Source organism: Capra hircus, chromosome 3 (genome assembly GCF_001704415.2).
Source record: "Capra hircus breed San Clemente chromosome 3, ASM170441v1, whole genome shotgun sequence".
Lineage (NCBI taxonomy): Eukaryota > Metazoa > Chordata > Mammalia > Artiodactyla > Bovidae > Capra > Capra hircus.
In genome coordinates, this window is record NC_030810.1 from 118,350,745 (window position 1) to 118,494,923 (window position 144,179).

Consider the following 144,179-nt stretch of genomic DNA (forward strand, 5'->3'; position numbering starts at 1 on the left):
TCTTGTTCTAACTGTTGCTTCTTGACCTGCACACAGGTTTCTCAATATGACACATTGTAAGAGCTCACAAAATATTTATTGCTGAAGGAATGTGGTGGGTTCCAATCTCCCTCATTTTCTTACCCAAGCCTGGAGCTAAGGTGGATAAACTTTCGGAGCCCTTCCAGGGGTAGAGAGGTCAGCCAGGTCAGGGCTGGGGGAGGTGGCCACCTTCTTTCCACCACTTTCAAGATCATGTGTGTAAAACCTTGCACCAGGAGGGCTGGGAGACACCCAAAGTATCTAGAAGACAAGGAAATGGCCTTGAAAGGACATGGTGACCAAAAAAAATTATTCATTCAGCAAAAATGTATCAAGTTTTGTGTCAATATGTGGCCATGAGTAAGATCAGTTCCTATTCTCACGAATCTCACAGGCCTAGGCAGACACAGACAGTGGTAATGACAGTACCATGGAACACGTGCAAGACAGGGGTACATAGGTCAAGAGGACTCTGAGTGTGTGGTGGGAGAGGGTGACAGAGCTGGGGAGGAGGAAGAGTCACCAGATCTTTGACAGTTGGAGTGGGGGTCGGGGGTCTGCTTTCTTCCCTCTCTCAGGAGGGGTGCTCTTGGGGTATATCTGGCCAGAGCCCCTCTGCCATCTTCGTTAGAGTGCACGCACCAATTCCCAGGTCTGTGTGTTCTTTCTGATGTTGCAGGCGCCTGGAATATTCTATAATCAGCGGGGCTCTGTCCTGTCCCCAGAAACCATTGCCTGATCCTACAATGGCTACAAGCAATGGGACCCGCAGGATCTGACCCAGTTCTCTCCTTCCTCACCTCACCTCACTTCTCCCAGAAAGCCCAAGAGAGGCCCACAGTAGGCTGACACACGACAACAAAAGACATAATCTCTACCTTGATGTGAATAAAGCCCACTTTAAAAAAGAAATAAGAATTTCCACCAACAATTTTATTATTACTGACAGCATTTTGAATGAACTAAAGAATTTAACAAAACATATAAAAATATATTTTAAAAAATCACAGATGGACAACAGATTTACAGATTTGCTTTCCTAATTATTCAGAAAAAAAAAAAAAAGAAATGACAATATTTATTACTGGCAAATTGCATTTGAGTGAGACTAGCCACTGGATCACAAGACCCAAGCAGCAAGACACTGCCAATCTCTTGGGAACAGAAGAAGTAATTGACCAACAGGTGAGAGGCTGTGGGAGGGGCGACTAGACAGCCGGCCAGCAAAGCAGATCTGGCAGCCGAGCCAAGACAGGAGCAGGCCGGGCAGGGCAGGGGTTAGGTATCAAGAAGCAGAGATGGGCATGTCAGTTACTCTGGCCTTGAGAAGAATCACTGTGACCACAGGGCCAGCTGCAAACTGACTCCAGTGTACGTACTCACATGTGCCGGGGTCCAGCCCCGGTGGATCCAGGGAATTCGAAGGGTGGACGGCATTGGCGTGGAAAGACTTGTTTATTTATTAATATAAGATTAGATTAGGAAACTATAGTGTAGTAAGAAGATTAAGTGGAGGAAGAGGGCTGAATAGCTTGGTTTACGCGGAAGGCCAATAAAATTCCAGACAAGGAATTTGCACCATCTACATTGGGCCACCGGCGCCCACTTGAATATCTAAGGGTGCCTCGCCTTAAGCTCCCTTTCGTGCGGGTCTTAACAGCCAGGGCAAGTAAGTAGACCTGGCGAGCCTCCGCGCCCCAGGTGGAGATTCAGCCTGAAGTTAAAGTAAAGAGCAGAGAGAGGGAAAAGGAGAGAAGAAGAGAGAGAGAAAGACACGGGGGGAGCCAGAGTCCCAAGAAACCAGGCTGAGAGACTAGTTCGAGAAGCTGGTCCGAGAAACTGGCCCCTGGCCCCTGGCCCCCTCCTTTATTGTTCAGAAGGCCTTTTATACTTTTGATAAAACATGGAGATCAATGGATAACACAAAATTATGTAGCGTTCGCAGCCCAGACTCTTTCTATACATCATTTTGTATAGAAAAGGTCTCAAGTGATTTACATTATCTTCTGGCCAAGAGGCTTGTTAACACTTTTTGGCTCTCTTCCTTAATGAATGTTAATTTTGTTTCCCCTGAAGTGTTTTTCTTTAATCTGCATCTCCTTAACGCATTAAAGTTACATCTCTATAGAACAAAGGTGCAGTGGGATATAACAAAGAAGGTACTTAACTCAAAGATCTAATGTTGCTAATACCAGGTCTACTACTTGTTTTTTTATATACCAACTATATCTAAAAATAAAGGATATGAAAATTTGGCAGCAAGCATTGACTCAACAAATGAAACGTTTAATCAGTCCTATTCTAAAGATTTTGACTCCTCGGAAGCCCCTACATTCCTAGGATGTTTTAAGCTTCCTGTGCCTCCTGTGGTCAGGAGGCCTCAAACAATCACATGCGCAGCTGTACGAGTCCTGCAGGCAGGCTAGAAAGCCATCAGAGGGTTTTTGGATTGAAACACTCTTTCAAATGCAGAAGACTAAAGCCCTGAATTGACTTTTTCCAGAAAATGTCAGAAGAGTGGAAAAGCAGAGCACAAAAGCCGGCAGATTTTTGTTGGGGTACATGCTTAGGAATTTCCAGAGGGGCCCCTGAAGTCTGAGCACGCCTTGCGTATGTCAGCTTCCTTCCTCATGACCTTGTCACGGGCGGGATTCCTCACACTGGCTTCCGGCACACATGAGTATGTGTTCATTTAAATCATCTCTTCCTTCATTCATGAAATTAGTAAGTGGGTTTGGGTGGGAGTCATCTTTGTGTCTCGGGGACCAGAGAGGGGAAGGCCCAATCTACAAAAGCAGTTTCCTAAATTTGGGTGGACTGAGCCTGCTAGAAGGGCTGTAGACTGTGAGGGCTGCAGGAAAAGCAGGGGGTTGAGGGCTGTAGACTGTGAGGGCTGCAGGAAAAGCAGGGGGTTGAGGCCCAGGCCTTGCTCCAGGAGTTCACACTCACGACAACTGTGCCATGTGGCCTGTGATGGGTGTGGGACAAAGTAACAAGATTGTCCCCATCTGTGTGTGAGATTAGGATGGGGTTATAGAGTTAGAGTTCACTTGCATTTGAGACGGGCCTGGAGGGCCAAGTAGGATTTGACAGGCAGAGATGGGAATTTCATGGGCATTCCCAGCCAAAAGAAGAAAGCAAAACCCCATGAGGGAGTGTGCAGCGGGACCTGGGGTGGCCCTTGCAGGGAGCATCTGGAATATTCAGAAAAGTTGTGGGAGATGCAGCTGGAGAGGGAGCTTGAGGCCAGGCCAACATGGGTCCAAAGCAAGGAGTTCACACCAAAGTTGGATAAATAAAGCCCTTATGTACTCATTTATTCTTTCACTCATTCAACAAAAATGCATTGCATGCAAAACCTCTGCCAGGTGCTGTTCCCCTGGGTGCTGGGCACACAGTGGGGAGGACAACTTCTGCCATCCTGAGGCTAGTATCACCTCTGGGGAGCAGGAGCGCCATGGGGAAGTGGAGGCTGCTGCCTAGCCCAAGGTGAAGGGCCCTGAGGGTAATAGGAGGGTCATTTCCAAGGGGAGGGCACTTGGCAGGGTCAGTCAAAAGTGACATCCCCTTGGCTAGGCCAAGCCAAGTCCTCCAGCAGCCAACATGGGGAAGGAAGCATCCCTCAATAACTGGGACAAAGAGTCAGAAAAGTAGGATTTGGAAAGGAGGGGAGAGGCCTGGAGGCAGGGGGATGACCCCTAATCCTCCCACTGGCCCCAGCCTGCAGCAGGCCCGGATCATCGGCCAGCCTGGTCAGGGCTCTCTCGGCCGGTGTCCCTCTGGTCTTGATGCCTGTAGTCATCCTCGCCCTCCTCTTCTTGTCTTCTGGAAAGCTCTGTCAGCTGCTCTGGTGGCTTCCGGTAGGCCGCCCGATTCCTGCAGGCATTGAGGACAGAGGGGAGGGGTTCTCACTCACCCACTCAGGACTGAGGGAGCCCGGTCTAGTGCTTCCTATGAGGAGAGAGCAGCCTATGACACCCGGCTTGCCCCCACACCCGGCCCTGGACACCCGCAGGAAACTGTACCCTGGGATTAGAGACTGGAGAACTACAGGCTCTGGAGTCATGTCCCAGATAGCAGTGCCACTTTAGGATTTGGGTGAATCACTTATTCTTTTCTCAACTATAAAATGGGATGGATAAAAGCTGTTTTTATTGTTAACAGCTGCCCCCTGAGGTGTTATGAGAGGAAGAGGCTGTGTGAGAAGCTGGGGCACACCTTCCTAATCTGCTTAGACCCTTGCCCATGGGCTGCCCTGACACTCACGGCCGTGCGACCTCGGCGTCCTCAGCCTCGCTGGTGTCCCGGCAGCAGCAGCAGTACAGGATGACGCAGATGATGGCCAGAGCCGCAGCCACGCCCCCAGCGACGCCCGCATACAGAGCCACGTTCATGGAGGCTGGGAGAGACAGAGCCGCAAGCCCTGTGAGCCCTAACCACAGTTCCCAGCTCGAGCCCATAACACAAGTCAAGATGCAGAGAGCATGCCAGGGGTGAGGGGCCGCAACAGCCAGTGCCCCAGATGTGAGAGCTGGCCCCTCCCAGGCTCTGAGCGGTGCCTGTCTTCCCAGCCCGAGGGGCAGTGCCGCCAGCTTCTGGGGGCACTCCATGGAAGGCACAGCCTCGTGGGAATGGAACCAGACAAGGTGGGAGGATGCTTCTCAGGATGGAGGTGTACAAAAGGCCAGATGGCCAACAGATCTGAGCTACTCAGGCTCCAAAAAAAGCCCTCAGGTGTCATGCCAGCTCCTACTCTAGCTCATTTCCAAGCTGCTCAGGGTGTCCCTCCCCAAGTGATGGGGTCCAGGCTCTGTGGAAGCCAGATCTGGGCACTTCCCCCATGCCCACAGAACAACCCTAAGGGTACGACTAAGGTCTCCAGAAGCCAGTCTTAGGTGCTATTTCCAAACAACAAAGGGAACCGGGCTAGCCTCCAGATGAGGGGAACCTGGGACAGGAGCATCGGGTCGTTGCCTCAGCCACCTGCCAACGGGAGACCCCAAGAGGCTGCCTGGCTCACCTCCCAGTCAGCTGACTCTTTGGACCCCCAGCCGGTCATCTTCTGGCCTTCACCCTCCCACTCTCCCTCCACCCCAAACTGCTCTTACGAGATCTGACAGCCACAGTGATGTTGCAGGACTCGGTCCCCACCTCGTTGCTGGAGATGCAGATGTAGTAACCCGACATTTCTGTGGAGATGTTTTTCAGAGAGAAGGTCTGTCCTGTGACTGGGAAGGAAGAAGAGTCAGGCTGAGGAGACAGTCCACCATAGTAGAATAGAAACAGCTAGGAAGGTGTGTGGACTCCTGAACTCCAATGTAGATAAAAGCATTGCCACTGAGCATGTCTGAGCCTCATCTGGAATGTGGAGAAACTATCCCCCTCTAGGGCTGCGGGATGATTAAACCAGGCGGACTGCACAATTCTGAAGCACTTAAAATTCAGGCAGGAACCGTATGTTTGAAGCCACATTAATTTTGTGACTTTTGGCAAGGAACTTAGCTTCATTAAATCTGTTTATTTACAAATAAAATAATAGTGCCTTCACAATAGGGTAATTGTGAACATGAAATAAAGTACTAATGAATATAAGCCCACAACCAAATGCCTGATGTAAATGCCTAGGAAACATAATATGCATTATATATTACATAGAAATGTTTTATAATTAGATGACACGATTATAACCATTTTTATGATCTTCACAAACAGAATTCCGCAGCTTAGACTCATGTGAAAGCAGGCTTTAGAACCTCAAGGACTCTGACTTCTGTATTTCTCTACCCTGAGTGGTGTGTGTGTGAGTGTATGTGGTATTTGTATGTTGTGTATGTATGTGTATGTGTGGTGGGGTGGGGAGGAGGCAGGCAGGCAGTCTAGACTCTTCATCTTTCTTTTCCACCATTTAAGTAAGCCATTTAACTTCTGTGAGCTGTAGTTACCTCATCTGGAAGTGGCAGGGAAAGTATCTGATCCTCCCAAATTCAGGGCAATGGTCTAGATGTCCTCATGAGATGTTCTACTAAATCTATGATCCTACAAATGTCTTCACCTTGAAAGGGAGAGCTAAAGCATAAAACATAAATGTTTAGACAAATTTATACATCCCATCCTCAATGATGGGCTTTCCTGGTGGTGCTAGTGGTGAAGAAACCCCCTGCAGCAGACATAACAGATGCGGATTCAGTCCCTGGGTCGGGAAGATCCCCTAGAGGAGAGCACAGCAGCCCATTCTTGCCTGGAGAATTCCATGGACAGAGAAGCCTGGCAGGCTACAGTCCATGAGGTCGCCAACACTTGGACACAACTGAAGCAACTGAGCTCACACATACACATCCTCATTAATGCTGTGTCATAACCAGTATTATGAGAGAAGAGTCAGAGACCTTTGTCCTTTAATTTGCTGCAGAGCCAGCCTCCCCTGCTGTCACCAGGTGGGTCACACTCCCTCCGAGGAGATATTCTAAATTGCAAATAGGATCTGACATTTCAGAGGCAGTCCCTCATCTTCAATAATAAGCCCAAGTTTCTTAATATGGATGTGATTTTACAGATCTGGCCTTGACAATCCAGCTTTCAGTTCAGTTCAGTTCAGTTCAGTCGCTCAGTCATGTATGACTCTTTGTGACCCCATGGACTGCAGCACGCCAGGCCTCCCTGTCTATCACCAACTCCTGGAGTTTACTCATACTCATGTCCATTGAGTCAATGGTGTGATCCAACCATCTCATCCTCTGTTGTCCCCTTCTCCTCCTGCCTTCAACCTTTCTGAGCATCAGAGTCTTTTAAATGAGTCAGCTCTTCACATCCAGTGGCCAAAGTATTGGGGTTTCAGCTTCAACATCAGTCCTTCCAATGAACACCCAGGACTGATCTCCTTTAGGAGGGACTGGTTGGATCTCCTTGCAGTCCAAGGGACTCTCAAGAGTCTTCACCAACACCACAGGTCAAAAGCATCAATTCTTCAGCGCTCAGTTTTCTTTATAGTCTAACTCTCACATCCATACATAACCACTGGAAAAAACATAGCCTTGACTAGATGGACCTTTGTTGACAAAGAAATGTCTCTGCTTTTTAATATGCTGTCTAGGTTGGTCATAAATATCCTTCCAAGGAGTAAGCGTCTTTTAATACGGCTGCAATTACCATCTGCAGCAATTTTGGAGCCCAGAAAAATAAAGTCAGCCACTGTTTCTAGTTTCCCCATCTATTTGCCATGAAGTGATGGGACCGGATGCCGTGATCTTAGTTTTCTGAATATTGAGCTTTAAGCCAACTTTTTCACTCTCCTCTTTCACTTACATCAAGAGGCTCTTTAGTTCTTCTTTGCTTTCTGTCATAAGGGTGGTGTCATCTGCATATCTGAGGTTATTGATATTTCTCCTGGCAATCTTGATTCCAGCTTGTGCTTCATCCAGCAAAGCATGTCTCATGATGTACTCTGCATATAAGTTAAATAGGCAACGTGACAATATACGGCCTTGACATACTCCTTTCCCTATTTGGAACCAGTCTGTTGTTCCATGTCCAGTTCAAACTGTTGTTTCCTGACCTGCATACAGATTTCTCAAGAGGCAGGTCAGGTGGTCTGGTAGTCCCATCTCTTTCAGAATTTTCCACAGTTTATTGTGATCCACACAGTCAAAGGCTTTGGCATAGTCAATAAAGCAGATGTTTTTCTGGAACTCTCTTGCTTTTTCCATGATCCAGTGGATGTTGGCAATTTGATCTCTGGTTCCTCTGCCTTTTCTAAAACCCACTTGAACATCTGGAAGTTCATGGTTCACATATTGTTGAAGCCTGGCTTGGAGAATTTTGAGCATTACTTTACTAGCGTATGAGATGAATGCAATTGTGTGGTAGTTTGTGCATTCTTTGGCATTGCTTTTCTTCGGGATTCAAATGAAAACTGACCTTTTCCAGTACTGTGGCCACTGCTGAGTTTTCCAAATTTGCTGGCATATTGAGTGCAGCACGTTCACAGCATCATCTTTCAGGATTTGAAATAGCTCTACTGGAATTCCATCACCTCCACTAGCTTTGCTCATAGTGATGCTTCCTAAAGCCCACTTGACTTCACATTCAGGATGTCTGGCTCTAGGTGAGTGATCACACAATTGTGGTTATCTAGGTCATGAAGATCTTTTTTTGTACAGTTCTTCTGTGTATTCTTGCCACCTCTTAATGTCTTCTGCTTCTGTTAGATCCATACCATTTCTGTCCTTTATTGTGCCCATCTTTGCATGAACTGTTTTCTTGGTATATCTAATTTTCTTGAAGAGAGCACTAGTCTTTCCCATTCTATTGTTTTCCTCTGTTTCTTTGCACTGATCACTGAGGAAGGCTTTCTTATCTCTCCTTGCTATTCTTTGGAACTCTGCATTCAAATCAGTATATCTTTCCTTTTCTCCTTTGCTCTTGGCTTCTCTTCTTTTCACAGCTATTTGTAAGACCCCCTCCATCAGCCATTTTGCTTTTTTGCATTTCTTTTTCTTGGGGATGGTCTTGATCCCTGACTCCTGTACAAAGTCACAAACCTCTATTCATAGTAATCCAGCTTTACCTCTTACTAGTTCCCCTGGTGGCCAATCCATTCCCTGTCCAGCTCTACTCCGTTGCAAGATTGTATCTCAGTGTGAATTTTTTTTGTCTGAATGTGCTACTCACTATACTTCCTCAAATATGATGTCCTCTGATTTTTCCAACAATCTTGTATTGTGGATGGAAGAAATATTTCAATCTCCAGTGCCCTAGAGGTAACTGGAGGGTTGGAGAAGTTAAGTGACTTCCCCAAGGTCACAAAAATAAGAAATGACAAAACAGTAACAAAAATTCATTTTTAGATCTAGAATTCCCAAAAACAGTTGACAACAACTTTCTTTAAAAAAATAGAGAAAAGAGAACAGAGAGGGTGATAAGGAGAAAGACCATGCCAGGACCTTCCAGATCATAGATGAAGAAGAAGCACAGTTCATGAGTAATTGCCCCATTGTGGTCTCAGAAAGCACTCCATGGAAGAGAACAGGAATCTTGGTGTTCTGGACAGTGCCACTTGCAGGAATGGCTGCAGGGACAGGCTGTGTGGTTCTAAAGGCTCGCATCGTATAGAAATGCATCATTTATTTTCAAAATGAGGCCTCTCTGACCAAGAAACTTTGTGAACAAGATTCCTCATTTGATGGGGTGACCAACAAACCAATCTTAGACTGCTGTGCCTGTGGAAATACCTAGTACAGACACATATTTTATGTGAATTTGTCTGAGAAGAGACACCCAAAAGATTACCCACATATCCACAGCTATGGTTATTAAAGAACTTTTGGCTTCTGGTTGGAGACAGAAAGACAGAGTAGAAGGACTCAAGCTCAGCTCCTCCCACAAAAATACCAAAATCATATCTAACTGCTGAAACAACCCCTGACAAAAAAGACTGGAACCCATCAAAAAAGATACTCTACGTCCAAAGACAAAGAGGAAGCCACAATAAGATGGTAGGAAGGGCACATTCACAATATGCCCAATCAAATCCTATACCCACCAGGTGGGCAACCCACAAGCTGGTAAATAATTATATCACAGAGGTTCTCTCACAGAAGTGAGAATTCTGAGCCTCACATCAGGCTGCCCAGCCTGGGGGTCTGGCATTGAGTGAGGGACTCCTCAGAACATTTGGTTTTGAAGGCCAGTAAGGCTTGATCACAGAAACTCCACAGAACTGTGGCAATCAGAAACTCAACTCTGTTGAGTCTGAGGGTGCACACAAGGTTTTATGTGCACTGGGACCTAGGGAAAAAGCAGTGACCTCATAGGAGCCTGAGCCAGCAGTATTTGCTGGTTTTGTAGAGGCTCCAGGGAAGGGAGGGGGTGGCTGTGGCCACTGTGGAGACAAAAACACTGGAGGCAAAGATATGGGGGTGCACTCTATCGTGTGGGCTATCCTGGAGGCTGCCATTTTGACTTGGCCCCACCCAAGAGCTCCAGTGCTGGGATGCCTCAGGCCAAGCAACAAACAAGACAGGAACACAGCCCCATCCATCAGCAGAGAGGCTGCCTAAAGTCTTCCTGACCCCACTGCTGCTGCTGCTAAGTTGCTTCAGTCATGTCCAACCCCATAGACGGCAGCCCACCAGGCTCCGCCATCTCTGGGATTCTCCAGGCAAGAACACTGGAGTGGGTTTCCATTTCTTTCAAACACAGCTCTTGACATGGTTCTGCCCACCAGAGGGGTAAGACCCAGCTCCACCCACCAATGGGCAGGCACCAGTCCCTCCCACCAGGAAGCCTGCATAAGCCTCTAGGAGAGCCTCACAAACAAGGGAGCAGACACCAGAAGCAAGAGGAACTATAGACCTGCAGCTTGTGAAATGGAGATCAGAAAGTTAGACAAAATGTGATGGCCAGAAGCATATGTTCCAGATGAAGAAACAAGATAAAACGCCTTAAGAAGATTAAGTGCAGTGGAGATAGGAAATCTACCCAAAAAGAATCCAGAATAATGATAGTAAAGATGACCCAAGACCTCAGAAAAAGAATGAAAGCACAGATGGGCAAGATAAAAAAATGGTAAACAAAGAGCTAAAAGATATGAAGAACAAACAGCTGAACAATATAGTAACTGAAATGAAAAATGAACTAGAAGGAATCAGTAGTATAAGTGAGGTAGAATAACAGGCAAGGGAGCTGGAAGACAGAATGCTGAAAGTCACGATGGCCAACCGCAATAAAGAAACAGGATGAGAAGAAATGAGGACTTATGGGATGACATTAAACACACCAACATTCACATTATAGGGGTCCCAGGAGGAAAACAGAGAGACAAAGGCCCTGAGAAAATACTGGAAGAGACAAAAGCTGAAAAACTCCCTAACATGGGAAAGGAAACCTGACCCAAGTCCAGGAAGTACAGAGAGTCCTATATAGGATAAACTCAATGAAGAACATGTCAAGAACACATAGTAACCAAACTGACAAAATAAAGACAAAGAAAAAGTGTTAAAAGCAACAGGGAAAAGCAAAAACTAACATACAAGGGAATTCCCGTAAGGTTATCAGCTGATTTTTCAAGAGAAACTCAGCATGCCAGAAGAGAGTGGCACAATATAAAGTGATAAAAGGAAAAAGCCAGGACTTGCTTGGTAGTCCAGTATTTAAGACTCCATGCTCCAAATACAGGGGCATGGGCTTGATCCCTAGTCAGGGAACTAAGATCTTGCATGCTGCATGGTGTGGCTAAAAGAAAAAAGGGGGAGGGGGAGCAAACTTACACCCAAGAATACTCTACCCAGTAGGGCTCTTGTTCAGAATCAATGGAGAAATCAAAAGTTTTACAGACCAGCAAAAGCTAAGACAATTCAGTACAACCAAACCAACTCTACAACAAATCCTAAAGGAACTTCTCTAGGTGGAAGAGAAAAAGGCACAAGAAAATTACAAATGGGAAAGCTTATCAGTAAAGGCAAATGAACAGAAAAGGTAGGAAGTCATCCACACATAAATATGGCCTAGAAACCAGCAATCACGAGAAGAGGAGAGAGCAAATGCAGCGTATGGAACACACATTTGAAATCAGAAGACCAGAACTCAGAACAATCTTGCATATGTGTAGGCTGCTACTTCAAAACCTCATGCTAACTGCACACCAAGAATAAACAATAGATACGCATACAAAAGAGAGAAGGGGATCCAAACCTAACACTGAAGCTCGTCATCAAATCACAAGAAAACAGAAGAGAAAGGAAGAAAGAAATTCTGCAAAACAAACCGAAAACAATTAACAAAATGGGAATAAGAAAATACATATCAATAATTACCTTAAGTGTGAATAGATTAAATGTTTCAACCAAGGGATATAGACTGACTGAATGGATACAAAAGCAAGACTCATATATACACTGTCTAGAAGAAACCCACTTCAGATCCAGGGACCTACACAGATTGAAAGTGAAGGTATGAAAAAGGGTATGCCACAAAAACGGAAATCAAAATCTGAAGTAGCATGACTGTATCAGACAAAATAGACTTTAAAATAAAGGCTGTTATAAGAAGGACAAAGAAGGACATTATGCGATGATCAAAGGATTAATCCAAGAAGATACAACAATTATAACTATATATGCACTCAACATAGAATCACCTCAATATATAAAACAAATGATAACTGACATAAAAGGAGAAATTGACAGCAACACAATATTAGTGGGAACTTTAACATCCCCACTTACATCACTGGATAGATCATACGACAGAAAATCAATAAGGACGGATTTCCTTGGTGGTCCAATGGTTAAGACTCCACACTTCCAATGCAGGGGGCACAGGTTTGGTCCCTGGTCAGGAAACTAAGATCCCACATGCCATGTGATGTGGCCATAAGGATTTATTTTTTAAGAACATTAATAAGGAAACACAGACATTAAATGAAACATTAAACCAGATAGACTTAATCGATATTTATAGAGTATTCCATCCAAAAGCAGCAGAATATACATTCTTCTCAAGTACACATTCTTCAGGATAAGTCACATGCTGGGCCACAAAGCAAGTCTTGGTAAGTTTAAGAAAACTGAAAATATATCAAGCATCTTTTCTGACCACAATGCTAAAATATTAGAAATCAGCTACAAGGAAAAAAAAAAACTGAAAAACACACACACGGAGGCTAAACAATATGCTACTAAACAACAAGTGAATCATTGAAGAAACCAAAGAAAAAAATTTAAATACCTATAGAGGAAAATGAAAATGTAAAAAAAATGATTCAAAACCTATGGGATGCAACAGAAGTAGTTCTAAGAGGGAAGTTTATAGCAATACAATCTTACCTCAGAAAACAAGAAAAATCTCAAATAAACAACCTAACCTTACACCTAAAACAACTACAGAAAGAAGAACAGACAAAACCCAAAGTTATCAGCAGGAAAGACATCATAAAGGTCAGAGCAGAAAGAAATGAAATAGAGACAAAGAAAAGAATAGAAAATATCAATGAAACTAAAAGCTGGTTCTTCAAGAAGATAAACAAAACTGATAAATGTTGAGCCAGATTCATCAAGAAAAAAAGGGAGAGGACTCAATACACATGGAAATGACAAAGGAAGAGTTACAGTGGACACCACGGAAACAGAAAGGATCATAAGAAACTATTACAAGCACCAATAGAATGGACAATCTGGAAGAAATGGTCAAATTTCAGACTGAACTGAGAAGAATACAAAATATGAACTAATCACAAGTACTGAAATTGATACTGATTTAAAACCTCCCAGCTAATAAAAATCCAGAACCAGATGGCTTCATAGGCTACTCTATTTAACATTTAGAGAAGAGTTAACCAGAGTTCCAGTTGTGCAAACCATTAGTACTTGGTGCTTATATATAGAAAAGACTTAACACCTATTCTTCTGAAACTCTTGCAAAGATTACAGAGGAAGGAACACTCTCAAACTCCTTCTTTGAGGCCATCATTACCCTGATGTCAAAACCAGACAAGAATACTACAAAAAAAGAAAATTCCAGGCCAATATCACTGATGAATATAGATGCAAAAATCCTCAACAAAATACTACTCAAACAAATCCAACAATACGTTAAAAGGATCATATACCATGATCCAGTGGGGTTTATCCCATGGATGCAGGGCTTTTTCAATACCTGCAAATTAATCAAGTTAGTGTGATATAATGTGCTAACAAATTGAAGAATAAAAAACATATGATCATCTCAATAGATGCAGAAAAGAAAAGATAGAAACCTTTTGACAAAATTCAACACCTATTTAGGATTAAAAAGAACTTCAGAAAGTAGGATAGATGGAAACTACCTCAACATATTAAACGCCATGTATGACAAACCCACAGCTAACACTATACTCAGTGATGAGAAAGCTGAAAGCATTTCCCCTAAGATCAGAAATAAGACAAGGATGTCCTTTGTTCAACATAGTTTTGGAAGTCCTAGTCACAGCAATCAGAGAAGAAAAAAAAAGGAATCCAAATGGGAAAAGAAGTGAGACCAGGAAATAACCAGATCGCATCAAAGAATTTGGTAAATTTGCCAGATACAAAATTAATACACAGAAATACACTTCTATGCACTAACAATGAAAGATCAGAAAGAGAAATTAAGAAAACAATTCCATTTACCGTCACATCAAAAAGCATACAATACTTAGGAAAAATATACCTAAGGAGACAAAAAACCTGTACTCTGAAAACTATGAGACATTGATGAAAGATATCAAAGATGACACAGATGGAAAGATATATCCTGTTCCTAGATTGGAGAAATCAATACTATCAAAATGACTATGCTATCCAAGCCAATGGCATTTTTTTTTTTTTTGCTGAATTAAAACAAAAAAATTTTAAATTTGTATGGAAACAAAAGATTTATAATACCAAAAGAAATCTTGAGGGGAAAAAAAATGCAGAGGTGGAAGAGTCAGGCTGCCTGACTTCAGACTATACAACAAAGCTACAGTAATCAGATCAGTATGCTTCTGACACAAAAACAGAAATATAAGTCAATGGAACAGAAGAGAAAGCCCAGAAATAAACCTACACATGTTTGACCAATTAATCTACAACAAAGGAGGCAAGAATAATATCAGTACAATGGATAAAAGATGATTTCTTCAATAAGCAGTGCTGGGGTAACCGGACAGCTGCACGTGAAGAATGAAATCAGAACATTCTCTAACACCACACACTGGGCTTCCCTGGTGGCTCAGTGGTAAAGAATCCGCCTGCAATGCAGGAGGCACAGGAGATGCAGGTTCGATCCCTGCGTCAGGAAGATCCCCTGGAGAAGGGCATGGCAACCCACTCCAGTATTCTTGCCTGGAGAATCCCAAGGACAGAAGAGCCTGGTGGGCTGTAGTCCACAGGGTCGCAAAGAGTTGGACATGACTGAAGTGACTTAGCATGCACGTACTAACACCACACCCAAAAACAAACTTAAAGTGGATGAAAGATCTCAATGTAAGACCAGGCAGTATACAACTTTTAGAGGAAAACATAGGCAGAACACTCAATGGCCTAAATCGTAACAATTTTTGGAGCCACCTCACAGAGTAATAAAAAAAATAAAATAAAAAATGAGACCTAATTAAACTTAAAAACCTTTGCACAGCAAAGGAGACCATAAACAAAATGAAAAAACAGCACACAGGATGGGAGAAAATATTTGCAGACAATGTGACCAACAAGGGATTAATTGCTAAAATATAGAAACAGCTCATGTACCTCAATATCAAAATGCCAGACAATCCAATAAAAAAATGTGCAGAAAATCTAAATGGACATTTCTCTAAAGAAGACATACAGATGGCCAAAAAGGCACCACATCATTAGCTCAAGGACACTCAACATCAGTAACTGTTAGAGAAAAAGGTTTCACCTCACCTGCTCAGAGTGGTCATCATCAATAATCCTACAAACAACAAATGCCAGAGAGGGTGTGGAAAAAAGGGAACCCTCCTACACTATTGGTGGGAGTGTAAATTGGTACAGCCACTATGGAGAACAGTACAGAATGCTGTTCAAGAATAGAGCTACCATATGACCCAGCAATGCCACTCCTGGGCATACGTCTAGAGGACACCATACTTCGAAAAGATACATGCACCCCAGTGTTTACTGCACACTACACACAACAGCCAACACATGAAGACAACGTAAATGTCCATCAGCAGATGAATGGATAAAGAAGAAGCGGTACATACAGACGATACTCAGCCTTAAACAGTGGAATAATGCTGTTTGTGGCAACGCAGATGGATTTAGAGATTATCAGACTAAGTGAAATAAATCACAGAAAGATATCATGTGATTTCGCTTATATGTGAAAGAAAGTGAAAGAGAAGTCCGACTCTTTGCGACCCCATGGACTGTAGCCCACCAGGCTCCTCCGTCCATGGGATTTTTCCAGACAAGAATACTGGAGTGGGTTGCCATTTCCTTCTCCAGGAGATCTTCCTGACCCAGGGATTGAAACCTGGTCTCCTGCATCGTAGGCAGACGCTTTACTGTCTGAGCCACGAGGGAAGTCCACTAATACATGGAATCTAATAAAATGATACAAGGGTAACTTATTTACAAAACAAAACAGACTCACAGATTTAGAAAACAAACATGGTTACCAAAGAGGAAATGTAGGGGAAGGGATAGATTAGGAGGCGGAGATTAACATAAACACACTACTATATATAAGATAGTCAACAAAAACCTACAGTATAGCACAATAACGTAAATGGGAAAAGAACCTGGAAAAGAATAGATATACGTATATGTATAACTGAATCATTCTGAAACTGACACATTTTAAATCAACTATACTCCAAGATAAATAAAAATTTTTTTAAAGAAAGAATAAGATATACAAGCAATAGGTGCTCATTATAAAACTTATATTACATTATGCTCATTACAATACCATGTACATAATATACAAGAATTTATGACATAAAATTATTACTTCGATTTAGTCTAATCGAGAAAATCTTGCTATGCTCATCACATCACTTCAAAACAAGATGAAGAGGGTCCCTATCCTTTGGTGTATGTAAGGGAGAACAGACATAAGGCAATGGTGATTACAGAGTGGTTAGACCTCATAATGGGAGCCCTGTTATATCTTAATCTCATCTGAAGGGTCTGAGGAGGCCTCTACAAAGAGCAGAGAACAAAATAAAAATCGTTCATAATCTCACCAGCTGGAAGTAATAGCACTTTGATTTGAGATTATTTTCTTCCAATCCTTTCATATATACTTTCTCCAGATTCATCCCCTGAAACTCAGCATGGTAGTCTCTGGTTACTCATTCTCTGTAACATGCTGTTTCCATCCTAGAATTTCATACCTTGGCAATTTTTCTGGAACACTGTTTACATGTGACATTAACATATGAAAGTAAGAAAGGGTTTATGACCAAAGCAAGTTCAGCATGAGTTAGAGTTTCTGATGTGCTAATAGCACTGGACACCTCTAACATGGGGTTATGGTATTAATGGCCTTGTTTTCTAAGCCAATTGGATTTTTATATTTTTAAGAGGCATCTTGAAGGAACACAAAACCATTCTGAGAAATATCCTATGAACCTGGACATGTTTCAGGGGTGCATGGCCCTTAACAGAGTACCACTATTTTAGAACGGGAAACTCAGTCTATGTGTTAAATGTGCCCAGCACATTTCAGACAGATCAAGGTGGAAGACCTCAGGCTCTTGCCAGACTCTTCCCATTTATCGGAGCCCAACTTGGCACTCCTGGCCCTGTTTAGGGTCGGGAACATGTGGCAGCCTAGGCCAGAGTCGGCACTTTCCTTCCTCAGTCTCTCAAAACAAACAATGGACATGAGAAGCTACTTTCGGATTAACCAGTGCGCACACATTGCCACAAGACCTGTTTTGATTCTGATTTGGAGCTCCCAAGCCCCTTTCCCTCTGAAAAGGACCCAATCGTTCTTGAAATCTGGCCAAAATGAGTGTTTCTTCTGCAATGACACCTTGTGGTCAAGAAGGGGAACACATAGGACAGAAGGGTTTCCACACTCCCTCTGCGGCAGTTAGGGAGAGGTTTCCCTCCAGAGCAGCCCAGGTCAGTAAGAGACACTGATGTCAAATTGACAAGGTTTAACTTTTCTGCCCGCTACCCCAGCATCTCCCTGATCCCGTGGTTTGTCAACAAGCTCAAGCTGCCTTCAAGATCTTCCCTGGCTGCTGGGAGCAACGTCCATGCCGCCCTTCAGAACGTACGTGGGAGTGAGTGCTCAGGGTGCCCAATCGTGTCCGACTGTGGGACTCCATGGACTGTAACCCACCCGCCTCCTCTGTCCATGGGCTTCTCCAGGCAAGAACACTGGAGTGGGTCGCCATTTCCGTCCCAGGGATCTTCCTGACCCAGGGATCGAACCCGGGTCTCCTGCGTTTCTTGCATCGGCAGGTGGGTTCTTTTCTCACTGAACCACCTGGGAAGCCCACCCTTCAGAACATCCTCCCCTAAAGTGCTCCTGCCCCTAGAATTACTTCTCCCGCCTTCCTTGCTACCCAGATTCCTATTCCTTCAGTGCATGAAACTCAGCTGACTGACAGGGTTCACAAGGATGTTCAGAGGTATCACACACGTGATCCCCTCTTACCCCAGTTTTTGGGGAAGGCTGTATGACGACCATCCCAATCTTGCAGCTGAAGATACTAAGGGTCTGAGAGGCCATGAGTGACAGAAGAAGCTAGACTCAAACCTTCATTTGTTGATTCCAGATTCCCTGTCCTTTTACTGCTGACTTACTCCCACTGATCTAAGTTAAAGGAAACAATCTCCAATGTTGAGAATTCTCTCTTTAGATGTAGGAGGGTTGAGGAACTCTGCTCCCCAGATTGATCACTATGGGTTGTTTTAAAATATTTTAAAAGTCAGAAATGGGTTTCAACTGACCCACAGAAGATGACACGATAGACTCCCTAGGGCTCCAGGAGGCAAGGCAGAGCCGAAGTCTTTAAGAACAGCGCCCAACCCGCACCACCCTCCAGATGCTTTTTTTGGTCACTGTCAAATCCCAATTCTGACTCTGAGTAATTCTTAACTAGAGGCAGAATAAATCTTTTCCAAAGTAACTAAGCAATCTCCATTTAATCTCTTTTATGGCCCTCATGTTTTGGATCATTGAAAAACTGAGTTTTGGCTTCTAACAAGCAGAGAAATCTTTCCTGATGGAGGCAGGAGAGCTGTGAGTAGGGTCCCCACATCCTCCAGGGCAGAGGCCAGCCTCCCTAGTCCAGTGCGCAGGCCCTATATCATCTCTCATCTCAGCTTCTCTTCAGTGGTACCTCCCATCCTTCCTGCATGCACAGTTCCGAAGCTTTCTTCATGCTTGGCCTACTCATTCTTAAGGAACCAGCTCAGATAACAGCTGATCATTCTACCAGGCACTTGCTCTCAGCACTTCATATGTACTTTTATTTAAACTTCACAAGAGGACTTCCCTAACTCCACACTCCCAATGCAAGGGGCATGGGTTCGATCCCTGGTTGAGGAACTAAGATCTCACATGCTGCAAAGAGAAGCCAAAAAAAATCTTCACAATATCCCTACGAAATAAATACTAATTTTATGCCCATTTTACAGATGTACAAATGAAGGCACAGAGAGACTAACTTGCCAAGATCACACAGCTAACAAGCCAGGATTCAAGCCCATGCATGCTCCTAACCACCATGCTCTCCTGCCTGTTCAAGTGCCCCCTCCTTGAAGAAACCTTCTTTGGCCCCTCTGGGTTCTAGCACCACTGGATACAAACTACGGCAGCATTTCCCATCTTGTTACCCTCTGCTAGCTTCACTGACAGGTGGGTCAGTGGTAAAGAATCTTCCTGCCAATGCAGGAGATGTAAGAGACACAGGTTTGGTCCCTGGATCAGGAAGATCCCCTGGAGAAGGAAATGGCAGCCCACTCCAGTATTCTTGCCTAGAAGATTCCATGGACAGGGGAGTCTGGCAGGCTAGAGTTCATGGGGTCACAAAGAATCAGCTGAGTGACTGAGCATGTTGTACTCATGCAGCCCTCTGCTGTACACACTCTGCTGGAAGGCCAGATCAACTAGCGTCTGTGGCTGACCTGTGACCATTTATGGAGTCCCTGCGCTGTTCACAGCCCAGAGACGGGAGGCCATACAGCCAGAGGAGAGCTGCCAACCAGTTTCGACACACTCAGTAAAAACTTGCCAGCTAGAAATATGTAAACAAATCCAGAAGTTTGTTGAAATCCATAACACAGCTTCTATTTTACGTTCAATAGAGTGGGTTCTACTAATTCTTTTTTTTTTTTTTTTAACTTTTCAGAAGTTGTTGTTTTACCCCCAAACAAATGAATGGTATAGAGAGCTCAAGTCCTCTTTGGCGGGAGCCCCTGTCTGCGCCCTCACATGGTGGGACCCGCTCTCCCGTCTCATCTCCTCAGACCTGTTGTCTATACCCACTGCTCCACCACTTGCTTCCTTTCCACCCACGCTGGATAGAAAGTCTTCCCAGAACTTAATCCAATGGGACTTTCCAGACCTTGTCTTTCTTGATCTTCAGGAGTGGTGGGTGCAGCTGGCTAAGCAGCTGGTGGAAACAGGGCCCAGGGATTCCACTGGGGTTTTCCCACATCGGTTGACTCCAAGGTAATGGCAGCGGGATGTTTATACAGCTCCCTTTTTCTTTCCAGTTTGTTTCCTGATCGAAAGGTCAAATACCAAACTGCCTGGTATAAAACCAGTCTCCTGGCAACCACAGCAGAACCTACCATTTCCTTCCTGAGAATGTGGGAACCTCAAGGCAGACCCAGTTGTGTAGTGGGTGGGACCATATAATAGGGTTGAGTTTGGGGTGGGAACCAGGGCAATCCGAGATGTATCTGCCTAGATAAGGGATGGAAATAGAAACTTCTCTGTCCTTAAGTGGAGCCACAGAGTTAGACTTGAGGACTCAAATGTATACTTTAAGACATAATCATAATCAAAATTAAACTCCCACCAGCACTTGTGCAGCACTGGTTACTGATACATGCTTACTCGAGAGAATTAAGTTATGGGGAATAAAGAAAACAAGTAACATGTACGATGTTATTATTTGTCACAATAACCTATGAGGTGGGCACTATTATGGGAAAAATGCTGCTTAGAGAGATGGTCCAAGGTAATCCGGTGCAAAATGCAGGGGGGAGAGGCAGCCTTCAGGGGCATCTGACTGGTCAACCCAGGGTCTCCTCTGGCAGTGCTAATCACATCAGCGGCACCTCAATGTGGCGGATTGGCCTTCCTTGCAGACCTTTTTACCTGGTGTGACTTGACGCTCTTGGTGCAGGACATTGTAGCTCTTCCAGCTGTACTGAGGGGCTGGGGAGCCCTCCTTTGATTGGCAGGTCAGCTGGATGTCGTTCCCAATGACAGTCTCTCCCTGGATGCCGCAGTCTGGCTTGGAGGGCGGCACTACACACGGGAGGAGCCAGAGAGAAGCCAGGAATTAGTTGGGGTTTGGTGACAGCCACTCCCTCACCCCAACACACATGAACTGCCTTGTTTGTTCACAGGCAAAGAAAGGTAAAAACCATTCTTAGCTCGCACAGCATAGAAAACAGTCTGCAGGCTGGATTTGGCTGTAGTTTGCCTACCCTTGGTTTCAGTGAAAGCCTCTCTCTCTGAAACCCTTCAATGCTAACTTCTTAGGAATGTTCCCTTCAGTTAAGCAGAACTCTTCCGGTGCTTTGCTGATGAAATGAAATTACCACAAGTGACTGGGTGATGGAAGAGCCCCCTGGCGGCAGCGGGATTATGTGCAGGGTAGAGAATGAGGGCTGAGCGGATGGAGTGGGTAGGAAGGACCAGACACACACGGAAGAAGCCCACAGAAAGAAGGCTGCGAAAACCAACAGGCCACCCACCCTCAATGCACAGCCTAACCTGATCGCTTAGAATTCCTGAAGACCTTAAGCTAGGGTTGTTCACTCAACACTGTAAGTTAACACACCACTGTGTACAGTGGTTTGTTCTATAAAAATACTGTATACCTGACTCTGCTGGGCATGGAGATGACAGAGTGTGTGAGTTTTTGTGTTTAAGGAATCCAGTGGGGGCAAAAAAAAAAAAAAAAATAATGACCAGGCAGGACGCAACAATGCTGAGACAGGAAAGGCATGACAAGGGACACTGACTCAGTCATGAAGCCAGTAGTGGAGGAGCTGGGAGGGGTGGAGAAAGAGAGGGATGGCACTCCAGCCCGAGGGAGCAGCCTGTGCAAAGGCCCTGAGGCAACAAGACTCCAGGCAGTGTCATTTTTGGTGGGAGGAAGAGGACACAAGTGGAAAGTACTGTTCCTGAAATCCTCAGCGGCAGGCCTGTCCATCCTGCTTCTTTCTTTACATGCCCCCTTGGATGGCTTGCTTGCCCCAGTAAACAATGATGCCCTTTCTACAGTGTAGACTGCACAGGCGCACACTCACTGGGCGTGGAGGGTGAATTCCAGTCTCCGCTCGCCCAGGGCTGCTGGGAGAGGCTATCCAGGAGGCACCTCTCCCCTCTAGCTTCACATCTGCTCTGGTATTTGCTGTCCGACAAAGGCAGGTGGTTGCTGGGTGTGCCCCCTCATTTCCTGTTGTCTTGGTGAGGGGCAGCCAGGCATGGAGCAGCATGGGGCAAATCAAAGGCATTTCCCATTGCCACCCTAGTCAGTTAGTCCCTAAACCTAAAAGGCCTTAGGTTCAAGAACAGGACTCAGGTATCCATGCCCAGACCCCGGGGACTGAAGCAGCCTGGGGAGGAAAAGGCTGCTACCCATGGGCTACTCTCACAAACAGCCCTCTGCCCTCCCTGCTGGCCCAGCCCGCAGGTATCTGCAGGACAGAGAAAGAGAGCATCACTTCTGAGGAGGCTGGCTCCTGGTCAGAGCTGTTCATGACCCAGGCTTCGTGTCTTGAGCTCTCCAGAGGTCCAGGAACATCCCTCCCTACCAATAGAAACTCTCACCCTTGCTCCCAGGTGCTCCTTTAACAGGATCCTCACCTTTTATTCCACAAAAGAGACTGGCCACAAATACAACACCACCTTCGAAGTCTCTCACTGACTCAGAACCCTGCTAAGGGTGCATGACTAGTAGCCAGCATACGCTGAACATATCCAGTGACTAGCTTTCTTACGCCACCGTTTGCTGAGGGAAAATTATTAAAAACAAATCCCTAATCCACTCTAGAGGCAGCAGTAGAAATAACGGCAAACAAGGGACCAACCAATTCCTAGGAGACCCACGTTATGGAGGAATGTGTCAGGGTCTTTTCCCCAGGCCCTAAGCTGCAGCCCTCAAACTACTTTCCCACCTCAGCTCATCCTAGGCACCGCCAGCCCCCACTCCGTCCAGCCCCTCCCCGAAGCTCCCCTCCGCAGCCCTCACCATCAAAAACAGCTAGGACCTAGAATCATACAGATCTAGTTCAAACAGCCGTTCCACCCGCTAAGGGGGGTTGTAGGACTCTTGTAGATCTTGGATTCTCAGTTGGCGCGTCCCAGCTCCTAAATAGATTGTAGATTGCACCTGAATATTTATAGAGGGCGGAGTGATGGGAGGGAGCGGGTCCAGGCCTCTCCAGAGCCTGCGACTCCCGCTGCAGACGTCAGGGGGCGCCAAAGGCCGGGAAGACGACCATTCCTGCCCGGCTTCGCCAGGTCCCGGTCCCGGGCCAGGTGACTGCCCCTTGGTGACCAAGACGGTTCCCCTCCTTCCGGAAGCTCCGTGCTCGCTTCAGTTTACTGTGAGGTCACGCAGCCTGAATGGACGACCCCATTTAATTCAAAAGCTGTTCTGCCTAAAATCAGCCCAGCAGCAAACCATTTGGAAATAAAACTTGTAAAAATCTTTTTTCCTGGGTTTACTTAATATATAGTACCAATTATCTTTCTAAAGCAAAACAGTCTTTTCACCGAGTTTCATAATCTCAGATTAAATTTGTAGTCTTTGCTCTTCGAGTTTAACTAATTCGTCTCATAAGAGCAGCTGGTCCTAAGAGAGGAGAGGGGGGAAATCCGGTCATTCATCCACACTTGAATTGGGCCCTGCTGCCCTGCCTGGCAATGGCAGCCCACTCCAGTACTCTTGCCTGGAAAATCCTATGGACGGAGGAGCCTGGTAGGCTGCAGTCCATGGGGTCGTTGAGAGTCGGATACGACTGAGCGACGTCACTTTCACTTTTCACTTTCCTGCATTGGAGAAGGAAATGGCAACCCACTCCAGTGTTCTTGCCTGGAGAATCCCAGGGATGGGGGAGCCTGGTGGGCTGCCGTCTATGGGGTTGCACAGAGTCGGACACGACTGAAGCGACTTAGCAGCAGCGGCCCTGCCTGAAACCAGCTTGCTGCCAGAAGAAAACCAAAGCCGTTAAATACGGAGGCCAGAGGAGCCAGAATCAGCCAGAGAAGGGCCAGGTGGAGCAGAGTGAGGGACTCAGCTGGGGTGAACCAGGATAAGGGAAGGGGTGAGGAAGGGCAGACGGTGCAGAAGAGAAGCTGGAGGGAAATGCTCATTTCCCTGGCTGAGCAACGTCTCTCTCGGGAGCTAATGCAGATGAAATTAAGTGCTGTGAACACAAAACGGTTTAATGCAACATTAATTATAATAGCTTAAATTGGAAACAGCATCCAATTCTGGGGCAGAGGACTCAGCATTCCCTTGCTGAAGTGGCATGAAGCTTAAAGAGCAGCAAGTGCTAAGACAGCATGTAATGATATGAAATGAGAAAAGTTCCTATGGTTAGGTTACAAATTCAGTTATGTACAGAAATAAGTATGTGGATAGGAGCTGGAAGAAAACATGGAGAAATAAAACCCAATGATATATGTGAATGTTTGTCTTTTTTTGTTTCATCTTTCTTTAAATTCGTATATTTTTAAGAGGCAAGGGGTCACCAAACACAGCTATTTGTTTATTTGCGTCAGGACTAAGGTCCTTGGAGCGGGAGAACAATAACAGTCCAGCAGAGCAGAAACAGGCTTCTTTCTAACAGTCTGCTGCACTAGAGATTTTGGCATGAGGAGCTCTTCACAAACAGGCAGACTCTTGATTCCACGGGGCCAGGAGAAAAACACATCACAGCGCTCCACCTGGTCTGGGTCAACCGAAACACAGCTGTAAAAATGCCGTCAGATAATAAAATGTGATCGTGTCAGCCTCGTCCAGGAGATTAGGAGAGGTGTTCCTACAGCTCTAAGACCATCAAAGCTCCCCGTGAAAACCTTGAAAGAGATATCCATGTACTCAGAGGGCTATGGCGCTTCAGTGTCCCAGACCTCGGTTAAGACCTTCAGTGTGGAAGAGCAGTTACAGAACCTCAGTTTTCAGTGAGTGACGCTTCCAAATGGGCATGTCCTGTGGACAGTGGGCACATCCATGGCTGGCACTGCTCTGCCTCTCCAACCTTCTTTCATTGGCATGGGCACAGGAAGGGCAAGACACAAGTTAAGGCAATGACACCATAAAACATAAATGGCGAGCTTACATCTGCCACAGAGTGAAAGAAAGGGTGTGCTGAAAAGTAAGTCAGCCATGAAGAGTTTGGGAATCACCCAAAACTGGAAGGCTTGATGGTTGGGAACAGTGAAGGGATTTGAGCATCAAATCCCTGTTTCCATCAAAGCTTGGACACTTTCTAGTGGTCATTTAACTGCTTGGGTCTCAGTGTTCCCTTCTACCAAATATGAGTGTTAATACCCACTGTCACAGATGTATTGCAAAGATGAAATGAGATCATATCCATAGAGGACTTACTGAGATGCCTGGCACATAGCAAACAGACACTCAAAAAAGGATAGTTGTTATGGTTGTGAACTTGGTGTTATCTAATGAACAGACGCTTACTCCTTGGAAGGAAAGTTATGACCAACCTAGACAGCATATTCAAAAGCAGAGACATTACTTTGCCAACAAAGGTCTGTCTCGTCAAGGCTATGGTTTCTCCAGTAGTCGTGTAGGGATGTGAAAGTTGGACCATAAACAAGGTTGAACACCAAAGAATTGACGCTTTTGAGCTGTGGTGTTGGAGAAGACTCTTGAGAATCCCTTGGACTTGAAGGAGATGCAACCTGTCCATCCTAAAGGAAATCAGTCCTAAATATTCATTGGAAGGGCTGATGCTGAAGTTGAAACTCCAATACTTTGGCCATCTGATGCGAAGAGCTAACTCATCTGAAAAACCCTGATGCTAGGAAAGATTCAAGGCCGGAGGAGAAGGGGACAACAGAGGATGAGATGGCTGGATGGCATCACTGAGTTGATGGACATGAGTTTGAGTAAGCTCCGGGAGTTGGTGATGGACAGGGAGGCCTGGCGTGCTGCAATTCATGGGGTCACAAAGAGTAGGACACGACTGAGCCACTGAACTGACTGATACAGGCAAAGGTCATTGCAATTTGATGGCAGTTTTCCCTCCATTTAAGAGGATCCCCTTGGTTTTGCAGAGCAGGAGGACACAGAGACTGGGTATTTAGTTCGATGGAATGGGTACAGTTTCCTGCCCTCCTCTTACACAACTAAGTAAACGCATTAGTCTTTATTTGGCCACAGAAAGCCTGGAATCCAGTCACTATAGATTCGCCAATATAGGTCAGAAAATCTGATATATCGTCTTCCTTATATCATTAAAATGTCATTCCATTGCAAATTAATATGTAAATTGAACATAATTCCAACCAACTTTTTGTAAACGTAACAATGTGATTTTAATATTAACATGAAAGAATAAATGTGTAAAACTGATTTGGAAAAGTTTAGTAAGAGAAGATACTACATAGTGCCAGATTTTAAAAGCCATGCACACAAATACTGATAACTAAATAAGTATGTGTGCATGTGTGTTTGTATCTCAACACAGACTATAGTCATACTATAATCACAACAATGCGATATTGGCATAGGAATAATCAAAAGGAGACCAAACGAAATAAGGAGTAAAAAACAGCTGTGTATATGTAGCAATTTAACATGCGATAAACCTGGCATTCCAGTGGGAAAATCATTGTTTCTTTGGTATAATAAATGATGTTGATGTAATTGGCTATTCATTTGGAAGAAAACAAAAACTCTTAGTATCCTGTGTTCGAAAATAAATTCCTGATGAAACAAAGATCTAAGGGTAAAAAACAAGACTTACAGACATAAGAAAAGAACATAAAGTTCATTTTTATAACGACAAAGGTGGTGTGAGAGATCTTGTACAAGACAAGAGTCCCCAAATCCAGAGCAAAAAACATCAATGGTATATGGAGGGGACTTCTCCTGTGTCTCAGAATGTCCACTAAAACCTTCAAGTTGAGGCTCTGAATGGTTAGCATCCTCAGTGCTGAGGAGAGGAGTGACTTTCCCAGGAGTGAATTCTCTAATTATCAGTTGCCCTCCTACTTCCCGTTTAAGAGAAGTCTAGAGAGATTTCTTTAAAGAAGATTGTCAGAAATAGGGACCATGAGCATTTCTCCTCCTTCTCTTGGTGGAGGGGAAGGAGGTATTCCCCCGCGTCTCATTCCCAGCCAAGGAGGAACCACACAATACCATGTGGAGAGAGCAGCTGTCTACTGTTGGGAACTGGCATCTCTCACTTGTCGCGGAGACTTGTAAGGAATCAGTAAGTTCCTACAGTCTGCTCCTGGAACATGATGATGGAAGGGCTTTATAGATGTCCTTGGGTATCTGAGGAACCATCTGGGGTCACATTCAGGTCCTACCGCTTGCTCAGAGAAGCTGGCTGGAGCAGACTGCAATGGCAAGGTGAGGGGAGCATGCAACAGTGAGAAGGATCTGCCCTTCCAGGTGCAGGGTTTAGCAGAATAAAGACGGAGGCATGTTCTTGTCACACTGAAAGGATTTGGTCCCAGAGAGCTGTTGGCTGGGTCAAGGGGAGCCCAGAGTGGAGAGTGAAGAGTAAGAGCAAGTTACCATAATCAGGGGAAGGTGGGAAAGGGTGAAAGATGTGAAAACCTGGCCTGCAGGTGTGCAAAATACTTGTGTCAGGTGGACCCCTTGGTGGGGGCCAGTGCTGAGGAACCCTCTCACGCACCCCACAAAAGGAACAGTAGTGGGATGTCTGCTCTGACTGGGATCATGGGATAGCAAGAGAAGATGGTAAGTGGCCTGGCTAGGTGATCCCAGCTTTGCTTTCCCCGTTAACGCTTGGCCATGACCTCAGAGTCACAGAAGTGAGAGTGGGAGGAAGTGGACTACCCAGCTTTGCTTTCCCCGTTAACGCTTGGCCATGACCTCAGAGTCACAGAAGTGAGAGTGGGAGGAAGTGGACTAAGGAGAACAAGGAAACAGACCCAGCCTTTAATCCACTGCTGCTCTCCTTGCCTTAGGTGCTCAGCGCCAAGTTAAGGAGAGATGTGAAGCTTATCCGGGCTTCCTAGGTGGTGCTGGTGGTAAAGAACCTGCCTGCCAATGCAGAAGACGTCACAGATGAGAGTCGGATCCCTGGGTTGGGAGTATCCCTGGAGCAGGTGTGGCAACCCACTCCAGTGTTCTTGCCTGGAGAACCCTCCCATGAACAGAGGAGCCTGGTGGGCTACGGTCCATAGGGTCGCAAAGAGTCAGACACAACTGAAGTGACTTAGCATGGATGTGAAACTGGAACTGAACAGATTTTTTTTTTCACCTAGTCAATTAACAAAATTTATAAAAAATTAAGAGATGGCTGGATGGCATCACTGACTCGATGGATGTGAATTTGAGTGAACTCCAGGAGTTGGTGATGGACAGGGAAGCCTGGCGTGCTGCGATTCATGGGGTTGCAAAGAGTCGGACATGACTGAGTGACTGAACTGAACTGACTGAAGCTTCCCTTGTGGCTCAACTGGTAAAGAATCTGCCTGCAGTATGGGAGCCCTGGGTTCGATCCCTGGGTTGGGAAGATCCCCTGGAGAAGCTACCCACTCCAGTATTCTGGCTTGGAGAATTCCATGGAATTCCATGGGGTCACAAAGAGTTGAATACGACTGAGTGACTTTCACTTTCACAGAAAAATTAAGATTGATAATATTCAGTTCTGGTAAGAATATAGGAAAACAAGCATGGTCACATAATGTTCATGGCAATAGAAAGTTGGTTTGGAGAAAGTAATTTGCCAGTATGGAATAACTTTTAATGAAGGCAAAGTCTTTGACCTAGAAATCCTTCTTTTTAAATTTCTTTTCCTTGATGCCTAATGATGTTGAGTAATAGAAATCCTACTTTTAAGAATCTATCCAACAGAAACAAAGATAACACAGGAATATGCATATACGTATATATGTACATACATATGTGCGCACATATTATACATACATATATATTGTTTGTACAAAAAAATGGAAACAGCTTGAGAATGCTCATCAGTATGGGCCACTGGAATAATCATAGTACATTCATGCAAGGGAGTGTATTATATTAATAGGTATATTTGTATGTTATGATCTGGAGAAATTTACATGAAATATTAAGAAAAAGAAAGTTACAAAAACCCTTTATAATAAGATTTATTTTTTTAAGAAAAGGAAAGAAAGGAAAATGAAATATGTGTGTGTATGTGTGTGTGTTGAAAGGACTTGGAGAGGAGTCTAGAAGAAGGCACGCAGATACTAGCCTTGGCCACCTTTTTAGCACTAGGGTGCAAGGAGGAGATGGTTATTCTTTATTCAGGCCTTTATTGTTTAACTCACTGCTGCTGCTGCTGCTGCTAAGTCGCTTCAGTCGTGTCCGACTCTGTGCGACCCCCTAGATGGCAGCCCACCAGGCTCCCCCGTCCCTGGGATTCTCCAGGCAAGAATAGTGGAGTGGGTTGCCATTTCCTTCTCCAATGCATGAAAGTGAAGTCGATCAGGTGTGCCCAACTCTTAGCAACCCCATGGACTGCAGCCTACCAGGCTCCTCTGTCCATGGGATTTTCCAGGCAAGAGTACTGGAGTGGGGTGCCATTGCTTTCTCCGTTTAACTCACTATAATGATTCAAAAGCCCAGGCAGCCACCTTTTGCAATTAAAAATAAAATCCCACTATGTAGTGTAAAGGGGGTAAAATGGAGGAACATGATCCATTTTTTTGGTTTAAAGTGTGGCTAAAAAGTATTGCTGCCCACCAGTGTGGGGATCATTTCCTAGAGTAGACACAGGCTGGCTCACTAAAGTTTTTCCAACAGCTGTCTGACGTTGAGTCAGGTGCCTGCTTTCTCTGGGCCTCATCTACAAAATGAAGATTCTAAAAGTAGGTGATAGTTCCAATCATTCCAAAATTATAAACTGCAATAATGAGCTATTTGTATAAAGAGAATCTTATTGTGGGACACATTTCAGAAACAATAGAACCTGAAGAATGGTGTGTTAGAGCCCAAGTCTGGGGAGATGGTGGTGTGAAGGACTTCGACTGATTAGCTGAATTTAGAGCTGGAAAAGATGCCTGACATGTAAGAATCATGATTTGGCCCTCAGCATCACAGCAAGGCAGTGAGAATCTTTCCAGTAGGATCTAGGATTTCCATTTTTCTTCTTTTTAGTAAGTTTTCCATGAAAAAGAGAGGAGCTGGAGTGAAGGAAAGAGCGCTGGATGGAGCATGGTCAGAATCTCCAGGGCTGACCCCCAGGGACCACTCCAAATCAGCCTTGACCTCTGTCCCGGGGAGCTGTGTGCCCAGACAGAGTCGTATTTGGTTCCAGGGAGGGAAGAAGATCCCCCCAAGCCTCCGGACAGACCAGATGAGGGGAGAAGTCTTAGCTCTTCATCAGGCATTGCTTCCAGTTTTCTCTTGCCAGCAGGATGCCTCCTCCTCACACCCCACCCTCCCCAGCCTCTTCCTATCACCCCAGGAAGGAGGAGACACTCACCAAGGACCAAGAGATGGACACGTGACTTGGAGACACCACCCAGATCTGACATTAGCGAGACAGAGCACTCGTAGGTGCCGTTGTCATCCATGGTCAACTGGTCAATGGTGATGGAGGCATCTGACTGCTCGGCGTTGTTTGATACACTAGCACGATTCTGATAAAGTCCACCATAGATATATTCTTTGGTCTCAAATTTCCAGATGAGCACTCTTTCCTGGAAGGAAGAAGAAATACCACTTGGTCTTCAGCCTAAGGCCCTGGCACGATGCTGCAGCCTGTCCTGCCTACCTTCACCCACCGTCCCCAGGCCCAGATGTACTGACAAGCCGACCCTGCAGAACAAAGAGCTCCACATATGGGGCCCATTCATGGATTCCTCTTATGACCTATAGTACTAAAAGCCTGGGGCAGGCAGGCACTTCATACCAGAGGCTATCACCTCTTGTAACCTATGGAACCTCTTATTCCATTTTAGTTCTGTTCTCACAGTCAAGCAATATTTATTGAGTATATAAGATGTTCAGGCATTGTGTTGGGCAATCATCCATGGCTTGCAACCCCCCTTTATTTATTTGACTCTTACCTTTGGAATTTGTTTATTCATCAATATACTCATCATTTATCAAATAAAACATGGTACTAGCTAAGATCACTACTTTGAACCAGACTGCTTCAGTTCAAATCCCAGCTCTGCACTTAGTAGTTATATGATCTTGAACAAAATATTAGAGGAAAACAATAGAATGGGAAAGACTAGAGATCTCTTCAAGAAAATTAGAGATACCAAGGGAACATTTCATGCAAAGATGAGCACAATAAAGGACAGAAATGGTATGGACCTAACAGAAGGAGGAAATAAAAAGAGGTGGCAAGAATACACAGAAGAACTATACAAAAAAAGACCTTCATGACCCAGATAACCATGATGGTGGTCTGTCACCTAGAGCCAGACATCTTGGAATGCAAAGCCAAATGGACCTTAGGAAGCATCACTACAAGCAAAGCTAGTGGAGGTGAAAGAATTCCAGTTGAGCTATTTCAAATCCTAAAAGATGATGCTGCTAAAATGCTGCACTCAATATGCCAGCAAATTTGGAAAACTTGACAGTGGCCACAGGACTGGAAAAGGCCAGTTTTCATTTCAGTCTCAAAGAAGGCAATGCTAAAGAGTGCTCAAACTACCACATAATTGCACTCATCTCACACGGTAGCAAAGTAAAGCTCAAAATTCTCCAAGTCAGGTTTCAACAGTACATGAACTGTGAACTTCCAAATGTTCAAGATGGATTTAGAAAAGGCAGAGAAACCTTAGATCAAATTGCCAAAATCTGTGAGAGTTCCAGAAAAACAACTACTTCTGCTTTACTGACTACACTAAAGCATTTGACTGTGTGGATCACAACAAATTGTGGGAAATTCTTAAAGAGATGGGAATACCAGACCACCTTACCTGACTCCTGAGAAATCTATATGCAGGTCAAGAAGCAACAGTCAGTAGTGGACATGGAACAACAGAGTGGCTCACAAATCGGGAAAGGAGTATGTCAAGGCTGTATATTGTCACCCTGCTTATTTAACTTATATGCAGAGTACATCATGTGAGATACTGGGCTGGATGAAACACAAGCTGGAATACAGATTGCCAGGAGAAACATCAATAACCTCAGATATGCAGATGACACCACCCTTAAGGCAGAAAGTAAAGAGGAATTAAAAAGCCTCTTGATGAAAGTGAAAGAGGAGAGTGAAAAAGTCAGCTTAAAAGTCAACGTTCAGAAAACTAAGATCATGGCATCCAGTCCCATCACTCCATGGCAAATAGATGGGTAAACAATGGAAACTGTGAGAGACTTTATTTTTGGGGGGCTCCAAAATCACTGCAGATGGTGACTGCAGCCATGAAATTAAAAGATGCTTGCTCCTTGGAAGAAAAGCTATGACCAACCCAGACAGTATATTAAAAAACAGAGACATTATTTTGCTGACAAAGGTCCGTCTAGTGAAAGCTATGGCTTTTCCAGTAGTCATGTATGGATGTGACAGTTGGACTATAAAGAAAGCTGATTGCCAAAGAACTGATGCTTTTGAACTGTGGTGTTGGAGAAGATTCTTGAGAGTCCCTTGGACTGTAGGGAGACCCAACCAGTCAATCCTAAAGGAAATGTTCTGAAGTCCTGAATATTCATTGGAAGGACTGATGCTGAAGCGGAAACTCCAATACTTTGGCCACCTGATGTGAAGAGCTGACTTATTTGAAAAGACCCTGATGCTGGGAAAAATTGAAAATGGGAGGAGAAGGGGATGACAGAGGATGAGATGATTGCATGGCATCACTGACTCAATGGATATGAGTTTGAAGAAGCTCCAGGAGTTGTTGATGGACAGGGAAGCCTGGCATGCTGTAGTCCATGGGGTCACAAAGAGTCAGACACAACTGAGCAACTGAACTGAACTAAGTAAAATATTTGACTTCTTTATGAGTCTATTTCTTCCTCTACAAAGTGGAGATGATGATAATAACACTTGTATCATAGGATTTTTGTGAGGATTAAAGTAGATAATATACAAAAAGCAAATGGCGTGGAGCCATGGGCTTAATGAAGCCACCTCATGTAAGCAAGTATAGAAATGGCAATCCCCCAAGCTACTTAATAGAGAAAGTCAGGGAGAGGTCAGAGGGATAAGAGTGGAAGCAAGCCAGGATACGACTATCAGAAAGCCAAGAGGGGGAGATTCCGAGATGGGGAAGTGGTTGACAGTCAGAAAAGCTAGGAGAAATGAAATAAGAGGAAGACAGAAGCAGCACACTAAATTTAACAAAAGAGAAGTTGCTGGTGATTTTGGTGGAGTATTAGGGCAGGAAGGCAGACCGTGCTGGGTAGGGAAAAGAGTCAGGTCTGAGGGTCTGCACGTACTCTTTATGCAGATCAGGAAAAGATGCTCTAGTTGTTGGACAGACACGTCTGTGCCAAGCTAATGGTGATCAGGTCCCCCGGGCTGGGTACCCAGATGCATAATTCTCCCAGTCACATGCCACAGCTCTGGTAGGAACAGATGACTCTCGGGAAGCTTGGCTGAAAAAGGGAGGAGCAAGAAAGCAGGAGATGAGGGCCTGTCTTGAGCTGTGGATGAGTGTATGGATGTTGGTCTTTCTCAGTTCAACTCTTTTTCTGACCTACTGGTTACAGCTATCCTAAGGCTTCCCCTTCCTTGACTCTCCCCCATGTCATCTCCCACTCTTGCTAGTACCTGTCACAATAATCTCCTTGAGGGCATAGATGTAATCCTTTTCTCTGCACTCTTACTTGCTCTCAAGTAACAGCAAATTAAAATTAAAAATAGGGCTGTGGTAGGACTCACAGAGTATTCTCACACCTAGACAGAATGTTAAAAAGCAGAGACATTACTTTGCCTACAAATGTCTGTCTAGTCAAGGCTATGGTTTTTCCAGTGGTCATGTATGGATGTGCGAGGTGAAACATAAAGAAAGCTGAGCACCAAAGAATTGATGCTTTTGAACTGTGGTGTTGGAGAAGACTCTTGAGAGTCCCTTGGAATGCAAGGAGATCAACCAGTCAATCCTAAAAGAAAGCAGTTCTGAATATTCACTGGAAGGACTGATGCTGAAGCTCCAGTACTTTGGCCACCTGATGAAAAGAACTGAAGCATTAGAAAAGACCCTAGGCTGGAGAAGATTGAAGGCAGGAGAAGGGGATGACAGAGGATGAGATGGTTGGATGGCATCACCAACTCGATGAACGTGAGTTTGAGCAAGCTCCAGGAGTTGGTGAGGGATAGGGAAGCCTGGTGAGCTGCAGTCCATGGGGTCACAAAGAGCTGGACATGACTGAGCAACTGAACTGAACTGAACTTACTTGCTCTCAATGTGATTGCCTCAAATCCTTTAGGAAGTAAGGGATCAGTCAACATAAGATCTTTAGTATTTATCTCAAAAGAGATACATTTATCTTTGTTAGGTGCCTGGCAGAGACCTAACGTCTGGTTTGCTGAGAGAACATGTCTTCAGTTTCTGCAAGCTAACGGCAGCAGCTGCCTTCTCTAGGTTTTTTCCTGGGATTCTGGAAACAGATAGGACAGGTACTCTGGCCCATCAGGGTCCCTTGGGCAACAGACAGTAAGGTGCTTTGGGCCAAGAATTGCTCTCCTCACTCCTCAGCCCTGCTGATCGAGGACTGGCGCGTCTTGGGCCATCCCTTCTATGTCAGGGGAAAGCTTAATGCCTTCTCTCTGAATAGCTAGGGATCTGATGCCAGGCATGTTCGCACTTGAAAAGTAGAAGTAACTTTAAAATTTATGAATAGGGACTTTCTGGTGGTCAGTGGTTAAGACTGTTTCCGCTGCAGGGGGTGAGGGTTTGATCCTTGGTTAGGGAACTAAGATCCCATATGCCACTTGGTGCAGCAAAAGAAAAAAAAATTAAACCCCAAAAAGCTTATGAATAGATGTTCCTTTCCTTACAGTTAAAGAAATGTGAATTTGATCAATAATGAGATATTTTTCTGCTCATCAAATTCACAAATATGAGATAGTTTGAGAATAGTCTGAATTAGAGAAATAAGTGCCTGCACTGTTGGTGAACCTGAAAATTGGTCTGACATACAAAGAAGGCAACTTGACATTTATCAAAATTTTAAATTCACATAGCCTTTGACCCCAAAGTTCCATTTTAAAATAATTTATCTTATATATGAATACATATTTATAAACAATTACAATAGTATTTATAAATATATACCTAGAGACATGCACGGAGAAGGCAATGGCACCCCACTCCAGTACTCTTGCCTGGAGAATCCCATGGACGGAGGAGCCTGGTAGGCTGCAGTCCATGGGTTTGCTAAGAGTCAGACATGACTGAGCGATGTCACTTTCACTTTTCACTTTCATGCATTGGAGAAGGAAATGGCAACCCACTCCAGTGTTCTTGCCTGGAGAATCCCAGGGATGGGGGAGCCTGGTGGGCTGCCGTCTATGGGGTCGCACAGAGTCGAACACGACTGAAGCGACTTAGCAGCAGCAGCAGCAGAGACATGCATATATGCATATTTATTGCAATATTATTTGTAGTAGCAAATTATAGGGAGTAAAACAAACGTCCATCATTCGTACATATAGAGCATTCATAAAATGAAATATATAATATGAATTAAAAAATAAAAGATAAATATAAATGCACTGACATTTGGAAAGAGCTCCAAAGTATATTAAGAGGAAAAAAGCCAAGTGGAGGACAGTGTGCATGAAGTTTATAGAAACTTACATATTCATATATGTAAATATATGCCTATGTTTACATGTGATGCATCTCCAGAAGGCCACTCCCAAATCTGGTAAGAGTGGTTGCCTCTAGTGGGCTTCCCAGGTAGTGCAGTGGGAAGAATCCCACTGACAATCCACCTGATAACGCAGAAGATGTAAGAGACCAGTTTCGATCCCTGGGTTGGGGAGATCAACTGGCGTAGGAAATGGCAACCCACTTCAGCATTCTTTCCTGGAAAATTCCATGGACGAGGAGCCTGGCAGGCTCCAGTCCATGGGGTTGCAAAGAATTGAACACTACTGAGCACACACACTCACACACTCATACACACACACACACACACACACACACACACTCCTACCTCTAGTGAGGGGAATAGGGACTGGGATTCTAGGGTGGAAAGCAGATGTATTTTTGTGAGTATGCATATAAACATTTTCTGAACTGGCATAAAGAACCATTGGAAGGAAACACAAGAAACCAGATCTTAGCCAAAAGTGGTATTCACAGTACTGAATGATTGTGGCAGAAATACCAATAAATTAGAGTAAATGCTGCCCCCAAAGAACCAGTACCAGTGAAAATTAGCCTTGTCTGGGAGAAAGGGAAGATAAGGGGATTAGGGTACGGAAACTGGGGCAGGGATGGGACAAGATTGACAAGGATGGGAATGAGACTTCTCAATGGGCTTCTTCATGATGTTTTAATTTTTGAGCCATAGGATTACTATCTATTCCAAAATAGAAAATAAAATCTTCCCATACTCCCTGAAAGAACCCAAGCAGGAAAAAAAAAAAAGCTACAACAAAATTTGGTCTCAGAGAGAGCTCTGTGTTAATCTAAAGTAATGACTGACTCAAATGATACAGTAAAGGTCATTTGAGACTGGACAACAGAAAGACGTTTGAGGGAAGGTAACTCTTTCAGACTAGAGATGGCACAGTACAGCCCTCCCTGGGCCCAACATTCACTGCTCCTTCCCCACCCAGCCCAGCCTGGGCGTTAACTAGGCTTAGTCTATCTAACTTGTATTGAAAGGTTTTGTAGTGCTTGTCCTCTAAGACAGGAGTCCCCAGCCTCCAGGTCATGGGCCGGTACTGGTCCTTGGCCTGGGAGGAACCAGGCCCCAGCAGCAGATGAGTGGCAGCAAGTGAGCGAAGCTTCATCTGTGCGTACAGCTGCTCCCCGTCACTCGCATTACCACCTGAGCTCCACCTCCTGTCAGATCAGTTTCCGGAAAATAAGCTCAGGGCTTCCACTGGTTCTGCATTATGATGAGTTGTATAATTATTTCATTGTATATCACAATTTAATAATGGAAATAAAGTGCACAATAAATGTAATGTGCTTGAATCATCCCCAAACCACCTCCCACCACCAAGTCCCTGGAAAAATAGTCTTTCACAAAATAGGTCCCTGGTGCCAAAAAGGCTGGGAACTGCTGCTCTGTGATCAGGTCATACTCAGTCGTATATGCGTGCTCCCAGCGTTTTAAGGGGAGAAGGCAAGGCACCCTACTCCAGTACTCTTGCCTGGAAAATCCCATGGGTGGAGGAGCCTGGTGGGCTGCAGTCCATGGGGTCGCAAAGAGTCAGACACGACTGAGCGACTTCACTTTCTCTTTTCACCTTCATGCATTGGAGAAGGAAATGGCAACCCACTCCAGTGTTCTTGCCTGGAGAATCCCAGGGATGACGGAGCCTGGTGGGCTGCCGTCTATGGGGTCGCACGGAGTTAGACACGACTGAAGCAACTTAGCAGCAGCAGCAGCAGAGTTTTAAGGATCCTTACCGTATGACTCCTTAGAAGCTTGTCCCACTGGATAAATCCTTCTCGGTTGGGGGAGGAAGTTTGGTAGGAGCATGGAAGGATAACATTTTTCCCTCTCGCAGCCCGAAGAACATCCTTTGGGGTGTCCACAAAGATGGCATGGACAGTCATCCAGACTGGAAAGAAAGTGGGAAGTAAATGACATGGCATACCCACTCACTGTCCACTGGATCTCCTCCAAGCACAGCTCAACACACTGCAACTGCGATCCTGGCCCTGGCACAACAGCTATTCTCCTGCAAGCCTCGGGTGAAGACAAACATGCATACCTTGGTTCACCCTGTCCCCTGCAGCATCTCAATAAAGTTAAGTGGCTTGTGTGGTGGGCAAAAGCCTGGCTTTGAGCCTCAGCCCCACCCCTCCTCTTAGGCATTGTGTAAACTTCTCTAAGCCTCAGTTCTCATCCAGAAAAAGGAACACTAATACTTTTCAGAATTGTTTAAAGAATAAAATAAGATAACATGTAAATGCTTTGCTTAATGCCTGGCATATAGAATACACTCAATAAATATTTCCCCCCCATCTTTTTTTCTTGTGATGATAATTCACTCAGTATTTAATACACATTTATGGAGCGCTTACTCCAGTACTTTGGCCACCTCATGTGAAGAGTCGACTCATTGGAAAAGACTTTGATGCTAGGAGGGATTGGGGGCAGGAGGAGAAGGGGACAACCGAGGATGAGATGGTTGGATGGCATCACTGACTCGATGGACGCGAGTCTGAGTGAACTCCGGGAGTTGGTGACGGACAGGGAGGCCTGGCGTGCTGTGATTCATGGGGTCGCAAAGAGTCAGACACAACTGAGCGACTGAACTGAACTGAACTGAACTATATATGGTAAATTCGTTGAATAAGATTAGGTTAGCATAGTCCCAGGAGCATTTATTCTACATATGTTTATCAGGAAAAAAAAAAATCCAGTGAGAAAAAGAATGTGGTCACAATAGCATCTCTCATCACATACATTCTTACCATGTGACATTGACTCTCCTCCATCAAGACCTGGGGTCTGTGTCCGCTCCCCTTGAATCTGAGTGGGCCTGTGACTACAGTGTGAGTGATGCCCATTTGGCTGAAGCTCTAGTAAGTGGATTTCCTTCCCATATAGTCTGGGTACCCTTTGAACTGCTGATTTTTATGCTGTTTCTCAGGTGGGCAAGTCCATACTTGGGCCCATCAGCAATAACCCTCCTTATTGGTTTCTGTGTTAGGGGCTGGGTTCCCATGGGTACAACATCTCTGTGTTTCCTGCTCATTTCTGTGCTGTCCTTCTGTATGTAGTAACTGCTTGATTAGCCCTCAGGTCTTCCTTAGGACGAACTGCTCTGCATGGGGGTGTAGATTCGGCCTGTATGAGTAGCATAGCACTGAGTTTGAATGCACAGGCTTCAGAGCTAGAATGCCCCTTGGCAATCCCAGTTCCTTTATCTATGAAATGTGTAGCCTTGAGCAACTTACTTAAGCTCTCTGTGCCAGAGTCCTTGCTTGAAAAATGGGTTGTTTGAAAATTAAATAACATGAAGAGTGTACTTTGTTTAGAATGATTCCTGACCCATAATCAGTGCTTAATATATGACAGTTACATTACATATATGTGTTCTATATATATATATATATATTCATATTGAATAACTTCTACTTTCTCATCTCATAGTCTTTTGTTGAGTGAAATGAAGTGAAGTCGCTCAGTCATGTCCAACTCTCTGAGACCCAAGGACTATAGCCCACAAGGCTCCTCTGTCCATGGGATTCTCCAGGCAAGAATACTGGAGTGGGGTGCCATTTGTTGAGGTGCATCCTTAATTAGAAGTTAATCACAAGAAAAACCATCACCATCATTATGGGTGAACTATCATAAATAAATAATAATTACTAATGACTATAACTAAAGACTAGATCAAGGGGCTTCCCTGATGGTCCAGTGGTTAAGAATCTGCCTGTCAATGCAGGGGATATGAGTTCAGTCCCTGGTCCAAGAAGATCCCACATATGACCGGGCAACTAAGCCTGTGCACGCCAAGCCCATGCTCTGCAATTAGAGAAGCCTCCACAGAGAGAAGCGCATGCGCCGCAGCTAGAGAGGCGTCCAAGAGCAGCAACGGAGACTCAGTGCAGCGAAAAAGAAACAAGTTAATTAATTTAAAAAGAACAGATCACTTTTAAAGATCATAATAACAGCGAGTTAAAGTCATTTTATGTTAGTGGGAGAAGAGATGGAAATGAATGGATGAGGAAGAACTCATAAAGAAAGGGAAAATATCTTGAACAAATATAGAGTGCTATTTAAATGTTATTTGTAAACCTGGGAAGGATTTTTAAAGGCCAATCCTGTGCCCTAAGACACACTTACATTTTCCATAATCCTAGATGAGAATGTATCCTATGTTTAAGCACTTCATGCCAACAGCCATCATTGGGAATCCTCCATAGCTAATCTAAATCCTTCTTACTGATTCAGTCAGTATCTTCTTGTTCTGACATTACTGGCAACAAAGACATCTGGCTTAACTTCTTAATAACTTCCCATCATAAACTCAGAGGCTTCTGATGTTTGTAATCACCAGCTTTCTCATTCCTAGTTCTGTAGTAAACTGTAATAAGTCCAGTTTCTTTCACCTCTTCCCATAGGCTTTCTGTTTATTAGCTCTGTGACCCACATTCTATGGAATCTTTGCATTCTACCCAGTGGATGAGGGAAAAGCACTGGGTGAGGATATCTAATCTATAATCAGAGCACTAGGAAGTGGAGAAGTTGGTTTCTAGAGCTTTCCAACAACCTCCCTGTCTACTTTTTGTATAGGTCTACACTGGGCATCTTCTTTCCAGTTGCCCAGAACCCACCTTCTCCCCAGTCGTTGCCACTCGCACATCCTGTTACTGCTAACAGCTGTGTCTCTCCTCCTCCAGAAGTATTCTTTCTCTCCCCCTCCCTCCTGCTCTCCTTTCTTTTTTTACCAAGGCTGGGCTCTTCTGATATTGATGAAGATCATCTGTCTAGGCTAATTCACCATAAGGCATTAAAAACTAATAGCTCAGGGATGTGTTAACCTTCCCAAGGGTATACAAATTGGGAGAGTAGGTGCTTTCACCTGCAAAGAAGGAATCAAAATCTCAGAATTTGGTGCCACAAGTACTACGCATGAGTACCTTCACCCTAGTACTCTCTCATGAAAGTCTGTTACACAACATGGCCGAGTGGCCAAAAGCACAACTACTGGAGCCAAACTGCCCAGGCTGGCATCCTCACCCGAGCTTTCCTAGCAGTGCGACCTTGCACAACTTAATCAACTTCTCTGTACCTCAGTTTCCTTGACTGTGAAATGAGGTTAACTACACTACCTAACTCAAGGTTTGAGGGTGGATGACAACATATTTAGTATGCACAAGCTTCACCCTGGCACCTAAGCAAGAGCTGTGTCCACCTGTATATTGTCATGTCTTCTCCTCTGCTGCACTGTGCTTCTTTCATTTTCATATCCTCAGGGCTCAACAAAGCGCCTAATACATAGTGAGAGTGAAGTCGCTCAGTCATGCCCGACTCTTTGCTACTCGGTGGAGCATAGCCCACCAGGCTCCTCTGTCCATGGGATTTTCCAGGCAAGAATACTGGAGTGGGTTGCTGTTTCCTTCATCCAGGGGATTTTCCCAACCCAGGAATCGAACCCAGCTCTCCCACATTGCAGGCAGATGTTTAACCTCTGAGCTACCAGGGAAGCCTACTCCTAATACATTGGAGATACTCAATTAAGTGCCCTTTGCCAGCAAAATGAATGAGTTACAGAGAACTTAAGTTTAGAAGATGGGTAGGATTTATAACCAGAGATGCTCAGTTTCTAGAAAATGATTTAAAAAATCAAATAACCAAAGGAGCCCCAGAGAGTGGACACCAAGTTTGCAGGTGGCCCCAGGAGGAAATGGTAAAGGTCATTGAAACTCCCTAAGTGACTAGGGTGTGAAGACTCAGCTTAAGGCCTCCAGAATTGCTTGTAAATAATTAAGGTTTGTTAAGAAGATAATAAACTGTCTCTTGAGAGCTAACTAGAAAGCAATACATCCAAGGAGGCTAATGAAATGCTTGATGGAACCGGCTGCTTGAGGCATACACAGCACATTATGGGTACCCTTGGGAAACTGGCAGTAATGCCTCCACTTAGAAAAATCCATTTGCGCAGAGAAACCACAGTCTTAGTTAGGGAGGAGGTGCTGGAGGCCAGAAGGGACCCATCGTGCCTTAGGACCAGATAGATAGAGCTCTTGCAGTGAGAAAGTGCTGGTCTCTAGGCCAAGGGGTGCAGCTCATACATGCACGTTCATGTTGGCCTGTCCTGTCCGCCAAGGTGGAAATGACCCCTTCAGGCTCTCAGAATGACAGCTGGGGAAGGAGAGACGGAGAGGTGGGGAGGAGGGGTTAGAACTCAGTGGACATTTGTGGAAGCCTTTTTTTCAACGAAGATCTTTAGGAATCTATACATTCCTGTCAATTTAATGAATTTTTCCTAAGGCCCTATTTTAGTGCAAGGCACTGAGAAAATGATCAGAGGCATGTTCATGTCCCACCTTCTTGGAGAAGCCACCAGGATCATCTCAGCCCTGACTGGCTTTGCTGAACTGCTCCAGGGAGCTTGCGCCCCATGCACACATCATTATCATGTCAGTGTGGGTCTATGCGTGCAGGCTGCCTCCCCTCATCAGATGGCAGCTCCTTCTAGCAGGGTCTGTGTCTCAGACTTCTCTTGTACTCATCACTTGCCAGTTCCAACCCCTAAGGTGTCTACACCGAGCTGGGTGCTAATAAGACCTTGTTTGTTGAGTGGTTTGTATTCCCTGCTCAGGAAGCAATTAGAAATCACTGTCAGCCAGCGTCCTAACAAAGCTTAATTAAGTGTTGAGTGCAAGTGTTAAGGAGTGAAATATGAAGGGATGGAGGTGGGGAGAGAGGGGAGGGACTGCGTTTGGATCCAGAAGAAGGATTTTAACGGAAAGCCTTACTGAGATGATGAGACTTGAAACAGCCCCCAAGGGACTCAGTTCACGTTGCTGAACTTGTGTATATAAAGGAGTAAAGCAGGGTGCATAACTGTGCATATAACAGTATCTCACTTCCACAGAGTCACAGAAAGAAAATAAAATTTAGAAGAAAATATATCAAAGTAGAGAATTAATAGCAGTTATCTCTGAATTCTGGATTTCTTCTTTGTGTATTTTTATTTTCCAAACATTCTGCAGCAGACATGTGGTACTCTTGCAACCATAAAACCGAGTTACATTTCTACAAGTCAAGTAGGAAATAAGGAAGCAGAGAAGTGGGGACAGACTGTTTCGTCAGGGAGCTTGCCTAACACAGAGAAATGGGGAAGCTTCAGACAGAAGGCTATGAAAGATCTTGAGAAGGTCTCTTTCATCCCCTCTGGAATGGAAGATGGAGAGACTTGAGCAGGCTCTTAGGTCATAGGGATGGAGCTCCTGGAAAAGAAGTGATTCCTTAAAAAAATAAAAAAGGAGGAGAAGCCGGATGGAGCACGATCCCTGCCTGGGTGGGTATGAGCAAAGATGGAGGGCTAGCCTTGCCCATGGCAAGAGGTACCCGTGCCCGAGTGTGCAGAAAGAGAGCAGCCAGTGGGCAGTGAGCGGAGCAGACCAGGGGCTCTGCTCTCCACCGCTACCCGCGCTCTCTGTCTGTCTGTCTGAGCGTCTGTCTGTCGCCATGTTCTGCCTATGCCAGGTGTTTATGGCATCCCTGACTCACAGGGCAGAGAACAAGGAAGCCACCCAAAGAGCACTGACTGCCAGGAGAGGAAGAAACCCCAGGAAGGAGGCGGGTTCCAAGTGTGACAGTTGGTGCCCTGGGCAGAGAGAGTGCTCTGGGAACAGAGACAAACTCAACAGTCAGGAGTTAGGGATGTGGGAATAGAACCTGAGTCTTGCCAAGGTCGAGTGGTTTGAGGAGCAACTGAACTTTACCTCCAAGTCAAATATATTCTCCACTGGCTGTCTCAATGCTAAAATTCCCACCATTGAGTGAAGGTACTGTGTGTGTGTGTATGTGTGTGCGTGTGTGTGTGTGCGTGTGTGTGTGCGTGTGTGTGTACACACGCACGCACGCTTAGTCACTTGGTCATGTCTGACTCTGCAGCTCCATGGAGCTCGCCAGGCTCCTCTGTCCATGGGATTCTCCAGGCAAGAATACTGGAGTAGGTTGCCATGACCTCCTCCAGGGGGTCTTCCCAGGAATGCAAGTGCTGCCTGGGAGGGAGGGAAGGCACAGTGAGTGGCTTTCTTCCTTTAACCTGCAGGACAAATCCATCTCCTTAATTAGCCCCTCTCACCCATCCATCCCTAGAAAGAGGATGCAAGATGGATAAATGTTGATTAAAAAAAACAAATGCAATTAGGAAATTGAGGCTTGGAGAGAAGGATAGCATAAAGGCAAAGGAAGAAAGACAGGTAGGAAACACTGAGAGCAAACCAGCTTGCTGCCTGCTGAGGTTCAAAGGGGTGGGTGCTCATTCGTTGACACCCACTCAGCAAATGGCTGCTGGACACCTGTGTTTCAAGGGCTCTGCTGGATTCTGCGGGAAAATGGCAAGCGGAGACAGACAGTTCCTGCATTACAGAGATAAATGTAAAACCATCATGGTAACCAGTCATACACAGTCAATGACAGGATATAACAGAGGATTTGGGGATGAGGAGAGGTTGTCCTGAGGAAAGGCCCTTTGAGCTGACATTGGAGGATGGGCGGGAGGGAACCACAAGAAAAAAGGGGAATAGGTGAGAGGAGGAGAGAAGAGCACATACAGAGGTCAGGGCACGGGAGAAGGCGGGCCACATTCCAGAAACTAAAACAAGCCGCTGTGCGGCAATGGAAGTGGGTGGTGTGGGTGGGCTGTGATGATTCCAAATAAACAGAGGTCAAGTTCAAACTTCATACTTGTGCCCTCAGGGCAGTTTAGGACAATTCTTGCTATCTTCCAGACTTCACCCTTCAGGACTCTCCTAGAAAGCAATTCCAAAGTTACACCTCCAAAGTTACAGAAATGTGGGATGGGCCCAAGTCTAACAGGCCATGATAGCAACTGAGGGGTTTTTTTGTGTTGGATTTTTTTTTTTCACTATCTACATCTATTTGAAACAGTTCTTTTGAGTATGAGGGTTCTTTCTTTTGAGTATGAGGGTTCTATCTTGCATCAAATGAGTGAGCACTTATCAGTTTGAAAATCACTGATGTTTATCTTTAGATAATTAAATTAGGACGAAAATTAAGAACCTACTGATAGCAGGAAGAAGCAAGAGTCCTCTCCGGTCTGGCATTTGATGAGACAGATATTCGTTACTGTGCATTCCCATTGTTTTTCCAGGACAGAACAGAGGGCAGAGACTTGAGAGCATGGATGTGTGAAGCCAGATTGAGCTTATATTCGCTTGCAGAGCTGTCGTTACTATATTAGCTGGCTGTGCCCCATACAAACAGGATCTGCTGCTACAAACCTTTATCCCAGTCTTCATCACAAGCAGGGCACTGCTACGCTCTCAGCCACTGTCTCTTATCAAAGTTTCCTGGTTTGGTTGACAATATCCTGCTCAATATGATTTTTGTTGTCACAAACTGAGTATGATGATTGATTTCAACCCAAGAAGCCTGGTGGTGAGCATAAAGGGAAAAGCAATGAATTGCTGCTTGGGACGTTACTGCTTGTTTGGGACGTCAGCGTAGTTTGTAAGATACTTCCAATTTGGAAATGAAGGAGGCAAATCCAAGTGCACGGTCCAAGCACGCTTGTTCTTCAGTGCCCTTCGCCCCACATCGGTGTCACAGCAAAGCTCACTTCCAGGTCCTGATGCTGAAGGTAGAGCCCCCACTTGCTGTGCTCAGCAGTCTTGGCTCTGGTCAGAGTGTGGAGCTAGGGGCTCAGCCGTGGGCATAATGGTTGCCACCGTCTTTGGACCCCTTTCTCTGGCCCTTCTCACTCCTCAGTGCCAGCTCCTCGGGCCCATCTTCTTTTAGCCCATCCTCCTCTGGCTCCCAGTCAATCTTCAGGAAGATCAACCCTGAATATTCACTGGATGGACTGATGCTAAAGCTAAAGTTCCAGTATTTTGGTCATCTGATGCAAACAGATGATTCATTAGAAAAGTCCCTGGGAAAGATCAAAGGCAGAAGGAGACGAGGGCATCAGAGGATAGACAGCATCACCGGTGCAATGAACGTGAACTTGGGCAAACTCTGGGAGGTAGTGAGGGATGGGGAGGCCCGGCATGCTGCAGCCCATGGGATCACGAAGAGTCAGACACAACTGGGCGACTGAAAAACAGCAGCAGCAGCAAAGTCTGGCCCGCAGGATGCGAGCAGCCTTCAGGAGTGGAGCTTGCATGGCCTACCCTAGGCTTTTTGGAGGCCATCTAAGAAAAGGGGGCTTAGAAATGGGCACTGGCGGAGGCAGTGGGGCTGGTTAGAGGTCAGGTGCTGGTTGGAAAGAAGCCTAGTTTGGGAAAGTTGTCCAGATAGAAAGTTAACTTAGATTTGGAGGGGATAGAGAGAAAAATTATAAAGGAGATAAGTGGGCAGAACAGCCTCAAAATCAATCATCAAGGACAAGAATCTAGCTGTTTATGGTTAGCACACATGGTAGAATCTCATAGTTTAAAGGTCAATAATAGAATCTGAGAATGCTTGGTAAGATGGATGCCCTAGCTGAATTAAAGGGAGTTTTATATCTGGGGAAAGAGCCCAATGAAAAGAGTTGGAGAAAAAAAGAGGACCAGAAAACTATAACTTGATACTGGAAAACCAAAATATATTGTTCATAAATAGATTGTGAGCACTTGTTCCAGAAACTATGATACAGAGAAAAAAAAAAAAACATATATATAAGTAGCAGTTCTTGTCCCCATGCTGCTTAGGCACACAGGTCTCAAAGTGGGTGAAAGGTTAAATGGCAGTAAATCAGATGGAAAAAAAAAGTGATTGAGACCTCAAAACCAAATCAGGAAAAAAAAAAAATGTGCCTTAAAGTTACCTGGAAAGGCTTTATGGAGAGAAAGAACTTGTGATACTTCAAGGTTAGCCAGAAAAAGGCAATGGCACCCCACTCCAGTACTCTTGCCTGGAAAATCCCATGGGTGGAGGAGCCTGGTGGGCTGCAGTCCATGGGGTCGCTAAGAGTTGGACACGACTGAGCGACTTCACTTTCACTCTTCACTTTCCTGCATTGGAGAAGGCATGGCAACCCACTCCAGTGTTCTTGCTTGGAGAATCCCAGGGATGGCGGAGCCTGGTGGGCTGCCGTCTATGGGGTCACACAGAGTTGGACAGGACTAAAGTGACTTAGCAGCAGCCAGAAAAAAGGAAGGTACTGATCCTACAAAGAGGTCTGATGATAATATTTTTCCAGACCAAGAAGTGCAAGATGTAATGTGGCAAACATTTTTGTAATATTAAAAGTGTAGAGACATTCTAGGTGCTGAAATATTGGGATTTGGAAGAATGTCCCAGTGGTTTACAGCGTCTAAATAAGAGTTAGGAGAAACTATCCTCACAATATGAGTCTTATCCTAATAGTAATGGGCAATCACTGAATAGCTTCAAGTAGGCATAGTATCATGGTCATAATTTTATTTTAACAGATCATTTTGGCTTCAGGGTGGACAGCAGATAGAAGGGGCAAAATAGGCCCGCAAGCCCAGCTGGAGACTATGGAGGTAGCTTAGGAGAGGGAGCTTACTTCAGAGAGGTTCGGAGGAAATAGAGAAAGATGAACAGATTTTTGAGATACTGGGGGCTAAAATCATCAGGACTTAGTGATGACTTGAATTTGTAGCTAAAGAAGAAGCTGCCAAGGGTGATATGGTGGTTTTAAAATATGGTCCCAAAATACTTTGGAACTCCTCTCATCAAAAGGACTCATGTCCCCTCCCTGGAACCTATGGGTCAATATCTGGGCCCAGACTTTAAGATATTGACAGCTTCCACCTTATATCTCTTTAGATTTTCACTCTTACAATCTAGCCACCATGCTGTGAGGAAGCCCAAGCTTCCCTGTGGAGAAGTTCACAAAGAGAGGAATCAGAGTTAGCAACTACTTGCCAGCCAGTGAGCCAGAGTCTTGGAAGTGGGTCTTCCAGCCCCAATCAAGTCACCCCAGCTGACACTGCATGGAGCAGGGACAAGCTGTCCCTGGCAAGCCCCATCCGAGTTGCAGATTTGTGAGCAAAATAAATGCTTATTATTATTGTTTTAAGTTACTACTAAGTTTTGGAATGGATAATTACATAGCAATAGAAAACAGTAACAGATGACTCCTATTTTTCTGGCTTTCATTCCTGGAGGGATTGGGTGTCATTTACTGATGTAGAGATCACTGAAAAGGGCCCAGATGTAGGGACAAAGATCATGAGTTTGGTTTACAGCTTGTGAGTTTGAACTGATTCTGAGATATCTAAATTGAAAAGTCATGCATACTTTTGGATTTACCGGTCTAAGGCTCAAGAGAGAGATTGAGTTTGAAGACAAAAATGGGGTCAAATGTGGGTCAGTCAGAATGAGTGAGTGAGTGAAAGTTGCTCAATTGTGTCCAACTCTTTGCAACTCCACAGTCCATGGAATTCTCCAGGCCAGAATACTGGAGTGCGTAGCCTTTCCCTTCTCAAGGGGATCTTCCCAACCCAGGGATTGAACCCAGGTCTCCTCCCGTGCAGGCGGATTCTTTACCAGCTGAGCCACAAGGGAAGCCCAGTCAGAATGGGTGTCAACTAAAGATGCAGATGTAGATGAGGGTCTAAGTGGAGGGAGTTCTAACATTTCATGGTAGGCCGAGAAGCATGGAGCTGCAAAGGAGATGTGAAAGGGTTAGCCCAGGAATGCCAGAGGAGAACCAGGAAGGGGTGTATCTTGGGGAACCGACAGACTAGAGTATGTTAGGAAGGAGGGAGGGATTATCAGAGTTAGACCTTGCCAGGAATAGAACCACCTGCTGAGCCAGGCTCACTTTCCCCTAGGCTTCCTCCCTGCTAGCCAGCATCACAGTAAGCAGTGCTACTTGGTTACCAAGACCCTGGGATGGGGTCCTAGAGGGCAAAAGGGCAAGAGGAGGATCACACCTGTGCCCATGAACCAGTTCTTCCCTGGAGGCCTTGTTTTTCCAACTGTAGTCCCTGGAGGAGCAGCAACATCACTTGGGAGTTTGTTAGAAATTCAGATTCCCAAGCCCTTCCCTAGACCTACTGAATCAGTCTGTGTTTTGACAAGATCTCAAGATGACTTCTATGCATATGAAAGTGTGAGTTAAGACATCAATTTGGAGGCTGGGCATTAACCCAGGGAAGCAGCCAGATGCTGCAAAATTGAGCTGCAAATCACACGCAGAGTATCAGCACCAGTCACAGAGACAACTATTCGTTAGACCTATTTTTCCACAAGGTCCAGTAGGCAACTCTGAACTGAGGTTTTCACATCAGAATCACTTGGGTAAATTTTTGTAATCAGAGAGATGGCCAGATTCTGCCTCTCAAGAGTCTGACTCAGAGGGACTGAGGGGGCCTGGACATGTGTACCTTAACTCCCCAGGGGATACTGATGGGCTGCCTGGGTTGCAGCCCCTGCCCTAAACCATTACTCATTGCACGCATACCACTCTTAGGGTGACCATTCATTGCATTCTTCCCACTTCAAGGCTGGAGCTGGGACTGGGGCATTTTAATCTGATTTCTTCTCTGACAAGCAATGTAATTCCCCAGGCACATGAGCCCTCCCTGTGAACACTGACTTCTGACTTGTGCTCAGGCACCAGCAGGCCCTCCCCAGGCTCCAGGTGTGAGTCACACCCTGGGGTCTGGTGTGGCAACAGGGCTTTGAGCCAGGGAGAAGATAAAAGGCCAGCTGGGCCATCTTGCAGTGCACTTGCTGGCCAACAATTTTGGCTCTGGTCTGAATACCACCCTCTTGGAGTGGAGATGAACTGGGCACAAGGCCACTCTCTTAGAATTTGCCTGTGGTGCAGAAGACGTAGGAGACCCAGGTTCGATCCCTGAGTAGGGAAGATACCCTGGAGGATGAAATGGCAACCCACACCGGTATTCTTGCCTGGAGAATCCCCTGGACAGAGGAGCTTGGCAGGCCACAGTCTGTGGGATTGCAAAGAGCAGGCATGACTGAAGCTACTAAGCACACACTCATGGGGTCAAGATGAGCTGGGCACAAGGCCACTCTCTTATCTGGTTCTCATCTTTGTACATGTTTGAGATTGAGCCCTGTAAACCTCAGAGCCTCGACCAGGCCACTGTGTGGACTTAGAGATGCAAGGGACACGAGGCTAAGATATGCCACCCTCTGACGGGGAAGGTCTCAGGAAGCTGCCCAAGCCTGTGTGACTAACAGGAACATGGTACTTCAGAGTAGGCAAATCTAAGTCATGTAGGAAAATTCTCCTGCTGGGGACTGTAGCTCTAACAAAGGCCCCTGGGGAAGGATTCTAAAATGGCATGATCAACTTTACAAAGATAGGAAATGTGAAACTTATTAGTAGTTCCCAACAAAAACCTATCATGGATGAATCATCCATGAGCTTATTGAAATTTTTTTTAGATGGAGAAAAAAAATATTTTCTCATCTTGAATATTTTGGGATGATAGATTCCTTTATTTCTTGGGGAAAAGCTGTACTTTCTGCTTTTCTAATGTAAGCTTTGAGGTTTCCTCTAGTTCTAGGAAGGTAGGGCTTTTTGTTTGGTTATGTTTTTTTTATCAAGTCTTCAAAGATTTTAGTGACTCTGGGCAGAGTGTCTCAGAGACTTTTTTCCCCTTGGTGGACTCCTCTTTATGCCTCTCTTTTCCTGCAGCTGTACCTTTTACTATATCAAGCTTTTCATGAAGTCTGGTGGCTGAAAAAATTCCCAGAGTGGAAGAGCTTTGGTCTTATACACAAGTTGGAGCGTTTTCTCTAGCAGCCTTTGGGAGGGGTGACAAAATCCTTCATCCGCAGTGACTCTCATTCTCTTAGCATATGTCTGCCAAGTCAGAGTGATCAGACAGTTGATCATCAAAGTCTAGTTACTTTCCTATAATTCACACTTGCCCACACTAATAACAACAACAATAGTAATAACAGGCATTTGTTGAATGCTTATTATGTGGCAGGCACTGATCCAGGGTCTTTACATTGACAACCTCATTTGCTATCCCTAATAACCAAATGGGAGGTAAAATGTGCATTTTTATACATTATAGGTTGCCCTCTCCATTTCACAGATTAGGAAACTGAGGTTTATTGAGGCAACTAATTTGCCTCATGCTCGTGTCTGACTCTTTGCAACCCCATGAATCGCAGCACGCCAGGCCTCCCTGTCCATCACCAACTCCCGGAGTTCACTCAGACTCATGTCCATCGAGTCAGTGATGCCATCCAGCCATCTCATCCTCTGTCGTCCCCTTCTCCTCCTGCCCCCAATCCCTCCCAGCATCACAGTCTTTTCCGAGTCAACTCTTCGCATGAGGTGGCCAATGTACTGGAGTTTCAGCTTTAGCATCATTCCTTCCAAAGAAATCCCAGGGTTGATCTCCTGAATGGACTGAACTGAACTGAACTGAACTGAACTGAAAGTCAGTTAAGGAAGAGGGCCTGCCCTTCCCGAGTGCCTGTGACATGAGAGGAGAAGCGGGTGGGAGCGTCTGCCAGGGAGGAAGAGGTACTGAGTCACTGACATTTTTGGAATTGTCATACTGACTTTTAGTTGGTTTAAGAACTGTTTTTAAATTCTTGAATACACCACCTTCTGTTTGCATACCCTTCATATGACCTAATGTGATTTTATTCTGATTCCCCAAAGTCCGATGAGTCCTGGGGCCTGTTTTCATTAATTCTGTTATGGTACTCTGCCCAAGACATCAGCAAAATTTTAGTGGTTACCGAGCAAGTTCAGGTGAAGAACAGAACAACGGGGAAAGCCAGGAGGTCCTCTGGAATCCAACTTAATCTCCACCTCCTCCAGAAAGCCCTCCCTAATTTCCCTGTTCCTCCTCTGGCGTCCTCTCTGAGCCATGGTGGGGAGTGTCACCCAACAGTTTTTATGTTTGACTTTTGAAGGCCTTTATTGCTCACTTACACATGGAAATGACTGTTTCACCCACAAACATTTCCACTTGGCAAACATATACCCAGAGCTAGCCACCAAGCCCAGCTTCCGTGGCTCCACTGCTCCAGCCCCTTCCCCTTAGTATAAAGCATGGAGGCAAAGGTGATGAGCCCCTGGTGCCAGACTTGGAGGGTGGAGGGAAGTGGATGGGGCAGAACACTCTATCAGTGTGTCTGAACACAATCCCAAGAACTGGTTCCACTGGGTGAGTTCGCCTAGGGGTCACACGCCTTCTCACAGGAAGGGGTGAAATGTACGCTCGAGGCTGTTCACAATTAGGTAAACTTTTCAGTCTGTTTTGTTTGGGTTATTTTTTCCCTAAGCCCAAATCCCTTCTTTTTATTCGTGCATGGCTTTCGGGTTGCAGCCAGACTGCAAATGCAGGGGTGTGTAGAGGAGGAGGCAAGGCATGAGAGAGACTTCTAGGCTCTGGAGAAGAGGATCAGAGGTCGCTGGCCCAGCCCAGAAAGGGTGATCATTTCCTCTCAGCCTCCTGCCCTTGAGACTTGGAGCACGTCATTCGGGTCTGGATGTGATGGCTGAGACAGATTCCCTGATGACTGCAGTTCATTCCAGGCCCCTCACTCCTGTGTTTCCTGCACAAACTATGTGCTTGGTAAAGAGCCATTTGGCTGAAAGAATGAACCAAGTGTGCCCTCTAGCCTGATGATGAGGGCCCCTCTGCCCCAGTCAGATGGGCCTTCTGGCAGGGCCTTTGAGTGCGACCAGACCCTGCCGAGCAACCAACAGCTTCAAGATTGGGTTTGGAGAGATGGGGAGAGAAGGGGAACCTGGGGAAACCTGGGGACCTGGGAGAACTACCCTGGGCTGGCAGGCCAACTGGTTTGGAGCTTGCCTCTAGAAGCGGAAAAGTGAGTCCTAAATCAGACCCTGTTCCCTTCCACTTCCCAGGCCTTAGGGCTCCCAAGTTTCCTGGCAGAACTCTTCACCTCCTCCTGTAACTGCGCAGGACCCTATGGGACTGCCCAGGACAGACCCTTCTCTGCATGTCCTTGGCATGTCCTCTGCCTGCCCCTTGTTTGTGGAAAAGTTGTGGTCTCCCAGGCCTGTTACTGTTAAGTCACTTCAGTGGTGTCCGACTCTGTGCAGCCCCGTAGACGGCAGCCCACCAGGCTCCCCTGTCCCTGGGATTCTCCAGGCGAGAACACTGGGGCGGGGTGCCGTTTCCTTCTCCACTCCCAGGCCTATCCTGTGTCATAAAAGTCTGAATCAAGAGTGAATGCAAAAGTAGCAGCTGGACCAGGAAAACTGGTAAGAATTTAAACAGTAAATTAGCCATACAGCAGTCACAGAATGTTCAGCTCCTCCCTGAAGAACCTAGACAGCACTACCGGATGCACATTTCCTGAGCTGTTTTAGAGTTACCGAAACCCCTGCCAAATGGAAGAAAGTACTTGATGACTGTGAGCATGCAGCCCCCAGAGCTACTGGAGCCTGAGAATGATGTTAACCCCTGTGACACCGCCCTGTTACCTCACCATCAACAGAACAGAAAATTGTGCACAAGCTGATCACACATTCTGTGACTCTCCTTCCTCACCTGGCCTTTAAAAATGCTTTCTTGAAACCCATTGGGGAGTTTAGGTCTTTTGAGCATGAGCCACCCCTTCTCCTATTATGGCCCTTGCAGTAAAACTTTCTCTTCCACACTCCAGTATTTCAGTTTATCTAGCCTCATTGTACATGGGGCACATGAACTTAGATTCAACAACACACCCTAGTCTTGCTAGATCCCTGAAGCCCACAATAATTTCTAAATTGCAAGCTGATACAGAGAAAGACGAACACTGTATGATATCACATGTGGAATCTAAAAAATGCAACAAACAGGTGAATAAAATGAAGAAAAAAAAAAAAAAGCAGATTCATGGATATAAAGAACAAACTAATGGTTACCAGTGGGGAGAAGGAAGAGAGGAGGGGCAAGATAGGAGTAGGAGGAAAAAGGTTTATTCTGGGATTATATAAAATCATGTATGTGAAATATTTGGCAATTATAAACACTACAGAATTTAAAGAATCTTTCATCAAACAAAAATAATATTTTTAGTTTTAAATATGGCTGAATTTTAAAATAAATAAATAAATTGCAAGCTGATAAGATTCTCAGCATGGTCAACTCCTAAAATTCCCCAACCCTTATCTCTCAAATTCCTTGCTCATTCTACTTCCTGTCAGTTCCCAGGAGTCTAATGCCAAGACCTCCATCCTAACACTTAGACCCTCCATGGAGCCTCACACAGTGACTTTGCTATTTAGCACTTGATTTGGAGTCTACCATTATATTAATGAATGTCTGTTTTTCATTATGTGGGGTTTCCCCATGTTCTGAGTTTTCAACGACCAGAGTACGAAGAGAGCTAAAGAACTTTGACCCTTGCAAAGAGCCTTTCTAATTGGTTGTTTCCCTCTTTGTTTTTGCTTAGTCTTCTCTCGCCTTGTAAATGATATTGGGTGAGTAGTAGTGTCTCTCTGCCTCAGGTTTCACACACGTGATACAGATGTTACCACTTTCTCCAGTGCCTCTTTCTCTGGTTTTAAGGCAATGGTTAAAATCTCATGTATTGGTGGTTTAGTCGATAAGTTGTGTCTGACTCTTACAACCCCATGGGCTGTCGCCTGCCAGGTTCCTCTGCCCATGGGATTTCCCAGGCAAGATTCCTGGAGTGGGTTGCCATTTCCTCCTCTAAAATCTCAGGCAGTGAACAAAATTCCTGGATCCACACATCCTGGCCTTTCTGGGGTTTAAAAATCATGATTTTAAATATTTTGTCCTAATTTCCAGATTTTACTAATATATTTGATCCGATGATTTGACTTGGAATCAGAAAATATAGTTTTGAGACTCTTATGAATTCTTCATTCCAGAAGTGGGCTCAAATTTTTTTTACTAATATGAGAATTAAACAATTCTGAGTCTGGCCTGGAACCTGCTTTTTCAACAACTCAACATGTCATTCTGCCCAGAGGGAATACACTATGTCATTTGAGGCCCTCCCTGGGGGTGTCTGGGAGACCCTCAGCATTCAGCCCCTATCTTGCCCACCCCTGGGCACCACTCACCTGCACAAAGCACCCACAGCACAGGCTGTATCTTCCCCTCCATCGTCTGGCTTCCTCTCTGTCCCACGTCCAGCCAGGCACTGGTGGGCTCTTGTCTTGAGTCAGTCCGGGCCGACTGGTTAAAGCTACAGCGGCCTCTGGCCCAGCCCAGCCTTCGGTCAGTCCTCCAGTCTCTCCCTTCCTCTACCTCTGCCCAGCCTGGCCCCCATGCCCCACCCCTCAGCTGGACTGACAGGTGAGCTCACCTGTGGGACTAGACTCCAGCTCCACCCACTCCACCAAAGGCCCCAACAGGAACCTCCTTCACCTTCTCAGTCCCTTCCCCTGCCTTCTCTCCGTTTAGCAGGTGGGCAAAGTCCTGAGCTTCTCACTATAATACAGGTTTACCTATATGAGACAGGAAGTTGCCACCTTGTGATATAAAGGGAAAGGATCTCAGAGGAAGGGTTTCAAAGTCAATAAAAGAAGGGTGTTGGCCACAATTGCCGAAACATTGCGAGACATACTATGATCTGTTCCTCTGCTTCCCTTCCTTGTCATTTCCCCCCACCCCACACCATGCTAGAGACACAGTCATGAGGAAGACCAGAAGTCTCTACCCCAGAGAACTGCTAATCTGACTGAGAAGGAAAATAGTATACAATCAAACAAGACAGCCAGAAATACCACGACCAATTCATCTCAGTTTGCTTGGAGTCACCCCACTGTTAAAACAGAAGGCCCTATGTCCCAGGGATGTCTCTGTCTTAGGGAAACTGAGATGGCTGGTCACCCACTTAAAGATCACAATGCTATGGGGAGCATGACCTGGGAAAAGACATAGGTAATGAAACTGTGGCTGTGGAAGGACCCACCTTGGACTGGGTGGTCAGAACACAGTGGGAAAATGAGTACTTTGATTTTCTATGTTACAGATAGGTATCTATGTCTCAAAGAAATTAAGTGGGTTATCTATGGTCACATAGCTAGCAAGTGGTCTTCTGATCTTCAGTCCACTCTGCTAGTGATCCTGATGTCACCCTCTGTGAGTTCAGGGTGGTGACTAATGTTATATAGAAAACAGAGGCCCTCTGTCATCCGCTCCTCCTGAGTGGTCCCTTCTTTATCTGCTGCCACTTTTAGGTGTATTCACTCTCCCTTTTCCCTCTCTCCCCTCCCTCCACCGTCTGCTTCCTTACGCTGGTGGTCTGTCCACCTGATGCCCCTCTTCAGTCCCCTGCCTAATTCCCTCCCCACTCTCCACCCCTCCCTCCTTCATCTCACCTCTCTCTCATCCCACTTTTCATCTTCATGGCACCTTGAATTCTGGAGGTACATTGAACCCCCATGGTTACTCAGTTGTGGTCCTTCTTCCATTCTTCAGCAGCCACTCACTGAGCCCCTATTTTGATGCCCAGGACAGTGGTTTGGGAACTGGTCAGTGGTGATGCCATGTGCTTCTCCAGAGGTGCCTTCCTGAACCACTCTATCCAAAGATGCTCCCATCCCAGCTTTGCCAAGTCTCTGCACTCAACCTTGTTTTCTTTCTTCAAAGCGCTAATCACTATGTTAAATTAATTTTTGCTACGCTAAAACTTTTTCCATGTCATCCCCTCTGGAAATCCTCCCCTCACCATATCTGCTGTTGTGATGCGATATGTGCTTTAAAGCCCAGTTCATGTATTATCCGTTCTTTCATCAAGCCATTCCTGACTTCTTCGGTCAGAAGGGCTCTCTCCCTCCTTTGAACTCACACAGCACTCGGGATCTCTCTTAGGATACTAACTAACTACATTCTGCCTTGTGCTTGAGCTATTTTTGGTCTGTGTCTCATCCCTCCTAATAAACTATGAGGTCATTCATTTTTTGGCCAATTGTTAATGATACTATGCCCCAGGAATTATTCTGCCTAGCTGGGAGGAAACACCATTTAAGTGTCTTACTTTGGTCACATCACAGCCGGATGCATAGTGGATATCAGTACATATTGGTGAATGGGTAAACAAGGGGGCAGATGGCTGGACGAAGGGATGGGGTCATTACAGAATGTCCAGGGTGAGGGAATGAACCATTGGGTTATGGGAGTTGTTTTGATTGTACTGTTGGTGGGAGTTGGTGTAGTGGGGTAGGATGGATTATGAACTCATTTGAAGTTTATGAAGCTCAAGGGGTGTTTATATCATCCAGGGATGATACGGGATGAGTGTGGGACAGGGGTTGTGGCGGGCCACACGACTGCCCAGTTCACTATCCAGAGTCATCTCTCTGCAAAGAAATGGAGCCCTGGCTACAGGCAGTTACTGCCCCTTAGTCTCTCCATGGTGCTCTCCCAGCATCTGTCAGAGGATCCTCCCCATTCTATATATCTGGTATTGGCTGACAGAGGGTTAAAGTACAGTTTACGTCATTCTTCTAGGTCCTTGGCTTTAGATTATCTTCTGGAAGCACTCTGCACAGGCAGCCCCAGGCAGGGAGGTATGGAGAGAGAGCCCAAATAAACCTGTTCTTGAGGCCACTCTGTGAAGCGTGAACTTCTCCCAATTCTGCGGCTCAAGGTCAGTTTCCAAAGCAGCAGCCAGGAGGGAAAGAGTTAAGTGGGGCCCACGTTTGGGTCTGAGTCCTGAGCCTGCATGCCTTCCTCTCAGAGATCTGCCAGGCTGAGGGGCCAGAGGCTAAATTTAGCAGGCAGCTAAGGTTTCCTCTGCACAGCTGTCCTGCCCCTCAGAGGAGACTGCAGAGAGGAGGGAGGTCCCTCTCACTGGTCGGAGCCTCTGGCCATTTTGTCTGGGCCCCTCGGCCTCTGGGTGGCTGCCCTCTTGGTGTGGAGACACAGGCAGATCAGCGGTGAGTGTTCTCCCTTCACTTTGTCCTGTGAGCCCAGGACTTACAACCCAAAGGGCAGCAGCTCTTCCCTGAGCGTCAGGGCCCAGCGTCGTCTGGGACCAGCTCCTGGGGGGTCTCATGTTCCTTAAGAAGCTGTGGGATGGCTCCTAAGCCAAAGGCAGTGGTCCTGTGGCCTTGGTTAGAGTCGCTGAAGAAGGCACCTTCCCAGTAGAGACAAAAGGTGTGTATGTGAGAGCGGGAGAGAGAATGTGTACCCAGAAGGTTCAGAGAAAGACCTCTCTGGTCTGGGGAATACACCTGTGTCCAGCATAAGCTATAGTTAAGGCAAGCTTCAGGCTCCCCTCACTGCTTTCTTGCTGGCACCTGTGGAAGGAGCCAAGGTATCACTTCTTAAATGTCATGACTCCAAGGTGGACTGGGTGGATTGTTTACATGGCCGAGTGTGCGTTTTGGTGTCCTGATAACAGTAGCTGAATCAAGTCTGACTGGGTTTTCCTCATGAGTTGTTTTCCCACCAGGCGATTAACTTGCGGTGACTTTCCCATCCCTAGTTCCACTGAGGTGACATCACCAACATACCCCTCACCCCTACAAAACCTCCAGAACTAGGTAGTCTAACTGCCTTATTCATGCTAAACCTACAGAGGCTGACGGGCTGTCATGGCAACCAGTGGGAACCCAGAGGAGGAGCAGGTAGTCCCGAGTGAAGAGGATGAAGCCAGCGTGCGGGCTGTACAGGCCCGGTACCTCCGGAGCCCCTCCCCCAGCCAGTAAGTGTGCGCTTGCTGGGTGCGGGCCTCCCTCCAGCCACAACGGGAGTGTGCTAGGGAGTGTGATGACGAGTGGACCCCAGGGAGCCTGCCGCCACAACCTTAAGTTCATCCATTCAGCAAACGTTGTTTGCAAAGGTTTTATGTGTTCTACTTTATGGAAGAAAAAGCTTGCAAACAGATATATTGCAACAGGGCAGATAAGTGCTAGAATTAGCGTGCTTAGGGTTTAGTTGATGCGGGGAGGGAAAGGATCACTGGGCTTGGAAGCTTCATAGGAGGCTTCCTAGAGGAGATGATGTTGGACTTGAACCTCAAAGGGTGAGTAGGAATTTGGCAGGTGTCCCTGGATGATAGCACTTTTTTCCCTAGGAGGGAAATAAGGCTGGAATGGAGATGATAGACCATAGATCATACATAAGAGAAGGCATCAGAACAGGAAGGAGCCCTTAAGACACCAAATTCTAGCACTAAGGTAATTTTGTATCTGTGATCAGGCTGTGTCTTTTCACTGTGATGTGTGCTTCCTGGAGGGTCTTCTTTATTTTGTGACAATTAATTTTAAAGTTTCTTTTATGTATAATTTTAAAGTTTCTTTTACGTAAAATCATTGAGGATATATGATGATGTGGAATGAAAAATTTGCATACAATTTTAAGAAAAACCATAAAGCAACAAAGAAATACTTAATTGCTTGCTAAAGCAGTAGTGTGTATGCCTTTTCTTTTTTCTTTTGCCCCAAATAATAGTAGGGGACCTGACTTCTAATCTTAACTCTGTCACCCAATTTTAAGTGAAGAATCACTTTAATTCTTGAGCCTATGTCTCCTTATCTAGAAAAAGGGAAGAAAAGACTCAGAATATTTCAAGGTAAATTCACATCAGAGCATCCCTGATGCCGCTTGATTTTCCTTTTCCTCGGGCCTCTCGGGGTCTTGTTGGCTTCTGCTTCTCGGGGCTCAACAGGCTTCCCCTTTGAAGTGAGATGGGAGCAAATGTAGGTGCTTGTCACCATGGTGGGCCAGGCCACATTGACCAGATGGAGCTTCAGGGATTTTCCCTTAAAATTCAGGCTTATGTTCCCACTTAGAAAAACTGTCAGGATTGAGAGATTTAAAACACAGCCCTCCCCTCTCTATGCTACCAGACAAAGCAGAGGTAGTTTTATGTGTGGTTAGGGTAAGGGATGGCTTCGTGTAGTAGCTGGAGTAATGACAGCTGTTATAGAAAATGGACTTTTTTTTCTCACTCAGGTGTGTTTCAGAACAGGTACCTGAGCAGTGATTCAGGAACTGAGGCTCCTTTCGTCTTGTAGATCCTCCTCTGGAAGCCCTGACTTCTAAAGTGACTGTGTTCATCAGTCTTGAGACAAAACGGAGAATATCTCAGGAGGGTTTTATGGGCCAGGCCTGAAAATGGCCGTTTTGCTTCCACTCATACTGGCTTCCCTGGTAGCTCATCTGGTAAGGAATTAGCCTGCAATGCAGGAGACCTGGTTTGATTCCTGGGTGGGGAAGATCCCCTGGAGAAGGGATAGGCTATCTGCTCCAGTATTTTTGGGCTTCCCTGGTGGCTCAGACAGTAAAGAATCTGCCCGCAATGCAGGAGACCTGGGTTCAATCCCTGAGTTGGGAAGATCCCCTGGAGAAAGGCATGGCAACCCACTCCAGTATTCTTGCCTGGCAAATCCCCATGGACAGAGGAGGCTGGTGGGCTGCTGTCCATGGGGTCACACAGAGTCGGACACAACTGAGCGACTAAGCACTGCTGTTGCTGCTAAGTCACTTCAGTCGTGTCCGACTCTGTGCAACCCCATAGACAGCAGCCCACCAGGCTCCCCTGTCCCTGGGATTCTCCAGGCAAGAACACTGGAGTGGGTTGCCATTTCCTTCTCCAATGCATGCATGCATGCCAAGTCGCTTCAGTCATGTCTGACTCTGTGCGACCATATTCCATTGGCTAGAATTCAGCAAGGCCATGCTTTCTTGTAAAGGAGGATGGTCCATGAACCCAGGAAAAAGAAGTAGGCTTGTTAACACACAGCAGGCTCAGCCACTGTAGTCTCTCGAGGCAGTTACTATTCATGTCTCCTTTTTCACACTTTTAGACCACACTTACTGCCTTCCCAGGGAAACAGCCTGAAATCCCATTTACCAATTGCTGCAAAGCTCAAAGGCTGGGTTCTCTGGAAAGTATGCCCTGTCCACCTCGGGGCTGAGTGCAGCTCCTCATGGTCTGACCAGGATAACAGCCCCTGGGCCCACCAAAAAAGAAAAAAAAGCCTCCCATCCAATGAAAGGAGGAGAAGGGGACACAGCAGCCATCAGTCCTTACAAACAATGACCCCGTTGAGCATGTCTTTGCCCCAGAAGTGGAGAGATCTCCTAGGTGTGACTTGATGTGGCTCTCAGGGTGGCATTCTTGGTCTGTGCTTCTCTGTGGCTTAGAGCTCCATCCCCTGGGCCTTTTCCCTTGTCGGTTATCCTCCACAGCCACATCTGAAGTGAAGCTGAAGAGGGTCTCTTCCTTGAGCGCTGCATAACTTTTGCAGACTTGTCCTGCTTATGGAAACTTGGAGGTCCAAGGGCTGTTTTAAGGCTTATACCACCCAAAGGCCTTTTAAGAGTCATGACTTCTTAGAAAATGTTATCCCTTCAAAAGTTTAATTGGTTTCTGATTTACAGAAACCAGACAACTCCATGTGCCAGAAATCACACCCATAGTTCTTTCTTAGATATAATTTTCAGTCCTAATTTATTTCTCTGATTCCTGGTGTACGTGCGTCACTCTCTCAGCTTAATGAGAGATATCTTGAGAGAGTATCTGAAAATTTAAATTTGAGTAGGAAGTTCAGGATCAAAGTTATTTAGAATGTATAATCAACAAGCTCCCTCGTTAGAGGGGAGAATGCAATAATAAAATGTAACCAATCCAAAAGAAGGCAAGAGAAAAAAGAATACAGGAAAAGTGTAATAGATAGTAAGAAAATAGTAGGAAGGAAGATTTAAACCCAAATATATAAGTAATTATTTAAACATATGTAGACTAAAATACATGGGCTTCCCTGTTAGCTCAGCTGGTAAAGAATCCGCCTGCAATGCAGGAGACCTCATTTGATTCCTGGGTTGGGAAGATCCCCTGGAGAAGGGATAGGCTACCCACTCCAGTATTCTTGGGCTTCCCGGGTGGCTCAGATGGTAAAGAATCAGCATGCAACGTAGGAGACCTGGGTTCGATCCCTGAGGTGGGAAGATCCCCTGGAGGAAGGCATGGCAACCCACTCCAGTATTCTTGCCTGGAGAATCCCCATGGAAAGGGGAGCCTGGCGGGCTGCAGTCCATGGGGCTGCAAAGAGTCAGACACAACTAAGTGACTAAACATAGTACAGCAGACTAAATACTTCAATTAAAAACAAAAAATGGCAGACTCAATTTTTTTACAAGCCTACATACTTTTTATAAGAGACACACTCAAAAATAAAGATGTACAAAGGTGAACAAAAGATAGAAAACTTACACTACGCTGTTCTGGTTACTATTGTTCACAACTCCAAAACTTAGTGTCATAAAAAAAACATTTTATTATGTTCACAATTTGGAATCTAGATAAGGCACAGTAGTGTGGCTTGTTTGTTTCAGGACATCTGGGGCCTCAGCTAAAAACACTTGGAGACTGGGGATGAATTTTAGCCTGGGGTGATTCAAGAGCTGGGAGCTGGTGTCAGAGAGGCATCATCACACGTTTGGCACTGAGGTCAAGACCTCAGCTAGGCAATTGGCCTGAATACCTAACAAAGTCTTTTTATATGATCTGTCCATGTGGGTCACTGTGGGCTTTCTCAGAACCTGGGAGCTGAATTCCAAGACAGTAGGACAAAAGTGCATTGATTTTCAAGATCTAGCCTCAGAAGTCACAGAGAGGACCACAAAAGTTCAAAGGAGGCAACACGGACTCTACCATTCCATTGAAGGTGTATTAGGGTCACGTTGTAGGGAAAACAAGTGGGATGGGATATATTGTGGCCCTCTTTGGAAAGTACCCACTGCTGTAATTGCAAACACTGACTAGAAGCAAGCCAGTGAAGTGATTTATTGATAGCAGACAAAGAAAACCTTACCTTAAAGTTTTAGAATAATCAAATTCGCTATATAATAGATATATTCATTTAAATTATTAAAATTTCTAAGATCTGATAAAGTAACCTCAAAATATATAAAGAATTGACAGAACTGAAGAAAAAGTAAAATTCACAATCTTAGTCAAATGTACATTTTAAAAAACACAATCTCAGCAACTGATAGAATGAGACAAAAAAATCAAAAATATAAGAAATGTAAATTAAATTAACCTAATTTGCATTTATAGAATATACACCCAACAATTGCAAGAGATAGATTCTTATCATGTGCACATGGAATTTTTACCAAAAAGTTTATACATGCATTGGGTCATATGTATATCAACAAGTTTTTAATGTTTGAAATCATATAAAACATGTTCTCTGATCATTGCAGAGTTAAGCTAGAAATCATTCAAGGCAAAATACACAGTAGAAATATCAAGAGTTGGCATCTAAGAGAATTGATTTTCATGATCTAGCCTCAGAAAGTCACATGAAACAAATATTCAAAAGGAGACAACATAAACTCCACCACTGCCCTGGAGAGGCATCAAGGTGACACTTACAAGAGAGCAAGTGGGATGGGATATATTGAAATATATGGATGACAGACATTCAAATCGTAACCACAGTTCAATAGGACTATACTCACCAGACTGCCTAAAATTAAACACTGACAATAGCAAATATTAATGAGGATGTGAAGCAAACAGGACGTTCCTGTTCACTGCTGGTAAGAGGGTAAATTAGTACAACCCTTTGGAAAATTGTTTCCTAGTATCTAAATAGGAGAAGGCAATGGCACCCCACTCCAGTACTCTTGCCTGGAAAATCCCATGGACGGAGGAGCCTGGTAGGCTGCAGTCCATGGGTTCGCTAAGAGTCAGACACGACTGAGCAATTTCACTTTCACTTTTCACTTTCATGCATTGGAGAAGGAAATGGCAACCCACTCCAGTGTTCTTGCCTGGAGAATCCCAGGGACGGGGAGCCTGGTGGGCTGCCGTCCATGGGGTCGCACAGAGTCAGCCACGACTGAAGCGACTTAGCAGCAGCAGCAGTATCTAAACACATGCTTGCCCAGCAGGCTCACTCCTGATACATACTTAACAGAAGTAAGTATATATGTGCACCAGAAGAGAAGTACTAATACTAGAATGCTTTAGCAGCTAACAGTCATTAAGAATATAGAATATTTGAACAACATGAAGAACTGTCTAATTAATAGTGGGCTAGATAAATAAAGTCTGGTAAATATTTTTAAATACTGACCTAGAGCATAGGCATTTTATTAAGTGTCTATCACTTTGGTGTGATTGAGCTTCTGAGGTCGCTGGCTGGAGAAGGCGATCAGTGAGTGCCAGCTGTGAAGGCAGAAGGTGGGTCACCGCGGGGAGAGCCGGTCCTGCGGTTCCAGAGTCTCACATAAAGTGAGCTGGCAGCAGGACACAAACATTGATTAATAGAGACATTCCAGCAGCATCCAGTTCTTAGTCCTTCCAGCTGCCAGTCCCCCTCCTAGACAAAAACAAGCTCAACCCAAAAGCCCCGCTTACACATGAGAAAGGCTGAACTCCCCAAAAGTAAGGTCCCACAGACAGAGCACATTTTCTCTGGGCTCTCAGTGAAGTGAAGTGAAGTGAAGTGAACTGAAGTTGCTCAGTCGTGTCTGACTCTTTGCGACTCCATGGACTGTAGCCCACCAGGCTCCTCCATCCATGGGATTCTCCAGGCAAGAGTACTGGAGTGGAGTGCCATTGCCTTCTCCAGGGGATCTTCCCCACCCAGGGATCGCACCCAGGTCTCCCGCATTCCAGGCAGACGCTTTAACCTCCGAGCCAGGTGACTTCTCCTAAATCAACTAGGTTTTAAAGCCCCTCTTGGTTTGTGCACAGTATAGTCCTTCATGGGTGTTGTTCACTCACTGAGTTGTGTCCAGTTCTTTTTCGACCCCATGGACTGTATCCCACCAGGCTCCTCTGTCCATGGGATTTCTCAGGCAAGAGTACTGGAGTGGGTTGCCGTTTCCTTCTCCATAGCATACTCCTTAGCAGTTGGTTTTTAGTAGCTGATCCCAAATCAACTAGCCCTTTTCAGAAATGTTCAAGAAAGTCAAACATACAGTAATACTTCACAGGCTATCCCTTCCTGCAATTATCATCATAAAATCTGAGGTATAAACTAGTACAGCTGCACTGACTTTTAAGTCATCATCCAATCAACCCCACTGCACTGTACAGAACTGGGCTTAAACTGGCCCAGGGGAATGTCTACAGTATCTTTAAAAATGAAAAGGCAACTCACAAACTGGGAGAAAAAAATGAAAATCACATATCTGATAATGAACTCAGATCCAAAATATACATTTAAAAAACTCTCAAAACCCAGTAGAAAAGAAACCACACAATTTTGATTCTGGTAATGATCTCACTTACTTGTATATCAAACTTTACCAATCTGCACATTTTAAATATGTGCTATATGTGTAACAATTATACCTTAAATAAAACTGGGTTTTTTAAAGCTATGGAAAGAGAATTAGGAATCAAACTCTCTTCCAGGAGCCTATATAGTGATGGGGGAAGAGTGAAAATGGTGTAATTAAGGCCAAAATTAAGGTCAGCTCTGCTCTGCTTCTTACTAGCCATGAAAGCTTACATAAATAACATAGTCATAAAACTGGGATATCAGTTTTACCTAGTGACAGAAATTAAACAATATAGTAAAACATATATTATTTATATTATATATAATATATAACCTGCAATATTACAATATAACAAATATCTCCTGCATTAGCAGGTGGATTCTTTACCACTGAGCCACCAGGGAAGCCCATTCCTAGCAACGGATCATCACCCAAGTCTGAACAATCCTCCCTGTACTTAATAAATGCCTGAAATTCCATCCTCCTTGTTTTATCTCTTTCGCTAAAAGCTTGGGCCTTTTAAAAATTAAGTTATGCATGGAAGAGCAAATATCCCACCAGCAGAGTCCCAGTGCTCGTTTCCTAGGGCTTCTGTAACAAATTCCCACAAACTGAGTGGCTTAAAAACCACACACACACACAAACAGCACCAATATATTCTCTCACAGTTTTAAAGGCCAGAAATCTGAGATCCAGGTGCTGGCAGGGACACCCTCCCTCCAAAGAGTCCAGGGAAGACTCTGTCCTTGCCTCTTCCTTGCTTCTGTTGGCTCTGGGAGTTGCTTGGCTTGTGACAGTGTAACTCCAACCTCTGCCTCTGTCTTCATATGGTCATCTTGCCTCTGTCTTCTCTTGTGTCCCTTTTTTACATATAAATTAATTTATTTTTAATTGGAGGATAATTGCTTTACAATATTGTGTTGGTTTCTGCTATACATCAATATGAGTTAGCCACAGGTCTTAGAGGAATCTATAGGCTGTACTCTCTTTGACATACATCATACCAGGGTCCTCTATGACTCAAGTAAGGGAAATTTAAAAAAAAAAATGGAACTTACTCAAACTTAAAAGCTTTTGCACAGCAAAGGAAATAATAAACAACATTAAAAGACAAACCTCAGAATGGGAGAAAATAATTGCAAATGAAACAACAGGCAAATGGATTAATCTCCAGAATATATAAGTAACTCTTACAGCTCTTGTGTTCTTTTTAAGTGACATCTGCCACTGAATTTATGGTCTACCCTAATCCATGAATGGACTTCCCTCACAGCTCAGTTGGTAAAGAATCTGCCTGCAATGCAGGTTGACCCTGGTTTGATTCCTGGGTCAGGAAGATCTGTTGAAGAAGGGATAGGCTACCTACTCCAATATAGGGCCACCCAAGATGGATGGGTCATGGTGGAGAGCTCTGACAAAATGTGGTCCACTGGAGAAGGGAACGGCAAACCACTTTAGTATCTTGCCTTGAGAACCCCATGAACAGTATGAAAAGGCAAAAGATAAGACACTGAAAGAACTCCCCAGGTCAGTAGGTGTCCAATATGCTACTGGAGATCAGTGGAGAAATAACTCCAGAAAGAATGAAGAGACAGAACCAGAGCAAAAACAATACCCAGTTGTGGATGTGACTGGGGATAGAAGCAAGGTCCGATGCTGTATAGAGCAATATTGCATAGGAACCTGGAATGTTAGGTCCATGAATCAAGGCAAATTGGAAGTGGTCAAACAGGAGATGGCAAGAGTGAATATTGACATTTTAGGAATCAGCGAACTGAAATGGACTGGAATGGGTGAATTTAACTCAGATGACCATTATATCTACTACTACGGGCAGGAATAACTTAGGAGAAATGGAGTAGCCCACATAGTCAACAAAAGAGCCCAAAATGCAGGACTTGGATGCAGTCTCAAAAACGACAGAATGATCTCTGTTCCTTACCAAGGCAAACCATTCAATATCACAGTAATCCAAGTCTATGCCCCAACCAGTATTGCTGAAGAACTTGAAATTGAATGGTTCTATGAAGACCTACAAGACCTTCTAGAACTAACACCCCAAAAAAGATGTCCTTTTCATCATAGGGGACTGAAATGCAAAAGTAGGAAGTCAACAGATACTGGAGTAACAAGCAAATTTTGCCTTGAAGTATAAAATGAAGCAGGGCAAAGGCTAATAGAGTTTTGCCAAGAGAACACATTGGTGATAGCAAAAACTCTCTTCAAACAACACAAGAGAAGACTCTACACGTGGAATCACCAGATGGTCAATACAGAAATCAGATTGATTACATTCTTTGCAGCCAAAGATGGAGAAGCTCTATACAGTCCGCAAAAAGGAGACCGGGAGCTGACTGTGGCTCAAATCATGAACTCCTTATTGCCAAATTCAGACTTAAATTGAAGAAGGGGAAACCACTAGACCATTCAGGTATGACCTAAATCAAATCCCTTATGATTATACAGTGGAAGTGACAAACAGATTCAAGGGATTTTATCTGATAGAGTGCCTGAAAAACTATGGATGGAGGTTTGTGACACTGTACAGGAGACAGGGATCAAGACCATCCCCAAGAAAAAGAAATGCAAAAAGGCAAAATGGTTGTCTGAGGAGGTCTTACAAATAGCTGAGAAAAGAAGAGAAGCTAAAGGCAAAGAGAAAAGGAAAGATATAAGCATCTGAATGCAGAGTTCCAAAGATTAGCAAGGAGAGATAAGAAAGCCTTCCTCAGTGGTCAGTGCAAAGAAATAGAGGAAAACAACAGAATGGGAAAGACTAGAGATCTCTCCAAGAAAATTGGAGATACCAAGGGAACATTTCGTGAAAAAAATGGGCACAATAAAGGACAGAAATGGTATGGACCTAACAGAAGGAGAAGATATTCAGTAAAGGTGGCAAAAATACACAGAAGAACTGTACAAAAAAAGACCTTCATGACCCAGATATGCACGGTGGTGTGATCACTCACCTAGAGCCAGACATCCTGGAATGTGAAGTCAAGTGGGCCTTAGAAAGCACCACTATGAACAAAGCTAGTGGAGGTGATGGAATTCCAGTTGAGCTATTTCAAATCCTAAAAGATGATGCTGTGAAAGTGCTGTACTCAATATGCCAGCAAATTTGGAAAACCCAGCAGTGGCCACAGGACTGGAAAAGTTCAGTTTTCATTCCAATCCCAAAGAAAGGCAATGCCAAAGAATGCTCAAACTACCACACAATTGCACTCATCTCACATGTTAATAAAGTAATGCTTAAAATTCTCCAAGCCAGACTTCAACAGTACATGAACTGTGGACTTCCAGATGTTCAAGCTGGTTTTAGAAAAGGCAGAGGAACCAGAGATCAAATTGCCAACATCCGTTGGATCATTAAAAAAGCAAGAGAGTTCCAGAAAAAAAACTACTTCTATTTCATTGACTACACTAAAGCCTTTGACTGTATGGATCACGACAAACAGCAGAAAATTCTTAAAGAGCTGGGAATACCAGACCACCTTCCTTGATTCCTGAGAAATCTGTATGCAGGTCAAGAAGCAACAGTTAAAACTGGACATGGAACAACAGACTGGCTCCAAATCAGGAAAGGAGTACATCAAGGTTGTATATTGTCACCCTGCTTATTTAACTTGTATGCAGAGTACATCAGGCAAAATGCTGGGCTGGATGAAACACAAGCTGGAATAAAGATTGCCAGGAGAAATATCAATAACCTCAGATACGCAGATGACACCACCCTTAAGGGAGAAAGTGAAGAGGAACTAAAAAGCTTCTTGATGAAAGTGAAAGAGGAGAGTAAAAAAGTTAGCCTAAAACTCAACATTCAGAAAACTAGGATCATGGTATCAGGTCCCATCACTTCATGGCAAATAGTTGGGAAAGAGTAGAAACAATGAGACACCTTATTTTGGGGGCCTCCAAAATCACTGCAGATGGTGACTACAAGCATGAAATTAAAAGATGCTTGCTCCTTGGAAGAAAAACTATGACCAACCTGCTGCTGCTACTAAGTCGCTTCAGTCGTGTCCAACTCTGTGTGACCCCATAGATGGCAGCCTACCAGGCTCCCCCATCCCTGAGATTCTCCAGGCAAGAACACTGGAGTGGGTTGCCATTTCCTTCTCCAATGCATGAAAGTGAAAAGTGGAAGTGAAGTTGCTCAGTCGTGTCCGACTCCCAGCGACCCCATGGACAGAAGCCCACCAGGCTCCTCCACCCATGGGATTTGCCAGGCTAGACAGCATATCCAAAAGCACAGACATTACTTTAAGGTCTGTTTAGTCAAAGCTATGGTTTTTCCAGTAGTCATGTATGGATGTGAAAGTTGGACTCTAAAGAAAGCTGAGCGCCGAAGAACTGATGCTTTTGTACTGTGGTGTTGAAGAAGACTCTTGAGAGTCCCTTGGACTGCAAGGAGATCCAACCAGTCCATCCTAAAGGAGATCAGTCTTGAATATACATTGGAAGGACTGATGCCCCTGATGAGAACTGACTTATTTGAAAAGACCCTGATGCTGGGAAAGATTAAAGGCAGGAGGAGAAGGGGACAACAGAGGTTGGGATGGTTGGATGGCATCACCAACTTAAAGTTTGGGTTTGAGTAAGCTCCAGGAGTTGGAGATGACAGGGGAGCCTGGAGTGTTGTAGTCCATGGGATCACAAAGAGTCGGACACAAGTGATCGACTAAACTGAACTGAATCCATGATAGTCTCTTCTCAAAGTTTTTGACTTAACTAATCTGCAACAATCTTTTTTCCAAAATGGCTTGCATTCGCAGGTTCTGGGAGATATATCTTTGGTGGGGCCATCATTCAACCCATTGTAACTTTAGATCCAGCCCCGGGGTGATACAACTGTCCTCTTTTCTGTGGAACCAGGAGAGAGATTTGCAAAAGTCCCCCTAGTGCCGCAAACAGGCACAGCCAACAGGGCAGAGTTCATTCAGGGATGAAGGGTGATTGCTGTCCCAGCAGGGAGTCTTAACATTCCCAGCCTCATCTGCAAATCTCATCTCTGGGTGAGTAAAGAACCTGAGAAAGGGGTGTAGACAGTAGAGAGAGGTGTCAAGTCTTCTATTTTGGCCTGAGTTAGACCCTGACTTCAAACACCTTAAATTCAAACCTAGCTGCTGTGTGTCACCTCCAGACAGGCCCTCCCCTCCGTCACAGGAGGCTGCTGCCCGCCAAGCCTGCCCACACAGGGGGTCAGGAGCCTACATCTGCTTCTCTTCCTCCTCAGCTATGACCAGTTTTCTCTTCCTTTCCAAATAAAAGATCAGACTTCTTTATCCTTTTATTATTCTAATTTGAATAATGTTTTTCTGTTTTCCTTAATTTTTTTCCAAGTCAAAACTCCATTTCTTGCTCTGACTTCAGTCTGATTTTTCAAGCCTTTGCAGTGTTTTAGAACTTCTCACTGATCTGGTCAGGCTGCCTCTCTTGGCGGCATTTTCCCCTTCACTTTCAGCAAAGATCCAGAGCTGTGCTTTGCTTGCCTCTCTTACCTTGAGGTCTGCATGCCTGGGGGTGGGGGTGGGGCAAGAGACCGGGGGCATGGCATGTCAGATCTGTGTGTCCTCATCATGCGTCCTTGGGAAATGGCTCCTCCCATACACCCTTGCCGGAGAAAGCAATGGCACCCCACTCCAGTACTCTTGCCTGGAAAATCCCATGGACGGCGGAGCCTGGTAGGCTGCAGTCCATGGGGTCACTAAGAGTCGGATACGACTGAGTGACTTCCCTTTCACTTTTCACTTTCATGCATTGGAGAAGGAAATGGCAACCCACTCCAGTGTTCTTGCCTGAAGAATCCCAGGGATGGGGGAGCCTGGTGGGCTTCTGTCTATGGGGTCGCACAGAGTTGGACACGACTGAAGCGACTTAGCATACACCCTTGCTCTTTTATATATCTTTTCCCATGAAATTTTTTCTGCCATGCCTCTTTCACAAAGCTTGCTAGAAGCAGCTTGCTAAAAATAGGTTTGCTTTAGCGATTTCTCTTCTTCCTTGGAGCCTGAACTTTGCCTGTATGGCCACTTTCACTGAAGCTCAGAAATCTGTTCCTTTTTTGCAAAAGCCAAATCAAGGAAGACACCCCCTCCTGGGTCTCTGCCTCCATTTCATTTCCAAGGGACTCACTGAAAGGAAGTAACCAGCTGTCAGGGGGTCTGGGTTGAAGGATCCCAATTCCACTCCATTTTGGGTCTTGACAACCTGGCAACTGATTTAAAGAACTGGCTTACAAACTTTGCCAACTGTAATCTACAGTGGGACATACCATTTACTGACAGCATATGCATATAGGTTTGTGTAAATTTTAAAATGTTTTCAAAAATTGTATTTATCATTAAAATGGATGGTACCATTCTCTAGTCTGTTTTTTTTCTTTTCTTTTCCAGGCGCTAGGTGCGACCCATTGATTTTATGATACACTAATAGGTCACAGTCTGCAATTTTGAAAAACAGATTTAAAGAAAGCTGCCCCCACCTCTGCTCTTGGTTAGGAAGTCCATCAAACTCTGCTTTATTATTTATCTTCAGTTCACCTTCAAGGCTTTTTAGCTGCTGTTTCCTGATCCTATGATGAGGTGTATATTGATCCTAGAGCCTCTGCTTCCCTGCCAGCCTCTTTGAACAGCCAGCCCTTGCTGCTTTCCAATCACAGTGTGTCATCACACTCCATCTCAGGCATGCGGGTGGAGGTACAGACACGGTCATAAATCAAAACCTCTAGAGCCGCTGTCTCACTGACCTTGCAAATATAAACAGGGCCACTTGTCCAGATCTCAGCCTCCTTCCTCCTTTATTTCTCCACAGTCCTGCTTCTCAGTAGAAAATAAGAGCAGCTTCACAATGCCGCTGGGATGCTTGTTCTCCATTCAGGTCATTTCAAGTCCTACCCCCAAACCTTCTTTATTAGACTCAATAAACTGTGTCTCCACCAAATAGTCTTAGGACTATTAGGTTTACATCTCCTCCTCTCATAACAGGTTAGCTCATAAAAGCACTTGGAATTGCATCCTTCCTTAACACTGGAGGATGCTGAGCTGAGTTTACTGCAGCTTGAATTTTTGCATCAGCAGTCAAAACAGATGCATTGTGGGGTTGGGGAGGGGCATCTGAGCATAACTTCCCTCTTTTCTCAATCATAAAACCTCCAGCTTCTCAAAAGTGTACTGGGTCGTCTTCAAATGTGATCTCTCAGATTCACTGACTCATGAGCTGGAGTTCAGTCTTTACCACCAACAAGAACGAAGAACCATTTCTATTTTCAGATTTTAATTTCAAATATTCCCCTATCAAATGTACAGCCTCAGAGTTTAAGTATATTTAGGGTTTCTGGTATTTGTCATGTGAAATCAAATCCACGCACTCTGAAGTCAACATTATTTAGGGAAAATGCCAGGATCAAAGGCTCGCAGAAAGAGTACCCTGCGGGGATCCCAGGGGACACCACCTGCTGAGCTCCTGACTCGGGTCTTTCTGCACACCTGACAGGTGAGGGCTTCCCCTGTATTTCTTTTCAGTGTGTGCCTGTCACCTCCCTGAATGCAGAGCCCTGGAGACCTGCAGAGGAACAAAGAAAACGGATCTCTGGGAGAATGAGGGGCCATGCTAGGAGGAAGTCCTTATCATCCCCACAGTAACACGAGAATTCTTGGCTAATTACCCTTTCAAGGTTTTGATTTGATCCCCCTCATCAACTCAAATCTCATTTTAAAATCATACTGACCCTTAGAGCAGGTTACAACAATAATAAAAGACCTATAACATTCAAGTCTAAAAAAATAATAATAAAATAATACTGACCTTTAAGAAACAAGATAATTATTTTATTAACAATTAATAAATAAGGGCTTTCCTGGTAGCTCAGTGGTAAAGAATCCGCCTGTAGTGCAGGAGACACGGGTTCAGTCCCTGGGTCGAGAAGAGCCCCTAGAAAAGGAAACGGCAACCCACTCCAGTATTCTTGCTTGGGAAGTCCCATGGACAGAGGAGTCTGATGAAATATAGTCTGTGGGGTCGCAAAGAGTCAACACAGCTGAGTCTGCATGCACTTTATGCATTAATAAATAAAAAAGTAAAACTCCCCTAATAAATATCATTGAAATGGAAATGTGACTCAAATTTATATAAAATTTAAGACTCTGAATCTAGTTTTATGAAATGTTGATATGTTAAAACTGAGACTGCTTATATATTTTGGAGATTAATCCTTTGTTGCTTCATTTGCAAATATTTTCTCCCACCCTGAGGGTTATTTTTTAACCTTGCTTATGGTTTCCTTTGCTGTGCAAAAGCTTTTAAGTTTCTTTAGGTCCCATTTGTTTATTTCTGTTTTTATTTTTATTACTCTAGGAGGTGGGTCAAAAAGGATCTTGCTGTGATTTATGTCATATAGTGTTCTGCCCATGTTTTCCTTTAAGAGTTTTATAGTTTCTGGTCTAAAATGTAGGTCTTTAATCCATTTTGAGTTTATTTTTATGTATGGTGTTAAGAAGTGTTCTAATTTCATTCCTTTACCTGTAGCTGTCCAGTTTTCCCAGCATGATTTATTGAAGAGGCTGTCTTTTCCCCATTGTATATTCTTGCCTCCTTTGTCAAAGATAAGATGGCCATGGGTACATGGGTTTATCTCTGGACTATCTGTCCTGTTCCATTGGTCTGCATTTCTGTTTTGGTGCCAGGGCCATACTGTCTTGATGACTGTAGCTTTATGTTATAGTTTGAAGTCAAGGAGCCTGATTCCTCCAGCTCCAGATGAACCCATTTGCGGGGCAGGAATTTAGATGCAGATGTGGAGAACAGACGTGGACATACGCAGGGAAGGGAGCCTGGGACAAGATGCACACAAGCAATTATGTGTAAGACAGATAGCTGGTGGGAAGCTGCGGTGTAGCACAGGAAGCTCGGCTCTGTGATGACCCAGAGGGCAGGGATGGGGGTGGGGTGGGAGGGGGCTGAGGAAGGAAGGGATACATGTACATGTATATAGCCAACTCATATACTTATAGCTAATTCACTTTGTTGTAGCAGAAACAAACATTGTAAAGCAATTATATTCCAATTTTTGTTTTAAACTGAGACTGCCCTGAATCCTGGGCCCAAAATATCACCAGGGTCTGGAACAGTGTTAGGACTTACTTTCATATTGGTGTCATTTTATTGTTGCCTCCCAACTGCAACAAATTGAGGTCAGCCACTGATATTTACTAGCTTCTGTATTACTATCAGGGAGAAGAATGCCTTGGCACTTGCTCAAAATTCACTACTTACTTAGTCCTTGAAATGGTGTTGTTGCTGTCATCTCCTGCAGCCTCACAGATTGCCCCAAAATGTTATGACTTAAGACAATAATTTTTTTTTCTTTGTCTTCTTTCTGTGGGTAGGGATTTGGACAGAATGGGGCAACTTCTCTGTGTTTCATGGTGTCAGCTGGAGCGGCCCAAGAGGCGAAGGGTGTTCCTCTAAAAGGCTCACCCACATGGCTGAATGTTGGCTAGGAGCTTGGCAGAGAGTGTTGGTCAATAGCTCTTCCAGCTTGGTGGCTTTGGGGTGGTTGAGGTCATCTGACTTCTAATACGGAAGCTCAGGACACAAAAGCTCAGGAAGCTCACAGAAACCACCAAGACTCAAGGGAGGGGGACAAAGACTACCTCTGTGTGAGGGGTGTCACAGATCTGAGGCCACCATAAGAAAATAATTTCTAACTGCCAGTATAGGCCTCCAAGATGCACACATCTTGACCTCAGAAGAGCTGAGAATGAGCATGGACACTAGATAGCCAGCACTCTGGATTTTCTCCTGGGTTTGATACTGGGTTTGCATCCCAGTAAAATGATGAGCCAGTAGCCAATACTTGATAAATACCATTGTGTCCTAACTATTTTACCTGCCACATTCCCTTAAATATGGTACTTCCCTGAGGACAAATTCAGTCAGTCAGTGAATCAGAAAATATCTGTTAAGCAGACATTAAACTAGATTCTGGGAACCTAACAGTTCACAAAATACTCTAACAGCACTAAGACTATTTTGCCACAGATGTGGTTTAATGAGTCTAATAAAGAAGGGTGGTCTCTGCCTCACAGAGGGTATGGTTTTTATAGGAAACAGAATTTATCAAATTATTTTGTAAATAAATGTAAAGTTACATTAATAGAAGTGCCACAAAGAAAAGGTGTATGGTGCAATGAGAGGTGGAAAACAGGGAAAACGTCCCTAATGAAATGATGATTAAACTAAGATCTGAAAGATCAGTGAGGAGGGGGAGGACTGATTATCCAGGCAGTGGAAATTGGCTTTGGCAAAATGCCTGGGCAAAAGGAAAATTGGTGAGGATGGAAAGCCTAGAAAATCAGTGTACTGAAAAGAAGTGAGCCCAAGGGAAGCCAGCACAAGCTGAGGCTGGAGAGTAGAAAGAGACCAGAGACTGCAGGCCTTTGGAGACTATCAAGTTTGATCGCCAAGGTGGTATGTGGACACCCTGCCTGGTGCCTAGAATTCTATCTATTCATCCAGTCACCCCTCTGTTCATCCATCTACCCATCTGTCCACTCATCATCCATGCAGTCATCAAAACCTGCCTGGTCACACACCTTCCATGTTTGTTTGAGGTACCAGGTTAAATATGACTGCTTAATCTGTATGACAACGGTCCATATAGTCAAAGCTATGGTTTTTCCAGTAGTCATGTATGGATGTGAGAGCTGGACCATAAGGAAGGCAGAGTGCCAAAGAATTGATGCTTTTGAACTGTGGTGCTGGAGAACTCCTGAGAATCCCTTGAACAGCAAGGAGATCAAACCAGTCAATTGTAAACGAAATCAGCCCTGAGTATTCATTGGAAGGACTGATGCTGAAGCTCCAATACTTTGGCCACCTGATGCGAAGAACTGACTCATTGGAAAAGATGCTGGGAAGGATTGAAGGCGGGAGGAGAAGGGGGTGACAGAAAATGAGAGGGGTGGATGGCATCATTGACTCAATGGACATGAGTCTGAGCCAACTCTGGGAGATAGAGAAGAACAGGGAGGCCTGTGTGCTACAGTTCATGGGGTCGTAAAGAGTCAGACATGACTCAGCCACTGAGTAACAGCACGTCTGTACATTTACGGCTGGTGTGCACCCCCGCCGGGTGTCCTACTGTTTATTATCTTTACAAAGCAATGAGTTCTCAAAAAGCCTCTCTAGTTCTGGCATCCAGGATAATATCAGTATCTCACAAATCTCACTCTTAATATTCACACTCACTCCCCAGTTATGCTTATTTGAAAGGTATCTTCTGGTCACAACTTATACTTTGGAATAATCTATCACAGTTGCTCTTGGAAATCCCTCAGGAACTACCAGTGATGATGCCACATTGTGCTGACCTGCATGGACAGATTTAGCCACATCCTGGGTAGAGACATTAGCTACTCCTTTCTTCTGTCGAAGACATTTCTTTCTTCGTATCTTTGCTGGTTCTGACCACATCATTCTCCCAAGTGGGAAATCCAATGTGGGTGTCTACTACAAGGGAATTGTTCTACTAATCAATTCAGCTAAATTTAGCACAACTTAGCTCCGTTCAGTTCAGCTGGACTCAGCTCAACTCAACCAAATCCGTGCAACCATCCATTCATGTTTTCAATAAGTATTCTTCAAGTATTTTCTCTGTCAAAGTCTATGTTGGGCCTGGGGATCCAGCTGGGGTTTCTCCACCAGCCAATTCACCTCCCCTTTCCAATCAAAATAGTATCCATGCATTGCAATGGATAGAAGACTAGACTCAGAGCAGGACTGTTCAATGTTTGAAACTTAACTATTTCACTCATTTACTGTTCAGGGCAATTTTTTTAACCTCTCTATGCCACAATTTCCTCACCTTAAAGCATGAAAAATAAAACCTATTTTGTCAGGATTATTACAAATTCGTAAAAGGCACTCAAAATGGTATCAAGATAACCAATACATTGGATTAACATTGACCAAGGAATATAATTTTGTTGTTGTTCACTCAGTCATGTCTGACTCTTCATGACCTCATGGACTGCAGCACGCCAGGCTTCCCTGTCATCACCAACTCCCCAAGCTTGCTCAAACTCATGTCCATTGAGTTGGTGATACCATCCAACCATCCCATCCTCTGTCGGCTCCTTTTCCTCTTGCCCTCAATCTTTCCCAGCATCAGGGTCTTTTCCAGTGAATCAGCTCTTCACATCAAGTGGTCAAAGTGTTGGAGCTTCAGCTTCAGCATCAATCCTTCCAATGAATATTTAGGACTGATTTCCTTTAGGATTAACTGGTTTGATCTCCTTGCAGTCCAAGGGGCTCTAAAGAGTCTTCTCCAACACCACAGTTCAAAAGCATCAATTCTTTGGTACTCAACCATCTTTATAGTCCAACTCTCACATCCATACATGACTACTAGAAAAACCATAGCTTTGACTACATGGACCTTTGTTGCAAAGTAATATCTCTGCTTTTGAATATGCTGTCTAGGTTTGTCACAAGTCTTCTTCCAAGGAGCAAGCATCTTTTAATTTCATGGCTGAGATCTCCATCTGAAGTGATCTTGGAGCCCAAGAAAATAAAATCTGGCACTGTTTTCATTGTTTCTCCATCTATTTGCCATGAAGTGATGGGACTAGATGCCATGATGTTAATTTTTTGAATGTTGACTTTTAAGCCAACTTTTTGACTCTCCTCTTTCGCTTTTATCAAGAGGCTCTTTAGTTATTCTTCACTTTCTGCCATAAGGGTGGTGTCATCTGCATATCTGAGGTTATTGATATTTCTCCCTGCAATCTTGATTCCAGCTTGTGCTTCATCTAGCCCAGCATTTTGCATGATGTACTCTGTATATAAGTTAAATAAGATGAGTGACAATATACAGCTTTGACATCCTCCTTTCCCAATTATGAATCTTTTGTTCCAGGTCTGGTTCTAACTATTGGCTCCTGACCAGGACACAGGTTTCTCAGAAGGCCAGTAAGGTGGTCTGGTATTCCTATCTCTTGAAAAATTTTCCACAGTTTGTTGTGATTCACACAGTCAAAGGCTTTAGTGTAGTCAATGTAGCAGAAGTAGATGTTTTTCTGGAACTCTCTTGCTTTTTCTATCATCCAACAGTTATTGGCAATTTGATCTCTGGTACTTCTGCCTTTTCTAACTCCAGCTTGAAGTTCTCAGTTCATGTACTATTGAAGCCTAGCTTGGAGAATTTTGAGCATTACTTTGCTAGTGTGTGAGATGTGTGCCATTGTGCAGCAGTTTAAACATTCTTTGGCACTGCCTTTCTTTGGGATTGGAATGAAAACTGACCTTTTCCAGTCCTGTGGCCACTGCAGAGTTTTCCAAATTTGCTGTCATATTGAGTACAGCATTTTAACAGCATCATCTTTTAGGATTTGAAATAGGACAGCTGGAATTCCATCACCTCTGCTAGCTTTGTTCTCAGTGATGCTGCCTAAGGTCCAGTTGACTTTACTCTCCAGGATATTTGGCTCTAGGTGAGTGATCACACCATCATGGTTATCTGGGTCATGAAAGTCTTTTTTGTACAGTTCTTCTGTGTATTCTTGCCACCTCTTCTTAGTATCTTCCACTTCTGTTAGGACCATATCATTTCTCTCCTTTATTGTGCCCATCTTTGTATGACATGTTCCCTTGGTATCTTTAATTTTCTTGAAGAGATCTCTAGGTTTTCCCACTCTGTTGTTTTCCCCTATGTCTTTGCACAGATCACTTAGGAAGGGGCTTTCCTGGTAGCTCAGATGGTAAAAAAATCATCCTGCAATGCAGGAGATCTGGGTTTGATCCCTAGGTTGGGAAGATCCCCTGAAGAAGCAAACGGCTACTCACTCCAGTATTCTGGCCTGGAAAATCCCATGGGGTCACAAAGAGTCAGACACAACTGAGCAAAGTTCAATTTCATTTTTCACTAAGGAAGGCTTTCTTATCTCCTTGCTATTCTTTGAAACTGCATTCAGATGGGTTTATCTTTACTTTTCCTTTCACTTCTCTTCTTTTCTCAGCTACTTGTAATGACTCCTTAAACCGCATTTTGCTTTTTGCATTTGTTTTTCTTGGGGATGATTTTGATCACTGCCTCCTTACAATGTTATAAACCTCCATCCATAGTTCTTCAGAAACTCTATCAGATCTAATCCCTTGAGTCTATTTGTCACTTCCACTGCAAAATTGTAAGGGATTTGATTTAAGTCATACCTGAATGGGCTTGTGATTTTCCCTACTTTCTTCAATTTAAGTTTGCATTTGGCAATATGTAGTTCATGATCTGAGCCACAGTCAGCTCCTGGCCTTGTTTTTGCTGATTGTATAGAGCTTTTCCATCTTTGGCTGCAAAGAACAAAATCAATCTGATTTTGATATTGACCATCTGATAATATCCATGTGTAGAGTCTTCTCTTCTGTTGTTGGAAGAGGGTGTTTGCTATGACCAGTGTGTTCTCTTGGCAAAACTCTGTTAGCCTATGCCCTGCTTCATTTTGTACTCCAAGGTAAAATTTATCTGTTACTCCAGGTATCTCTTGACTTCCTACTTTTGCATTTCAGTCCCCTATGATGAAAAGGATATCACCTACAAGACCTTCTAGAACTAATACCAAAAAAGGAACATCATCAGGAAATTTCTAAACATTGCAAAGTAAAAAAGACCCTATTGGTTTCCACAGAGAGAAATTAGGTTAAACTATGCCAAAACCTTTGACTGTGTGGATCACAAGAAACTGTGGGAAATTCTCAAAGAGATGGGAATACCAGACCACCTGACCTGCCTCTTGAGAAATTTGTATGCAGGTCAGGAAGCAACAGTTAGAACTGGACATGGAACAACAGACTGGTTCCAAATAGGAAAAGGAGTACGTCAAGGCTGTATATTGTCACCCTGCTTATTTAACTTATATGCAGAGTACATCATGAGAAACTCTGGGCTGGAAGAAGCACAAGCTGGAATCAAGATTGCCGGGAAAAATATCAATAACCTCAGATATGCAGATGACACCACCCTTATGGCAGAAAGTGAAGAGGAACCAAAAAGCCTCTTGAAGAAAGTGAAAGTGGAGAGTGAAAAAGTTGGCTTAAAGCTCAACATTCAGAAAACGAAGATCATGGCATCTGGTCCCATCACTTCATAGGAAATAGATGGGGAAACAGTGGAAACAGTGTCAGACTTTATTTTTTAGGCTCTAAAATCATTGCAGATGGTGACTGCAGCCATGAAATTAAAAGACGCTTACTGCTTGGAAGAAAAGTTATGACCAACCTAGATAGCATATTGAATAGCAGAGATATTACTTTGCCAACAAATGTCCGTCTAGTCAAGGCTATGGTTTTCCCAGTGGTCATGTATGGATGTGAGAGTTGGACTGTGAAGAAGTCTGAGCACCGAAGAATTGATGCATTTGAACTGTGGTGTTGGAGAAGACTCTTGAGAGTCCCTTGGACTGCAAGGAGATCCAACCAGTCCATTCTGAAGATCAGCCCTGGGATTTCTTTGGAGGGAATGATGCTAAAGCTGTAACTCCAGTACTTTGGCCACCTCATGTGAAGAGTTGACTCATTGGAAAAGACTCTGATGCTGGGAGGGATTGGGGGCAGGAGGAGAAGGGTTCAACCGAGGATGAGATGGCTGGATGGCATCACTGACTCGATAGACATGAGTCTGAGTGAACTCCGGGAGTTGGTGATGGACAGGGAGGCCTGGCGTGCTGCGATCCATGGGGTCGCAAAGAGTTGGACACGACTGAGCGACTGAACTGAACTGAACTGATAAGGGTCAGGAAACATATTGACTTGAGACTTTTAAAATCAAAAAGATAAAGTACAAGTTTCCAGTTCTGGAAAAGATGGCAAACACATCCTCCACCCAGACTCTCCCATGGATTGCCCTTATAAAACCTGGACAGAAGGATACAGCAACTGTTTGAGGATTCTGAAAAGTAAATAGTAGCAGGCAGATTGAGGTAGAAAACCAGAATCCAAAGTATCACCACATCAGCAGTAAGTGTATCGTACTTTCCAATGGAATACACAGTCTTCACTCAGGCCTGTGACAGTGATGGCTGCAATAGCCTGCAGTGCCTAAGAAAGGAAATATTATTCATCAATAAGAAGGAACAAATTATTGACTCTATTATTATTATTATTCTATTATTGCAATAGATTAGATGACTCAGATTCATTTTGCTAAGTGAAATGAACCGTATCAAAAAGACTACTTTACCTTCTGAAAAAGGCCACACTTAGGGACAGAAAACAGATTGGAATTGCTAGGGGGTGAGGTATAGGGAGGGTTTGACTATAAAACAAATGAGGCATGATGGAATTTTTGTGGGAAAATGGTATCCATTAAGCCTTCTCTCTTTAAAAAAAATCCTCTGTAGATATAAAGGAAAGGGAAAACTAAGTGAAAAAGTCCCAAAGCTCACCATGACACCTGGAAAGAGAAGAACCCATCAGGGAGGAGGGAACCCACCACTATGCATGTATGTGTGACCCCATGGACTGTTGCCCACCAGGCTCCTCTGTCCATGGGATTTTCTAGCCAAGAATACTGGAGTGGGTTGTCATCTTCTCCAGGGACCCACTACTATATGGTCCTAAGCCTTGTTTCTTCCCTTGATTCACCATATTCCTCAAAGATCCCTTTGGACACTCTGCTAAATTCTTTCCAGAGAACTAACATTTACCTAAGTGACTCTATTGCTTCCCTGGGCTTAGGATGATCCTGGATTTCTTGTATTCAGAATCAGGACTGTGCAGTTTATCACGTCTTCACACTTCCCTTGGTGCTGTGCCAGCCCTTCTTCATCAGCCCATGCCCTTTAAGAAGGCAAAAGATACGGTGCATGGAGGGAGTGCTGGCAGCCTACCCAGCCCAACAATCTAGCAGAACCCTGGTGGAAGCGCAGGTAGGGACATCCGATAGTGATGGCAACAGAACTGTGGGTGGCCTCCAGGATCTGAGCACAGCCTCCATCCAACAGTCAGCAAAATGCTAGGGCCCTCAGTCAAAGAGATGCAAGGAAATGAATTCTGCCAACAACCTCAACAAGCTTGGAGGTGGTTTCCACTGCTACCAAGCTTCCAGACGATAATGCAGCCCAGCCAGAAACTTTCTTACAGCATTTTAAGATCTGAGCAGAAAACCCAGATATACCACATGCAGATTCCTGACCCTGGAAACTGAGATAATAAATATATGTGTTGTTAAAGAAATATGTGTTATCACTAGATCTGTGATAAGTTGCTATGAAACAGTGGAAATGAATATATAGCTAGACTGACTTCATTAACATTTGAGGTATGTGCTCAGTTGCTCAGTCGTGTCCAACTCTTTGCGATCCATAGATTGTAGCCTGCCAGGTTCCTATGTCCATGGAATTTTCCAGGCAAGAATACTGGAGTAGGTTACCATTTCCCCTTCCAGGGGATCTTCCCAAACCGGGAATCAAACACACATCTTTTGAATCTCCAGCAGGTGGATTCTTTACCCCTAGCACCATCTGTGATATCAGACACTAATAAAAGAAATGTGAGTTTATGTGTTTTAAATAACCCCATTTCCCATTATTGTGATGTCTTTATCATTGTTTTCTCCTTGCCTTATTTTTCTCTCATGGTAACTTGTTTGTGTGTACATGCATGTATGTGTGTGTGTGTGTGTATTAAAGCAGAAAATATTTTCTTAAACTCCACCACTAGCCTGTCATATAGCATTCAGTTATTGCAATTCACTCTCCCTGTTTTTGTGTATATAGCTAGAAAAGAAGCTGCCAAACGGCTAGCAGAACTTTTGGAAAGGATTAGCTTTCAGAAATTGCATCTTGCTACCTAACTATCATTTTCTAGATGTAACAAAATCCAGTATCCTTTGGGTTTATGAGAAACACCAAGGAACTAGATCCTTGCAAAAAGTTTCAGTTCAGTTCAGTTCAGTTGCTCAACTGTGTCCCACTCTTTATGACCCATAGACTGCAGCATGCCAGGCCTCCCTGTCCATCACCAACTCATGCCCATTGAGTTAGTGATGCCATCTAACCATCTCATCCTCTGTTGTTCCCTTCCCCACCTTCAATCTTTCTCAGCATCAGGGTCTTTTAGACAAATAATAAAGTTATATTACACTGGTGCTTTGGCAAAGTACAAATCTGGAAACTTTATATTATTCCTGGTTTTAACAAAAGCATTTTAGACTTTCAAAAACACTGTCTGGCAACACTTGGCTGTTCATGTTTGTCAAAAAATAAATGGGTTTTATCTTTTTCATTTCTAATTGTATTGATTAGAGCCTCAACATTTTTTTCGTGATGAATCTGGGTAAAGGTTTGTCAATTTTGTTTTTCATTTCAAAGAACCAATTTTTAGTTTCATTGATATTTTCTATTGTTTTGTTTTTACTTCTTTTATTTCTGCTCAATTTTTATGACTTACTACCTACTAACTTTTGGTTTTGTTTCTCCTACTTTCTCTAATTCCTTTATATGTAAGGTTAGGTTGTTCATTTGTGATTTTTTCTTATTTCTTGAGGTAAGATTGTATGGCTATAAACTTCCCCCTTAGAACGGCTTTTGCTACATCCCATATGTTTTGTTATAGTGTGTTTTGCTTTCATTTGTCTCTGGGTATTTTTTATTTCCTCTTTGATTTCTTCAGTGACCCACCAGATGTCTAGTTATACTGTTTTAACCTCCATATGTCTGTGTTTTTTACAGTTTTTGTCTTGTAGTTGATTTCTAATCTTAGAATGTTGTGGTCAGAAAGATGATTGATATGATTCCAATTTTCTTAAATTTGCTGAGGCTCACTTTGTGGCCAAGCGCGTAATCAATCCTGGAGAATGGTCCATGCACACTTGAGAAGAATGTGTATTCTACTGCTTTTGGATGAAATTCTCTATAAAAACCAATTAAAATGATCATAAGATACTACTATAAGCAACTATATGTCAAAAAAATGGGCAAACTAGAAGAAATGGACAAATTCTTAGAAAGGTACAATCTTCTAAGCCTGAACCAGAAATAAATATAAAATATGAACATATCAATCACAGGTACTGAAATTAAAACTGTGATTAAAAGCTCGTATTTCTGAAACTCTTCCAAAAAATTATAGAGGAAAGAATAGTCCTAAAACTCATTCTATGACGCCATCATCACCCTGACACCAAAACCAGATAAAGGTACCACAAGAAAAGAAAATCACAGGCCAGTATCACTGGTAAACATAGATACAAAATTCCTCGACAAAATACTAGCAAGCCAAATTCAACAATACATTGACAAGATTATATATGCACACACACACAAAACACACACACAAAATACACCATGATCAAGTGGGGTTTAACCCAAAGAAGTGAGGATTTTTCAATATCCATAGATCAATGTCATGCACCATATGGAAAATTGAAGAATAAAAACCATATGATTATCTCGATACAGAAAATACTTTTGACAAAATTCAAGATCCATTTATTATAAAAATTGTGAACAAAGAGGGAAAAGAACTCAAAATAATAAAGGGCATATGTGAAAAACCTACAGTAAAGATCATATTCAATGGTGAAAAGCCCATAATACATGCTACATCCATGTTTGCTATTAATATTGAAAAATCTAAATATTTCTGTCAAAACTCTAGATTTTCAGATTTTTCTGGAAGATGAGAAATAGGGAACCATTGAAGCAATCTACTGGAGATGCTCCTACAGAGAACATATGTTGCCTCACAATTAGCTCACCCCCATGTGAACCATTCCCATGACTCACTCTAAGTCATGTCGAACAATTACACTATTCATTGATCCCTGTAAGCATTTGAGTTTTCAAATCCTGGTCAGGTCATCAAGTTCAAGGTTTGTTGTTAACAAAGCATGCTCCTAAATATTTCTCTGAGAGGTTTGAACATTTTCATAAATACAGTAGAGAACCATAAAAAAAACTATTAAAGAATGACACAATGTTATATTGTACCTATGTTATATTAGGTTGAACTATATGAAACTGGTTTTTTGTTTTTGTTTTTTTTTTTTTTTTTTTTTGGCTAGTCAAAAATAGTGAAATAGCAATTTCCTTTGGTTCAACCTAAGAGAAGGATTATTCTAGTTACCTATGGTAAATGGAATGGAGAGGGAACAAACTGAAAGCAGAGAAACCAGGTAGGAGGAAATTATAATCATCTCAGTAAGAAATGATGAAAGCTCAAAATTGGAATAATGGCAGTGAAAATGAAGTAAAAGAACTGAGATAATACATAGATACATGAATAAGTGAGACCTATGGTTTTTGACTATCTGGTTTGAACCCTCAGAAAGACAAATCAGAATAAACTTGGATTTTTAAAATATATTATACATGCTTAGCCTCTTCTCCATGAGGTACATGCTTTAAAAAGATTTGTTCCACTACACTTAATTGAGGATTACTCTTGTTAGAAGCCATTGTTACTTATGAACATGAGTATGCCCCTCAAATGTGTGGGCACAGACAAATGCTGCAAACTAAAGTAACTTTCAAATTGAGAGTTTCAAAGAACACCAAGGAGAGTTAAGAAGGCTTCCTAAGTGATCAATGCGAAGAAATAGAAGAAAATAATAGAATGGGAAAAAACTAGAGATCTTTTCAAGAAAATTAACATTTCATGCAAAGATGGGCTCGATAAAGGACAGAATGGTATGGACCTAACAGAAGCAGAAGATATTAAGAAGAGGTGGCAAGAATACACAGAAGAACTGTACCAAAAAGATCTTCATGACCCAGATAATCACAATGGTGTGATCACTCACCTAGACTCAGACATCCTGGAATTGGAAGTCAAGTGGGCCTTAGGAGCATCATTACAAACAAAACTAGTGGAGGTGATGGAATTCCATTGAGCTATTTCAAATCCTAAAAGATGATGCTGTGAGTGCTACACTCAATATGCCAGCAAATTTGGAAAACTCAGCAGTGGCCACAGGACTGGAAAAGATCCGTTTTCATTCCAGTCCCAAAGAAAGGCAATGCTAAGGAATGCCCATACTACCACACAGTTGCACTCCTCTCCCATACTAGTAAAGTAAAGCTCAAAATTCTCCAAGCCAGGCTTCAACAATACGTGAATTGTCAACTTCCAGATGTTCAAGCTGGTTTTAGAAAAGGCAGAGGAACCAAAGATCAAATTGCCAACATCCGTTGGCTCATCAAAAAAGCAAGAGAGTTCCAGAAAAACAACTACTTCTGCTTTATTGACTACACTAAAGCCTTTGACTGTGTGGATCACAACAAACTGCAGAAAATTCTTAAAGACATGGGAATTCCAGACCACCTTACTTGGCTCCTGAGAAATCTGTATGTAGGTCAAAAAAGCAACAGTTAGAACTGGACATGGAACAACAGACTAGTACCAAATCAGAAAAGGAGTATATCAAGACTGTATATTGTCACCCTGCTTATTTAACTTCTATGCAGAGTACATCATGAGAAACACTGGGCTGGAAGAAGCACAAGCTGGAATCAAGATTGCCGGGGAAAATATCAATAACCTCAATATGCAGATGACACCACCCTTATGGCAGAAAGTGAAGAAGAACTAAACAGCCTCTTGATGAAAGTGAAAGAGGAGAGTGAAAAAGTTGTCTTAAAACTCAACATTCAGAAAACGAAGATCATGGCATCTGGTCCCATCAGTTCACGGCAAATAGATGTGGAAACAGTGACAGAGTTTATATTTTTGAGCTCCAAAATCACTGCAGATGGTGACTGCAGCCGTGAAATTAAGACACTTACTCCTTGGGAGAAGTTATGATCAACCTAGACAGCATATAAAAAATCAGAGACATTACTTTGCCAACAAAGTTCTGTCTAGTCAAAGCTATGATTTTTCAATAGTCATGTATGGATGTGACAGTTGGACTATAAAGAAAGCTGAGTGCTAAAGAATTGATGCTTTTGAACTGTGGTGTTGGAGAAGACTCTCGAGAGTCCTTAGGGCTGCAAGGAGATCCAACCAGTCCATCCTAAAGGAAATCAGTCCTGAATATTCATTAGAAGGACTGACGCTGAAGCTGAAACGCCAATACTTTGATCACCTGCTGCAAAGACCTGACTCATTGGAAAAGACCCTGATGCTAGGAAAGATTGAAGACAGGAGAAGGGGCTGACAGAGAATGAGATGATTGGATGGCATCACTAACTCAATGGACATGAGTATGAGTAAACTCTGGGAGTTGGTGATGGACAGGTGATGGACCCCATGGACTGCAGCACCGAGGAGGCTTGGGTGCTGCAGTCCATGGTGTCACAGAGTCAGACATGACTGAGTGACTGAACAGAACTGATACATTCTTAGAGAAATGAAAGATCTTATTTTCCTCTATATTTGATAATTTGGAAGAAAATACATTGGAAGGAGAAGATAAAGTTTCACTCAAGAGGGAATTCATTTGAAATTTGAGCTTTTCTGGGCTGTTGTCAAAAAGATCCTGCATGCTATCTTGTGACTGGCATCAAGGCTCATTGCAAAGTTTTCCCACCTGTCATAGAGCTGGGAGGTTGAGGATCACAGGTGTCTATGCTCTAGAGAGGCAGTCAGTTCAGTTCAGTTGCTCAGTCATGTCTGACTCTGCAACCCCATGGACTGCAGCATGCCAGGCTTCCCTGTCCATCACCAACACCCAGAGCTTGCTCAAACTCATGTCTATTGAGCTGGTGATGCCATCCAACCATCTCATCCTCTGTCAGTCCCTTCTCCTCCTGTCTTCAATCTTTCCCAATATCAGGGTCTTTTCCAATGGGTCAGTACTTTGCATCAGATGGCCAAAGTACTGGAGTTTCAGCTTCAGCATCAGTCCTTCCAATGAACACCCAGGACTGGTCTCCTTTAGGATGGACTAGTTGGATCTCCTTGCAGTCCAAGGGACTCTCAAAGAGTCTTCTCCAACACCACAGTTCAGAAGCATCGATTCCTCCATGATCAGCTTTCTTTATAGTCCAACTCTCACATCCATACATAACTACTGGAAAGACCATAACTCTGACTATATGCACTTTGTGGGCAAAGTAATGGCTCTGCTTTTTAATATGCTATCTAGGTTGGTCATAGCTTTTCTTCCAAGGAGCGAGCATCTTTTAATTTCATGGTTGCATACACCATCTGCAGTGACTTTGGAGCCCCAAAATAAAGTCTCTCATGTTTCCACTGTTTCCCCATCTATTTCCCATGAAGTGATGGGACCAGATGCCATGATTTTAGTTTTCTGAATGTTGAGTTTTAAGCCAACTTGTTCACTCTCCTCTTTCACTTTCATCAAGAGGCTTTTTAGTTCCTCTTCACTTTCTGCCTTTAGGGTGGTATCATCTGTGTACCTGAGATTTTTTATATTTCTCCCAGCAATGTTGATTCCAATTTGTGCTTCATCCAATTCAGCATTTTGCATGATGTACTCTGCATATAAGTTCAATAAGCAGGGTGACAATATACAGTCTTGATGTCCTCCTTTCCCAATTTGGAACCAGTCTGTTGTTCCATGTCCAGTTCTAACTGTTGCTTCTTGACCTGCATACAGATTTCTCAGGAGTCAGGTAAGGTGGTCTGGTATTCCCATCTCTTTAAGAATTTTCTGCAGTTTGTTGTGATCCACACAGTCAAAGGCTTTAGTGTAGTCAATAAAGCAGAAGTAGTTGTTTTTCTGGAACTCTCTTGCTTTTTTGATGAGCCAACGGATGTTGGCAATTTGATCTCTGGTTCCTCTGCCTTTTCTAAAACCAGCTTGAACATCTGGAAATTCACAGTTCATGTACTGCTGGAGCCTGGCTTGGAGAATTTTGAGCTTTATTTTGCTAGTGTTGGAGATGACTGCAATTGTGCAGTAGTTTGAACACTCTTTGGCATTGCCTTTCTTTGGGACTGGAATGAAAACAGATCTTTTCCAGTCCTGTGGCCACTGCTGAGTTTTCCATATTTGCTGACATATTGAGTGCAGCACTTTCACAGCATCATCTTTTAGGATTTGAAATAGCTCTACTGGAAGTCCATCACCTCCACTAGCTTTGTTCGTAGTGATGCTTTCTAAGGCCCACTTGACTTCCAATTCCAGGATGTCTGGCTCTAGGTGAGTGATCACACCATCATGGTTATCTGGGTCATGAAGATCTTTTTTGTACAATTCTTCTGTATATTCTTGCCACCTCTTCTTAATATCTTCTGTTTCTGTTAGGTCCATACCATTTCTGTCCTTTATCGAGCCCATCTTTGCACGAAATGTTCCCTTGGTATCTCTAATTCTCTTGAAGAGATCTCTAGTCTTTCCCATTCTATTGTTTTCCTCTATTTCTGTGCACTGATCACTGAGGAAGGCTTTCTTATCTCTCCTTGCTATTCTTTGGAACTCTGCATTCAGATGGGTGTATCTTTCCTTTTCTCCTTTGCTTTTGGCTTCTCTTTTTTTCACAGCTATTTGTGAAAAGAAATAGCTCCCTAGACAAGCATTTTGCCTTTTTTGCATTTCTTTTTCCTGGGGATGTACAATGTCACAAACCTCCATCCATAGTTCTTCAGGCACTCTATCAGGTCGAATCCCTTGAGTCTATTTGTCACCTCCACTGTAAGGGATTTGATTTAGGTCATACCTGAATGACCTAGCGGTTTTCCCTACTTTCTTCAATTTAAATCTGAATTTGGCAATAAGCAGTTCATGAATTTCATGATCTGAGCCACAGTCAGCTCCCAGTCTTTTTTTTTTTTGCTGACTGTATAGAGCTTTTCCATCTTCGGCTGCAAAGAACATAATCAATCTGATTTTGGTATTGACCATCTGGTAATGTCCATATGTAGAATCTTCTCTTGTGTTGTTGGAAGAGAGTGTTTGCTATGACCAGTGTATTCTCTTGGCAAAACTCTGTTAGCCTTTGCCCCGTTTCATTTTGTACTCCAAGGTGAAATTTGCCTGTTACTCCAGGTATCTCTTGACTTCCTACTTTTACATTTCAGTACCATATGATGAAAAGGACATCATTTTGGGGTGTTAGTTCTAGAAGGTCTTGTAGCTCTTCATAGAACCATTCAATTTCAGCTTCTTCAGCATTACTGGTTGGGGCATAGACTTGGATTACTGTGATATTGAATGGTTTGCCTTGGAAATGAACAGAGATCATTCTGTCATTTTTGAGATTGTGCCCAAGTAATGCATTCAGACAATAAATGAAATAAGTAAAATAAAGGTGTATTAGAACATGATCTAGCATAAGTGACTGTTGAAAATTTTACTTTTCCCAGTTATTTGCCCTCTGTACATAATGGAGTCAAACTAATGGAATGAATTATGTTACTAAAGAATGTCATGTATTCATCTGGTAAATGCATCTAAGCATCTATTTTGTTTCACTATGGGTTTTACAAGTATAAATCGGACATATACTAGCTACTTCAGGACCGTGGTTTAAGAAACTATCAGCCAGTTCTATAGAAATATGGGAGGAAATGAGGGAAACTGACATCCCTTCTCCCACCCCAGTACATCTATGCTACTGCTGATCCCTGTTAAGTCCTTCCTGGCAGATCAGATTCAGCCCATACACAGAGTCCTGGCAGAAAATGGACCAAGAGTGGATTTTCTCAAGGAGCAGAGAGGGTCGTGGTGTTCTTTCTCTTTGATGAGAATGTTGGTTCTCCCCCTAGAACTCAAGCCGCGTGGGGTCAGAGTCGAGGCAGAGTGTCCAGGCATGCTGGAGTCTGCCGAGCAGTTGCTGGTGGAGGACCTGTACAACCGTGTCAGGGAGAAGATGGATGACACCAGCCTGTACAACACTCCCTGCATCCTGGACCTCCAGCGGGCCTTGGTCCAAGACCGCCAAGAGGCTCCCTGGAATGAGGTGGATGAGGTCTGGCCCAACGTCTTCATAGCAGAGAAGTGAGTCTGATGGCTGGATGGTCATGAGCCTTTGTCCTATGCCTCTGGGTAGTGCCCAACAGAGATGAAACTCCCCCAACTTGGACCAATGGCCCCAATAGCTCCATCCAGCAAGTGGATGCTGCCTGAGCATTTTTCCAGCCCCCACCTTAGAGAAAGACCCAGCCCACCCACCTGCACACAGGGATTCCCAGGCAAAAAAGCTGGTATGGTTGTTTATCCTCCAACCTCCTGACAGGGCTCTCATTCACAGCCTTCCCCGCTGCCCCAGGTCCCCCATCTGGGCCTCCCTTCCTGCCCAGAGCCTTGCCAATAGCACACACCTCACTATTACCGTCGTTCCACGACATCCATTACAACCATATAATGGGGCACTTGGAGCCACTGACAATATTGATTTTATGTGTATTTACTAACTTATGAAAATATCCACAATATATTAAGAGGATAGGTTACAAAACCTGTATATACGATATGATACTAATTTATATAGTGTGTGTGTGTGTGTGTGTGCACATGTGCTTTTGCATAGACAACAAATTAGAAACAAATGTGATAAAAATTTCACAATACTTCTTGCTGGGAGGTGGTTCTATAAGTGATTTTCATTTTCTTCTTTAGATGTCTTTTGAATTGTATAGATATCCTACAGTAAACATTTGTTTTTATAATCAGAAAACAAAATGTTGTTTTTCAAAAGTTTATCAGTGGTATCCAGAACAAAACCCCAAACAACTCACTCACATCTTATTCCTGCATCATGGTCTTGCCAGTACATAACTGGTAACAAAAGGCTGATTTGTGAAAACATTTTTGCTGATCTACTGGCTTCTTAATGAGATCTTTTCCTAATATAAGGGAGGGAACTTGGGGCCCTGAAAGCAGGCAATAGGGAAAATAGCTTTGGACACTGGGTCTTATCCTCCAGCATGGTATAATATGTCGCCCAGAACCTGATTCCCAGAGTTGGGCACCAAGTCCCAAGTGGTCCCTAATTAGCCCCACAGACCCAGAAACATTGACACAGTGATGGACAGAGACTCTGGGCATTTTGAGAAACCCCCAGCTGAGGCCTCTGCTTCTTCTCGGGCGACACTGTGTCTCCGCCTATTCCACTGCAGTAAAGAGAACTCTGAACCAGGGATCCCAAACTCGAGTTCTTTTGCTGTTTGTTTGTTTCATGTGTCACTCCTTTAATGTACAAACATAAAAAATGATAAACCAGAAAGCAGTTTTACATTGCACTAGTCTATGGGGTCACACACAGTCGGACACGACTGAAGCGATTTAGCAGCAGCAGCAGCAGCAGCAGAGGTGACTACACACAGTTCTTTTTGCAAACCCCAGACCAGATATTAAGTCAAGACAGCTGCTGCAAGATCCTAACCTTTGGGGCTGAACTGTCTACCCCATTCGCAGCAGCACTAGAGCATCTAGTAGCGCCAGAGCATCAAGCCAGGCCAGCCTTCTCAGGCCTTCACGTCTAAGTCTTCCTACTAGAGCAGAATGGGGAGGACTGTGCCATTACCCAGAAGATAAGGACAGCACTGGCAACTCTGTCTGCTCCTCGGGACTCCAGGCCCCCAGAGTGATTTTAAGAGATCCCCATGTACATATGAGATTGGGCCCAAGTATTGATATTTCGGTCTGAACTGTGAGATTTATGGCAAATGCAGGATGGTCTGAATGGTTCCAGGCCAGAGAGCAAGCGTCACAAATGCTACATCGCCAGTGAAATAAGGCATACACTGCTGCCCCTACACACCATGAGACAAGGGGTCTAGTCCGGTCTAGTCCAACCACATGTGAGACTCAAACATGGGACTTTACAAAAACAAAATCTGGATGCTAAGGGCCCCCCTTTTAATGAAAGCCAAGGCCCTAGAATAGAAGGCTAGAAAGTCTTTCATTATTCACCCCTAATTAAGATGATCAGGTCATTTTGGAAAGAAGAGAAATACTAACCACCCTCCCTGCAAGTTTTAGGAGCCAAGAGGAACCTGGGTGCTGCAAAGTGGCAAACACTTCTTTTTTGCAAATGACAAGCAGCTGTGGCAACTGGCCAATTGCACAAGCAGCAGGGAAGCCAACAGTGACCCCTGTGAGTGGTGCTCACCGTGGCAGCTCATGCCCACGGGCTGCACACAACCTCCCCCTGGGCTAGAGCGCCCTGCTCCACCAGCTGCCCGCACCCCAAAGGGTAGGAGTGCTGGAAACAGGTGAGTCTGTGCTCCCCACATCATGGTACAGAGTGACATGAACAGATACGGTTTAAGCACAGCATTTGGAGACAACCCTCCAGTCATTCTGTTATTAACGTCTTAAGAGCTTAGAGCCTGGGAGGGTTGAGAAATTCTAAAGAATGAAACAAACAAGCAAAAAAAGAGTGTGGGAGGTGCCAAAGACACAAGAGCTCCTTGTAGATGCTCTCTGGTTCACTTTGTCCCCAAGTTCATCTTAGAGTTCAATCGAATTCAAGACACAAGGCAGAGACATGGGCAAAAACTGCTGGTAGTCGCTCTTGGTGATGCCAGTCATCAGCTCCTGGGTACGTTCTGGAAGCTCCCCTGAGAAGAGCCCTGGGCAGCCTGAGAAGACGGTGAATGGTGGCACCACAGTTTCTGGGGGTAATACTGTGTTGTCAAGAATTTTTCAAGAGCCTTTCAATACACACCAGCACCCAGCCACACAATTCCTCCAATGTGAACATAAGAGCCAATATGAGCTGCGCTGACCACACAATCTTCCTCAATAAAGGTGTGGTCCCCAATATGCAAAGGAAGAAATGCAACCTTTGCTGAATTTCTTGAATGGTAGCCTTAGGACACCCCGACTTTTCACACCACAATGACGTCCAACTCTTACACTTGTCAGACCCCCTCGGATAATACAGTCATTCATCACAATGGTCTTGCCATTGAGAACAATGTTCTGACTGCCACGCGGTACAGACTGGCGATTAACTTTGTTCTCAGATGCCATCTCAACATACTCGGACTTGTAGAGCGGCTCGCCCCACTCCCTGGCCACCAACACCTCAGCACAGCTCTGGCTTCTGTCGAAGTCTGTCCGCCAGTCTTTCTGATTGGAACTCCGACAACTTCTGGCTGCTCCACCGCTTCTGCTCTGGGTGGTCAGTGGTCCTGACCTCCAGTTCTTGTTCAGAGTCTTCTCTTAGGAACAAGTCCTAAAACACAGTTGATTCATTTTTACAATCTTCAGATAGGAATAAGAATAGTTATTCTACTTCTGAAGTTTATCATTAGGATAAATTAAAATAGTGCATATGAAAACACTTTGAAAAATATAGCATGCCACATCATGAAACATACTTAATTTTATAATTATTTTTGACTGCCACTTTTGTGTCTTGATAAATGTCCATCCTGAAGTCATGGAATTTTAGCCTAGAGCTTTCTGGGTCAATCAGTTGTTCCCTTGCACATCAGCCCTGTTTTCCTCTTTCTCCTGTCCTCCCCTGCCCAGCTCTCCCTCCCTTCTCTCTCTTGCTAGAGCTAGGTCACTGATCCATTTTTATAACAATATTTGCAGTGAGCCTCAGACATACTGTGGAGCAGAGGAAGTGGTATTCACCCAGCTGGGCTCTCCTGACCCTGCTGAAGCAGGCTCCCAATCTCAGTGGTAAGGTACTTTTCTAGTTCTGATGCTGGCAAAAAAAAAAAAAGTCCCTACTTCTTTCTCTTTAGGAGTGTGGCTGTGAACAAGGGGAGGCTGAAGAGGCTGGGAATTACTCACATCCTGAATGCTGCTCATGGCACTGGTGTCTACACGGGGCCTGAATTCTACACTGGCCTGGAGATCCAGTACCTGGGTGTGGAGGTGGATGACTTTCCTGAGGTGGATATCTCCCAGCATTTCCGGAAGGCAGCCGAGTTCCTGGATGAAGCCCTGCTGACCTATAGAGGTGAGGGGGTCTGCTCACTCCAGGCTGCTGGAGTTCCACAGCAGGAGGAGCAACATAGAGAATGTTAGGAAAAACTCCAGGTTATCTGCTGTCCGGAGATCATCTATGTTAAGACGGTTGTCATCTCATTCTAGGAGAAGGGGGAAGAAATGGAGCAGTATTCACCCAATAAGTAATTATTGAGGGCCCAACACGGGCCAGGTGCTATTCTAGACTTTGTGGTGAAAGATATGGACAAAGCTTCTGGCCTTTAATACTTACATTGTAGTGAAGGCAGAACAATATAAAAAGAAAAGAAAAAGAAAACGGTCAGATACCGATCAGTGTAAGGCAGAGATGACAACTGGGATGATGTGCTGGAGTGGCTGACAAGCTCCTACAAGAGTGGTTGAGAAGGCCTCTCTGAGAAGGAAACATTTAAGCTGAGTGACAAGAGGAACTAGCTATGGAAAAAGTGGATGAAGAATATTCCTGGCAAGGGAAGTGTCCACGCACAGACCCAAAGGTGGAATAAGCTTTATGTGTTCAGGAAGCACAAGGCGATTAGCCTGGTGGGTTAGGTTGGCGAGTGAGGATGGCAGGGTCCCATTGTGCAGGAAGTTAAGGACCAGCGGAAGGCAGCTAAAAGACACCTTGGGCTGACCTACATTATGACAAACTCATTCCTTGAGCTTTGGAGGCAAGACTGGCTGGGGAGATGAGAGTGGGAATGAGAGCAGAGCTGATGCTATCACTGCTCTCCCAGTGGGATGACAGGAGACTGTCCACAGAGCTGATGGGCATTGGTCTCGTGAGGGTCTCAACGAGGAGAGACTAGAGTTTATGCAGTGTGGGTGAGTGGTAGCTTAGGATCCGGGGCCCAAAAATCCAGGCTGCAGTCAGTAGTTGCTATGCTCTGTTTATACAAGGAATCACAGTTTTCTTACCAATAGAACAAATAGATCTAGTGCTCCTAAAATTACTGTGAGGATTAAAATTGCAAAAATGCATAAAAGAGCTCATTTAGCACAGAATTGGACCAATAATAAATGTTTTAAAACTTATAGCTATTACTATAATAAATATTAGTAATGATTCCTGGGAGGGACATTTCCTATCACCAACTGGCCAGGAAGGCTAACTTTTAATGAAATGTGTATAATGCAAGAGACACAGGTTTGATCCCTGAGTCAGGAATATCCCCTAGAGTAGGAAATGGCAACTTGTTCCAGTATTCTTGCCTTGAAAATTCCATGGACAGAGCAGCCTGGAGGGCTACAGTCCATGGGGTGGCAAAGAGTTGGACGTGACTGAGCACACACATATCCCCACTTCATGGGTCACAGTCTTGTCATACTGAAGGGGCTTGCATAACTCAATGGAGCCATGCCATGTGGGGCCGCCCAAGGCTGATGGAGTCACAGTGAAGAATTCTGACAAAACATGGTCCACTGGAGGAAGGAATCACTCCAGTATTCCTGCCACGAGAACCCTATGAACTGTATAAAAAGGCAAAAAGGTATGACACCAGGATATGAGCCCCATAGGTCAGAAGGTGTCCAACATGCTACTGGAGAAGACCAGAGGGCAATTACTACTAGCTCCAGAAAGACTGAAGCAGCTGAGTCAAAGTGGAAGTGATGCTCAGCTGTGGATGTGTCTAGTGGTGAAAGTAAAGTCCGATGCTGTAAAGAACAATATTGCACAGGAACCTGGAATGTTGGGTCCATGAATCAAGGTAAATTGGATGTGGTCAAGCAGGAGAGGGCAAGAGTGAACATCAATATCTTAAGAATCAGTGAATTAAAATTGATGAGAATGGGTGAGTTTAATTCAGATGACCATTATATCTACTACTGTGGCAATAAATCCCTTAGAAGAAATGGAGTAGCCCTCATAGTCAACAGAAGAATCTGAAATGCAATACTTGGGTGCAATCTCAGATATCCAAAAAATGACAAAATATGCAAAAACCTCAGATATGCAAAAATGACAGAATGATCTTGCTTTGTTTCCAAGGTAAACCATTCAACATCATAGTAATCCAGGTCTATGCCCCAACCACTAGTGCTGAAGAAGTTGAAGTTAACTAGTTCTATTGAAACCCACAAGACCTTCTAGAACACCAAAGCTCCTTTTCATCATAGGGGACTGGAATGCAAAAGTAGGAAGTCAAGAGATACCTGGAACAACAGGCAATTGGAATACAAATTGAAGCAGGGCAAAGGCCAACAGAGTTTTGTTAAGCAAATATCCTTTTTCAACAACACAAGAGACAACTATACAAGTGGACATCACCCTATAGCCAATTCTGAAATCAGATTGATTATGTTCTTTCCAGCCAAAGATGAAGAAACTCTAACAACCAGCAAAAACAAGACCTGGGGCTGACTGGCTCAGATCGTGAGCACCTTATTGCAAAAATCAAGCTTAAGTAGAAGAAAGTAGGGAAAATCATTAGGCTATTCAGGTATGACCTAAATAAAATCCCTTATGATTATATGGTGGAGGTGATGGATAAACTTAAGGAATTGGATCTGGTAGACAGAGTACCTGAAGAGGTATGCATGAAGGTTTGTAACTTTGTATAGGAGGCAGTGACCAAAATCATCGCCAAGAAAAAGAAATGCAAGAAAGCAAAGCAGTTTTCTGAGGAGGTTTACAAATAGCTGAGGGAAGAAGAGAAGCAAAAAGGCAAGAGGGAAAAAGAAAGATATACCCAATTAGTCACAGTTCCAGAGACCAACAGGGAGAGCTCAGAAAGCCTTCTCAATGAACTATGCAAAGAAGTAAAGGAAAATGATAGAATGGGAAAGGCTAGAGATCTCTTCAAGAAAAGTAAAGCCATCAGGGAACATTTCATGCAAGGATGGGCACAATAAAGGACAGAAAAAGAGGACTGAAGATAGCAGAGAACGTGGAGTACATCTCTCTCCATGGTACACCAGGAAATACACCTTAGCATACAGAAATGCATGCAGAACACCAGCTGAGAGTGGGCAGGAGTACCTGACCAGAGGAAAAGAATATATAGAACCACACAAAACTTGGTCGGATGAAGGAACTAAGGGGGAAAACAGGAGAGTTAGTAGAACTGGACCTGCCCTTGGTGGGTGGGGGAACTGAAGCAGGGGTCCGATCCCCATGTCAGGTAGTTGCCTGAGTTAGAGGAAAAACATTTAAGGGTGAGAGTGACATGGCTGATCTGCAGCAGCCTAAGTGGAATGAGATCAGACAGTCCTTGCTGCAGCCATACACACCCTGGACAGGGATGAGGGTCCCCTGGAAGGTGCAGCGCGGCTGGGAGCTGGAGTCTGGGGAGTGTGGAGTGAGCCCAGGGCGATGGCTGCTGTTGACTGCAGAGAGACAGATCGAGGGGAGGCGAGGGAGGGAGGAGATTGTGATGAGAAATGCCTGTGGAGGAAAGCCAGGTGGCCATGGAAGCAAGGCGATACTGCTGAGTCACGCATAGGGGATGGAGCCATCACCATAGCCTCTCTCCCCACATGTCAGCATTGGCAGCAGCTGAAGAACAGAGAGGCTGGCCCATTGAACGTCTGACGCACTGAACTACAAAGTAGGGCCTCACCCAGGCTGCTCCTTTAAGTGACTGATGTGCAGAACAAGAGTAGGATGCCCAGCCAGGGGGGTCCCTCTGAGTGCCTGAATGGGCGGAGCTACAGAGAAAGACTGGCCAAAGAGGCCTTCTGATTGCCAGCTACACAGGCTCGAAAAAAGACTCTGAGAGTCATAACTCCTGCGGCAGAGGCAGTCCGTGTCCCTGCACACTTCGCGCCGCCAGGGTCCCCACAGGCCAAGCAGCTGGGCCACCTTCACACTCAACTCTCATTGGGGCAGAGCTGCCACAGGCAAAAGTCTTGCATCTATGCGTGCAGGGTCACTTCAGTAGTGTCCAGCTCTTTGCGACCCTGTGAACTGTGGTCACCCAGTCTTCTCTGTCAGGGAAGGGGTTCTCCAGGCAAGAATACTGGAGCGTACTGGCCAGTACCGGTAGCCATGCCCTCCTGCTACTGCTGCTAAGTCGCTTCAGTCGTGCCCAACTCTGTGCAACCCCATAGACGGCAGCCCACCAGGCTCCCCCGTTCCTGGGATTCTTCAGGCAAGAACGCTGGAGTGGGTTGCCATTTCCTTCTCCATGGAGCGCCATGCCCTCCTAGACCACTACAGTTCCTGATGCCCTTAGCCACCAACTCCCCTGAGGACCTGGTGCTGCCAGAACCCCTGCGACCCAAGCAGCTGCACCTCCTCCTCACCTGGCCCTCACAGAGCAGACCCAAGTCCTCCAGGGAAGCCGCAGGAGCAAAGCCCAGTGGATGACCCACATGCAGAGATGGAAATAAAACCAGAATTGAAACCCACGGGCAGTGTGGCTAAGGAAGAAGACCCAAAGCCTTCCCACCAGCTGAACTAGCTGCAGATTAAATCCACATGATCAACTAGGCAGACTCTGTGTCTATGGAATATATAAATGGTCATTGAGAGCTCCTACAAAAGAAAATTCAGTAGTTCTGATAACTGTGGATATAGGAGGCAAGAACATACAGGACGAGGACCAGATTAGAATCTGAGCTTCCCTCACAGCAGGTCCAGAGATCAGCAGTGTTGGAGGGCATCCTAGAGAGGTGAGGTGGACTGTCATTCCCAGTAAGGGAAAGGACTCTGACAGCAATGATTCAAGAAAAACATTTATTATTTTTATGTTTTGTCTTACTCTGTAGACCCCTTTGGATTTCTTTCCCTTTTCCACTCCTCTCTGTTGTAGTTGTTGATTTTATTGGCACTATGAAATCTAATTAAGCTTTTGAGCTTTTTTTTAATCAGTCACATTTTTTTTTAATTGCTATTATAAACCTTTGCCTCTACATTGGGCTTTTGCAGCTCTGTGGAGTTTTCCTTTCTTTTTTTTTTCTCCTTCTTCTGTTTTTTTCTTTCTTTTCTCTTCTTTATAATTTTAATTTTTTAAACCTATTGTATTCTTTCTACATTTATTCCTTTGTTTGTCTTTCCTACTGTTCTTTACCCCTTGCAGTTAATCTTTAATGTATATAAATCTTCTTAATCTACCTCTATTTAACTTTGCATAGCTATTCTTTCTTTCTTTCCTCTCCTCTCAACATTTTGGTAGTGTAATTTTCATTGCTTTATTCCCCAATTGGCACCTTGCTTTAATTTTGTTTTCCAGTTCATGCTTTAGTTAGTTCTGTTCTTAACTGGTAAATATAATTTTTTATTTCCTTTGTTTGTTGGGTCAATCTACTGAACTTTACTTTTGTTGGTGGGCTGTTTTCACTTTGCTCATGGGTCTATATGTATATCTGTATATTCTATTATTTTAATTATTTGCTTGATTTTGTAATTGCCATTTGTCTGGGGTTCATCTTTGGTTTCTCAATTTTGGATATTTGTTTTAATCTCACTTAATCCCATAACAAACCACTTGTGGAATCTTTGTTCCTGACCAGAAATCAAGCCCAGGGCTTTTGGAGTGGGAGCACTGACTCCAAGACTCTAGACAACCAGAGAACTAATCTTAGGGAGTATCAAATAGTGAGAACTCACACAAAGAAAACCACTTGAATACAAGACCCAGCATCACCATCCACTAGTAGCACCCTGTGCAGGATGCCTCTTCTAAACAACAAATAAAACAAAAATACAAACCCAATCATCAGCAGACAGGATCACCACCTCACTCAGCCTTGCCATCAGAGGAAAAACAAAAACTAAGCACAAATCTCACCCTTTACAAGCTTACACAAACCACTGGACCAAACTTAGGAGGGCAGAAACCAATCAGAAGAAAGAATTCAACCCTGAAGCCTGGGAAAAGGAGACCTCAAACACAATAAGTTTAAAAAAAATAATGAAAAGGCAGAGAAATACTACACAAATGAAGGAACAAACTAGAAACACATTAGTCCAAACAAATGAAGAGGAAATATGCAAACTACCTGAAAAAGTATTCAGAATAATGAGAGTAAGGATGCTCAAAAACCTTGAACACAAAATGGATAAAATGCAAGAATAAATTAACAAAGACCTAGAAGAATTAAAGAATAAACATACAGAGACAAACAACACAACTAATGAAATTAAAAATACTCTAGAAGGAATCAATAGCAGAATATCTGAAGCAGAAGAATGAATCAGTGAGCTGGAAGACAAAGTGGTGGAAATGACTTCTGAAGAGCAGAATAAAGTAAAAAGAATGAAAACAACTGATAACAGTCTCAGAGACCTCTGGGACAATATCAAATGCACCAATATTGGAATTATAGGGGTTCCAGAAGAAGAAGAGAAAAAGAAAGGGTATGAAAAAAAATTTTAAGATATTATAGTTTGAAATGTCCCCAACATGGAAAAGGAAATAGTCAATCAAGTGCAAGAGGCACAAAGAGTCCCATACAGGATAAACCCAAGGAGAAACATGCCAAGACATATACTAATCCAACTAATAAAAACTAAACACAAAGAAAAAACATTAAAGCAGCAAGGGAGAAGCAACAAGTAACATACAAGGGAAAGCTCATATGCTCAACAGCTGATCTTTCAGCAAAAACTCTGCAGGTCAGAAGGGAATGGCAGGATATATTTAAAGTACTGAAAGGAAAAATCTACAACCAAGATTACTGTACCCAGCAAGGATCTCATTCAAAATGGATGGAGAAATAAAAAGCTTTTCAGATAAGCAAAAGTCAAGAGAATTCAGTACCACAAAACCAGCTTTACAACAAATGTTGAAGGGAATTATATAGTCAAGAAACACAAGACAAGAAAAAAGATCTACAAAACCCCAAACAATTAAGAAAATGGCAATAGGAACATATGTATCAATAATTACTTTAAATGTAAATGGATTAAATGGTCCAACCAAAAGACACAGACTGGCTGAATGGATACAAAAACAAGATCCATATGCATACGCTGTTTACAAGAAACACACTTCAGACGTAAAGACACATATAAACTGAAAGTGAGAGGATGGAAAAATATATTCCATGCAAATGGGAAAGAAAAGAAACCTGGAGTAGTGATCCTCATATCAGACATATAGACCTTAACATAAAGACTATTACAAGAGCTAAGGAAGGACACTACATAATGATCAACGGATCAATCCAAGAGGAAGACATAACAATTGTAAATATCTATGCACCAACATGACTGAGTGACTTCACTTTCCCTTTTCATTTCCATGCATTGGAGAAGGAAATGGCGACCCACTCCAGTGTTCTTGCCTGGAGAATTCCAGGGATGGAGGAGCCTGGTGTGCTGCCATCTATGATGTCGCACAGAGTCGGACATGACTGAAGCGACTTAGCAGCAGCAGCAGCATGCACCCAACACAGGAGCACCTCAATTCATAAGAGAAACACTAACATACATAAAAGGAGAAATTGACAGTAACACAATAATAGTAGGAGACTTTAACACCCTACCCACACCAATTGGCAGATCATCAAAACAGAAAATTAACAAGGAAACACAAGTCTTAAATGACACATTAGATGAGATGGGGTCTCATTGATATTTTCAGGACATTCCATCCCAGTACAGAAGAATACAACTTCTTCTCAAGTGCACATGGAACATTCTCCAGGATAGACCACATCCTGGGTCCCACACCAACCTCAGCAAATTTAAGAGAATTGAAATCGTATCACGCATCTTCTCCAACCACAGCGCTATAAGACTAGATATCAATTACAAGAAAGAACTGTAAGAAACACAAACACATGGAGATTAAACAATACGTTTCTAAATAACCAACAGGTTACTGAAGAAATCAAAAGGGAACTCAAAAAATTTCTAGAAGCAAATGACAATGAAAACATGACAACTCAAAACCTACAGGATACAGCAAAAGCAGTTTTAAGAGAGAATTTTATAGCAATACAATCCTACCTCAAGAAACAAGAAAAACATCAAATAAACAACCTAACTTTACCCCTAAAACAACTGGAAAAAGAACAAAAAACCCCTCAAAATTAGTAGAAGGAAAGAAATCATAATGATCCAAACAGTAATAAATGAAAAAGAAATGAAAGAAACAATAGTAAAGATCAATAAAACTAAAAGCTGGTTCTTTGAAAAGGTAAACAAAATTGACATAACTTTAGCCAGACTCATCAAGAACAAAAGAGAAGAATCCAACCAACAAATCAGAAATGAAAAAGGAGAGGTTACAACAGACAATGCAGAAATACAAAGGATTATAAGTGACTATTATGATCAACTATATGGCAATAAAATGGATAACCTGGAAGAAATGGACAGAGTCTTAGAAAAGTTCAATCTTCCAAGACTGAACCAGAAAGAAATAGAAATTATGAACAATCCAATTACAAGCACTGAAACTGAATCTGTGATCAAAAATCTCCCAAAAAACAAAAGCCCAGGACCAGAAGGATTCACAGGAGAATTCTATCAAACATTTAGAGAAGAGCTAAGGCCTATCCTTCTAAAACTCTTTCAAAAAACTGAAGAGGAAAGAACACTTCCAAACTCATTCTACAAGGCTACCATCACCCCGATACTAAAACCAGACAAAGACAACACAAAAAAAGAAAAATACAAGCCAATATCACTGATGAACATAGATGCAAAAATCCTCAACAAAAGTTTAGCAAATAGAGTTCAGCAACACATCAAAAATTTCATACACCATGATCAAGTTGGGATTATTCCAGGGATGCAAGGATTCTTCAGTATATGCAAATCATTCAATGTGATACACCATATTAACAAATCAAAAGATAAAAACCATATGATCACCTCAATAGATGCAGAAAAAGACTGTGACAAAATTCAGCACCCATTTATGTTTAAAACTCTTCAAAAAATGGGCATAGAAGGAACTTACCTCAACATAGTAAAGGCCATATATGATAAGCCTACAGCAAATGTTATTCTCAATGGTGAAAAACTAAAAGCATCCTCCTAAGACCAGGAACAAGACAAGGGTGTCCACTTTCACCACTATTACTCAACATAGTTCTGGAAGTCTGAGCTACAGCAATGAGAGAAGAAAATGAATAAAAGGAATCCAGATCAGAAAAGAAGTAAAGCTCTCACTGTTTGCAGATGACATGATACTGTACATAGAAAACCCTAAAGATAGTATCAGAAAATTACTAGAGCTAATCAGTGAATTTAGCAAAGTTGCAGGATACAAAATCAATACTTAGAAATCACTTGCATTTCTAGGTACTAACAATGAAAAATCAGAAAGAGAAATTAAGGAATCAATCCCATTCACCATTGCAACAAAAAGAATTAAATATCTAGGAATAAACTTACCTAAGGAGACAGAAGAACTGTACATAGAAAATTACAAGACACTAATGAAAGAAATCAAAGACGACATAAACAGAAGGAGAGCTATTCCATGTTCCTGGGTAGGAAGAATCGATCTTGTGAAAATGACTATACTACCAAACTGCAATCTACAGATTCAATGTGATCCCTATCAAATTACCAATGGCATTCGTCACAGAACTAGAACAAAAAATTTCACAATTCATATGGAAACACAAAAAATGCCGAATAGCCAAAACAGTCCTAAGAAAGCAGAATGGAGCTGGAGGAATCAACCTTCCTGACATCAGATTACACTACAAAGACAGTCATCAAGACAGTATGGTACTGGTACAAAAACAGAAATATAGACCAACGGAACAAGATACAAAGCCCAGATATAAACCAATGCTCCTATGGGTATCTTATTTTTGATAAAGGATACAAGAATATACAATGAGGCAAAGACAGTCTCTTCAATAAATGATGCTGGGAAAACTGGACAGCTGCATGTAAAAGAATGAAATTAGAACACTTCCTAACAGCATACACAAAGACAAACTCAAAATGGATTAAAGACCTAAATGTAAGACCAGAAACTATAAAACTCTTAGAGGAAACCATAGGCAGAACATGACATAAAACAAAGCAAGATATTCTATGACCCACATTCTAGTGTAATGGAAATAAAAACAAAAGTAAACAGGTGGGACCTGATTAAGCTTAAAAACTTTTGCACAGCAAAGAAACCTATAAGCAAGGTGAAAAGTCAACCCACGGAATGGAGAAAATAAGAGCAAGTGAAACAACTGACAAAGGATTAATTTCCAAAATATACAAGCAGCTCATACAACTCAATGCCAGAAAAGCAAACAACCCAATCAAACAGTGGGAAAAAGACTTAAACAGACATTTCTCCAAAGAAGACATACAGATGGCTCACAAACACATGAAAAAATGCTCAACATAGCTCATTATTCAGTTCAGTTCAGTTCAGTCACACAGTCATGTCTGACTCTTTTCGACCCCATGAATCACAGCACACCAGGCCTCCCTGTCCATCACCAACTCCCAGAGTTCATTCCAACTCACATCCATCAAGTCGGTAATGCCATCCAGCCATCTCATCCTCTGTTGTCCCCTTCTCCTCCTGCCCCCAATCCCTCCCAGCATCAGAGTCTTTTCCAATGAGTTAACTCTTCACATGTGGTGGTCAAATATTGGAGTTTCAGCATCAGTCCTTCCAATGGACACCTAAGACTGATCTCCTTTAAGATGGACTGGTTGGACCTCCTTGCAGTCCAAGGGACTCTCAAGAGTCCTCTCCAACACCTCAGTTCAGAAGCATCAATTCTTTGGCTCTCAGATTTCTTCATAGTCCAACTCTGACATCCATACATGACCACTGGAAAAACCATAGCCTTGAATAGACGGACCTTTGTTGGCAAAGTAATGTCTCTGCTTTTCAATATGCTATCTAGTTTGGTCATAACTTTTCTTCCAAGCGTCTTTAAGCGTCTTTTAATTTCATGGCTGCAATCACCATCTGCAGTGATTTTGGAGCCCCCAAAATAAAGTCTGTCACTGTTTCCACTGTTTCCCCATCTATTTCCCATGAAGTGATGGGACCAGATGCCATGATCATCGTTTCCTGAATGTTGAGCTTTAAGCCAACTTTTTCACTCTCCTCTTTCACTTTCATCAAGAGGCTTTTTAGTTCCTCTTCCCTTTTTGCCGTAAGGGTGGTGCCATCTGCACATCTGAGGTTATTGATATTTCTCCCGGCAATCTTGATTCCAGCTTGTGCTTCTTCCAGTCCAGCGTTTCTCATGATGTACTCTGCATAGAAGTTAAATAAGCAAGGTGACAGTATACAAGGTTGACAAACTCCTTTTCCTATTTAGAACCAGTCTGTTGTTACATGTCCAGTTCTAACTGTTGCTTCCTGACCTGCATATAGGTTTCTCAAGAGGCAGGTCAGGTGGTCTGGTATTCCCATCTCTTTCAGAATTTTCCACAGTTTATTGTGATCCACACAGTCAAAGGTTTTGGCATAATCAATAAAGCAGAAATAGATGTTTTTCTGGAACTCTCTTGCTTTTTCCATGATCCAGTGGATGTTGGCAATTTGATCTCTGGTTCCTCTGCCTTTTCTAAAACCAGCTTGAACATCAGGGAGTTCACGGTTCACGTATTGCTGAAGCCTGGCTTGGAGAATTTTGAGCATTATTTTACTAGCGTGTGAGATGAGTGCAATTGTGTGGTAGTTTGAGCATTCTTTGGCATTGCCTTTCTTTGGGATTGGAAAGAAATCCCAGTCCTTTTACAGTCCTGTGGCTTCTGCTGAGTTTTCCAAATTTGCTGGCATATTGAGTGCAGCACTTTCACAGCATCATCTTTCAGGATTTGAAATAGCTCCACTGGAATTCCATCACCTCCACTAGCTTTGTTCATAGTGATACTTTCTAAGGCCCACTTGACTTCCAATTCCAGGATATCTGGCTCTAGGTGAGTGATCACACCACAGTGATTATCTTGGTCATGAAGATCTTTTTTGTACAATGCTTCTGTGTATTCTTGCTACCTCTTCTTAATATCTTCTACTTCGGTTAGGTCCATACCATTTCTGTCCTTTATCGAGCCTATCTTTGCATGAAGTGTTCCCTTGGTATCTCTAATTTTCTTGAAGAGATCTCTAGTCTTTCCCATTCTGTTGTTTTCCTCTATTTCTTTTCTTTTTTTTTTTTTAAAATTTTAAAATCTTTAATTCTTACATGCGTTCCCAAACATGAAACCCCCTCCCGCCTCCCTCCCCATAACATCTCTCTGGGTCATCCCCATGCACCAGCTCCAAGCATGCTGTATCCTGCATCAGACATAGACTGGCGATTCAATTCTTACATGATAGTATACATGTTAGAATGTCATTCTCCCAAATCATCCTACCCTCTCCCTCTCCCTCTGAGTCCAAAAGTCCATTATACACATCTGTGTCTCTTTCCCTGTCTCGCATACAGGGTCGTCATTGCCATCTTCCTAAATTCCATATATATGTGTTAGTATACTGTATTGGTGTTTTTCTTTCTGGCTTACTTCACTCTGTATAATCGGCTCCAGTTTCATCCATCTCATCAGAACTGATTCAAATGAATTCTTTTTAACGGCTGAGTAATGACCCAGCAATCCCACTGCTGGGCATACACACCGAGGAAACCAGAATTGAAAGAGACACATGTACCCCAATGTTCATCGCAGCACTGTTTATAATAGCTAGGACATGGAAACAACCTAGATGTCCATCAGCAGATGAATGGATAAGAAAGCTGTGGTACATATACACAATGGAGTATTACTCAGCCGTTTTCCTCTATTTCTTTGCATTGATCACCAAGGAAGGCTTTCTTATCCTTCTTGCTATTCTTTGGAACTCTGCATTCAGATGCTTATATCTTTCCTTTTCTCCTTTGCTTTTCACTTCTCTTCTTTTCACAGTTATTTGTAAGGCTTCCCCAGACAGCCATTTTGCTTTTTTGCATTTCTTTTCCATGGGGATGGTCTTGATCCCTGTCTCCTGTACAATGTCACGAACCTCAGTCCATGGTTCATCAAGCAGTCTATCTATCAGCTCTAGGCCCTTAAATCTATTTCTCACTTCCACTGTATAATCATAGGGGATTTGATTTAGGTCATACCTGAATGGTCTAGTGGTTTTCCCTACTTTCTTCAATTTAAGTCTGAATTTGGTAATAAGGAGTTCATGATCTGAGCCACAGTCAGCTCCCGGTCTTGTTTTTGCTGACTGTATAGAGTGTCTCCATCTTTGGTTGCAAAGAATATAATCAATCTGATTTCGGTGTTGACCATCTGGTGATGTCCATGTGTAGAGTCTTCTCTTGTGTTTTTGGAAGAGGGTGTTTGCTATGACCAGTGCATTCTGCTGGCAAAACTCTATTAGTCTTTGCCCTGCTTCGTTCTGTATTCCAAGGCCAAATTTGCCTGTTACTCTAGGTGTTTCTTGACTTCCTGCTTTTGTATTCCAGTCCCGTATAATGAAAAGGACATTTTGAGGGGGTGTTAGTTCTAGAAGGTCTTATAGGTCTTCATAGAACCGTTCAACTTCAGCTTCTTCAGCTTTACTGGTTGGGGCATAGACTTGGATTACTGTGATATTGAATGGTTTGCCTTGGAAACAAACAGAGATCATTCTTTCATTTTTGAGATTGCATCCAAGTACTGCATTTCGGACTCTTTTGTTGACCATGATGGCTACTCCAGTTCTTCTGAGGGATTCCTGCCCACAGTAGTAGATATAATGGTCATCTGAGTTAAATTCACCCACTCCAGTCCATTTTAGTTCGCTGATTCCTAGAATGTCAACGTTCACTCTTGCCATCTCTTGTTTGACCACTTCCAATTTGCCTTGATTCACGGACCTGACATTCCAGTTTCCTATGCAATATTGCTCTTTACAGCATCAGACCTTGCTTGTATCACCAGTCACATCCACAACTGGGTATTGTTTTTGCTTTCCCTCCATCCTTTCATCCTTTCTGGAGTTATTTCTCCACTGATCTCTAGTAGCATATTGGGCACCTACTGACCTGGGGAGTTCCTCTTTCAGTATCCTATCATTTTGCCTTTTCCTACTGTTCATGGGGTTCTCAAGGCAAGAATACTGAAGAGGTTTGCCATTCCCTTCTCCAGTGGACCACACTCTGTCAGACCTCTCCACCATGACCCGCCTGTCTTGGGTGACCCCACAAGGCATGGCTTAGTTTCATTGAATTAGACAAGGCTGTGGTCCTAGTGTGATTAGATTGACTAGTTTTCTGTGAGTATGGTTTCAGTGTGTCTGCCCTCTGATGCCCTCTTGCAACACCTACCGTCTTACTTGGGTTTCTCTATATTGGGCATGGGGTATCTCTTCATGGCTGCTCCAGCAAAGTGCAGCTGCTACGCCTTACCTTGGACGAGGGGTATCTCCTCACTGCCACCCCTCCTGACCTTGAACGTGGAGTAGCTCCTCTAGGCCCTCCTTGCACCCACGCAGCCACCTCTCCTTGGACATGGAGTTGCTCATTATTAGAGATAATAATCAAAACTACAATGAAATATCACCTCACACTGGTCAGAATGGCCATCATCAAAAAGTCTACAACCAATAAATGCTGGAGAGGCTGTGGAGAAAAAGGAATGTGCTTGCACTGTTGGTGGGAATGTAAATTGACACAGCCACTATGGAAGACAGTATGGAGATTCCTTAAAAACCTAGGAATAAAACCACCATATGACCCAGCAATCCCACACCTAGGAAACCAAAATTGAAAGAGACACATGTATCACCTTGTTCATTGCAGCACTAATACACTATTACATGGAAGCAACCTAGATGTCCATCGACAGATAAATGGATAAAGAAGTTGTGGTACATATACACAATGGAATATTACTCAGCCATTAAAAGGAATGCATTTAACTCAATTCTGGAACCTAGAACCTATTATACAGAATGAAGTGAGTCAGAAAGAGAAAGATAAATATCATATTCTAATGAATATTAAGGAATCTAGAAAAATGATACTGAAGAATTTATTTACAGGGCAGCAATTGAGAAACAGGGAATAGACATATGCACATGGGAAGGGGGGAGGAGAGGGTGAGATGTATGGAAAGAGTAACATGGAAACTTACATTACCATGTGTTAAATGGATAGCCAATGGGAATTTGCTGTATGGCTCAGGAAACTCAAAAAGGGGTTCTGTATAAATCTAGAGGGGTGGGATGGGGTGGGAGATGGGAAGGAGGCTCAAAAGGGAGGGGATATATGTATACTTATAGCTGATTCATGTCGAGGTTTGACAGAAAAAAACAAAATTCTGTAATGCAATTATCCTTCAATTAAAAAAGGAATTTTTAAAAAAGGACAGAAACAGTAAAGACCTAGCAGAAGCAGAAGATATTAAGAAGAGGTGGCAGGAATATACAGAAGAACTATACAAAAACAGTCTTAATGACCCTGATAACCACTCTCATACGAAAGTGTGGTCACTCTTGTAGAGCCAGACATCTTGGAGTAGAGTGTGAAGTCAAGTGAGCCTTAGGAAGAATTACTATGAACAAAGCTAGAGGAGATGATGATGAAATTCCAGCTAAGCTATTTTAAACTCTAAAATAGGATGATGCTGTTAAAGTGCTGCACTCAATTTGTCAGCAAATTTGGAGAACTCAGCAGTGGCCACACAACTGGAAAAGATCAGTTTTCATTCCAATCCCAAAGAAGGGTAATACCAAAGAATGTTCAAACTACCATACAATTGCACTCATTTCACATGCTAGTAAGGTTATGTTCAAAATCCTTCAAACTAGACATGAGCAGTACATGAACTGAGGACCTCCGAATTTTGAACCTCCAAACAAGCTCGGTTTAGAAAAGGCAGAGAAACCAGAGATCAAATTGTCAACATTTGTTGGATCATAGAGAAAGCAAGGAATTTCAAAAAAACATCTACTTCTGTTTCATTGCCTATGCTCAAGTCTTTGACTGTGTGGATCACAACAAACTGTGGAAAATTCTTTAAGGGATGGGAATACCAGACCACCTTCCCTGTCTCCTGAGAAACCTGTATATAGGTCAAGAAGCAACAGTTAGAACCAGACATGGAACAACCGACTGGTTCCAAATTGGGAAAGGACTTTGTCAAGGCTGTATACTGTCACCCTGCTTATTTAACTTCTCTACAGAGTACATCAGGGGAAATGCTGGGCTGGATGAAGCACAGACTGGAATCAAGATTGCTGGGAGAAATATCAACAACCTCAGATATGCATATGATACCACTCTAATAGCAGAAAGTGAAGAGGAACTAAAGAGCCTCTTGATGAAAGTGAAAGAGAAGAATGAAAAAGTTGGCTTGAAGCTCAACATTCAAACTACTAAGATTATGGCATTAGGTCCCATCACTTCATGGCAAATAGAAGGGGAAAAGTAGAAACAGTGACAGATTTTATTTGGGGGGGGCTCCAAAAGCACTGCAGACAGTGACTGTAGCCATGAAATTAAAAGATGCTTGATCCTTGGGAGGAAAGTTATGACAAATCTAGAAAACAGCGACATTGCTTTGCTGATAAAGGTCCATATAGTCAAAGCTATGGTTTTTCCAGTAGTCATGTATGGATGTGAGAGCTGGACCATAGAGAAGGCTGAGCATCAAAAAACTGATGCTTTTGAATTGTGGTGCTGGAAAAGACTCTTGAGAGTCCTTGGACTGCAAGGAGAGAGATCAAACCAGTCAATCCTAAAGGAAATCAACTCTGAATACTTACTGGAAGGACAGATGCTGAAGCTGAAACTCCAATACTTTGGCCACCTGATTTGAAGAGCTGACCCACTGGAAAAGACCCTGATGCGGGGAAAGCCTGAAAGCAAAAGAAGCAGGCAGCAGAGGATGAGATGGTTAGACAGCATGACCAACTCAATGCACATGAATGTGAGCAAACTCCAGGAGATAGTGAAGGACAGAGGAGCCTGGCTGTGCTGCAGTCCATGGGGTCTGAGTCCTATGTGACTTAGTAACTGAACAACAACACATATACATGTATATGTATACATATATATAAAGAGAGAGACAGAGACAGGGGCAGCGAGAGGCAGAGAGAGGGAAAATATTTTTATATATGTATATTTTTATTAAATAATTCATGTGTTACATATATGTATAGATAAATTATATATCTATATAAAATGATTTTCTCCTCTTTTCAATACTTAAAACCCTATTTTTAAGAACGTATTTCTTCTGACTAAAATAGACTTGGGCATGTCTGCCTAGTGTCTGTGAGAGAGGGGATTTCTTCTGCTGCTTTTCCTGGTGCTGTCCACAAACTTCTTGGCAGAGTGAAGGAAGCACAGACTCACGCAGCATCCCAGGTGAGAGAGGCAGTTCGCACAGTGGAAACATATGCCCAGGATCAAAAGAAGGCGCCCGAGGGTGGTGGCGTGGACGTCCAGGAGCTATTGTGGCTGGAGCAGGGAGTGTCCCGTTGCAGGGAAAGAGAGGTAGCACTCCCTCCGGGGCTGCTTCTGCACCCCCAGCTCCCCAGTCCCACTCACAGTGGTGCATTGGGCCTTCCCGCCAGTATGGCAGCTCAGCTGGGGCCGGCCCAGACCATGGGTCAGCCAGGTGGTCCCCATGTCCTGCTTGGCCTGTGTGTCCTGCAGACCATCCCCTCTTCCCTTGCTACTATGAACTTCAGCCTCCCACTCCCTTGTCTCAGCATCCCTGCAAGCCAGGGAAAAGACCTGGAGTTAACCTCCTGGACCAGGAGGAAAATGAAATATACACCTGGTGCTGGGCATTTTACCTAATAACCACAGTGACCCCTTGAGAACATGTTATTTACCTTTTACAGATGGGGAAATCCCCACTCGTGGACGCTTAAGTGACTGAAAGTGAAAGTTACTCAGTCATCTCTGACTGTTTGCAACCCGATGGACTATTCAGTCCATGGAATTCTCCAGGCCAGAATATTGAATTCAGTAGCCTATCCCTTCTCCAGCAGATCTTCCCAACCCAGGAGTCCAACTGGCGTCTCCTGCATTGCAGATGGATTCTTTACCAACTGAGCTATCAGGGAAGCCCCTAAATGATTGAAACCATGTAATAATTAAGATCCCCTTGGTTGCTAGTAAGTGGAAACCATCTCAAACTACTTAACAAACAGCAAAGGCATCAACTATCACAAGACAAGAAGAAATCCAGAGACAGGAATATGGCCTCAGAATGGTCTGGAACAAAGACTGGACAACCTCAGGACTCTTGGTTCCATTTTCTCTTTCTCTCTACATCGAGAGCATGGCCCTCCATAGGCCTGGCAATAACTGCTGATTTTCTTCCTCAGTTCCATTTCCACATTCCCTGGAGAGAGAAGTTGTCAGACTCTGGTCCTTTTTCTACCCTGAATTCTATCCACAGTGACAAGGAAGGTTGACTTCTGGGCAAGTACTTTTCATTTTCCTGAAATGCAGAGAGGGAAGAAAGTTCTGAAAATGAGGATTGTGAACTGAGAGGATACAACACAAACTCCTGCCATACAAAGGCATCCTGATCATGTGAGAGAACTTGAACCCAGCCTTACTCAAGTCCAGGGCTCTCCCCACTAGCAGTACTCTTCAAATTTTTAAGCACATCTAGACAGACTGAGATGGGAATCCAAGTTCTTGTCTGCAGAGCAAAAGAATGGAATCCATGAACATGCAAACACTCAAGAGAATAGAATTCATTGAAGAGGAAGAAAGCACAAAGCTCTCAGCATAGACACTAAGAGGGGGTAAAAAGTCCCCCCAAGGTGGGCCTTACAGCAGTTTTTATATCCTTCCTTAAATCACATTATTTCTAACCGATCAATTTTAAGGTCAAGGTACTTAACATCTTTATGGCTTCTCTTGGGGGCTTCCCTGGTGGCTCAGAGATTAAAGCGTCTGCCTCCAATGCGGGAGACCCGGGTTCGATCCCTGCATCGGGAAGATCCCCTGGAGAAGGAAATGGCAACCTACTCCAGTATTCTTGCCTGGAGAATCCCATGGACAGGGGAGCCTGGTAGGCTACAGTCCACGGGATCGCAAAGAGTCAGACACGACTGAGAGACTTCACTTCACTTCATGGCTTCTCTTGATCCTTGGTTTAAGTCACCACCCTTTTTCATGCCCTCTGACCATTTTACCATGGACCAGACATACGGGTTCAGGATTAATGATCACCAGTTGTTTTTCTCTCAAGCATATGGAAAAGAAGTTAATTACTGGATATATGCAGAGTACATCATGAGAAACGCTGGGCTGGAAGAAGCACAAGCTAGAATCAAGATTGCCAGGAGAAATATCATTAACCTCAGATATGCAGATGACACCACCCTTACGGCAGAAACTGAAGAGGAACTAAAAAGCCTCTTGATGAAAGTGAAAGTGGAGAGTGAAAAAGTTGGCTTAAAGCTCAACATTCAGAAAACGAAGATCATGACATCTGGTCCCATCACTCCATGGGAAATAGATGGGGAAACAGTGGAAACAGTGTCAGACTTTATTTTGGGGGCTCCAAAATCACTGCAGATGGTGACTGCAGCCATGAAATTAAAAGATGCTTACTCCTTGGAAGGAAAGTTATGACCAACCTAGATAGTATATTCAAAAGCAGAGACATTACTTTGCCAACAAAGCCTAGTCAAGGCTATGGTTTTTCCAGTGGTCATGTATGGATGCGAGAGTTGGACTGTGAAGAAAGCTGAGCATCAAGGAATTGATGCTTTCGCACTGCGGTGTTGGAGAAGACTCTTGAGATCCCTTGGACTGGAAGGAGGTCCAACCAGTCCATTCTAAAGGAGATCAGCCCTGGGTGTTCTTTGGAAGGAAAGATGCTAAAGCTGAAACTCCAGTACTTTGACCACCTCTTGTGAAGAGTCGACTCATTGGAAAAGACTCTGATGCTGGGAGGGACTGGGGGCAAGAGGAAAAGGGGATAACAGAAGATGAGATGGCTAGATGGCATCACCGACTCAATGGACGTGAGTTTGAGTGAACTCCAGGAGTTGGTGATGGACAGGGAGGCCTGGCGTGCTGCAGTTCATGGGGTGGCAAAGAGTCAGACACAACTGAGCAACTGAACTGAACTGAACTGGATCTGAGTGCTGATAACTTATTAGACTAAAGACACATTCCAGGAATTCAGGACAATGGAGCAGGATATTTACTGAAAACAAGACCAAGGTCTCAGAGTTCTACACTGACTGCGTAGTAATTTCTACCTCAAGACTGAGCCCCCACACCCCCAAAATCAGCCCTCCTAATGATCAAAATGACGACTTCAAATTTTAGAAAAAGACTTCCTTCCTCAAGCCATTTTATTGCTGGAGAGTTTTCATCACAACCAAACAAATCTACTTTCACTTCAAAATGAAAGGCACCCCCTAAAGTTGATATCAGGCACAAACTATACCTTAGTGTGCCTAAGAAAATAGAAAATCCTTCTGCTGCTCTGGGTGAATTGGGTGGGGACCCCTGAGTCTGCCCCACCCAGCCTTTCCCTTGTCCCTGAGGCAGCCCCTGAGGCTCCTCAGAGGAATCCCAGGTGCAAGGAACATAATAGGACAAAGCATGGATGGAAACCTAGCCTCCACCAGACTGCGTCTAATTGTATTCAATATTTGATGCCCTTATGAGGAAGCCTATTGGTTTGTGTGCTGAAGTGGCTTGAACTGAGCTGGCCTAGTAACCACCTCCAAAGAAATGGAGTGAGTCTTCGGTACTCACAGTAGTAAACTGTTGCCTGGTTCACCAGTTAAAAGTGACAGCTGAGCCCTGAGCTGGAAGAGGAAGGGGATTAGACGTTGAATCTGTAGATGCTTTTTAGTGGCCTTGATTCTTTCAGTTAATTTCAGTGGCTCAGTCTTCTCTGACTGCGACCCCATGGACTGCAGCACAGCCAGGCTCCTCTGTCCTGTACTATTTCCCAGAGTTCACTCAAATTCATGATCATTGGGTTGGTCATGCTATCTAACCATCTCATCCTCTACTGCCCCTTCTCTGTTTGCTTTCAGTCTTTCCCAGCATCAGGTTCTTTACCAATGGCTCTTTGCATCAGGTGGCCAAAGTATTGGAGCTTTAGCTTCCACATCAGTCCTTCCAATGAGTATTCAGGGTTGATTGCCTTTAGCATTGACTGGTTTGATTCCCTTGCAGTCCAAGGGACTCTCAAGAGACTTCTCCAGCACCACAGTTGGAAAGCATCAGTTCTTCAGCACTCAGTCTTCATTATGGTCCAACTCTTATATCCATACATGACTACTGGAAAAAACATAACTTTGACTATATGGACCTTTATTGGCAAAGCAATGTCTCTGTCTAGATTCATAATAGCTTTCTTTCCAAGGAGCAAACTTTAATTTCATGGCTGTAGTCACCATCTACAATGATTTTGGAGCCCAAGAAAATAAAGTCTGTCTCTGTTTACATTTTTTCCTCATCTATTTGTCATGAAGTGATGGAACCTAATGCCATGATCTTAGTTGTTTGAATGTTGAGTTTTAAGTCAGCTTTTTCACTCTCTTATTTCACCTTCATTAAGATGCTCTTTAGTTCCTCTTCAATTTCTGCCATTAGGATGGTCATCTGCACATCTGAGGATTCTCCCAGCAATCCTGATTCCAACTTGTGCTTCATCCAGCCTGGCATTTTGTATGATGTACTCTGCATATAAGCTAAATAAACATACAGCCTTGACATACTGCTTTCCCAATTTGGAACCAGTTAGTTGTTCCACGTCTGTTTCTAACTTGCTTCTTGACCTACATACAGGTTTCTCAGGAGACAGGTAAGGTGGTCTGGTATTCCCACCTTTTTAAGAATTTTCCACAGTTGATACAAAGAGTTGACTCCTTGGAAAAGACACTGTGGCTAGAAAAGGTTGAAGGCAGGAGGAGAAGCAAACAAGAGAGGACAAGATGGTTGGATGGCATCACTGACTCAATGGACATGAGTTTGACCAAGCTCAAGGAAATGGTGAGGAAAAGGGAAGCCTGGTGTGCTACAGATCATGGGATCACAAAGAGTCGGACATGACTGAGTGAGAGAACAAAAACAACATAGTCATAGGCTTTGGCATAGTCAATAAAGCAAAAGTAGATCTTTTTCTGGAACTCCCTTGCTTTTTCTATGATCCAATGGATGTTGGCAATTTGACCTCTGGTTCCACTGCCTTTTCTAAATCCAGCTTGTACATCCAGAAGATCTCAGTTCATGTACTGTTGAAGCCTCAGTTCAGTTCAGTCACTCAGTCATGTCCGACTTTTTGCAACCCCATGGATTGCAACACGCCAGGCCTCCCTGTCCATCACCAACTACTGGAGTTTACTCATACTCCTGTCCATTGAGTTGGTGATGCCATCCAACCATCTCATCCTCTGTCGTCCCCTTCTCCTCCTGCCTTAAATCTTTCCCAGCATCAGGATCTTTGCAAATGAGTCAGTCCTTCGCGGCAAGTGATCAAAGTCCTGGAGTTTCAGCTTCAGCATCAGTCCTTCCAATGAATATTCAGGGCTGATTTCCTTTAGGATGGACTGGTTGAATCTCCTTGCAGTCCAAGGGACTCGCAAGAGTCTTCTCCAACACCACAGTTCAAAAGCATCAATTCTTCAGCACTCAGCTTTCTTTATAGTCCAACTCTCACATCCACACATGACTACTGGAAAAACCATAGCTTTGAATAGACAGACCTTTTTGCCAAAGTAATGTCTCTGCTTTTTGATATGCTGTCTAGGTTGGTCATAACTTTTCCTCCAAAGAGTAAGTGTCTTTGAATTTCATGGCTACAATCACCATTTGCAGTAATTATGGAGTCCCCAAAAATAAGGTCGGTCACTATTTCCACTGTTTCCCCATCTATTTTTCATAAAGCGATGGGACCAGATGCCATGATCTTAGATTTCTGAATGTTGAGTTTTAGGACAACTTTTTCACTCTCCTCTTTCACTTTCATCAAGAGGCTCTTTAGTTCTTCTTAGCTTTCTACCTTAAAGGTGGTGTCATCTGCATATCTGAGGTTATTGATATTTTTCCCAGCAATCTTGACTCCAGCTTGTGTTTCATCCAGCTCGGCGTTTCTCATGATGTACTCTGCATATAAGTTAAATAAGCAGGGTGACAATATACAGCCTTGACGTACTCCTTTCCTGATTTGGAACCAATCTGTTGTTCCATGTATGGTTCTAACTGTCGCTTCCTGACCTGCATACAGGTTTCTCAAGAGGCAAGTCAAGTGGTCTGGTATTCCCATCTCTTTCAGAATTTTCCAGAGTTTGTTGTGGTCCACACAGTCAAAGGCTTTGGCATAGTCAAAAAAGCAGAAGTAGATGTTTTTCTGGAACTCCCTTGCTTTTTCAATGAGCCAGCAGATGTTGGCAATTTGATTTCTGGTTCCTCTGCCTTTTCTAAAACCAGCTTGAACTACTGGAAGTTCACAGCTCACGTACTGCTGGAGCCTGGCTTGGAGAATTTTGAGCATCACTTTACTAGCATGTGAGATGAGTGCAATTGCGCGGTAGTTTGAGCATTCTTTAGCATTGCCTTTCTTTGGGATTGGAATGAAAACTGACCTTTCCCAGTCCTGTGGCCACTGCTGAGTTTTCCAAATTTGCTGGCATACTCTGTTCAGCACTTTCACAGCATCGTCTTTTAGGATTTGAAATAGCTCAACTGGAATTCCATCACCTCCATTAGCTTTGTTCATAGTGATGCTTTCTCAGGCTCAGTTGACTTCACGTTCCAGGATGTCTGCTCTAGGTGAGTGAATGATCACACCATCGTAATTATCTTGGTCATGAAGATCTTTTTTGTACAGTTTTTCTGTGTATTCTTGCCACCTCTTCTGAATATCTTCTGCTTCTGTTAGGTTCATACCATTTCTGTCCTTTATTGTACCCATTTTTGCATGAAATGTTCCCTTGGTATCTCTAATTTTCTTGAAGAGATCGCTAGACTTTTCTATTCTATTGTTTTCCTCTATTTATGTGCATTGATTGCTGAGGAAGGCTTTCTTCTCTCTCCTTGCTATTCTTTGAAACTCTGCATTCAAGTGGATAGATCCTTCCTTTTCTTCTTTGCCTTTTGATTCTTTTCTATTCATAGCTATTTCTAAGGCCACCTCAGACAAGCATTTTGCCTTTTTGTATTTCTTTTCCTTGGGGATGGTCTTGATCCCTGTCTCCTGTACAATGTCACTAACCTCCGTCCTTAGGCACTCTATCAGATCTGACCCCTTGAATCTGTCACTTCTACTGTATAATCATAAGGGAATTGATTCAGGTCATACCTGAATGATCTCATGGTTTTCCCTATTTTCTACAATGTAAGTCTGAATTTGGCAATAAGGAATTCATGGTCTGTGCCACAATCAGCTCCCAGTCTTGTTTTTGTTGACTGTATAGAACCTCTCCATCTTTGGCTGCAAAGAATATAATCAATCTGAATTCGGTGTTGACCATCTGGTGATGTCCATGTGTAGAGTCTTCTCTTGTGTTGTTGGAAGAGAGTGTTTGCTATGACCAGTGTGTTCTCTCTATTAGCCTTTGCCCTGCTTCATTCTGTACCCCAAGGCCAAATTTGTCTGTTACTCCAGGTGTTTCTTGACTTCCTACTTTTGCATTCCAGTCCTCTATAATGAAAAGGACATCTTTTTTGAGTGTTAGTTCTAGAAGGTCTTATAGGTCTTCATACAACCATTCAACTTCAGCTTCTTCAGCATTACTGGTTGGCACATAGACTTGGATTACTGCGATATTGAATGGTTTGCCTTGGAAACAAACAGAGATCATTCTGTCATTTTTGAGATTGCATCTAAGTACTGTATTTTGGACTCTTTTATTGACTATGATGGCCACTCCATTTCTTCCAAGGGATTCTTGCCCACAGTAGTAGATATAATGGTCATCTGAGTTAAATTCATGTCCACTTTAGTTCACTGATTCCTAAAATGTCGATGTTCACTCTTACCATCTCCTGTTTGACCACTTCCAATTTGCCTTGATTCATGGACCTAACATTCCAGGTTCCTATGCAATATTGCTCTTTGCAACATCAGACTTTACTTCCATCACCAGTCACATCCACAACAGGGTGTTGTTTTTGCTTTGGCTCCATCTCTTCATTCTTCTGGAGTTACTTCTCCACTGACCTCCAGTAGCATACTGGGCACTTGGGGAGTTCATTTTTTGGTGTCCTATCTTTTTGCCTTTGCATACTCTTCTTGGGTTTCTCAAGGCAATAATTGTGATGTGGTTTGCCATTCCTTTCTCCAGTGGACCACATTTTGTCAGAACTCTCCGCCATGACCCACGGAAGCCTAGCTTGAAGGATTTTGAGTATTACCTCGCTAGCATGTGAAATGAGTGTAATTGTGCAGTAGTTTGAACATCCTCTGGCATAGACCTTCTTTGGGATTGGAATGAAAACTGATCTTTTCTAGTCCTGTGGCCACTGCTGAGTTTTTCAAATTTGCTGATGTATAGCATGCAGCACTTAAGAGCATCATCCTATTTTAGGATTTGAAATAGCTCAGCTGGAATTCCATCACTTTGTTCTTAGTAATGCTTCCTAAGGCTCACTTGACTTCACACTCTGCTCCAGGATTTCTGGCTCTGGTTGAGTGACCACACCATTGTGGTTATCTGGGTCATGAAGACCTTTTGTGTACAGTTCTTCTCTGTATTCTTACCACCTCTTCTTAATATCTTCTGCTTCTGTTAGGTCCATACCATTTCTGTCCTTTATCGAGCCCATCTTTGCATGAAATGTTCCCTTGGTATCTCTAATTTTCTTGAAGAGACCTCTAGTCTTTCCCATTCTGTTGTTTTCCTCTGTTTCTTTTCCTTCGTTCACTTAAGAAGGTTTTCTTATGTCTCCCTGCTCTTCTTTGGCACTTTGCATTCAGATGGGTATATCTTTCATTTTCTCCTTTGCCTTTCACTTCTTTTCTCAGCTATTTGTAAGGCCTTGATTCTTTAGTGGCTTGCTTACCTGCCCCTAGTGACTGCTGCCCTTTGTTAATTGGCCTTTCAGGATTATTGGATCTCAGGTGCCCTCAAGTCTTGCCTGGGTCTCTGACCTGCTATAAGACAAAGACATGGCCTTAACTGGTGCAAAGATATAATAATAAAGTCACCCCCATCCCATATTGTAAGATAGGACTCCTGAATGATTTAATAAATATCCCTGAAGACTGCCGGCAAACAGATTGATGACAGCCTGGAAGGAGATCTCTAGTGATCCCAATGTGCATTTTAAACAGTTATTAGAATGAAGGCATAGAAGGCATGTTTGTCATTTTTATGAAGGAGGCAAGGTAGAGGGGGAGGTTGGGGAATCACTAATGTATTGAATGGTAAAGTTGAGACTTGCAAAAGCTTCTGTTAGGCTATAAGAATAGGCTGTATTTACCAAAAGCATTCATAGGAATTTATACCACTATCCTTATGCTTTAAGAAGGCTATAAGAAAAGAGAGACATGACTTAATAGCCGTTTTAGAAGGCTTTACAGGTTTAGTTGACATAAACAATAATTTGAGTTCATTGTATGACATATCCACCCACACTGCAGGCTCAGATGGCATCAGTGAAGGCCCAGTGCCTAGCACAAGAGTAATGAGGGGCCCACTCTACTCCATTTGGGTCATTCCAGACCTGAAATATCTTGTTCCACACTGACATAAATTCCTTTGGAATAAAGCTAATAAATCCAAGTTTGACCTGAAGAGAGTAGATCATATAGTAATGAAACATGGAAAAGTGTTTGTCTAATGATTGAAAGATCCAGACTGGACAGGAAAAGGAAAAAAAACAAACAAACAAAAAAAAAAAACCTCCAGTAAAGAATATAATAGTGATTTTCTTAAAAATTTTTGTATTAAAGGCCTAATTCATACATTTATTATTTACCCTAGTATGTCAGAGTAGGAGTCCTGAATGCCTGTTGCAGAGTTATCCTTTGCCCTAACATGGGAAAGAATTTTCAGAAAATTAGAATGACCTAAATATGGAGTGAAAGATGTGTTGTATTCTGTCTGTCCAAGATACTGAGCTCTCTGTCACTGGAACTATCCAGCAGATTCTGAAAGACGGATTGTCCAGCATCAAGGATGTTGTAAAGGGAATTCTCAAATGACTTGTGGTCCTTTCCAACACTGAGATTCTACTTCTTTCTGATTTATTCATCTCAGCCTTGTTCGTTTTCTACTTCCTTCCCCATTACCCCTATTCTTTTATTTTTCATCTTTCTGATGCTTAGGTTGGTAGAAAGTGGTAATGCACTCCTGGCAACCCACCCCAGTCTTCTTGCCTGGAGAATCCCCACGGACAGAGGAGCCTGGCGGGCTACAGTCCATGGGGTTGCAAACAGTCGGGCACAACTAAGCAGCTAAGCAGAGCACAGCACAGAAGTGCACTCAGTGTTTCAAGCGTGGGGACAGTGGTTAGATCCTTCTTTTCCCCACCCACTCCCCAGTCCTTGTACATGTTCAGAAAACGTTTCCACAAGCACAGGGTAGCCTCACTGCTCTGACTTCTGTAATATGGGGGCAATGATGCTTGTCCCTAATGTGACTTGAGCATGGATGACTATGGGAGGCAAAGGAAACATACTAAATCCAGCACACCAAAACTTAAAAAAAAAAACAAAAACAGCCGAATTATTGCTGTTCCCTCACCATCTGCTGTGTTTTCTTCCCAGGGAAAGTCCTGGTCAGCAGTGAAATGGGCGTCAGCCGCTCGGCCGTGCTGGTGGTAGCCTACCTGATGATCTTCCACAACATGGCCATCCTGGAGGCCTTGATGACTGTGCGCAAGAAGCGGGCCATCTACCCCAACGACGGCTTCCTGAAGCAGCTCCGCGAGCTCAACGAGAAGCTGATGGAGGAGCGAGAAGAGGACTTCAGCAGGGAGTGGGGGGAGGAGGAGGCAGAGGAGGACGAGGATGCCGGGAGCGCGGCGGCAGCCAGGGCGCACACCCTCACCGTGGAGGAGGAGGACGACGCTGCCAGTCACCTGAGTGCCTCCTCCTTGGGGAGGGCCAGCCAGGCCTCCAAGCCCCTCACCCTTATCGATGAGGAGGAGGAGGAGAAGCTCTACGAGGCGTGGAAAAAGGGGCAGGGCTTCCCCACAGGCAAGGTCCTGCAGGGCGAGGACGGCAGGTTCTCAGCCTCCTCTCGTCAAGGTGAGGAGCCCGAGGATGAGGACGTGGAGCGAATCATCCAGGAGTGGCAGAGCCGAAATGAGAGGTACCAGGCAGAAGGGCACCGGAGGTGGGACAGGGCGGAGGAAGAGGAAGAGGAGAGCGATGGCGGCTCCTTCGTGAGGAGAAGAAGGAGGCACACGCTGAGCGAGAGCAGCACCTCCGAGAGTGTGAGCAGCCATGACATCCGGGTCCTGAAGCAGCAGCTGCAGATGAGCAGCCAGAACCGAGGCGGGAGACGCCGCTCCGACTCCATGTCCACCGAGAGCACCTGGGACATGTGGAACCAGAGGCTGCAGGAGATTGAGGAGGAGGCTTCCCGGAAGTACCGCTCCAGGAGCAAGAGAGAGGAGGTGGACGCCAGCTCGGAGGTGGGGAGCGGGGTGCGGGAGGATGACGAGGAGAGTGTGGCCTCCGAGGCCAGCTCCTTCTATAACTTCTGCAGCAGAAACAAGGACAAACTCACCGCCCTGGAAAGGTGGAAGATCAAGAGAATCCAGTTTGGATTTCACAAGAAGGACGCAGAGGCAGGAGATGGCAGCAGTGAGCAAGGTGCAGAGGAGGTGGAGGGGGAGAAGAAAAACCTCTCGGATGTCAATCTGTCTGCCTACCAGGCCTGGAAGCTGAAACACCAGAAGAAGGTGGGCAGTGAGAACAAGGAGGAGATGGTGGAGCTCAGCAAGGGAGACGACTTGGCCTTGGTCAAGAAGAGGCAGCGGAGGCTAGAGCTGCTGGAGAGAAGCAGGCAGACACTGGAGGAGAGCCAGTCCATGGGAAGCTGGGAGGCAGATAGCTCAGCTGCCAGTGGGAGCATCCCCCTGTCTGCATTCTGGTCAGCAGCCCCCTCAGTCAGCGCTGATGGGGACACAGCATCAGTGCTCAGCACCCAGAGCCACAGCTCCCATCCCTCTCAGGCCTTAAGCAAAGTAGGCGGATGCTTGGCTTCCACCCCCACCACACCTCTACCTAACCTGCATGTGGGGCCTGGAGACACAATTTCCATTGCCAGCATACAGAACTGGATTGCCAACGTAGTCAGTGAAACTCTCGCCCAGAAGCAAAATGAAATGCTGTTGTTGCCCCACCCATCGTCCGCTGTAAGCATGAAGGCAGCACCAGCAGGCAGCTACCTAGGGGATGACCAAGTCTCCATGCTCAGTGGACAGAGCAGCTCCTCCCTGGGTGGCTGCCTGCTGCCTCAAAGTCAGGCAAGACTCAGCTCTGAGACCCAGTCAGTTTTGTCCTCCCATACCATGAGGAGCGCAAGAGCTGAAGGTACTGGGAGCAAAGTGAAGGGGACCAGCAAGCCTATCTATAGCCTCTTTGCTGACAATATTGACCTAAAGGAGCTTGGCCGGAAGGAGAAGGAGATGCAAACGGAGCTGAGGGAGAAGATGTCTGAGTACAAAATGGAGAAGCTGGCCTCTGACAACAAACGCAGCTCCCTTTTCAAGAAGAAGAAGGTCAAGGAGGATGAGGATGAGGATGATGACGTGGATGATAGGGGTGAGGACACTGACAGCGCGATAGGGAGCTTCCGGTATTCTTCCCGCAGTAATTCCCAGAAACCCGAAACAGACACCTTCTCCTCCCTGGCTGTCTCTGATGGCTATGGAAGTGGCAGCAGAGCTGGCAGAGAGATGGATAACAGTATTAATAAGTGGCTCAGTGGCCTCCGGACAGAGGAAAAATCTCCTCCCCAAAGTGATTGGTCTGGAAGCTCCAGGGAAAAGTGCACCAGATCTTCCCTGATTCGGGAGACAGAGTCTAAGTCTTCCAGTTACAAGTTCTCCAAATCCCGGTCAGAGGAGCAGGACACCTCCTCCTACCAGGAGACCAACAGCAACTCGGTAAAAAGCACTTCACGGTTCTCTGCTTCCTCCACCAGGGAAGGCAGAGAGATGCACACATTCTCCAGGTCCATGTTCAGTGAGACCTCAAGCTCCCGAGAGGGAAGCCCGGAGCCCTACTTTTTCCGCCGGACCCCCGAGCCCTCTGAAGGAGAAGAGTCCCCAGAACCACGGCGTCCAAATGCGGCCAGATCCAGGGACTGGGAAGACGTGGAAGGGTCATCCAGGTCAGACTTTTCTGAATTTGGAGCCAAGAGGAAATTCACCCAGAGTTTCATGAGATCTGAAGAGGAGGGAGAGAAAGAGAGGATAGAAAAGAGAGAAGAAGGGAGGTTTGCCTCAGGGCGGCGGTCCCGGTATTGGAGAAGCACTGACAGGGAGGAAGAGGAGGAAATGGATGATGAGGCCATCATTGCTGCCTGGAGACGCCGGCAAGAAGAAACAAGGACTAAGCTGCAGAGAAGAAGGGAGGATTCCGCTCGGCAAAGGGAATCTGGGAGAGACTGAGGACACAGGGAGAAGCCTTACAACTTAGCACAGGGCTCAAGACACACACAGCCACAGCCCACCAAGGGACAAGGATGGGGCAAGGATCGTATGGAGGGGCAGAAGTGAAGTGAGCCGCACCAGGCAGGAAGGCATCAGAGGTGGGGTAGGGAGGAAACAGAGAAGGAGAAGAAGAGCCATAAACGGGAGGTCCAAATGAGGGACCAGCTGACGCCATTTCTGTTGCCCAGTGCTTCTGAACTTTGGTACTTCACTTATATGTTTGATTTTTTTCATCACAGACTAGAGATGAGCTTACACAGGCACTACAGTTTGTTGGAGACTCCAACTTATTCCAGAAAGGCTGTGAGTACAGGACATGGTTCTATATGTAGAGGTTTGATAATGAGACCCAAGAAATCTATCCTGTGGCAGGTCTCACCTCTCCCAGCAGCTGAGTTCTGGTTGTTTGTTTTGAATGTTTTGGATCTCCATTAAATTGATATGTTGTCAAATATTTCTTGTTTATTCTGGTCACTTTTAACTCTTTGGATATTAGTGGAAACCCACTTTAAGAGACACAGATGTGTTACCAAGAGCCACCCTCACCTTGTGCTACAAAAGCTATGTCTCCAATACTAAGATCATATTTTAAAATATTAATATATAAAATATTATTATTTTAAAATAATATTTATTATTATAAAAATAATAACCAAGCATTTAGGATACAGTGCAATGGGAAGCCATGGGTCTCCTGCACTGCAGGCAGATTCTTTACCATCTGAGCCACCAGGGAAGCCCCAGGGAAGGGGAAGACAGAGGGGGACCCTTGAGAGTAACAGATGGAACTCAAGAGAGAAAGGTTTTATAGTGGTGAGCTAAAGGTAGAGAGTCCCTCTGGAATGGTAGGGGTTAAAAGCAAACCACCATGAGGGAGAGAAAAAACGAAGCCCAGCACAAGGAGATGGAGATGTATTTTTATGAGGTCTTGTGGTCATCCTTGCTTTTCGTTCCTTTGAGGATCACTGGACAGTGCTGTGGGCAGTCCATTTGATCCTTCTCTGCAGTCTAGATGGGCTAGGTTGATGAGATTTCTTATGTGTTGTTCTCAAGGTTTTTCAGCCTTCCAAACACAGGTTCGGAGAAGGCAATGGCACCCCACTCCAGTATTCCTGCCTGGAAAATCCCATGGATGGAGGAGCCTGGTAGGCTGCAGTCCATGGGGTCACTAAGACACAACTGAGCGACTTCACTTTCACTCTTCACTTTCATGCATTGGAGAAGGAAATGGCAACCCACTCCAGTGTTCTTGCCTAGAGAATCCCAGGGACGGGGGAGCCTGGTGGGCTGCCATCTATGGGGTTGCACAGAGTCGAACACAACTGAAGCGACTTAGCAGCAGCAAACACAGGTTGAATTGCCAAAGCAAGAGACATGTTTTGGGCACCTATCTCAAACATTGGGGAACTCATTTCTATAGTCCCTTTCAACCTGTAGCATCTTGCAGGATTCGAAAATAGGCATGTATCTAATTCATGAGATATAGTTGGGAGGGCAGAAGAGGAATGAGGAATCCACCAATGGGATGTATAGTAAGTGATCATTAATTGTGTGATCATTTTTCCTAGAAACAGTTTTATAGGATGTGGATGTGATGCATCTTTTCTACATGGATTGTTAACATTACACATTGCAGTGAGCATGAATATACCAAGGCAAAAGGAACAGACTTGAGCTCAAACCCAGACTTGCACATTAGCTGCTGTCAAAATACTGAATTAATTTGCTCACTTTCCTTCTACCACATCAGCCTGCAATTCAGTCACTGATGGTGCTTCTCTCCCCTTCACTAGCTGAAGGAGAATGAGGCCTTAAAAAAAACACAGCTCAGCCTTTGTCCCATTTCCCCCTTTCCTTCTTCCTTTGCTCACTTTACTTTAGTCAGACTTAGTCCCTAGTTTCCGTGCTCAACAGGTCGTTGTCATCATCTAAGACGGTGCTGTCCTCATAGGCAAGAAGGCTGGTTGTGGCTCATTTTACCTTCTGGGCAAGCTCAAAGCTTCCTCTCTCGTTTTACCCCTATAGGAAGGTTTCTGACGTAGGCATAGACAATCAGTTGAGCATCCATTCTAGAAGACTGATCTTCTAGAGAGAGGATTGACAATATCCCTGGAACAACAGTTCACTTTTTCTTTTCCTGATCTTCTTACCTTGAATTAGCTTGCAAATTGACCATCAATATTTAGAGACCCAAGTTCAGGGACTGAATTAACTGACAGGCCAGCTGAACAGTTGCCCCCAGTGCCTGTTTATAAGGATCCAATTAACACAGATCTCTACACATGTCTTTTTTACTAACCTAAGTGGGAAATAAATAAATTTATCTCAATCATGTCAAGAAACTTTTTAAAACTCTCTAGTCAGTCCTAACAGTCCACTGAGCGGATGTTGAACAAGCATGTTAAAGCATCTCGGTATGAAGAGCCACCTAGTCTTTCTCCAAACCTGAATTTGAGCCTGGTGAACACATACTAAAGATATGACCTAGTCTGCTTTTAGTTGAGTTCCTAGGCTAGAAAGACAGCAATGGTCCTCATAGTCTGTATGTGGACTAGCTCAGAGGCGGAAACCCAAGAGAAGTCAAAGTCAAGACCTGCAGAAAGGCTTTTGCTGGCTGTGTCTCCAAGGATGTCTCCTTCAGGGTCCTGTGTTCAGGGAGGTGTCCACCTGAGAGTTCAGGATTCTGAATTCACCTGATTCCTGGAGTCCAGATTGTATTTTGGTAAATCACATTAATGAAAACTTTGTATCAGTTATAATGAGCTTGAAGGAATAGATGGGGTTTGAAGTATTAGGATCCCAAGTGTGACTTCTGAATAGACCCAATCTAGGATGATAGGGTGGACTTCAGCCTTCCAGTCTCTGAATGACATGAAAAGGTGTGTTTTATGTCAGTAAAGTTCTCAGAAGATGGCGCACCCGAAGTGGATGATGAGAGTTCAGTGGGGGAACTGTTTACAGAGGCATGGGCAGGGATAAGAGAGCAAACAGAAACAGCGAAGCACCCATGTACCAGAAGAGTGGGATACTGATCCCGTCTTGGGACTGAGGGGGCAAAGTGAGGGAGCTGTTTCTAGAGCCAGCAAGAGCCGTAACCACAGGAGGAGGGTCACCTAGCAACCTGGCAGGGGAGTGAGAAGAACTAATACCCTGACTTCTCTCTCCTCCTAAATATTGAGCTCATGCTAGTAACTTTTTTTAGCCAAACCTAACTGTAATCTAGCAGGTGGGAAAACCAGTAGTCTGGAGAAGAACAAAAGGTGAATCGGGAGGGGCGAACAGAGAATTACCAGCACAGATGTTAATACACTTGCATGGAAAGGCCATCTCAGTAGAGCCTTTTTGATGATGTTTTAAACGACTGGGAGCAACATGCACTGAACACAAGATTGATCCACTACTAAGAATTAAGTAATGGCAGGAATAGGGTTTTAGCTACACAAAACCAGCTAGCTAATAGAGTCAGTGATTTTGTTTTGCAGAAAAGAAAAAGAGGGGACAGATCTGAGTTAATGTATCATCTACTTTTAAGTTATACAAAGAGCTCACTGGGAGACTTCCATGGTAAGGGAGAACAGTATACAGACAGGGGCCCCACAAGAGTGGAAATCCTGCATAAGATTCGGAGGTAGCTGGTAAGAGACAGAGAAGGCATTTTTTGACCTCCAAGGTCTGGAGGGGAAATGAAGTCATGGAGTCTGTGAAAAACAAGGTGGATCTGAAGCACCCCAGCAAGAAAGAGGAGACACACCCAAATTAGGTAATTCAAAAAGGAGTCATTTACAGAGGTGCAGACAGAATGGAGAGGTATAGTGTGCACCCTGAGGTTTAGGGTTAGGTGCCTGGGCCTGAAGAGTCAAGAGCAGATGGATGATATCCAAGAATAAGGGCACAATTTCAGGCCAGTACACCAGTTATCCTGTGATATATTGTTGGCCCTGGGTTATGAAGACTGCTTTTAGTGTTTGGAAAATTACCAGAAGAGGGCATACGAATTTCTCTGAATTCCCTGAAACCTTTAGTCCTAGTGTTATTAGCCAATGACAATTAAATAACTTCTTGCCACAACCTGCCTAAAACACGCTAAACAGAATTGCCCTTGTGAGAAGAATCTTGAGTAAAAATTTATACCTAGCCTTAGGATCATCTGTCCTTATGAACTTTGGTTCAGGGCTCATGTTTTAAAGCACTATTTTCTGTGTCAGCTCCTGTTGCTATGCAGGATGCCTTCCATCTTTTTCAGGTACCAACTAGAAACCACCTCCCCATCCCTGCAACACACACACTTAAAAGTAAATTTCATGTAAAACCTTTAAGTCATGTCATCCCCCAAATGTCTGCCAAAGTTAGTGTAAATCTATCCATGTGCATGTGAAGGTAGTTATCAATATAATTTTATTTCTATAGGTTCCAAACACCACTACTGTCATTTTTTGACATCATGGCCCCGCCTAGCATCTGTGAGCAGCTGTGCATACAGACCAGCTGCTGCAGCAACTGAGCCATCCCATTTCCAGCCATTCGGTCACCTCAATCCCAGGCGGACATGGCCTCTCATAGTGGGCAGAAGATCCACTTGGTTTAGCTCTATCTGTGGCTAGGTTCCTGGAGGCAGAAGTTGGATTCAGCTTTGGTGGAAACCCAGAGCAGTGGCCATCACCAATAATTCAGTTCAATTTAGCTCTGTTTGGTTAGGGTTAGAGTGAATGTCAGCCTTGTACCAACACTGGCCCAGGACACTGTGCTATTATCATCATTCTACATGAAGTCATGGAAAACAGAGACAATCTCAAGTAAGAGAGAGTCCTAAATCCCTTAGGAGAAAGGTTTATGAAAAATTGCCCAGGTTAGAGAACAATCAAGGTCCCTGGGTCCAAGCTTAGTAGCCTGCCAGGCAGATAGGAAGAGCACCAACCTCTGAATCTTCAAAGCTCACAGCCAGCTCTGACACCTCCTTTCCCTCATCCCTCACCTGAGCCAGGTGATTCTGCTCTTTGCATGTGTTTTCCTCATTTTGTGATCACCACCATCTCCCCAAACCGGGACTCTGCCTAGCAATTGCAGCCTCATTTCCTTTCCGTCTAGTCTAGAACTGAATTAATCTTCAAGTTCACAATTTTGGTTCTTTATCTCCTTCTACTTAAGAATTCTAATGGCTCCCTATTGCCTATGAAACGAAGCTTAAATTTCTTCCCTTGGCATTTGAGAGCAGCCTCCCCCTCCACTTCCAGCCCTACCTACCGCTCCCTTCGTGTCCCCCGACTTCCGCCTCTGTGAGAACAGCACGCCATTGCACACACTCTTTTGTGCCCTTTCTCAGGCTTTCCCCTCTGCCTCAGGGCCCCCCATCCCACCCACCCTGCTATCTCCGTGCTCAGACACCTCCATTCTCTGAGATTCTCCTCTATCAAAACTCTTCCAGCCACCCTGACCACATGCCTCTCTTCCTCCTTCTGAAATCGCACAGTATTTTGTTTGTGCCTGTCTTTGGCACTTACTACACTCTGCTTTTTATTATAGGAATTTGGTACTTAAGGTTAAGAATGTCTACCTTACTTAAGGATTGATAGTACCTAAGGATTATTGTGGAGTTATAAGAACTTGGTAAGTAAATTATACATTGGTGTATGTAATTCTATAATAAAAACAACACATTATTGTTGTTATAGTTATCATTATAATAAACACAATGTGGTGAAGTGGTTAAGCACACAGTTTTGGAATCTGATTGAAAAACCACCAACTTATTACATATTTACCATATTTCAAGCAAAGGAGATTGGTCCTGAGTGTTCTTTGGAAGGAATGATGCTAAAGCTGAAACTCCAGCACTTTGACCACCTCATATGAAGAGCTGACTCATTGGAAAAGACCCTGATGATGGGAGGGATTGGGGGCAGGAGGCGAAGGGGACGACAGAGGATGAGATGGCTGGATGGCATCACCGACTCGATGGACGTGAGTCTGAGTGAACTCCAGGAACTGGTGACGGACAGGGAGGTCTGGCATGCTGCGATTCATGGGGTCGCAAAGAGTCGGACACGACTGAGCGACTGAACTGAACTGAAGCACTAAGCTGAGAGCTTCAAGCATGGGCTATCTACTTTATTCTCTTCAAAAATTTTAAACTTTATTTATTTACTTCAGTTTTTAAACATGTGTTGTGCTAAACACTATGCTGGGCACTGAGAATTCAGCAAAAGTCAAAACAGGTGATAATTTGCCCTCAAGGAGCTAATAATTTTATTGAGAGCCATAGATGGTAAAAAGGGAATTTAGAATATTATTTGTATATTTATTATCTGTTTGCTTGTTTGTTTGTCACTCTCTCCCTACTGGGCTTCCCTCATAGCTCTGTTGGTAAAGAATCTGCCTGCAATGCAGAAGACCCCAGGTTGATTCCTGGGTCGGGAAGATCTGCTGGAGGAGTGATAGGCTACCCACTCCAGTATTCTTGGGCTTCCCTTGTGGCTCAGCTGGTAAAGAATACTGCTGCAATGCAGGAGACCTATGTTCAATTCCTGGGTTGGGAAGATCCCCTGGAGAAGGGAAAGGCTACCCACTCTAGTATCTCTGGCCTGGAGAATTCCGTGGACTATGTAGTCCATGGAGTTGCAAAGAGCCAGACACGACTAAGTGACTTTCACTTTCACTCTCTCTCCCTACTACAGTGTAAGTTCCAGGAGGCTGTTGTTTCCTGTTGTAACCCCAGCACTAGAAGCCAAGCCTAGCAAAAAGGTGACTCTCAACAGACAGTTATTATGGCTAAAAATAATAGTTCTCTGAAAGATGGTGGCCGGGAGTAGGGTGTTACCTTAGACATGGTGATTAGGGAAATATTTCTCTGATGTTTCAAAGAAACTGATAGGGACACTGATGCTCAGAGAGGTAAAATGATAAATTACCCAAGGCCACATGGCTGCTCTACGTCAAATTCAAAATTCAAGTTGAGGTCTGGTTTGAAAGCCCACACACCTTGCAGAATAGATGACATCTCTAAAGAGCTCAGGACAGTGCCTGGCACACAACAATTGCTCAGTAAATATCATTTACATCTTCTACTAAATTGTTAGTCTTTAAATCAATTTGTTTTAAAAGTGCGGAATTATTGATTGACTAGTGAATTAATGATTCAGCATGAATCATTTTTAGGCCCCAAAGATGTCAATTTGTTTCTGTTAGTGACACTTTTCCCTCTTTCTTCCCTTTCTCCACCCCCCTCTGATGAGTGGGCAAGTTGTTTAGGGGGTGATAGGAGAGAGAACATCACAGGATACTGGAGGTTGGAGGGAATTCCAGGCATCTCTGGGAGGCAGAGCAGCTCAGCCAGCTGCTTGGGAGAGCAACCCTCACTTCACCCACATTGACTGCTGGGCCAGAGTTGCTGGAAGCATTTCTCTCCAAGTCACAGTAACTCTGCAAATGCTTCAGTAGAGCCCAGTCTTGACAAATGTCCATACTCTCCAAACCAGAGCAGAAGCTGGGGAGGAGGGCTGGGAGGCAAAAGGAAAGCATCAGAGTAGTAACTGCTCCTGGCCCTGCTCTGTGCCAGCTGCCACCAGCCTGCTGTGACCTCGCTCACATGGGGCTGCTAAGAGCTGTTTGGGGAGAACCAGGCATTCCTGAAAGGGACACCGAGCAACAAAGGGCCCCGTAGCAGGCAAAAGGGCAGATAGCAGGCATGACTCCCTGGACATTGAGACCCTGTGGCTCAAGTGGATCATTGCCTTATTAGCATTTCCCAAACAAGAAGAAAATGTAAACAAGCGCTCAGACAGGAAGCAAGGCAATGGCTTCCTGTTTCCCCTCTCTCCCCACCAACACCACTGCCCCAGAGAACACAGAGCAAGAAAGTTCCCAGAGTTGTGTTGCTCTTATGGAACCCATTCTGGGAAGCAGGCTGACCACCTCTCAGCTCCACTCCATTTAGCCTGCTGACCAACATAGCAATCCTGCAAAGCTGGTGTTAATATCCCCCTTTTACAGATGGGAAGATCTGGCTGAAAAGAATTAAGTGATGTGCTCAGGATCACAATGTAAGTAAGGAAGCAGGGATTTGAACCTAGATATGTCTGACTTTAAAGCCACTTTTTTTCTACCACACCATTTTCCTTTAAAAAGATCTATGGCCAGGGAGGAATTAAAAGCACAATTGCAAAAAAACCTGAAATCAAATTGTAGGCTGCTGACAGATTGACCATCCAGAAGATACAGTCCCTGAACAAAGCCCAAGCTCAGACTGGCTTTCCTCCATCCAGCATGTTAGCCTGCTCACTAATAATCAGTCCAGTGAGAAAGAGTTCCAGGAAGATGACAAGCCCAGAACCCCCAGGGACCGCTGTTAAATAGGAGCTTTACTTAAAGGATGGTATGTTCAAAGAGGTTGAGATTTCCACACGCTTTCTCTTCTGACTCCCAGGAGAGAAGCTTTCATTCCAGGGAGTCACAATATTTGTGCATCTTTCAGACAGCTTTCTCTTTTTAAAGCTGCACAGCATAGGCGGTTGTGGAGCTCTCAATTTATTACAAAGGCTGCTGGGAGAGATGCAGAGAGCTGGAGGGTGTGCGTGTGAGAGAGAGGAAAAGAGAGTAGAGAGAGAGAAACAGAAGCAGACAAGAGATATTAGGCAAATCACTCATCCTCACAGTCCCTTAAACAGAAGAAACATGCCCCATCTTTGATAGCAGTGCACTCAAGATGAATGAGGATTTCAGTTATTGAAACCAAGTCCCCCTAAAACCAAGTTCCTTTACTGAGTTTATGATGCCAACACCTGTTCAACTCCAGATTGAGGAGTATCAAAAACAGGGGGGTTGAAATGGAGCAGGACCCTGTGGTGCCCTCTAGCATACAAAAGCCTTTACATGTCCCCTGTTTCTTATTTGTAGGGAAAAGGCTACAGCCTTCCTGACCTTCCCTGAGTTCCAAAGGGGAGATTCAGTTCCTAATTAGGGAAGAGAGGGGAATGCAGAAACAGTGGGGTGGTCAGGAAACAGTAGTGTGGGATAAAGCAATGTCCTCCTTGAGGGGTATATGTAAGACCCATGGATCAAGCGTGTGCTCCCTGCAATGGAAGTGTGGATTCTTAACTAGTGGACCACCAGGGAAGTCCAGTTTTAAGCAAAGTTTTAATCAATATATCTCGACCGGTTTTTTTCTACTGGAGCTAAGCCTTCCCCCCCACCCAGGTGGAGGCTGTAACTTGAGGCTGAGCACAAGTACTTAGACCTCCAGATTGGTTGGAATCAGATGGCTGATAATTGAGATGTGACCCCCATTACCTTATCACCAGCCAATCAGAAGAAAGTCACATACCCTGCAGCCTTTCTCCCCCAGGTTTTGTCTAAACACTTCCCTGAGAGCTTCACTAGTGGTTCAGTGGTAAAGAATCCACCTGCCAACGCAGGAGGCAAGGACTCGATCCCTGATCTGGGAAGATCCCACATGCCCATGTGACACAGCTATTGAGCCTGTGCTATAGAACCTACGAGTCACAGCTACTGAGCCCACGTGCCTAGAGGCCACGCTCCACAGGAGACACCACAATGAGAAGCCCAAGCACTGCAATGAAGAGTAGCCCCTGCTCACCACAACTAGAGAAAACCCTCACGGCAACGAAGACCCAGCACAGCCAAAAATAAACAGATAAATAAAATGGTTTCTTAAAAGACACTTCCCTGTGACTGTTAAGGAGTTTGAGCTTTTTGAACAAGAGCTGCCCATTCTCCTTGCTTGGGCCTTGCAACAAACCTTTCTCTTCTTCAAATTCCACTGTTTTGGTTTGCTTGCCCTCACTGTGCGTGAGGCACCCAAACCTGGGATCAACAACAGTATGAGCAAAATTCAGCCAAATAGGTTTGCTGCTGCTGCTAAGTCGCCCCAGTCGTGTCCGACTCTGTGCGACCCCATAGACGGCAGCCCACCAGGCTCCCCTGTCCATGGGATTTTCCAGGCAAGAGTACTGGAGTGGGGTGCCATTGCCTATAGACAAACATTATATTTATTAATCAACAATACTTTGGACCTGCTATAAAAGATCAGTCTAGTTGATTTCATCCATTCATTTCTTCTTTCAATTCACAAGCACAGATGGAGTTTTTACTAGGGGACAAGAATTTTTCTGGGTGCTGGAAATGGAAAGATGAATGAAACACAATGTCTTTCTCTGAAGAGTCTGAATACAGTCCAGCAGATTCTCTAATGAAAGGCACTTCAGAGCCCAGAGGCTACTTTGGCTTGAAATCCCAGTGTTAGAATCTTTCCTTTGAGTTAAGGCACCAGCTACAGTTACAGCTATAGTCTGTGAATTAAGGGTAGCTCAGTGGCATGGATTAGCTAGTGTCCCTTTGAAATGAGACAGACACTGAGAAAGAAAGTTTTGATGGAGGAATATCAAAAGGTTCAAGAGTCTAAAAATTGTCAGTGGAATAACAAAGGACACGTGAGGCCATTTACAAATCAAAAAGAGGACCTCTTTCCACCTCTCTTCTCTGTTGTTTTATGTCTCTTAAGATACACACATCTTGCACACAATGCAGTGAGCACAGCACTCTTTATGTTTTTTTAAAGTCTGTGTGTGTCAGCAGTGTAGTCAAGCCAATCAATGTTTTTCGTTTGATCATGAAAATTGTGAAGTTTTAGGCAATAATGTTTCCTGGACGCAACAACACTGTTTCCAATGTGATTTCAAACTAGATGATTTTTCAAATTGTATTTATTATTATAAATAACTTCACCACCCCATGACAATAAACAGTATAAATCAAGTACTCTAAACTCTGGTCTTGTAGCCCTGATCTTCAGTGAAATCTCAGCTTTTTTTTTTTTTTTTTTGAGTCTACAGTCTCTTTTCTTCAATCTGTATTGGAAGATAATTGATTTACAATATTGTGTTAGTTTCAGGTGTACAGCAAAGTGAATCAATTATACACACACACACACACACACATACACACACATATATATATATACACACTCTTTTTTAGATTTGTTTCCCATATAGGCTGTTACAGAGTATTGACTGGAGTTCCCTATGCTATACAGGAGGTTCTTATTAATTATCAGTTTTATGTATCATAATGTATATATATCAATCCCAATCTCCCAACTGATTCCTCCTGCCCTTACTCCCTGGTAGCCATAAGTCTGTTTTCCACATATGTAACTTTATTTCTATTTTGTAAATAAGTTGATTTGTACCATTTTTTCAAGATTCCACATATAAGCAATATTATATGGTATTTGTCTTTCTGTGTCTGACTTAAGTTCACTCAGTATGAGAAGCTCTAGATGCATCCACGTTGCTGCAAATGGCACTATTTTGTTCCTTGTGCGGGCCACATCTTCCGCCTCTGTCCCTCTGCTGCTGGGCGTCTAGGGTGCTTCCATGCCCGGCTATTGTAAACAGTGCTAAGGGATGTTGTGGTGCTTGTCTCTTTTGGAATTATGGTTCTCCCTGGGTATGTGCCCAGGAGTGGGGTTGCTGGATCATACGGGGAGCTCTATTCTTTAGTTTTTTAAGGAAACTCTATACTGTTCTCTATAGTGGCTATACCAGTTTACATTCAGCTAAAGCGAGGGTGAGTGTGTTGGCTCCAGAGTCAAGCTGAAATGTTTTTTAAGGATAGTTTTGGGCTTCCCTGGTGGCTCAGAGGTTAAAGCATCTGCCTGCAATGTTGGAGACCTGGGTTCTATCCCTGGGTTGGGAAGATCCCCTTGAGAAGGAAATGGCAACCCACTCCAGTATTCTTGCCTGGAGAATGCCATGGACAGAGGAGCCTGGTGGGCTACAGTCCATGGGGTCGCAAAGAGTCAGACACAACTGAGCGACTTCACTTCACTTCACTTCACTTTGCTAGTCTAGATGTGTGATCTATCAGGTAATTGAATTTCTCTAAATCTACTTCATCTGTAAAATGGGTGGAGTGGGTTGTCATGCCCTTCTCCACCCATGCCCTCCTCCATGCATTTTACCTGAAGTAGATTTAGAGAAATTCAATTATGCTTTACTTGACCTCACAATTACAAAATGCTCTAACAAATATGGCATGGAATTTTAGAACTCCATGGGCTGTTCTGATTCTCTTGCTTTATTTTAACTATCATTCCCAGACCTCTAAATCAAAGACTGATATCATAACAAACCCTGGACACATAATTTTTAATTGAATTGACTATATATGGCTGTTTCTTCAGTTGAATGTCCTGACCATGTCTGGAGTTATTTTCTATGTTTGTTCCTTTTTCCTCTGAGGAGATATATTTGATCTGAGACCATCTGTTATTTTCTGTAACAATTTTCTCATTTGGCTTTGAGCTAGCTGCTGGAATCAGATGTGCTACCTCAGATTTGTTAGTTCACACCAAAAACATTATTAATACCTACTGCTTGAGAATGTTCTGGTAAAGTGAGAATGACCTTTGTTAGTAATGCCACTATCAGCTTTCCTAATTAAGTTGTTTGAATGCTATGATTTAGGTACTCTGAAGAAGACAGAAGAGAAATGGAGCCCCTGCTAATGTCATTCTGAAGCAGAGGTACACCTCTTCACAGTGTCAATAAAAGAGCTGCGTCTATTACAGGCGCTCAGCAATCCCACTGTGGAACTATGGGGAGCCACAGCTGAAGGATGTTGGTGATTAGTGACCACTGCAGACTTCTGCCATCCCGAGAGTAAAGGCACTGTTTAATTGCTCGGGTTAACTGCTCTTGTCTGAAAGAAACATTGAGAATGATAGGAAATCTCTCCATGTCAAAAGTATTTTTTGTAAGACGTTCAGTTTCCAGATTAGAAAAGACAAAACTACACTCACTGATCAATTAGAGAGTAAATTAAAGAATTAAAAGAGTGGATAATGAAGTGTGAACTGGAATGATACAGACTGTTATACTTTCTTTTTAAACATTATTGAGATTTCCTTCTTCCATTACCAAAAAAGAAAAAAATAGACAAGAAACTCTCAGTGAAGCAAGTTTGTAACATAAAGAAAAACACACGCAAGAAAATCATATCACCTGGAGATAGTCACTGTTTTGACATTTCTCTATGCATATATAAATATGTACTTTATATACTCAAAATCACATTATACAGACTATTTTTTAAACTTCAGTTCAGTTAAGTTGCTCAGTTGTTCCAACTCTTTATGACCCCATGGACCACAGCACGTAAGATTTCCATGTCCATCATCAACTCCCCGAGCTTGCTCAAATTCATGTTCATCGAGTTGGTGATGACATCCAACCATCTCATCCTCTGTCGTCCTCTTCTCCTTCTGCCTTCAAGCTTTCACAGCATCAGGGTCTTTTCTAGTGTGTCAGTTCTTTGCCATCAGGTTGCCAAAGTACTGGAGCTTTACCTTCAGCATCAGTCCTTCTGATGAATATTCAGGACTGATTTCCTCTAGGATGGACTGGTTGCATCTCCTTGCAGTCCTAGGGACTCTCAAGAGTCTTCTTCAACACTCCACACTCCAACTAGAGTCTTCTCCAGTCTTTTGATGTTCAAAAGCATCAATTCTTTGGCACTCAGCCATCTTTATAGTTCAACTCTCACATCCATACATGACTACTGGAAAAACCATAGCTTTGATTAGATGGACCTTTGTTGGCAAAGTAATGTCTCTGTTTTTTAATATGCTGTCTAGGTTGGTCATAACTTTTCTTCAAAGGAGCAAGCATCTTTTAATTTCATGGCTGCAGTCACCATCAGCAGTGAGTTTGGAGCCCCCCAAAATAAAGTTTGACACTGTTTTCACTGTTTCCCCATCTATTTGCCATGAAGTGATGGGACCAGATGCCATGATCTTAGTTTTCTGATTGTTGAGTTTTAAGCCAACTTTTTCACTCTCATCTTTCACATTATCAAGAGGCTCTTTAGTTCTTTGCTTTCTGCCATAAAGGTGGTGTCATCTGCATATCTGAGGTTATTGACATTTCTCCAAATGATATGATATTTCTCCATATTATATAGATATTTCTCCCTATGATATGATCCAACAGAAGTTGGCAATTTGATCTCTGGTTCCTCTGCCTTTTCTAAATCGAGTTTGAACATCTGGAAATTCTCAGTTCAGGCCTGCTGAGGCCTGGCTTGGAGAATTTGGGGCATTACTTTGCCAGCGGGTGAAATGAGTACAATTGTGCAATCGTTTGAACCTTCTTTGGCATTGTCTTTCTTTGGGATTGAAATGAAAACTGACCTTTCCCAGCCCTGTGGCCACTGCTGAGTTTTCCAAATTTGCTGGCATATTGAGTACAGCACTTTCACAGCATCATCTTTTAGGACTGGAAATAACTCAGCTGGAATTCCATCACCTCTACTAGTTTTGTTCATAGCCGTGCTTCCTAAAGCTCACTTGACTTAGCACTCCAGGATGTCTGGTTCTAGGTAAGTGATCACACCATCTCAGTTATCTGGATCATTAAGAATTTTTTTTTTTTGGTATAGTTCTTCTGTGTATTCTTGCCACCTCTTCTGAATATCTTCTGCTTCTGTTAGGTCCATACCATTTCTGACCTTTATTGTGCCCATTTTTGCATGAAATGTTCCCTTGGTATCTCTAATTTCTTGAAGAGATCTCTAATCTTTCCCATTCTATTATTTTCCTCTATTGCTTTGCACTGATCACTTAGGAAGGCTTTCTTATCTCTCCTTGCTATTCTTTGGAACTCTGCATTCAGATGGATATATCTTTCCTTTTCTCCTTTGCCTTTCATTTCTCCTCTTTTCTCAGTTATTTGTAAGACCTCCTCAGACAACCATTTTGCCTTTTTGCATTTCTTTTTCTTGGGGATGGTCTTGATCACTGCCTCCTGTATGGTGTTACAAACCTCTGTCTACAGTGCTTCAGGCACTCTATCAGATCTAATCTCTTGATTCTATTTGTCACTTCCACTGTGTAATCATAAGGGATTTGATTTAGGTCATACCTGAATGACCTAGTGGTTTTCCCTATTTTCTTCAATATAAGTCTGAGTTTGGCAATAAGGAGTTTATGATCTAAGCTACAGTCAGCTCCCACTCTTGTCTTTGCTGACTGCATAGAGCTTCAGCATCTTTGACTGCAGAATAGAATCAATCTGATTTTGGTATTGACCATCTGTTGATGTCCATGTGTAGTCTCTTGTGTTGTTGGAAGAGGGTGTTTGCTATGACCCACACATTCTCTTGGCAAAACTCTGTTAGCCTTTGCCCTGCTTCATTTTGTACTCCAAGGCCAAACTTGCCTGTTCCTCCAGGTATTTCTTGACTTCCTACTTTTGCATTCCAGTCCCCTATGATAAAAAGGACATCCTTTTTGGTGTTAGTTCTAAAAGGTCTTGTAGGTCATCATAGAACCTTTCAGCTTCAGCTTCTTCAACATTAGTGTTTGGGGCATAGACTTGAATTACAGTGATATTAAATGGTTTGTCTTGGAAATGAACAGAGATCATTCTGTCATTTTTCAGATTGTATCCAAGTACTGCATTTCAGAGTCTTTTGTTGACTGTGAGGGCTACTCCACTTTTTCTAAGGGATTCTTGCCTTAGAAAGAATAGTAGTAGATATAATGGTCATCTGAATTAAATTTGCCCATTCCGGTCCATTTTAGTTCATCGATTCCTAAAATGTCTATGTTTACTCTTGCCATTAACATTTTTAAACTTAATATTCACTTTATAGTTTTCCCATATAAGATACTTTTAATAAACTTTATAGTATTTTTAGCTTTGATCTGGAACTCATTTTGCAAATTTCTATGCTTGATTAATTACTTATATTTTCTTGCTTTCCTGTAATAAACAGTATTGAGATGAGTAACCTTATACATACCTGGTTGTGTATCTGTGTAGTTATTTCTTCAGAATAAATTCCTATGCATACATACAGAAAACCAAAAACTTCTTTGTAATATGTTGCCAATTTGCCTTCTAGACCATCTGTATAAATTCATTATCAGCAATAGTACCAAGTTCTCACATCCCACCTGTGCTGGTTATTATCAACATATGCGCACTTTTGCTAATACAAAATAATTGTTTGAATTCTAATTAAAGCTAAGATTATTTGATGCTTCCTGCTGCCAGGTACTGGGCTAATGCCTTAAGAGATAATGAGGTCAGCCATTTTTAGGTCCTCCATCAGCCCAACCAAGCAACACCAACCTTCTAGTCTGGGTGATTCATAATCCATTGCTCTTAAAGAGACCAGAAACTAAAACCCCATTGCCCTTGAGTCCATCTTTCATCTGGTACTGCTCACGAGCCAGTGCTCTGGCACCAGCTCTCTGTGCATTATGCCCAGGATGCTCTGTACTTCCTGGCTCTACCTGCACACCCACTGCCCTCCACTTCCAACCCACCCTCTTTAGGTACTTTTTCTTTATAGATTCTGCTTTGAAATGTCTTTCTTATTCAGTAATTCATACATGAACATTTATATTTACACGTAGAGATGTTCATTGTATTTCCTCACAACTCCTTGTATTTTTGGAAGGTTGGTAATGATGTCCCCTTATGCATTCTTGACTTCAGTAATTTCTGTCTTTTTTTCTTTTTTCTTGCTCAGTCTAACTAAAGACTTGTCACTTGTGTTGATTTTTATTCAAAGAACCAACTTTTTATTGATTTTCTCCATCGTTTATTTTATTTATTCCTTTTTAAAATTTTTAAAATGTTATATATATAATTAATTCACAATATTGTGTGAGTTTCAGGTGTACAGCAAAGTGATTTAGTTATACAGATTCATATATTTCTTCTTTTTCAAATTATTTTTCCACATAGACTATTACAGAGTATTGAGTATAGTTTCCTGTGATGTACAATAGATCCTTGTTGATTATCTGCTTTACATATAGTAGTGTGCATATGTCAATCCCAACCTCCCAATTCATCCACCTCGTCCATTTCCCCCTTGGTATCCACAAGTCTGCCCTCTAAGTCTATGAGTATGTTTCTGTTCTGTAAATAAGTTCACTGGCATCATTTCTTTAGATTCCACATGTGTGATATCATATGATATTTGTCTTTCTCTGACTTACTTCACTTCGTATGATAATCTCTACGTCCATCCATGTTGCTGCAAATGACATTATTTCATTGCGTTTTATGGCTGAGAAATATTCCATTGTATACACGTACCACATCTTCTTTATCCATCCCTCTATTGATGGACGTTTAGGTTACTTCCACATCCTAGTTACTGTCACCAGTGCTGCAATGGACACTGAGGTGCATGTATCTTTTCAAATCATGGTGTTCTCCACACATATGCCCAGGAGTAGGATTGCTTGATCAAATGGTAGCTCTATTTTTAGCTTTTTAAGAAACTTCTCCACAGTAGCTGTACCAATTTACATTCCCACCAACAGTGAAAGAGGGTTCCCTTTTCTCCATACCGTCTCTAGCATTTATTGTTTGTAGACATTTTGATGAAGGCCATTCTGACCAGTGTGAGGGGATACCTCATTGTAGTTTGGATTTGCATTTCTCTAATGATTAGTGATGCTAGACAACGTTATCCTTGACTGTGGTAGATTAATTAAGCTGTGCCCCAGACCCCTAAGAGAATGCCTTTACTCATGCTCCCTTGGCAAGTTGCTGCAGAATTGTGGTGCAGGAGCAAAATGCCCTTTGTAATAATTATCAGTGTGTGTTTATGTGCATGTGTGAAGTACTCAACTTATCTCTGTTCAACACCTAAAAGACTGCCCTAGAAAGCATGAAACTTAAAACATTCTGCAATTAAAGCAGAAATTGGCAATTTGGATATCAGCCAAAGGAAACTGATCTAATACTAAGTAAAAATTTGATGTCAAGGCAGAGTTCAGAGTACTGAAAGGGCAGGTAGAACATTCCCACAGCACAGGCAGGAATGACAGGCTCCCATCCTAGATGCAGGGTTAAACTGCTGGGACCTAGAGCTGTCAATTACATCACACCTACCTCAAGTGAAGGACAGCTCTGAGCAGCTTCCCAAGTTTCATCTTGAAGGACATCAGAGACTGTTCCTATTGATGCCAGAAAGCCAGGAAGCCAGAATTCTCCAGCACCTTCCCTTACTCTTGCTCTTCTTCTCTTTTGTTTTCTTCTAGTCCCTGAGTTAAAGAGTATAGAGAGAAGAGAGAATAAAACTTCCTCAGAGTCACAAGCCTCTGATTGTTTTCTCCTCTTTCCTAGACTGAAACAAGTAGCTAGAGAGGGAAAAGAATTCTACTCATAACCATCGTAAGTATTTCAATGGAAAGCTCTGAGCAGCAATGTCAGTGTAAGCTGAAGAGTGCTACAGAGACAGGAAGGGGACAGGGCACAATCTTTAAAAGAATGACAGCCACGGAAGTTATAACCAAACTGGTTATAATCAACTAGGTCCAAGAGGGGATACAATTTACTTCCTGCGACTGGCACACTTAGCACCGGCGGCTGCCACCGGCGCACATAGCGCGGCCGAGAGGAGCTACCCCACGTCCGAGATCAGGGGCAGCAGCTGAGAGTGCCAGGCTGCGACGGTGCAGGAAAGGCTAAGGGGAGCTACCCTAGTCCGAGGCCAGAGGCAGCGGCCGGGAGGAGCTACCCCACGTCCAAGGAGCGGTGGCTGCGAGGGTGCAGGAGGGCCTACAGGAGCTATCCCTCGTTCAAGGTCAGGAGGCACGGCGGTGAGGAGATATCCTTCGTCCAAGGTAAGGAGCAGCAGCTGCGCTTTGCTGGAGCAGCTATGAAGAGATACCCCCACGCCCAATACAGAGAAACCCAAGTAAGACAGGAGTTGCCAGAGGGCATCAGAGGGCAAACACACTGAAACCATAATCACAGAAAACTGGTCAATCTAATCACACTAGGATCACAGCCTTGTCTAACTCAATGAAACTAAGCCATGGCTCCACCCAAGACGGGCAGGTCATGGTGGAGAGGTCTGACAGAATGTGGTCCACTGGAGAAGGGAATGGCAAACCTCTTCAGTATTCTTGCCTTGAGAACCCCATGAACAGTAGGAAAAGGCAAAATGATAGGATACTGAAAGAGGAACTCCCCAGGTTAGTAAGTACCCGATATGCTACTAGAGA

The 144,179-nt window shown here is 43.8% G+C and overlaps 2 protein-coding genes and 1 pseudogene across 2 annotated transcripts; 1 reads left to right on the forward strand and 2 right to left on the reverse strand.

The window, feature by feature from the left end:
* GPA33 (glycoprotein A33) lies at nt 3,309-54,823 on the reverse strand. The gene is made up of 7 exons (XM_018046605.1): nt 54,705-54,823; nt 37,453-37,607; nt 30,378-30,594; nt 20,833-20,985; nt 5,130-5,249; nt 4,288-4,420; nt 3,309-3,897 (listed from the first exon to the last, which is right to left on the reverse strand). The coding sequence occupies exons 1-7, from the start codon at nt 54,745-54,747 to the stop codon at nt 3,759-3,761; spliced, it is 960 nt and encodes a 319-aa protein (XP_017902094.1). The 5' UTR covers nt 54,748-54,823; the 3' UTR covers nt 3,309-3,758.
* Nucleotides 90,474-125,585, forward strand: DUSP27 (dual specificity phosphatase 27 (putative)). The gene is made up of 3 exons (XM_018046440.1): nt 90,474-90,739; nt 94,447-94,664; nt 122,232-125,585. The coding sequence occupies exons 1-3, from the start codon at nt 90,483-90,485 to the stop codon at nt 125,087-125,089; spliced, it is 3,333 nt and encodes a 1,110-aa protein (XP_017901929.1). The 5' UTR covers nt 90,474-90,482; the 3' UTR covers nt 125,090-125,585.
* LOC102171941 lies at nt 92,123-94,002 on the reverse strand (annotated as a pseudogene).

Bases quoted from the DNA above. Each gene is read 5' to 3' on its own strand.
- DUSP27 (XM_018046440.1), top strand. From the start codon at position 90,483: ATGAGAATGTTGGTTCTCCCCCTAGAACTCAAGCCGCGTGGGGTCAGA. The intron at 90,740-94,446 runs GTGAGTCTGATG...CTTTCTCTTTAG, and splicing joins AACGTCTTCATAGCAGAGAA to GAGTGTGGCTGTGAACAAGG. The intron at 94,665-122,231 runs GTGAGGGGGTCT...TTTTCTTCCCAG, and splicing joins AGCCCTGCTGACCTATAGAG to GGAAAGTCCTGGTCAGCAGT.
- GPA33 (XM_018046605.1), bottom strand. From the start codon at position 54,747: ATGGAGGGGAAGATACAGCCTGTGCTGTGGGTGCTTTGTGCAG. The intron at 4,421-5,129 runs GTAAGAGCAGTT...TGTCTCTCCCAG, and splicing joins CACTGTGGCTGTCAGATCTC to CCTCCATGAACGTGGCTCTG. The intron at 3,898-4,287 runs GTGAGTGTCAGG...CAATGCCTGCAG, and splicing joins GACGCCGAGGTCGCACGGCC to GAATCGGGCGGCCTACCGGA.